Genomic DNA, 123,468 nt, shown 5'->3' on the forward strand with positions numbered 1-123,468 from the left:
AGCAGAGTGTCTCTTTCTCTGAGTGACATCATCATTCGCTGGAGCAAAGAATGGCAAAGACAGGTGAAGAGAGGCCGTGCGTGAGTCAGGTGAGTATGTCTCTTTTTTTTTTTTTAACCCTTACTTAAGGCGGCTGCTACTGCTTACAGGGAGTAACTAACTACAGAGGGCAGCTGTCTATAGGGGGACCTACCTACTGGTGACACCTTCCTACTTGGGGAACCTGTATAATGAGGCAAATAATGTGAAGGGACCTGTCTACCTACTGGAGCGACCTTACTACTTAATAGGGGTGACCTACCTACTTCTCCTCAACCTACTTATCCTAATCCTAACTTACTCTACTGTGTGGGACACCAAGGGGGTTATTATTACTGTTTGGAGAGCTATAGTTCCTGGAAAAGTATAGAGCCTAAAATGTTTGACTGGCAGGTTCTGTGGAGACGAGGCATGGTAGGAAGAAATTGCAATGATAGTCTAGGCCGGATGTAGAACAAAAAGGCAAATGACTGAACTCAACTAAAGAAGACATCCCCTGATGTAACTGTATGTAATTACTTATACAGTCTGCAGAACCTGAGGCTAGGTTTCCACTTGGTTTTTTTTCTGGTAGTTTTTGGAGATCTGCCACTGCAGTTTTTGAGCCAAAGTCAGAAGTGGATCCATAAGGGAGGAGAAGTGTAAGTCCTTCCTTTATATGTCCTATTCCTTTTGAATACACTTCTGGCTTTGGCTCAAAAACTGCCAGAAAAAAAACAAGTGGAAACTTAGCCTCAGTAGAGCTAGGGTCACCAATATCTGTGAAAAGTGGTTCTTATTCAGTATCAAGATATTAGTATTATCCAGTCCCAATATGGTGGTAATGTTTAGTCATGGTGTGGTACAATTATTGTCCATTGTACAGTGGTGTTATTGGCGATACTGGTTTGTGTATAATGGTTTTATTCAGTATCAGTATGGTGGTGCTATCCCATCACTATATGGTGGTAGTCATGGGGTGGTACAATTATTGTCCTTTGTACAGTGGTGTTATTGGCGATACTGGTTTGTGTATAATGGTTTTATTCAGTATCAGTATGGTGGTGCTATCCCATCACTATATGGTGGTAGTCATGGTGTGGTACAATTATTTGTCCCTTGTATAATAATGTTATTGGTCTCTGTATAGTGGGTTTTATATAATAACAGTATAATGGTATGAGTCACTACAATAGTAGTATGTCGTCCTGGTGTGAAGGTATCATTTCATGTTTTTAAATCCTAACCCTTGGGAAACTCCTGCGAGCTTCTTGGATCAGCGTCGATTCATACACTGTATGCACCACCATTCTCTGTCCTTCACAGATCGAGGGGCAGGGGCCTCATAATCTAGTTTTGCCTAAGGCATCAGAAAGTCTAGAGCTGCCACTGGTTACCAATAACGAGTATATACAGTATTTTATCAAGTTAAAATAGGACATAACTAAATAGTAATAATAATCCTCTGGAGTATAGCTCCACCACAAATGTAAACCAAATTATAAGCCCCTCTAAAATCGACTTTGAAAAACCACTTGGCGCCAGTAATCTGGTTGAACAAACCAGGGATGAGTGATATAAGGTACCGATTCTTAACTGTAATCGTGTTCAATCCCCCAGTGATCTATGCACAGTCTCAATCTGCCATTTTGTTTTAACCAACACAAATAGAATCCAGGTCTGATATGACCTTCTTGGTAGTTAGGACCAGCAAGGTTTGTAAATATGCCCTTTAGGGAATTTAAAAGCTGTCAATAATTAAATGGCACAGTCATAAAACATATGAGGAGTCACAACCTGATTCACAAAAAAAAACCACCAATAGTATTCCTTTTTTTTTTTTTTTTTTAACATTAGAAAAAGAATACAAGGCTTTAAACACTGGGAGCTCCACTTTAATTCCCCTTTTTTCCCAGTGTAAAACTCGGCTGTTACCATGGCTTTCCCAAATTAATCTCTGTAAAGATTCCATTTTTAGTAGACTTGGCTGGATATCTAAATTCTTCTATTCTGAGGTGAGTTAATTCCATGCATAATATCGTTCATGGGCTTTAACGCTTCTTCATAGGCCTTTAGCTTGGTTCCTGTTACTGCAGAGCATTCAGGTTCTTCATATAATAGCTCCACAGCCATAAAAAAAATCTCTCCATTGATGACAGCTCAGGAGCATTAGGAGTTAAAAGGGTACTCCGGTGGTCAACGTGTTTTTCCGTTTTTGACTTACCCTATTTGTTTTGTTTCATTTCTATTCTTGTTGTTTAGCCTACTCTATTTCCGTTCTTTGTTGTCTTTTTATCCTCCACTTTGTTTTCCTATCTTTGCTTCTATTTCCTGTTTCTTGCTGTGCTGAAAACTACAAATCCCAGCATGCCACATGCCTTGCTGGTTTGGGGCGGCTCCTTTTTTTTTTTTGTTTGTTTGTTCCGCCCTTTACCCACCCTACTATTTTCCCGGGTCGGCCCCCTTATACACAGCACACTAATATAATCAGCCTTGGTTGGCATACACACACAAAAGGGACTACAACTCCCAGCATGTGTCATTCAGGAGTCTTCAGTCTGTGGTATAACACCAGCATGCTGCCTCTGTAGTCTGCTGGGGATTGTAGTTCACCACACCTCTGTAGGGCATACACCAGTGTTTCCCAACCAGTGTGCCTCCAGGTGTTGCAAAACTACAACTCCCAGCATGCCCTGACAGCCTTTGGGCATGCTAGGAGTTGTAGTTTTGCAACAGCTGGAGGCACACTGTTTGGGAAACACTGGTGTAACATGATGTGTATGCTGAATAGGCTAGAACAGTGTTTCCCAAACAGTGTGCCTCCAGCTGTTGCAAATCTACAACTCCCAGCATGTGCAAAGTCTATCAGGGCATGCTGGGAGTTGTAGTTTTGCAACAGCTGGAGGCACACTGGTTTGTAAACACTAGCATACACACACACACACACACACAACAGGGACTACAACTCCCAGCATGTGTCATTCAGGAGTCCCCCCTTCACATAGAGATCATTCCCAGTATGAGATTTATTCCGCTGCAGTCCATACATCCCCAGCCCGTGCACCCTGTCATCCTCCCCTTCAGATATAGAGATCATTTCCAGTATAAGATTTCTTCCCCTGCAGTCCATACATCCCCAGCCCGTGTACCTTCTCATCCTCCCCTTCAGATAACACTTCTCTTCTCTGTGAGGTCCTTCTCCTGTGCAGACCTGCGTCCTTAGAATACAGGGCAGGGGGGAGGTGAGGAGCTGTGTACTCAGCTGGATGAGATGAGGGGGCGTGGCTTATTTTTCTCTTGCAGACAGAGAAAAAAAAATGCTATGACATCAGACTCAGAACTGAGGACAACAGGAAAAGAAAACCCTCTGAACTACAGAACTTCCTGCCCAACAAACAGGTAAGAAAAACACATACATGCTGCCAAAACATATAACACATGTATATTGCAAAAAAACTAAACTTACAACGAAGATGACATATAGTCAAAAAAATTAACCACCAGAGTACCCCTTTAAGGAGAATTCCCAGGATTGAGGGTCTCCCTGTAAAAGAGAAATGATTAACCCCACTAGTTCTGAGCTTGAGGAGTGGGACATGACGCTCGAGTACAACTTGCAGCTCTCAAGTAATGAAACAAATGCGTTCCTGTTCCTTAACGACAATGGACGTAAATGTACGTCATGGTGCCGTGGTACTTAATGCACCATGATGTACATTTACGGTGCTCGCGTCATGCGCGGCAGGTCCCGGCTGTTATCAGCAGCCAGGGACCCGCCGGTAATGGCGGACATCCGCGATTGCGCGGATGTCTGCAATTAACCTCTCAGATGCCGTGATCAATACAGATCACGGCATCTGCGGCAGTGCGGTACTTTGAGTGGATGATCGGATCGCCCGCAGCGCTGCTGCAGGGATCCGATCATCCAGCATGGCAGCCGGAGGTCCCCTCACCTGGCTCCGGCTGTCTCCCGGGGTTTTCTGCTCTGGTCTGAGATCGAGCAGAAGATCACCAATAATACTGATCAGTGCTATGTCCTATACATAGCACTGAACAGGATTAGCAATCAAATGATTTCTATGAATAGTCCCCTATGGGGACATAAAAAGTGTAAAAAAAAAAAAAAGTAAAATAAATAAGTAAAAAAAATTGAAAAATCCCTCCCCCCCCAAAAAAGTAAAACGTCCGTTTTTCCCATTCCCCCCCCCCCAAAAAGCGTAAAAAAAAATGAATACACATATTTGGTATTGCCACATGCGTAAAAGTCTGAACTATTAAAATATATTGTTAATTATCCCGTACGGTGAACGGCATAAATGTAAAAAAAGAAAAAATGTCAAAAATTGCAGTTTTTTGTCACATTTTATTCCCAAAAAATGTTATAAAAAATATATAAAAAGTAAAACCTAAGCAAAAAAGGTACTGATAACAACTAAAGATCATGGTGCGAAAATTGAGCCCTCATATCGCCCCATATACGGAAAAATTTGAAAGTTATAGGTGGTCAAAATAGGGCAATTATAGCATATAACATGGGTATCATTTTAATCATATTGACCCACAGAATAAAGAAAACATTTACCGTATATGCCAGCGTATACGACGACTGGGCGTATAAGACGACCCCCAACTTTTACAGTTAAAATATAGGGTTTGGGATATACTCGCCGAATAAGACTACCCCTTCTACCGCGATGTACAGTACCTTGTAGTTCCCCCCACATCAGGTAGGCAGTATAGTTCCCCCCCACATTAGTTGGGCAGCATGTTCCCCCACATTAGGTTGCAGTTCCCCCACATTAGGTTGGCAGTTCCCCCACATTAGGTTGTCAACTCCCTCACATTAGTAGGCAGTTCCCCCACATTAGGTCGGCAGTTCCCCCACAATAGTAGGCAGCTTCCCCCACATTAGGTCGGGAGTTACCCCACATTAGTAGACAGTCCCACCCCATCACAGACATACAGCCTCCAGCCATATACAATGTATGGCTGGAGGCTGTATGTCTGTACTGCCCCTACAGTGTTCTGATTACCGCTCCTCCGGCACGGGGTCACCATCTACTGCTATGGACCATAGTAGCAGTCCTGGGCCTGTAGGAGCAGTGACCAGATCACTGAAGAAGATGACGCCCAGCCGGTCACTCACCAGGCCCTGGCCGGCGTGCGTCCTCCTGCGTCTCTATGGTCGCAGGAGGATGTTACTGACGTCCTGTGCGTACAATCATAGAGGCGGAGAAGCGGAGGAGGACGTGCGCCGGTCGGGGAATGGTGAGTGACCGGCAGACATCCCTATGTCCCGAAAAGATCTTTCGGGACACAGGGATGTCCGGCATAGGAAAAGCTATGATTATCTGCTCCCGTGATCCTAAAAACCAGGGTGCCTCCAGCTGTTGTGTAACTACAACTACCAGCATGCCCGGACCGGCAAAGGCTGTCCGGGCATGCTGGGAGTTGTAGTTTCACAACAGCTGGAGACACCCTGGTTTTTAGTATCAGTAATTAGTTTTTATCTGCTCTGGCCGGCCTCCGCAATCGGGAGCCGGCCCGGGCAGATAGTCATAAGTTTTCCTATCCCGGACCCCTATACCCGGCGTATAAGATGACCTCCGACTTTTCCTGGTCCTTAAGGAGTTAAAGAGTACCTGTCACTAAATAAACTTTTCTAAACTCACTCAGGCTATGTTCCCTAACTACTCCTAACACTCCTCCCACCCTTAGAAACAATTTCAGCGCTTTTAAAAGCTCTGTATTATACCTTTCTTCTTGCTCACATAGTGAAATCTCTCAGCAGAGAATGTAGGCGTTTCACAGCAGGCATGATGTCACTGAAACCTGCTGGGGACCACTTCTGCCCTCACATTGTTGCAGTGCTGTGATGAATAGAAGACCTCAAGCTCCATGTAGCAGCTTTCAGTCTGGTTCTGTTCAGCTTTTAGTCTGTGCAGCTGCTTTCAGTGAGGCTTTTTGCACCTGTCAAGAAAGGTCAGCGAGTTTGGTCTCCTTCCATTACAAGCAGGAGACCAAAATCTGAGATTTTGACCAGACGGAATGTATTCTAGCCAAGAATGGAGACCCCTGGTGGTCAGAAATATACAGCAGAAAAACTAACATAAAACTATATATATATATATATATATATATATATATTTGTTTTTTATGGAAGCCAATTACATAAGTTATTTATATGGCATAATGAAATATCAAACTCATGAGATAATGACAGTGCCCATTTAAGAAACAACCTGTAAGATTGCAGACTGGACCCTATGTGCCAGGTCCTGGACCAGTTCCATAAGTCCTTGCATTTGGTCCAAAAGCTTCTGCATTAGATTCATATTCAAAAGGGTAAAACATTTTTTGGGACCTTTTTTAGGGGTCTGAACAGAAATACAACCAAATGGCCATAAAGAGCTACCAATAGTCCATTGTACTCTAGTTGGCAGAGTCTAAAGCTACCCCTCTAATCATCAAAGCCTACTGAAAGGTTGGACTAGGTAGCCAGGGACCCAGGTTGTGCCTGCAGAGCTTGATGATGTAATAAAGATGCAAGTTGAAAAGGCTGCAGACTATTACAGGAACACTGGGAGGGTATAGAATGGTCATCTAGCCAGGTCAGTACCAGGAGAGCAGGACTAAATCAACAGTTGTAACCATAAATATTTTGCACTAATTACCCGTTTCAGTCTGGGCTATATATGCTTGTCATGTTGCACTGAAACACTGCTTGAAAAAGGATTGAAACATTGTTACACTTTTGATGTACTGTATAAAGTTAAGTAAACCTCTGCTTAAATTTTGTCCTGTTAGGGTACACGGGTGGATTTGATTGTGTACTTGCAGTGTGTTTCCTGTTCCTACTTTGAATGGAGGCAGGCTTTCAAAGGGCTGTCTGCAGATTTTCAGCGGTGGAATTTCTGCTGTGAAAAATCCGCCACAATCCCTTATTGACCTCTTTGGAGACTGCGGCAGATTTTCCACAGTGGAAATTCCACTGCTGAAAATCTTCTGCAGAGAGTCCGCCTCCATTCAAACTTCCAGTGGAAAACACGCTGAGTTTGCAAGCAAATCCGACTGAGTACACATATGTTTAGGGTCTGTTTACATGTACAGTATCCTGTGCATATTTGAAGCTGCAGACTGGACCTTCTTTGGTTCAGAGGTGCAATTTGTTGTGGTCCAGAGGCGCAATAGGTGTTAAAACTGTGTGTTGACAATGCTGTTGTTTAAACTGTTTTGGAATGCTAAAGCACTAAGACTTATCTTCACTAGAACTCCAGACTCACAAATCCAGACTCATCCATTAGACTGTCAGATAAAGAGGTGTGATTTATTGGTACACGCTTTGTCATATACTCTGTTTTAAATTAATTGTACTGGTGTTAGTGATTTTATATTTTAACCACTTATCTCCCTAGAACTAAGTGGGTTATAAAAAAAAACCATAATAATAATGATATTACTCCACACTGGTTTCCACTGCTTCAGAGTCCAGTGACGCTTGCTTTACATCCAGTCCATCCAGTGCTTGGCAGTGTGCTTGGTGATGTAAGGTTTGCATGCAGCTGCTTGCCCATGAATGCCCATGCCATAATGCTTCTATCACACAGTTTTTGTGCTGGATTCAATGCTAGATGTGGTTTGGAACTCTGCCGTTATTGAGTCAGCAGGGCAATAACTACTTATATGTACTAGGTGACCCCTCTCTCCACTTTCAGAAATTTCACAAACTGGCGTGCTGCAGCGGTGGCATCCTATTACATTATCCACACTAAAATTAGTTCGTTTTCGGTGCTTGTAGATAATAAATATATGAATAAACACAACCTAAATGTAATATCAGCAGGAAGAATGATGAACAAAACAAAAGAAAAAACGTTTTTCTAAGGTTACTATAGGTGGCAATTGAAAAGATACATGCTCCTCAAATCCAGTGTTACCCTAAAATAAAGGCTTTAGCATTTGGCAAAGAACTCTTTATTGCTCCTGTGAGAACTGTATTAACCCCTTAAAGAGTACCTGTCATCATCTAAACTTTCCCTGATCCCCCTTCCCATCTGTCCCCTTCTCTAACTATGCCTATCCCTGTGTTTATTGAGGTTTAAAACGCTGTGGAAATACCTTTTTTTATCCCTCTTCATTAGCTCAGGAGCACTGTCTTTCTGAGGGGTGGAAGGAGGCGGGTCCTGGCAGGCATGATGTCACATGAAGCCTGGCTGGGACTCTGCTTCTGCCAGTCTTCCTGTATGCTGCTTTCCCTCTGCAGCAGTGTTTCCCAACCAGCACACCTCCAGCTGTTGCAAAACTACAACAGCTGGAGGCACCCTGGTTGGGAAACACTGCTCTGCAGTGCGCATACAGACTAAGTACAGGTGAGGGATGGCATCCTCTGTCTCTCTCTCTCTACTGTGTCTCTCTGCACTAAAAAGTCAATGCTGAGAACCAGGGGCTGAGGGAGCAATTATAAAGGCTGTGATTAAGATGAATGTCAGGGGGGGGGGGGGGATGGCATCCTCTGTCTCTCTCTCTCTACTGTGTCTCTCTGCACTAAAAAGTCAATGCTGAGAACCAGGGGCTGAGGGAGCAATTATAGAGGCTGTGATTAAGATGAATGTCAGGGGGGGGGGGGGGGGCACAGAGCAGGGAGTGCAGTGAGATAATACAATGTATAAGATAACGTGTGGTGATGGGCAGGGAGAACACAGAGCAGGGGGGAGGGGGAGGTGACTGGCCTCTGTTATATGAGAGGCATGTGCAGGCTTGTAGCTCACAGGCTGGAAGTGAGTCCTGAGCTGAGAGCACTGAACTTCCGGTGGAAGGACCAGAGCCCTTTCAGCATTAGTCCTAAAAGCTGTACACTTACTATGAAAAGCATAGGATGCTGCTTGCAGACCAGGCATAGAAGAGTGACCCCTAGTGGCCAAAAGTATAAAATGAAAAAACTGGTATAAATATTAATATTTTTTAATGAAGATATATTACAATATGTCTTCATTAATGATTATGAACAACATATTAAAAGTTTTTGTTGATGACAGGTACTCTTTAAGGACCACAGGTTTTTTCATTTTTGCACCTTGGTATTTTCCATCCCACCTTCTAAAAACCAGAACGCTTTTAATTTTGCACCTACAGACCCACATGGGGGCTTGTTTTTTGCGCCACCAATTGTACTTTGTAATGACATCAATCATTTCACCACCAATGAATGGCGAAAACAGAAAAATTATATTTGTGGGGCAAAATTGGAAAAAAAAATGTAATTTTGTATCTTTTGGGGGCTTACGATTCTACACAGTGCACTTTCCGGTAAAAATGACACCATTTCTTTATTCTGTAGGTCCATACGGTTACAAGGATACCTAATTTATATAGGTTTTATTTTATTTTAAAAAATTCTAACTACATGCCCCAATATTAGTATGTTTAAAATCGTCATCTTCTGACCCCTATAACTTTAGAATTTTTCCATAATAAAAGGGCTAATTTTTTGCAGCGTGGTTTTTATCGGTACCATTTTTGTTTTGATGGGACTTTTTGATCGCTTTTTATAAAAAATTTTATAGTCAGGATTCGGCAGGCTGGAGGTGGATCCTCTGTGTCAGAGAGGGATTGGCGTGGACCGTACCGGTGGACCGGTTCTAAGTTGCTACTGAATTTCACCAGAGCCCGCCACAAAGCGGGATGGTCTTGCTGCGGCGGTAGCAACCAGGTCGTGTCCACCGGTAACGGCTCAACCTCACTGACTGCTGAGAGTGGCGTGGGACAGGAGGACCAGACAGAGGCGAGGTCAGACGTAGCAGAAGGTCAGGGCAGGCAGTAAGGTTCGTAGTCAAGGGTAACGGCAGAAGGTCTGGTAACACTGGTAAGGGCATACACAAAACGCTATCACTAGGCACAAGGCAACAAGATCCGGCAAGGACAGGAAGGGGAAGTGGGTTAATTAACACTGATTGGGCCAGGCACCAATTAGTGGTGCACTGGACCTCTAAATCTTAGAGAGCTGGCGCGCGCGCCCTAGAGAGCGGAGCCGCGCACGCCAGGACGTGACAGCAGGGGAACGGGACAGGTGAGTAGATTGGGATGCGACCCGCGAGCGGGCCGTCCCGCTACACGGATCGCATCCCCGCCGGCAGTGACAGTGCAGCGCTCCCGGTCAGCGTGTCTGACCGAGGCGCTGCAGAGAGGAGAACGCCGCGAGCGCTCCGGGGAGGAGCAGGGACCCGGAGCGCTCGGCTTAACAGTTATGATATAGAAAGTGACCAAAAATACGTAGTTTTGGACTTAGGAATTTTTTTACGTACGCCATTGACCAAGCGTTAATGTTATATTTGTATAGTTTACCAAATAGTTTGGGAAAACGGGGGTGATTCAAACTTTTAGTCCCCATACTATTACATGCAATCCTTAGATTGCATACACTGTTCAATGCTACACCATAGCATAGCATTGATCAGTGTTATCTGTGCTCGATTGCTTCAACCTGCAGAACCTGGCTGGAGCATCGATGGACAGATCGGATAGCAAGGAGGCAGGTAAGGGCCCTCCTGTTGTCCTCTCAGCTGTTCAGGATGCCGCTGCGGTCCCGAACAGAACGCTGAGCTAACCGGCAAGTGTCTTTCCTGTTTTAGATGACGAAATAAACTTTGATTGTGGCATCTAAAGGGTTAATAACGGACATCAGCCCGATCGGTGACGTCCGGTATTAGCCACAGGTCCTGGTTGCTAATAGCAACCGGGACCCACCAGGTATGAAACACGCTCAGCTCCTGAGCACACTTCACATAATGGGAGCCAGCAATGGACGCAAATATACGTCCATTGTCGTTAAGGGGTTAATATTAGCACTTTTTTCTGCTGCAGGTTTCAATGTAAACTAAATGACATCTTCTAATCTGCAGTTACAAATCCTGCGCATCAAATCTCCGCAGGATCCTATACGTGTGAACGTACCCTATGGCTAAGTTTCCACTTGTTTTTTTTTTTGTCAGTTTTTGGAATACTGCCACTGCAGTTTTTGAGCCAAACCCAGAAGTGTATTCAAAAGGAATAGGACATATAAAGGAAGGACTTACACGTCTCCTCCCTTGTGGATCCACTTCTGACTTTGGCTCAAAAACTGCAGTGGCAGTTTTCCAAAAACTTAGCCCTAGGTTTTTTGTCCTGTGTTTTTTGGGTTGAAAAAAAAAAACGGCTGAAAAATCACCAGTGCAATTTTCTGCGTCTGGCGTTTTTTCAGCCGTTTTTTGTGTGGAAATTGCACCTCGGCATTTTTTTTTTTGGTACCCAAAATTTGTTGGGGACCAAAAAAAAAAAAAAGTAGTGATGGAAAAAAATATGTATTTAATGAAATTTATATTTTTATAACAAAATTTAATGTAATTAATTTTTAATAAAGTGTGTGTTTCACTTTTTTTTCTCTATTTTTTTTTTCCATTTTTTGGTAGTACTACTACTCCCTGCATGGAACAGACTGTTCCATGATGGGAGTAGTAGTACCTGTACTAATAGACATATCACCCTGGGTGTCAGTCGTGACACTCGATGCGATCGTCCATAGTATAGCAGAGATGCGGAATGGCTCTATACAGCGCTCGCATCTCTGCACACTATACTCCGGCCAGTGATGTGAATAGAACATCACTCATTCATATTTTCCGCCCAGAGTAGTGATTGGCCGGATGGTTGCAGCCAATCACCGCTCTGAGGAAAATATGAGTAAGTGGCCGGAGTATAGTGCAGAGATGCGGGGCGCGGGAGAAAGCCGCTCCACATCTCTGCAATAGAAAGGACGATCGCATCTGGTGTCAGTAGTGATACCCGCTGTGATCTGTTCTTACATGCAGGTACTACTACTCCCAACATGGAGAACACTCTGCTCCATGCTGGGAGCTGTAGTACCTGCATTAATAGACAGATCGCAGCGAGTGTAATTTCTGACACTCGCTGCGATCTGTCTATTAATGCAGGTACTACAGCTCCCAGCATGGGGCAGAGTGTACTCCATGTTGGGAGTAGTAGTACTTGTAGTTAAGGAAAGATCACTGCGGGTATCACTCCTGACACCCGCTGTGATCCTCCTGTATAATGTATAGATGCAGCGGCCAGCGCTCTCCTATGGTCCCCTGCACGCCGTATATATACACATTCTGATTTCTCACAGAGAGCTGTAATTGGCTGGAACCATCTGACCAATCACAGCTCTCTGCGGGAATTATGAATATGTGTATATATATACACCAGTGCAGGGGACCAGAGAAGAGCGGCCGCCGCATCTATACATTATACAAGAGGATTGCAACGGGCGATCTGTCAATAAGTACAGGTAACTACTACTCCCATCATGGAACAGTGTGTTCCATGCTGGGAGTAGTAGTACTACCTAAAAAATGTTTTAAAAAAAATTTGAAAAACACACACTACATTTTTATTATTGTTGGCTACATTTTTAGCGCTTTACCCGCTCACATAAATTGATCCCTGTTTAAAAATTAAGAAACATTTCATAATAAAAAAGATACATTTCGTTAGGTACAATTTTTTTCCATCACTACTGTATCTTTTTTATTAATTTTTTTTAATGGTACCCTACGAAATTTTAATAAAAAAGGTATCCCCATAAATTTTTTTTGATCGCTAAAGTGCAAAAAAGAATAAAAACCGCCTGCAAAAACGCTAAATTGAAAACCAACATGGCGTTTTTGCTCTCCCATAGACTTCTATGGGATGAAAACGCCACAATTTCAGGGCAAAAAACACCAAACTAGGTTTTGGCAGGCGTTTTGAAAATCCAGCCTCTGAGCCCGAAATTGCTGAAAAACGTCAAAAGTATTAAAAAAAATGCCAAACTGAAAAACGCCAAGTGAATCTGGCATTTTGCAGTTTACCATTGACTTGCAGCTAACATCTGGACGTGGCGTTTTTTGCAAAAAAAAAACCTCAGAGGAGTTCCAGCCTAATGCTCCATAAATAGGTTGGGCTTGTTTATTGAAAAAATAGCGGTACATTGTTAGGATGAATGCAATAAGTCAATCTTGTTGTTGGCACAGACAGTCTGGAAACTAAAGTAAGCCTTTTACATGACTGCACCCAGCTAAGACAACAAAGCTGTATCAAAGTGGCATTCATGTTACCCAGAAAGCTGTTTCTTCTTACAGCAAACTTTAGGGACTAAAGTGGTGGCATTTATTATCATAGGTGTAGGCGAAGCATTTTTATACACCTTTTTTGTGTGCTGGTAATGTGTAGGTGCACCAAATTTATGAAATGCTCGTAGGCTCACATTTTCTGAAATTTCACTCTACACACACCAAAAAGCTTAGCTAAGTCTGGGCTGGTTTAATTTGCAACTTTTCAGTGGTTTATGGCCAAAAATTTGTGCCTTTTTAAAACAAAAAATTTCAGTTGATGGATTCAATACCACTGCAAAAGATTAACCTTTAGGCTAAGTTTCCACTTGTTTTTTTTTCTGGCAGTTTTTGGAAAACTGCCACTGCAGTTTTTGAGCCAAAGCCAGAAATGTATTCAAAAGGAATAGGACATATAAAGGAAGGACTTACACTTCTCCTCCCTTATGGATCCACTTCTGATTTTGGCTCAAAAACTGCATTGGCAATTTTCTAAAAACTGCCAGAAAAAAAAAACGAGTGGAAACTTAGCCTAAGGCTAAGTTTCCACTTGTCTTTTTTTCTGGCAGTTTTGGGAAAACTGCCACTGCAGTTTTTGAGCCAAAGTCAGAAATGGATCCATAAGGGAGGAGAAGTTGAAAGCCTAATTGGCTGCATTTGTGGGAGTGGCGTGGGGTATAAAACCACACCTCTCCCACAGGTAGGGGCGTGTGTATCGTTGGCAGTAGTTCTCTTGTAGGCTACTGTATTAGGTCTCACGTTCCCGGAGAGTTAGTTGGTGGTTTCTGTGTCGGTCCTATCCCCCGTCCTCTACGAGGTTTTTCAGGTAAGCGCCGGTTCCCGGCCTCTATGTGTCCTGTTTATCCAACCCCACTGCTCCCTGTCCACGTTGTTCTGGGGCAGGGTACTGCTCTCCTCGCCAGGGCCGCCCTCCCACACTTTCCCGGGCCCTCCCGCCAGCTTTGCTGCCGCTCCCGGGAGTCCGGGTTTCCCGGTTCAACAGCAGGGCTCCGCCCCTACTTGGTTCTCCTTCGGCCTGGTGGCGCCACCGGCCCGGGCGGGGAGACGTCCTCGTGCTGGTCCCGAAAAAATAAGAAGCTAGTTGGTGGTCGGTGATTAGGTTCCCTTCTAGAACATTTTCCTCTCAGCTTGCAGCTCGAGGTACTAAAAAATAAAAGGGGGGGGGGGGAAATACATATTATATACACATACATACGTGTAAACCCACAAACTCACGTCCCGTGATCCACGTTTCTGACATTCACAGGTATACTCCCCGATGTCACACATGATGCTGCTACTGACATTCCGTCACAGCCAAGCGCGTCCTCACACACACCTGCCACTCGGCTCTCGATCTGACTCTGCTTCAGTTGGGGCATGGCACTCATGTTGTACCTGACTCATTCAGCGCAACATGTCATTAAACTAGGCGGAGGATCACCTTTTGTCTGACACGTCTTCAGCGGGGTCCTCTGCATGTGCCGTTTCTGACTCTTCTTCAGCGCAAACGGCATACACAGTCACAACAGTAATTACTCTCTTTGCCACCCACACCCTCTAGTTGTTTCTCAGTACACCACGCTAATTGTCTCATATAATATTCACAGCTGTATCAGGTCGTGCCGCCAAGGCTCTCGCGTTGTCCCTACAGCTCAGGACAGCAGCAGGTCAATTCCCATGTCTAGTAGCTAGGTGAAGTTGAGTTAGTTGCAAATTCATCAGTCATTTTTCTTTTCCCCACCAGCACCCTTCACTGGCCCGGATAGGTTCGGCTAGAGGTATGTCCCATCGCTTGGGCATTGAGGATGCCCTCTCTCCGTTCCGGAGACCCCCGCCAGGGCTTCGGACCGAGGCAGCATGCCGTCATATCGAGTATGGACCATTCCCAGGTTGATGGAGGAGTTAAGGAGAAGGGACATCCCCTTCCCAGCCTCTGCCAGGAAGGGCGAACTGTATAACCTGCTCACTGCCGACCAAGCCCCCAGGGGCAGTCAGGAAGCTGTCCAGGCTCAGGCGTCAAGCGCCTCGCTGTCCCAGCTTCATACTATGATGGCAGATGTCCTAGCGTCAGTCGCTGGCTTCCAGGCCAGACTGGACCTTATGGACACCTCCAAGAGTAGCGAATCTGCTCCCACTATGGCAGCTCCCATGGCTTCTACCTCACAGGCTACGCCTACAGGTACGCCACAACTCCCACCCAACATGACCCCGGCGCATCTCATCCCGGCGCCCATTAAAAAAGAGATCCTAGAGGGCAAGGATGTCAACCTTGCGTTCCTCCTGATCGCTACGACAGACCTGTGGTGAGCTGGCGGTGACATTCAAAAGCAAGGACGCCAGGCTTAACAGGTCCTTGAACGTCACCGAATTCGTCCTTGCATTCGGCCTCTTTAGGGACGTCATCTGCTTGGTCAGCCCTAGCCGCAGGGTCGAGTTAGACCTGTATCTGCACAGAGTTCTCCAGATGGCTCATAAATACGGGGCCACTACGTTTTATGATTACCACAAATCCCTCTCGGCCAAAGCAGCGGCAGCTTACGCCGAATTCAACTGTATAACTAACTGGGGGGGTCGTTGATACGGAGCTCTATTGCGATCACTTCGCAGGCATGAAAGCTCCGTCCTGCGCTGTGTGCGGACTCACCTCCCACTCAGCCAACTGGTGTCCTAGGAGCAGCGACCCAGGGGAGCCTAGCTCCAGCAGGGGCCTCAGCCCCCACGCCTCTGCTCCTCAGAGGAACACAGGCGCTCTAGACAGGCTGGGCAGGCCGGTGAGGTTCCTGGGCAAATCCCCGATCTGCAACAACTTCAATCTCTCCTCCTGTCAATACAGCAACTGCAGACTCCTGCACATATGTCTCACCTGTTACAGATCTCACCACAGCTCAATCTGCTCCCTGAAGGGCTCTCAGGCGTGACTAGGCGTGGTCCAGGTGCAGGTCCTGGCCGGGGTCCTCGCCTGTCACCCTGATCCCAACTGGGTCAGTTGGTTGGTGGCTGGGTTCTGTGACGGATTCCACACAGGCTTGGTCGCCCTCCCACAGTGTACTTATGAATGTCACAATTTGGTGTCAGCCCTTGCTGACACAGAGGCAGTGTCCAGTCTGATCATGTCAGAGCTGGAAAAAGGATTCATGATCGGTCCTTTTGAAACGCCTCCTTTCTGCACTTGGAGAGTCAGCCCGCTGGGGCTCGCTACCGGGAAGTTTAATAATAAAAAGAGGTTAATATACGATCTCTCCGCTCCTTATTCGTCTGTCATACCCAGCATCAATGCTTTAATTCCGTCAGAGGAATTCTCAATGAAGTATTCATCCATTGACCAGGCCATACAAATCATCCTGCAGTTAGGGAGGAACACTTGGTTGTCAAAAGCAGACATAACCGATTCTTTTAAATTACTCCCTATTAGGCCAGACCTCTGGCAGTGGCATGGCGTTAAATGGCTAAACAAATATTACTTCGCCACCAAACTCACTTTTGGCGCGAAGAGTAGCCCGGGGCCTTTCGATCAGTTGGCCACAGCCCTCCACTGGGCACTCCAAAACGTCACCAACTGCCAGCACACCATACATTACTTGGACGACTTCTTGCTGCTTGAACACCCCAAACATACTCCAAGTAACCTTTCCTCACTGCTGGCTTTGTTCAAAGAGATTGGCGTCCCTGTCGCTCCACACAAAACAGAGGGTCCCTCCACCCAGCTTGTCTTCTTGGGTATCATCCTGGATACCGGGAACATGCAAGCGAGACCACCACAGGACAAACTGGCCAGAATCTGGGAGCGACTACACAGCCTCTCCAGGTGTCGTACGGTCTCCAGGGTCGAGCTTCAAAGCCTCCTGGGAATGATGGCTTTCGCCATGAGGATTATCCCTCAGGGGAGAGCCTTCATTTCCAGGCTCCTAGACCTTCTCCCCTCAGTCTCTGGCCAGAGGCAGACTATTCACATTGACAATGAAGCCATGGCAGATCTACTTATGTGGGACCAGTTTTTAGACAAATGGAAATGGGGTGTCTTTTTTTTACTCCTGAAGCATCAGAACTGTCCCCCACTGCGCGGTCCGATGCTTCTGCACTCGGGTTCGCAGCTATACACAAGAATCAGTGGCTGGCAGGTCCTTGGCCTCCTCCAGAGATCGGCAACATTCCCGGTTTCAAAGAAACCTCTGCACTGTTCGAGATATATCCCATTGTATCGGCCGCTGCAGTGTGGGGACGGTCTTGGAGTAACACGACTGTTCGCTTCATATGCGACAACACGGCCACGGTCGATATACTAAACAAAGGGCACTCTAAGTCCCCCCCCATCATGCGCTTCGTCAGGAAGTTCGTGTTGCTAGCACTCGAGCACAACTTCCACTTTTCAGTCGAACATATTGAGGGCAGGTTAAATGTTCCAGCTGACGCATTGTCCCGAGCTAACCTGAGGTGGTTCTTTCAGGTACTACCAGGAGCAGATCGAACCGGAACCACGGTCCCCCGCTCCAGCAACTGACGGCCTAGCCACCTACTCAGCAGTGTCTATCGCTCTAATCCGAGGTTCCTTAGCACCCAGCACGATTCGGGCTTATGATTCTGCTCTGGCGTCTTTCACTACCTTCATGCACAACTTAGGTCTGCCTGCCACAATCTCGGTGCATTCTTCCCTAGCGTTCATTGGTTTTTGCCACTCCTCCTTACACTTGTCCCACAATACCATCAAGCTGCACCTCACGGGTCATCAGCACCACAGGTCCTTGTTGCACCCTAACACCGTCACTGCTTTCCACACGTCCCATCAAGGCTGCTCTCAGAGGTGTGACACTTTCTTCACTTCACAGGTCACCTTCCCGCGCACCGGGGACCTCTTCAGGGCCATGTGCACCCTGCTAGACACTCACCCGTTCGGTTACCACCTAAGTACAGTCATCAAAGCGGCCATTCACCTCGCTTTCTATGGCTTTCTCAGGCCCGGTGAGTTCACGCGTCTCGGGAACAGATCACCGGGCCTGACCCTGGGCCAGCTGTCGCCTAGTGGCTCAGGTTTCACCTTCTCTCTGCTGGCCACCAAAACCTGCAGGTGGGGAGCGTCCGTCCGCTACTTTCCCACGTCACATCGTTGGTGCCCGGTAGCTGCCCTATCGGCCTTACTGGCCATGTTGTCGGAGCGAGCGGCGGACGGTCCTCTTCTACCTCTTGGTGGCCAGGCTTTAACGTCATCACAGTTCATCAAACACGTCCGGTCACTCATCACCATGTTGGGTAAAGTCTCTGCAGGCATCACAGGGCACTCATTCAGAATTGGCGCGGCCTCGGCTGCTTCTAGACACAACGTTCCAGCTCACGTGATCAAGAAGCTGGGTCAATGGAGTTCTGCTTGCTTTGACCGTTATGTGCCCGACCCTTCAATGGAAATGGCAAATGTATTTAAGATAATGACTCTGTAAACTAAATAAAATCAAGTTGCACCCTATTTCTGACTTTTTGCCCTCTATAGGCGTACCCACGGTCACGGTACTTTGGGCACACTTCAACCGCTGTTTCCTTACTTCTTCTTATGTTCCAGGTTCCATAGGAATTCAAGGTTAGGTCGGTAAGTCATCCTAATCATGTTTTCTCCTTAGGTTATTCATTCACGGCTCTTCGAGCAACGACCACAAGTTGAAAGCCTAATTGGCTGCATTTGTGGGAGTGGCGTGGGGTATAAAACCACACCTCTCCCACAGGTAGGGGCGTGTGTATCGTTGGCAACACCCACCCTACCCTCCCTTTTTCCTTCTTTCGAGACATACACTATCATAAATCCATGAAAATCATATTAGGGTATGCCCTCTATAGGCGTAACCGCGGTCGCGGTACTTTGGGCACACTTCAACCGCTGTTTCCTTACTTCTTCTTATGTTCCAGGTTCCATAGGAATTCAAGGTTAGGTCGGTAAGTCATCCTAATCGTGTTTTCTCCTTAGGTTATTCATTCACGGCTCTTCGAGCCACGACCACAAGTATAAGTCCTTACTTTGTATGTCCTATTCCTTTTGAATACACTTCTGGCTTTGGCTCAAACACTGCAGTGGCAGTTTTCCAAAAACTGACAGAAAAAAAAAAAAACAAGTGGAAACTTAGCCTTACAGCTAGTCTGTAAACACTTCTAAAAAAAAAAGTGTAAAGCAAAATGTCGCAGAAATTTATTTTTTTGAAAGCCTGAGACTCTGTGCGACAAATAAACACACAAAACCAGTATGTATAATGCAGGGTTCCCCAACAAGTTTGCCTCCAGCTGTTGTAAAACTACAACAGCCCCTAGCTGTCTGGGCATACGGGGAGTTGTAGTTTTCCAACTGCTGGGAAACTGCTATAGTGGGAGGACTGACATTACAGAGTACAAATGTGAACAACCAGCATTTAGAATGTAACTTGATCTGAATGGAGAATACAAAGCTGAGAATGCATAATAGTCAAGACTAGCACAGCATTAATATTTTCTCCAGATGTAAGGTCAGAACCAAGGAACAACAGGACCAATAAGTTTTTCCTTTTTCAAGATTATAAAATAAGTGTACTGTATACAGATTTACCTTAAAGTAGTAGCCCAGTCATAAAAAACGTATCCCCTATCCTAAGAATAGGGGATAGGTTTAAGATCACGGGGGTCCTTTTTATAATCTTATAATCTCCTGTACTGGGCCACAAGGGGGCGTGTTGATCACCGAACGAAACGGCGGCCGACATGCCCGCCTCAAAACAGCGCTATGGCAGAGCCAGAGATTGCCGAAGTCGGGTGTAGCGAAGGACCGGCGCATGCGCAGTTACGGTGCACAGAGCCGCTCTCCCGGTGCACAACTCATAGTAACATAGTTTATAAGGTTGAAAAAAGAACAGAGTCCATCAAGTTCAACCTAACTTTAATGAGTCCCTAATGAGTTGATCCAGAGGAAGGCAAAAACCCTCATAATCGAGGTAAAAATTCCTTCCCGACTCCAAATATGGCAGTCGGAATAAATCCCTGGATCAACGTTCTGTCCCTATAAAGCTAATATACATAACCAGCAATGTTATTACTCTCCAAGAATGCATCCAGACCCATTTTGAACTCTTTTACAGAGTTCCCCATGACCACCTCCTCAGGCAGAGAATTCCACAGTCTCACTGCTCTTGCAGTAAAGAACCCCCGTCTGTGCTGGTGTAGAAACCTTCTTTCCTGAAGACGTAGAGGATGCCGCCTTGTTATAGATACAGTCCTGGGTATGAATAGATCATTGGAGAGATCTCTGTACTGCCCCCTGATATATTTTTACATAGTTATTAGGTCTCCCCTAAGCCTTCTTTTTTCTAAACTAAATAACCCTAATTCTGATAATCTTTCTGGGTACTGTAGTCCTCCCATTCCCCGTATTACTCTGGTTGCCCATCAGGACGTGAGAGCTGGGCAAAAACTTCAGCGCATGCGCTCTGCAAGTAGAGCGCAGCGCTCAGGGGGCAAGTAACTCCATGTCACTAGGACATGGAGTTGAAGATAATGATTATGCTAAGTAAGGGGGCGGGCTTAGGACGCGGCAGAGCCAGATGGTCGGCAGGGGCCTCGCCTTGAAAGTGTGATGCTGGAGACAAACAGCAGAACTTTACCGGGGCATAACTCAGTGGCCAGTGGAGGCAGACAAGTGACCCCTGTATGGACTCATGTTCAGCCACACTATAACACAGTGTATTGGGTTTAGTGTGGGTGAACTGGCTGACCGTTTTCATTTAAACTTAAAGGGGTATTTTTGGATTTTTTTTATTGGATTGTGTTACAGGTGCTGTAAAGTTTGTGTAGTTTATAATCTAGTATCTGTACCTGTGTGTGTGATGGTGGTCTCGCAATTCTCATGTGATCTTTGTCCAGATGTTTATTATTAGCAGCATACAAAATGAGTGTTGTCTCAGGCTTTTCCCAGGTTGCAATGCGGCCGGAGACATTACATCACTAGTCAGGTGTTGAAAGGTATTCTGTCTGTGCTTTTAATGGGTGGAGTGTCCGCTGGGTGGGAGGGAGACCATTCACAGGGCTGCAGGCAATTGTAGTTTCAATCACGGCACACATGGAAGGTAGCTCAGCTGTGCTGCAATAGTTGGGGAGTTGTATGTGAGGGGTAAAAAGTGACTTCACACCTATCCTGGGGCTTGTAATTGGAGAAAGGGAACTCTAACAGGAAATAGCCACTTCAAAAAAAGAAAGCAGCAGCTCCTTTAATTGACAGCCCAGATTTTCTATGTATCATGAGCCACATGCTCATGTGTCACAAAAAATCACTTACATTGAAAATAAACTATTACTGCCGTTCCTAAATCGACACAAAGAAAACTCCACCAAAGAAATGTTCAAATATGAAGTCAGTGTTTAATAAAAAGATTTTTTTAAATCCTTCAAAGACTGTGGGGGAGAATTATCAATATGTATCTGTGTGCAGCCACGTCACAGACAATTTTATTTGCTGTGTCTTGCCAAAGTTGTCTATTTTTAAATTGCGCAAAATTTCAGCCAAAATAATGTCAGGAAGGCAATGATAAATCTCCCCCTATGTGCACATTTGCAACTATTTTCTTTCAACAAGTCTATGTTGAACAAGTCTAGGGACTTATGGGACTTTACTCCATGAGCTCCCCTCTGCATCTCCGGGTGAGTGTGTCAGTCTAGCTTCCAAGCCACATCCCTCTCACCACATCTAATTTCAGCCTTTTTTTGTTTTGGTTCAAGGTTGAAAACACCATTTTGTGGCCCTATACACCCACATCACAGGAAATTGCTCCTAAAATACCTCTGATGCAGATGTAAGCAGAGCCTAAATTTGCAATTTAGCTACATAGATACATACCTGCAATACATGTTTTCCATAACAAAAGTTGTATCTGTTCATCCTGAAATGTGTGTTCCTCCAACATAGTGATTAATGAATACCACAATCCTAGGACCAGGAGACTAAACAGACAGCTTGGATTATGATAATGGGATACAGTAAAACCTCTCCAAAAGACCGTTCCCTTGACCGTACTTTTGAATTCAATTTTGGGTGGTTTTCTCAAAGAGGTTTCAATGTTTGGGATTTACCTTATTTAAATAAAACGAACAGTGGGTGACTTAGGCTGTACAGTTAAATCTGTTATTTCAAGGGGCTGTCTGACTATATAAAATTAGCAATGCAGCTGCCGGGGAGCCGTGGAAATGCTAAATGGTAGTGGCGGTGGATTGGTAAAATTGGTACTGCCTTTTTTTTTTAATTATTTTACACAATGTGTTTAAAAGTATTTTTATTATTTCTTATTAAGTGGCCAGATAATGGCAAGTACTGAGGTACTGAATTTTCACTGATTTCTATGTACCCAAGTTGCAGTTCACACAAAAAAATATACTAAATCCCATTCTGTAGAAATGACCACTATTATGAAATCACAACTTTTAATGTTTTAATATATTAACAGACACATTTGACATGTGTATTACTGTATAAATGACTTAAAATGACTTTGCCTGTGCTGGACTTTAGGCAAATAAGGAAAAAAATAAAAAAACACGTACTTTCGCACAATTTCCTTGGCATAACTTGCTCGCTGCAGAGACTATGACATTTAGGTCCTCATTTACTATTGGATTTCCATGTAAGTTTTAGAGAAAAAAGTCAGGAAAATGCATTTCACTATATTTATTAATATCATGAGCAAAGTTTGCCTGTTTTTATGACCATTTTGTTAATTTTATGTGTTTTCTCGAAATGTGGGTGTGTTCCCCCCTCCCCCCCCCCCCCCACAATCCGAGTCATTTCTGAAATCTTGTGAAACGAAGAGCTAAAAACTTTGGTGCACTTTGGCACATTTCAAATGCACCAAAGTTTAAAGACATGTGAAACCCCATTTATGCATATGATGGAAAAGTGAATTAAAATTCACTATGAAAAGGGGGAAAAAGGGGGAATCATAGTACACGAGGACCAAAATGTTCTGTTGCCCCATAGCGCAATGAGTTTAAAAAAAATAAAAGAAAGAAACAAAGTCAAAATATTTTGCTAAAAATGATAAGTGGGAATTATAGGAGAGAAAAATAACAAGGCGGTTACAAATGCAACTGTGGCCCAAACAGAGAAGGTAGTTGTTATGCTATTCACACACACAAAAAGTCAGCCTAGGAATGTTTGTTATCAGTGAAGTATGAAGTAATGGCTTTTTCTAAGTCTTCGGACTCCTGATCACAATTTCTTTCATAGATATACTGCAATCGGTTAATTCATTCATCCCATATCACTGCCTCTATTACAGCTAGGCGACAAAACAGTATACTAATTAAGTGCTAATGTTCATCTAAAAAGTGTGCAGTGCCTTAAATAGCCTCCAGAAGGCAGCAGTGCTATGAAGTACATACAGTATTTATCACTAGCGTCAGACAGAAGTCTAACATAGGGCATTTGGTTCAAAGTCCATCTGCTGACATGTGAAACTTGAGTAAGCTAAATGTTACATTGCAGATAGACTTTTTCTATCACTAGGTGTCTATGCCACAATGACCAATATACATTTGAGCACCTTAATACATATCTGTATGGTTCAGGCTATAAGTTTCCCTTGAGTGCAAATTTATTTTTCGTTTTAAAGACCAGCAGCTTAAAGGGGTATTCCAGGAAAAAACTCTTATTATTTTTTGTTTTTATATATATATATATATATATATATATATATATATATATATATATATCAATTGGCTCCAGAAAGTTAAACAGATTTGTAAATTACTTCTATTAAAAAATCTTAATCCTTCCAATAATTATCAGCTGCTGAAGTTGAATTGTTCTTTTCTGTCTGGCAACAGTGCTCTCTGCTGACATCTCTGCTTGTCTCGGGAACTGCACAGAGTAGAAGAGGTTTACTATTGGGATTTGCTTCTAAACTGGACAGTTCCAGAGACAGGTGTCATCAGAGAGCACTTAGACAGAAAAGAACAACTCAACTTCAGCAGCCCATAAGTATTGAAAGGATTTTTTAATAGAAGTAATTTACAAATCTGTTTAACTTTCTGGAGCCAGTTGATATATAAAAAAAATATTTTTTTTCCTAGATATCTCCTTTAAGCACAAATTGAACAAAATGCATAACTTTGACATAATAGCGTCAGAATGGTTCTTTCAGGACTGCAGTCACATTAGCATCAAATTAAACAGTAAAAAAAACTTAAAATATCCTGCAGAAAAGCTGAATGTTTTCTGCGGTCACCTCACAGGTAAAACTGCAGCCATGTCACTCACATGCACACATACAATGGCTGCAGACTGATAAACCTATAATCCATCAAGTAAGACACTAAAACTAGTGACAGCCTGACCCTTCAGTAATATCACTAGTCTCCATCATGTGTGTGGTGGAAAAGAGGAAATGTCATTACTAGTATAATACAAATCAATTCTAAAAATAGATCTATCTACTAAAAAGCTGAGTTTTATTTTTTCTTCTTTTTTCTCTTCTAACTGGTAGGAAGCTGTGGGCCCTGTTTATTAAGGCAAGTTTAGTCACACTACATGGTACACATGGCTACTACAAACACACAGGTATCCTGTATTAGAAAATGAATTAGAACTCCTGGTACCTATAAATGGCTAGTCAGCACCTAGAATATGAAACTAATAAGGCAACAGCAGTATAATATACCACAATAATACTTTTTTTTGTATCTACAATAGACAGAAAAGGCATGTGCACACACACAGTCACCAAATAAGTGGTCCCAGTCAATGTCAGGGGTTTTCTGGATTGCTGAATGTTCTGGCACTAAAGGGATTGTGAGTAGGGGCAGTCACTATGTACGGACCGAAGTGACAAAAACCAGTTCCTCATCACTGCCCTAATCTATATGTCTTTTCTTATGTGCCAGCTGTGGCTTACAGAAATCTATCCGGGAAATACCTTACATAGCCCTGAGATAACCTGTTATGGAGTTGTTACCTCGTCCTATCTCTTCAACGACATGTCTATAAAACTTTTAGGCAGGTTATAACGTGTTGCCTTTCTAAAAACATGAAAATATGGATGGATTATACAAGTATATCTAAAAATATATATAAGACCTTACCACAGGTTCTATTGTTAATGGCATTGCCACTCTCCACACATTTCCATTTTGGATGTTGTGTTATAGGCAAAGGGCAATAGTGCATTATGGTCTAGAGCAGATGTGATGCACCTGTCGATCTACAGATGCTGTTTCCCTACCAGGAGCATATAAAATGTATTGGCAGAGCATACAGAGGCTTGGGACTATGGCCTACTGAGATTTGCAATAGGGCATCTAAACAATAATGGTCACTAATTCTGTGAGCAATTTACCATGTATCTTTAGCATTATAATGATGGGTGGAATTCGTTAAGACCTACATTAATCACATTATATAATAGGAATCATTTACAGTAGCTGTAGGGATGTCAGTGCACAGATTTGTTGTGTTTTCAATCTGATTTTATATTATCTGGCATAGTGAACTGGGGGCTGGTTTCTCCTCTCAATCCCTTCTTTGTTTACGCTGCTTGACATTGTCCTCCAGAGATGAAAAGCCATTTGTGTGTCCGTTCACCGCAGTCACTGAGCCATTCTGATAATCTTTCCTTCGGGACGAGGCTTTCTTGTAGGTCTGCAATGAAATTGCAATATGTCATGTTACTTCTCTTTCCAGTTTTATTTGCCAGTTAAAAGTAGTGTGAAGATCTAAGGCTGCTAAGATTGGTAATAATGGCAATTCCTCATGTTGTACTACTGAAGAGGCTCAAGGATTTGCTTTAGGCTACGTTCCCACCTACCGCTTACGCAGCAAAATTGTCTGCGTATTCTCCAGTCATCATATACACAGGGCTAGCCGGCGGCAGCCCTGTGTTTTCAGTGAAGATTGGAGGTGGACCTGCACGATGGCGTGACTGTGATGCGTGGCTCCATCTCCAAACATCACTGAACACACAGGGCTGCTGACGGCTAGCCCTGTGTGTATGATCACTGAAGACTATTCAGCGTATTTCTTGCTGCTCAGATGATTTTGCGCAGCATGAAATACTGCGGTCAGTGGGAACGTACCCTTAAATGGACCAGAAGATTTATGCTGCTCAAACCACAGGAAGCATCCAACCCCAACAGGCTCCCAAATTATTGACAACTACATTTTACTCTGATGTGCTACAGCATTTCAGAGAAAAGCTTTTTGGCACTGGGGAAGTGTCCAGCTTTCTTTCCCCTGCCAAGCTCGATTGACAAGTCTTTTCCTATAAACAGGAGAGAACTATTAATGGACTTGATCCAGGACACTTGTTGGGTGCCACAACTTGGTTTAAAACTCAGTTTTTCTCTGAAAGGCTGCAACAGTTCACAGTAAAACCTGTTGGGATTTCACGTGGTTCGGGCAGCATTCATTAGCTGACAGACTACCGTTAATACAATTTGTCATTTGTCCTGTTTCATCTTCAAGGCTTTAGTGCTTACATTTACTATTTTAATTCACAGGAAATAAGCCCCCAGACAACATAAGGCTTAAAATAGTAATTTCTGATTAAATCAACAGATAACTACTGACATGGGGCAGCTATGACTGTAAAATATAGCATTGTTACTGTAACTGGACACTAATATGACTAAAATTAGTATATATCGCAGAGTTGTGATGCCAGAGACCCTGGTTGGGCATGGTACTGGGTTTATTTATTCACACACTTGAGTAGGAGCATAGCATACTCGAGTATGAGCCAGATAGGGGCTAAGATGTATGAACACAGGGGTCCCGCCGACCCTGACATCACGGCTCCTCCCCTGTGTGACGTCACACCCCACCCCCTCAATGCAAGTCTATGGGAGGGGGGGGGGGCGTGACAGCAGCCACGCCCCCTTTCATAGACTTGCATAGAAGGTGCGGGGCGTGACGTCACACGGGGGCGGAGTCGTGACGTCGCGATACTCCGGCCTGTGGTCATCACGCTACAGACTTAGAGCTTCCAGCGCTGCGGAGAGCTCACAAAGGTGGGTGCGGAATGACAGATTGCTGGGGTCCCCAGCGGCGGGACCCCTGCGATCATACATCTTATCCCCTATCCTTTGGATTACCCCTTTAAAATGATAATGCTATATACATTTTTGTGTATGCAGTGTGTCTATATAAGTTATTTTATGAACTTTGTAAACATACTCAAAAGAATCCTAAAGCTATAGTTTTTAAACAGCTCATAGATAACATTTCAAGAGAACCTATTTTACAGAAGAATACAGATGACGTAAAAATATTAATTGTTCCTATAAATCAAACAGCACAATGGCCCAGATTTATTAAAGGGGTACTCCGCCCCTAGACATCTTATCCCCTATCCAAAGGATAGGGGATAAGATGTTAGATCGCTGGGGTCCCGCTGCTGGGGACCCCGGGGATCGCCGCTGCAGCACCCCACTATCATTACTGCGCAGAGCGAGATCGCTCTGCACGTAATGACGGGCAATACAGGAGCCGGAGCACTGTTACGTAACGGGTCCGCCCCTCGTGACGTCACGCCCCGTCAATACAAGTCTATGGGAGGGGGCGTGGCGGTCGTCACGCCCCCTGCCATAGACTTGCATTAAGGGGACGGGCCGTGATATCATGAGGGGCGGAGCCATGACGTCATGCTGCTCCGGCCCCTGTATCGCCCGTCATTACGCATAGAGCGAACTCGCTCTGTGCAGTAATGATGGCGGGGTGCCGCAGCGGCGATCCCCGGGGTCCCCAGCAGCGGGACCCCGGCGATCTAACATCTTATCCCCTATCCTTTGGATAGGGATAAGATGCCAGGGACGGAGTACCCCTTTAATCTGTCTGAAACCAAAACTGTCTGGTTGTGCCCATGAAAACCAATCACAACTATGGTAGAATGAAAGCTGAGCTGTGATTGGTTTCTCTGGGAAAACCCAACTAAAAACAGATGTGCTTTAATGATATGTCATTTTTAGGGCTCATGCACACAGCAATGCCATATCATATGGACCCATATCTACTCTGTGTGTCACAATATCCTGCTACCATAATGTGACATGTGAGGCAGTCCAAAATTGAAAGCCCATTAGGTATAGTAAGGACCATTGAAATCTATGGGTGCCTTATTATGGTTCTATACAAAAATCCTTACATTTTTCCATGGAAAGTATACAATAAACATTTCTGGATTTATGATACAATGTGATCACTGATTGATCATTTTATTATGGCAGTAAATTAATTTTGTAATATTATACAATTCTTTTAAGGAAAATGTTGCTTAACATGCATAAATGATTTTAAATAGATTAATAAGAACAGCAGAAGAGCAATGGCAATTCATTATTGTAATAAAAAAGCGAACTTTAGGCAAATGAACTAAAAATGACTCTTTTCTGATCTAGGTTTTAGTGGAAAACGTCTTGGGAATACATCAGTGAACATATAAATATTTATAGATTCCTGTCTTCAGCTTGTCTATTTTAGGAAGAGAGCAAATGTCCCATCGGTCAGGAATTACTATACAAGGAAACTCCTGCCACACCAGTGTCATATTACTAATGGCGGAAAAAAGGCCGCAGCCACTAGTGCCTCCTGCTGGTAGAACATGAGGTAAAGCTGTGTGTTTTCTATTGGAATATTGAATTATTCATACCTGAATGTAGAAATTGGTAAAGAGGATGATAAGAGAGATCATGTAGCAGTTCTGGAAATAAAGCCATCCCATGGGGAATGCACAGCGCCAAATCATTGCACAGCTGGTCTGAGTCATTGTCAGGACAAACTGGGTCTGTGGTAAGGAAAAATACACAAAACGTTCAATTCCGGCTATGCTGTAGGTCAGTGGTCTTCAACCTGCGGACCTCCAGATGTTGCAAAACTACAACTCCCAGCATGCCCGGACAGCCGTTGGCTGTCCGGGCATGCTGGGAGTTGTAGTTTAGCTACATCTGGAGGTCCGCGGGTTGAAGACCACTGCTGTAGGTACACATAATTTAAAAGATATGCACAATTCACACAGAACATTACAGTCTACTATGCAGAGTAAAGAGGAGTCTATAGAAGACCCTTATTCTGCCTCATAACAGAAAGGATCATCAGATCTTATCAAGAAGTGGACTATGGCTTTGACACATACAAGCTGTTGTTACAGTACAACACAGGGGTGATAGATAATAATAACTTTCGATCACAAACACAACGAGATTCTACAATCACATTTAGAATATGGCTCCTTACTGTGGAGTCACAGGGTCTTAAAGGGGTATTCCAGGAAAAAACGTATTTTTTATCTATCAACTGGTTCCAGAAAGTTAAACAGATTTGTAAATTACTTCTATTAAAAAATCTTAATCCTTTCAGTACTTATGAGCTTCTGAAGTTAAGGTTGTTCTTTTCAGTCTAAGTGATCTCTGATGACACGTGTCTCGGGAAACGCCCAGTTTAGAAGCAAATTCCCATAGCAAACCTCTTCTAAACTGGGCGGTTCCCGAGACACGTGTCATCAGAGAGGACTTAGACAAAAGAACAACCTAAACTTCAGAAGCTCATAAGTACTGAAAGGATTAAGATTTTTTAATAGAAGTAATTTACAAATCTGTTTAACTTTCTGGAGCCAGTTGAGATATATATATATATATATATATATATATATATATATATATATATAAGTTTTTTTCCTGGATAACCCCTTTAATGTTCTAATGTGCAATTCTTTGTAGGCTTCCATATGTATGGAACTATTAGATGGATTATGACTCAATTTTGCATATGAAAGTAAACGGAAAAAACTTGTATGCTCCTGAATAAAATCAGAGAAATACAGGGGTGCACTTCTAAGTGTTCAGGTTACGATTCTATAAAAAAAAGGTTCGGTAAAAGTACATTTAAGGGGTATTCCGGGCAAAAACATCTTATCCCCTATCCAAAGGAGGGTATTGCGTCTTCAGTTTCGGAAAACTCCGGGTTTCAGGGACTGGAGACGTGATGTCACGCCACACCCCCTCGTGACATCGCGCTACGCCCCCTCTATTCATGTCTATGGGAGGGGGGGAATGGCCCATCTTTGGTTAGGGGATAAGATGTTTTTGCCCGGAATACCCCTTTAAACCTAAAGTAGCATTCCAGCAAAAGATTTGACATTTTATTTATTTAGTGACATAACACATTTTTACTGTAGCCTCAAGCGTCCCCACCGCTCGCAGGACAAGTGGTTTTCAGTGTCAGTGGTATGTTAATCATTTCTAACACAGATGTTTTTCCTATACAGTGATTCCTCAACTTACAATGGCCTCAACATTACAATAGTTTCAACATACAATGTTTTTTTCTGGACTATTGTAAGTTGAAACCAGACTCAACATACAATGCTACAGACAGTCCAGATCTGTGAGACATGTCACAACTGGAGGAACTGACCAATCAGAATGTGCATTTTACTGGTAAATCACCTGTATTACTGAAGTACAAGCACTGACTGGCTGTCTGGTAGCGCTCCCCTACAGTACAGGGAGGAACTACAAGTTCTGTACTACTCCTTACCCGTGCCAGGGTTAGCTGCTCCTTTGGACACCAAGTAAGGGCGGCTCCATTTGGGACACTGTGTGTACTGTATAGGACCCTGAAGAAGCTCCTGTCCTCTACTTAAACTTTTGTTTCCCAACCAGGAAGGGGGGGAATGGCTACAACTCCCAGCATGCCTGGACAGTCAACGGCTGTCCGGGCATGCTGGGAGTTGTAGTTTTGCAACAGCTGGAGGCACCCTGGTTGGGAAACACTGTCATAGACAGTGATTTACAGTTCCCAGCAGCTTTTTCTTACTTTTATATGTAAGGATTTGTTTTATCTCTATTAGTTATCTACTTATTTCTCTTTATTCCTCGCTTTTTCCTATTTTTGGATGACATTTTGGGGCTTCAGAACCAATTACCAGGTTTTCATTGAATTATGGTTTCAACATACAATGGTCGTCCTGGAACCAATTAATATTGTAACTTGAGGGACCACTGTATCTTACCCCATAGATCTTTGGTTTTCAGAGATTAATAAAAAAAAACAAAAAACTGAAAAAGGAAAAAACAAAAACAGTGTTGCAGTTGTGGTGTTCTAAATCAAATGGAGTATACAGCTATAACATTATACTTTGCCCCACTAGATAAATATGGTGGCCCTACAGGTACTATTGTATGCTCCCAAGATTGTGGCAAGTTATCATGTGATACTAAAATAGAGAACACTTGGCTGATGTCAATGTAAAATCACCTGATACATCAGTTTGGATATCTATTATGAATGCAACATTAGACTGTTAACTAAAACCAGCATCTCCACCCTACTATGAGTGAAAGGGAGAGTGGGGGAAACGATACATTACACCTACAGGGAAGATACCACTTGCTGCCAAGGACACAATTAATGAATGAAAGGCTTACCAGCTGGCACTGTGTGATGTATTTCTTCCACCAAAGAAAAGGTCGCATGGCTGGAATAGCTGAAAGTCCGTAGTAGGAGTACATAAGGACATGGATAAAGCTATTGAGAGTAGCACCAAAGTAGGCTAAAAAAAGAAGACACAGATCTGGTAAAACCCATCATAGACATGACTGTTACAGTAAATATCATTATTTATATAGCCAACATTATACAGTAAGGAAAAGGCCAGCATGCACCAGGTCATCAAAGCCTTGCTTCATAAATTACCTAGTTTTTTTAATCAAGTTTTCATATTAAACATATTTTTAAGAATCTTTGGTGATGTTTCCTATTTTACTATCTATACTACAAAATCCTCTTGAAATCTTGCAGTTTTCACTCTGTTCACTGCTACTATTACTAAGAGGGAAGGGGGCTGCTACTACCCACAGGGTAGGCCACCACCTACATTAGGCTTCTACTTCTATCTAAAAGGGACTGCTACTACTACTAAGAGGGAAGGGGGCTGTTACTACCCACAGGGTAGGCCACCACCTACATTAGGCTTCTTCTTCTATCTAAAAGGGACTGCTACTACTACTAAGAGGGAAGGGGGCTGTTACTACCCACAGGGTAGGCCACCACCTACATTAGGCTTCTACTTCTATCTAAAAGGGACTGCTACTACTACTAAGAGGGAAGGGGGCTGTTACTACCCACAGGGTAGGCCACCACCTACATTAGGCTTCTACTTCTATCTAAAAGGGACTGCTACTACTACTAAGAGGGAATGGGGCTGTTACTACCCACAGGGTAGGCCACCACCTACATTAGGCTTCTACTTCTATCTAAAAGGGACTGCTACTACTACTAAGAGGGAAGGGGGCTGTTACTACCCACAGGGTAGGCCACCACCTACATTAGGCTTCTACTTCTATCTAAAAGGGACTGCTACTACTACTAAGAGGGAAGGGGGCTGTTACTACCCACAGGGTAGGCCACCACCTACATTAGGCTTCTACTTCTATCTAAAAGGGACTGCTACTACTACTAAGAGGGAAGGGGGCTGTTACTACCCACAGGGTAGGCCACCACCTACATTAGGCTTCTACTTCTATCTAAAAGGGACTGCTACTATTACTAAGAGGGAAGGGGGCTGTTACTACCCACAGGGTAGGCCACCACCTACATTAGGATTCTACTTCTATCTAAAAGGGACTGCTACTACTACTAAGAGGGAAGGGGGCTGTTACTACCCACAGGGTAGGCCACCACCTACATTAGGCTTCTACTTCTATCTAAAACTGCTACTACTACTAAGAGGGAAGGGGGCTGTTACTACCCACAGGGTAGGCCACCACCTACATTAGGCTTCTACTTCTATCTAAAAGGGACTGCTACTACTACTAAGAGGGAAGGGGGCTGTTACTACCCACAGGGTAGGCCACCACCTACATTAGGCTTCTACTTCTATCTAAAAGGGATTGCTACTACTACTAAGAGGGAAGGGGGCTGTTACTACCCACAGGGTAGGCCACCACCTACATTAGGCTTCTACTTCTATCTAAAAGGGACTGCTACTACTACTAAGAGGGAAGGGGGCTGTTACTACCCACAGGGTAGGCCACCACCTACATTAGGCTTCTACTTCTATCTAAAAGGGACTGCTACTACTACTAAGAGGGAAGGGGGCTGTTACTACCCACAGGGTAGGCCACCACCCACATTAGGCTTCTACTTCTATCTAAAAGGGACTGCTACTACTACTAAGAGGGAAGGGGGCTGTTACTACCCACAGGGTAGGCCACCACCTACATTAGGCTTCTACTTCTATCTAAAAGGGACTGCTACTACTACTAAGAGGGAAGGGGGCTGTTACTACCCACAGGGTAGGCCACCACCTACATTAGGCTTCTACTTCTATCTAAAAGGGACTGCTACTACTACTAAGAGGGAAGGGGGCTGTTACTACCCACAGGGTAGGCCACCACCTACATTAGGCTTCTACTTCTATCTAAAAGGGACTGCTACTACTACTAAGAGGGAAGCAGGCTGTTACTACCCACAGGGTAGGCCACCACCTACATTAGGCTTCTACTTCTATCTAAAAGGGACTGCTACTACTACTAAGAGGGAAGGGGGCTGTTACTACCCACAGGGTAGGCCACCACCTACATTAGGCTTCTACTTCTATCTAAAAGGGACTGCTACTACTACTAAGAGGGAAGGGGGCTGTTACTACCCACAGGGTAGGCCACCACCTACATTAGGCTTCTACTTCTATCTAAAAGGGACTGCTACTACTACTAAGAGGGAAGGGGGCTGTTACTACCCACAGGGTAGGCCACCACCCACATTAGGCTTCTACTTCTATCTAAAAGGGACTGCTACTACTACTAAGAGGGAAGGGGGCTGTTACTACCCACAGGGTAGGCCACCACCTACATTAGGCTTCTACTTCTATCTAAAAGGGACTGCTACTACTGTCTACAGAGGGGCTTTTACTAACCGCAGAGGGAACTACTACTACCTTTAGAGGGGCTACTGCTATCTAAGGGGTTCTGCTACTATTTACAGGGTATTTACAAAATGGCAGGGAGAAGGCACTTAGTGACAAGTGGAGGGAGGATGAGCAGCCATCACTACTAGGGCTGCGGCTTCAGAAGACTGGAAAAGCTGGGTGACAGGCAGTTCACAGTTCAGGGCTCACACTACAGTGAAGGGAGTCATATCTATCTGGGGCCTGTCTACCTACTGTGGAGCCCTACCTTATGGGGTTTCATATCTATTTGGGGGCCTGTTTACCTACTGGGGATCCCTACCTGATGGGGTTTCATATCTATCTGGGGGCCTGTTTACCTACTGGGGATCCCTACCTGATGGGGGTCATATCTATCTGGGGGCATGTGTGCCTACTTGGCAGCCCTACCTGATGGGGGTCATATCTGTCTGGGGGCCTGTGTACCTACTGGGGAGCCCTACCTGATGGGGGTCATATCTGTCTGGGGGCCTGTGTACCTATTGGGGAGCCCTACCTGATGGGGTCATATCTATCTGGGGGCCTGTGTACCTACTGGGGAGCCCTACCTGATGGGGTTTCATATCTATCTGGGGACCTGTTTACCTACTGGGGAGCCCTACCTGATGGAGCTCATATCTGTCTGGGGGCCTGTTTACCTACTGTGGAGCCCTACCTTATGGGGCTTCATATCTATCTGGGGGCCTGTTTACCTACTGGGGATCCCTACCTGATGGGGTTTCATATTTATCTGGGGGCCTGTGTGCCTACTTGGGAGCCCTACCTGATGGGGGTCATATCTGTCTGGGGGCCTGTGTACCTACTGGGGAGCCCTACCTGATGGGGGTCATATCTGTCTGGGGGCCTGTGTACCTACTGGGGAGCCCTACCTGATGGGGGTAATATCTGTCTGGGGGCCTGTGTACCTACTGGGGATCCCTACCTGACGGGGGTCATATCTGTCTGGGGGCCTGTGTACCTACTGGGGAGCCCTACCTGATGGGGGTCATATCTGTCTGGGGGTCTGAGTACCTACTGGGGAGCCCTACCTGATGGGGGTCATATCTGTCTGGGGGCCTGTGTACCTATTGGGGAGCCCTACCTGATGGAGCTCATATCTATCTGGGGGCCTGTGTGCCTACTTGGGAGCCCTACCTGATGGGGGTCATATCTGTCTGGGAGCCTGTGTGCCTACTGGGGAGCCCTACCTGATGGGGGTCATATCTGTCTGGGGGCCTGTGTGCCTACTTGGGAGCCCTACCTGATGGGGGTCATATCTGTCTGGGGGCCTGTGTACCTATTGGGGAGCCCTACCTGATGGAGCTCATATCTATCTGGGGGTCTGACTACCTATTGTGGAGCCCTAAGTGATGGAGGTCATATCTATCTGGGGGCCTTTCTACCTACTGAAGAGCCCTACCTGATGGGGTCATATATATCTATCTCTATATCTATCTCTAAGGCATTATTTACTTACTAGGGGAGCCCTACCTGCCTACCTACATGATGAGGGGATGTAAAGGGACATACCTTCCTGATGACGGGACGTACCTTCCTGAAGGGGGGACTACCTACTTAATGGGGTGGACTTACTTATCAGGGGCCCTATCCACCTAATGGTGTGACATACTGGTCTGCCTATTAAGTTTCTAATAATAAAGACCTTATTTACAGACTATTTTGGTTGAAATTATTTCATGTACCAGGACAAGTAGATCACCATGAGGGACAAGTAGATTGTGCTCCATTTTAGTCCGTTGGACAAGTAGTTTAAAAAAAATTCTAAATAAAATTCTAATAAAAATCAGGAATGATAGTGCTCACAGTACTTCTTCACTTTTACAAGACTTCTGAATGGCAGAATACTAGTGTGGCATCTGTTACTTTACTTCACGTCTCCAATATGGCTTCTGCACCAGACATATGGGGGGAGATTTATAAAAACCTGTCCAGAGGAAATGTTGCTGAGTTGCCCATAGCAACCAATAAGATTGTGTCTTTCAGTTTTGAAAAGGCCTCTGGAAAATGAAAGAAGCAATCTGATTGGTTGCTATGGGCAACTCAGCAACTATTCCAATGGACATGTTTTGATAAATCTCCCCCATAATCTCTCCAGAAGACAAGGAATGCAAGATGACCAGCTGTAGGTGAGCTGTGGTGGCATATTCGGGAGGTATAGGGAGATACAACTCCAAGTATACCTTAAAAATCCCCTATGGGGACTAAAACGTTTAATAAAAAAATGTAAAATCACCGTCTTTTCCATAAAAAAATAATATATATATATATATATATATATATATATATATATATATATAAATAAAAAAAAATTCTTGAAGAAAATGTCACATGGCAATAAAGGGAATCTGACTGCAGGGTCACCCACACTAACCTATATATAGAGGTAGATGGTGTGGGTGTTCTGAAGATATTGATCTTGTTGCTAATATGTTATTTCCTGATTCTGCGCAATGGAGGCAGCTGCTTCTGTATGAGCAATGCTTTCTCCCGTCTGCTTCAATAATGCAGTGAGATTGAAGCAGGGAGAAATATTCATGATGGGGGAGAAGACATCAGTCAGAGCATTGCACATGGTAGGTGCCGTCTCCATTGCGCAGGACAAGGAATTTACATATTGGGAAGGAGACCAATATCTATAGAACAGCTGCACTGTAAGCAGTGTTAGAAACAGGGTGCACCTAGTGTCGGATTTCCTTCACAAAAAAAGGATCTGTGATTGGTATCAATGAGTACTAGAATAAAAGTATCAGTACTTGTACGCGTTTGGGACATCCCTACTAAATATACAGGTAAATGTGCGGGTGACTCTGTTTCTAACGCTTCTTACCAGGTAAAAAGTGCAGCCATTCAAGAAATTCATCTTTTTTCTAGTAGCTTATTTTCTTTTTATCTGCACTGGCGGCATCTGCTACTGTATGTGCAACGCTTTCTCTGCCCCCTCAGGCCAATAACCCTGCCACTTTTGTCAATGACCCCACCCCTTCATAAACATATATTGCTCTTTCTCAGCAGGTCTGTGAAGGGGGAAGAGTTATCGTATAATGGGAAGGGGTTATTGTCGAAGCATTGTAGCAGCCCTCCTCAGTTGCAGTTAAGAAAAAAAATAACATATTGGGAACAGAATTAATATCTCCTGAACGGCTGCACCGTCCTCTGATGAACCCGTTGTATTTAATCATATAAAGGGGGAAACGCAGTGGGACACATGGGACAGATTTTGGTAAATGTGTTTCATGTAGCAGGATTTATGAGCTTACTTGGGCAGTTTGGTGAGGGTAAAACTATTGGGCCTTATTTGCTCAGCCTCTTACCCCACTGTTACATATACAGTGATCCCTCAACTTACAATGGCCTCAACATACAATAGTTTCAACATACAATGGTCTTTTCTGGACCATCGTAAGTTGAAACCAGACTCAACATACAATGGACAGACAGTCCAGATCTGTGAAACATGTCAATGGCTGGAAGAACCGACCAATCAGAATGGGCATTCACTGGTAAAACCCCTGTATTACTGAAGTGTATGCACTGACTGGTGTCTGGTAGCGCCCCCTACAGTTCAGGGAGGTACTACAGGTTCTGTATGCTTTACTTGTACCAGGGTTAGCTGCTCCTTTGGACACCAGGTGAGGGCGACTCCATTACTTTTTTAGGACACTGTGTACTGTATAGGATCCTGAAGAAGCTCCTGTCCTCTACATAGACCAGTGTTTCCCAAGCAGGGTGGCCCCAGCTGTTGCAAAACTACAACTACCAGCATGCCCGGACAGCCAACGGCTGTCCGGGCATGCTGGGAGTTGTAGTTTTGCAACAGCTGGAGGCTCCCTGCTTGGGAAACACTGACATAGACCGTGATTACAGCTCCCAGCAGATCTTTCTTACTATTATACGTAAGGACTTGCTTTATCTGTATTAGTTATCTACTTATTTATCTTTAATTCTCCCTTTTTCCTATTTTTGGATGACATTTTGGGGTTTCAGAACCAATTACCAGGTTTCCATAGAGTCCTGGTCTCAACATACAATGGTTTCAACATACAATGGTCGTCCCAGAACCAATTAATATTGTAACTTGAGGGACCACTGTACATCATACTGTCCTAAGTATTTTTTATTTTACATGTGTTGTTTTTTGTTTGTTGATTTGCACAATGTGGTGCCAGAGGACAATTCATTTTATGTATATCTAATTAAACATTATCTTTTAATAGAGCTTATCCCCCAACACTTATGTGATGAATAAGGCCTTCACTAAAATTCATACATGTCACATAAAAAAAATATATACAAATAAAGGTCAAGGCTGCTCCATATAAAACATAAACAACTTATAAAACATTAGTTATCAAGAAAGCAATGTGTAAAGGGATTCTTTAAAATACCATTTCCAATAATGTTACAACATGTGGTAATTCCAATGATAATAATGGAACAAAATAAGCACATGAATGTGTCCTAAGTAGCTTTATGATGCACATGAAGAGATTACTAGTACTCACAGTGTCCACAGGGTACCCAGTTCATGACAAACCACCAAATGCTAAGCATGGAGGCATGGTGATAGACATGTAGGACGGTTATCTGGTGGTTGTTTTTGCGGAGAATGAAGAAGAATGTGTCCATGAACTCAATAAGCTTGGAGAAGTAGTACCACCAGAGGACTCGAACTATCTGTAAACAAGAGATGTCTCTGCATGAATGTATACATTTGCCTTTGTACAAAAATCAGTTTAGAGATGGCAGAAAACGTTCAAGTAGTCCATGTACGCTGCACATACTGGGGCGTAGTTGTCAACGCAATTGTGCCAATGTCCAGGCAGAATATCATATTAACTTAGTATTAATGAGTTTTTCCAACACTTGTGAAATGTTGTAAACAGGGGACAAAGACTGTAGTTGCATGGAAAACAACTTGTTTAGATGATACCACAAATGTCTTGGTCAGAAAGGTTGGGGTTGGCCTACAGCAGAGAAGGTTGGCACAAATCAGGAATTGTGCCATATTGATCAAGGCAGCCTTGTGGAACATACTGCCAGGCAAGTAATGCTGGGGCATATATTGAGTGTATTACTGAAACTCCTTAACATTGCTACTTCACCAGTAGATGTACAAAGGCAATAAAAGCAAAGGTTTGCCTTAATTTACAATATTCCACACAATTTGTGCGGCTACATGATGTTTTCTGCTATATATATATATATATATATATATATATATATATATATGGAACCAACACATAGTAAACTTAAATGGAAAGATTTGCACCTTTTTCTGTTTTGGGTGCTCTCCTGGTTTTGGCTAAAAAGACTAACCAAAATACTGACTAAAATATTGTTTGTAAATTCAACCTAATAAGAAAATATGAGCCAATAAACCACCTTTAGTATCACCAGAGAGCCTTAAATCACTATCTAAATCACCAGTTCATGAAGGTGCCATATTCAAAATCTATTAATGGCATATTATAGATATCTGAGTTCTGCAGACTCCATTTCAACCTTTAAAGGGGTACTCTGGCGCTTAGACATCTTATCCCCTATCCAAAGGTTAGGGGACAAGATGCCTGATCGCGGGGGTCCTGCCGTTGGGGACCCCCATGATCTTGCACGCAGCACCCCAGTTAAAATCAGTCCCCGGAGCATGTTTGCTCCGGGTCTGATTACCAGCTGTCACGCCCCCTCCCATAGGCTTGCATTGATGGGCGGAGCGTGACGTCACACGGGGCGGAGGCGTGACGTCGCCGGCCCCGTAGTTGCCGGTAATCAGACACGGAACGAACATGCTCCGGGGACTGATTTTAACTGGGGTGCTGCGTGCAAGATCACCGGGACCCCCGCGATCAGGCATCTTATCCCCTATCCTTTGGATAGGGGATAAGATGTCTAAGCGCCGGAGTACCCCTTTAAACGTGCTGTGTCCTACAGACCTTGCTACCAGAGATAACCAGTGAACTCTATGCAAAGGACCCGAACTGCCAAACTATCAGGTAAAGTAAAGTCAGTATAGGCTATTTCTTTCCCATATTCAATAAAAAAGATTTTTTTTTTATATAAAAAAAAAGTACTAGAATAATGAACTTTTTGAATATGTTCATAAGGACAATAAAAGTCCTCTCATACAGATTCCACCCACAATGGGATATGTCCCCCCAAAAATTGTGGGTTTTCAAAAAACAGCTCTTAAAAAATAAAAAAAATTTAAAAAAAAGTGACCACTTTTTTCAGTGCTGTCTATTGAAAAATACATGCTTTTTTGCACATTTCCCATTATTATTTTTTAAATCAACTGGTGCGACAAAGTTAATTAAACAGATTTGTAAATTACTTCTATTTAAAATCTTAATCCTTCCAGTACTTATCAGCTGCTGTATGCTCCACAGGAAGTTCTTTTCTTTTTGAATTTCTTTTCAGTCTGACCACAGTGCTCTCTGCTGACACATCTGTCCATGTTAGTAACTGTCCAGAGCAGGATAGGTTTGCTATGGGGTTTTTCTTGTACTCTGGACAGTTCCTGACATGGACAGAGGTGTCAGCAGAGAGCACTGTGGTCAGACAGAAAAGACATTCAAAAAGAAAAGAAATTCCTGTGGAGCATACAGCAGTTGATAAGTACTGGAAGGAATACGATTTTTAAATAGAAATCTGTTGAACTTTCTGGCATCAGTTGATTAAAAAATGTTTTCCACCGGAGTACCCCTTTAATGCCAGAAACCACACTTCTTTTCCATGTGAACATAACTTTACTATACAGTATTTGCAATGTTAGTCTACATTAAAAGAAGACATAAGGTCAGTGTGAAGAATTTGGCCTTTACATCATTTTGTAGCCTTGGGTTCTTCATTTCCAATGTTTTTTTGTTGCCTCCCCTTTCCTCAGATAATATAAGGATTTTTACAATTTACTATTGAATGTTTATGAAGATAAATATTACTGCTTGATCTATATTAACCACTTAAAGGAGATGTCTGGTGTGGACTATTCCTATTCCATTCTGCCCAGGCTGAAAAAAAAGAGAAAACAAACTTTCACTTACCTTCCTACGTTCCCCCGGAGCTCCGCAACAGCTGATCGGTTGGCCGGGCTGTCTGCTTCCTACTTCCTTTAGCCCGGGTTCTCACACGGCGGTTCAGCCTATCACCAGCCGCAGCGATGTCCCTCCTCTGCCGGTGATAGGCTGAAGTGCCGTGTGATGTCTCAGGCTAAGGGAAGTAGTAAGTAGACAGCCTGGCCGACCGATCAGCTGTTGCGGAGCTCCGGGGGAATGTAGGAAGGTAAGTGAAAGTTTGTTTTCTCTTTTTGCAGCCCGGGCAGGATGTAATAGGAATAGTCCGCATCGGACATCTCCTTTAAGGGCACGGCCCATTTTAGCCTTGAAGACACTTTTTGTTTTTTCTCCTTGTCTTTTAAGAGCAATAACTCTTTTATTTGTCCATCCACAGAGACATATGTTTTTTTTTTTTTTTTTTGTGGGACCACAAAAAGCTGTATGAGGGCAAATTTTTTGTGCCAAAATTTGCAGTTTTTGGGTAGGGTCACGCAACACAGTAGGAATTACACTGCATATTCTACTATGAGCAGACACATAGGGCTACACGTGGTAGTCCTGTGTGTGCAGTGAGGTTTGGAGGTGGGCCTGCATGTCACAGTCACATCGATGTGCTCAGCCCACCTCCAAACCTCACCGCACACACAGGTGGTGCCGCATGTAGCCCTGTGTATATGCTCATAGGAGAATATGCAGCGGATTTCGTAGAGCGTAAAATAAGCTGCGTATACGTTATGTGCGACCCTACCCTAAATCTGTACTATTTTTGTTTTAATTAAACTTTTTGTTCGCCAAAAGACACAAGACACTGCCTCCCGTCACTAAAAACCCCCACAACACACTGCCCCCCTCTACTTACAACTCCCACAAGACACTGCACCTCGTCACTTTCAACCCCCACAACACACTGCGCCCTGTCATTTAAAATCCTATAACACACTGCCCCTCTTCACTAACGATCACTATAACACACTGCCCCCCCCCCATCACTAACATTACGGAAAGTAACGGAGAGAAGGATATTGCTCACATCACAGATTCGGCAGTAAGACCATAGTGATCTGCTTGCAGGGATGAGCACATTCCTGGACCTTCCCAGCCCATCCCACAACTTTTCTGGACACGCCTCCTGCAATGCATATTAACCCCTTAAGGACCACAGGTTTTTTCGTTTTTGCACTTTTGTTTTTTCCTCCTTACCTTTTAAAAATCATAACCCTTTCAATTTTGCACCTAAAAATCCATATGATGGCTTATGTTTTGCACCACCAATTCTACTTTGCAGTGACATCAGTCATTTTACCCAAAAATCTACAGCAAAACGGAAAAAATATCATTGTGCGACAAAATTGAAGAAAAAACGCCATTTTGTAACTTTTGGGGGCTTCCGTTTTACGCAATGCATTTTTCGGTAAAAATGACACCTTATCTTTATTCTATAGCTCCATACGATTAAAATGATATCCTACTTATATAGGTTTGATTTTGTCGCACTTCTGGAAAAAATCATAACTTCATGCAGGAAAATGTATATGTTTAAAATTGTCATCTTCTGACCCCAATAACTTTTTATTTTTCTGCGTATGGGGCTGTATGAGGGCTCATTTTTTGCACTGTGATCTGAAGGATTTATCGGTACCATTTTTCTATTGATCAGACTTTTTGATTGCTTTTTATTCATTTTTTCATGATATAAAATGTGACCCAAAATACGCTATTTTGGAATTTTTTTGCGTGTACACCATTGACCTTGCAGTTTAATTAATGATATTTGTTATAGCTTGGACATTTACGCACGCGGCGATACCACATATGTTTATATTTATTTACACGTTTGTTTGTTTTTTATGGGAAAAGTAGGGTGATTTGGACTTTTATTAGGGAAAGGGTTAAATCACATTTATTAACTTTTTTTTTGCCGCATGCTATTAGCCCCAAGTCCCGGCTTCAGTTAACATGTCGGGACCGACCTGATATGACACGCAGTCACCACGTGACCACGCGTTATATCGTGGGAGCCGGCCATGGACGTAAATACCGTATACATACGTGGTATTTTGCATGCTTATGCATTAATAGGGATGCAGTGAAAGGGAAATTTTGGACCAAACCCGAAAATGTAGGCTGTGCTTGGCCAAAAACCGAAAATGCATTGCCCCGCCCACTTTTTTCAATACAGTTTTTGTAAAATCAGAATATTTTAGTTACTGATGTACTTGAAGGTGACACCAGAACAAATACAGGGTGGCTATAGAAAGTACTGTCCGGGCTTGGAGCCACAGCACTGCCACTCACCATACATTGACTCCAGGACACACTATAGGGGAACACACCTATTTGATTGGTTGCTATGGGCACCTACCCGTATCTTCCTCAGCATGTTCCGATAAATCTCCCCCTTATATCTATCTTCAAAAAAAATCAGTATGCTTAAAATGTTATCTTCTAACCCCTATAACTTTTTTATTTTTCCCATATATGAGGTTGTATAGTGGACTAATTTTTTGTGATCTGTATTTTTTTTATCATTTTTATTTTGATGGGGACTTTTTGGATAACTTTTTCAGTGAACAAAAACCCGCAATTCTGGCCATTGGTATTTTTTTTCTCTTACATTTACGCCATTGATTAGGCGGAGCCTGGACCGCGCTGCACGAGACCTAGGGAAGGGGGGGGGGCCTGGACCGCGGAGAGAGTGTAAGTTGAAAAACCACGCCCCTATTTTAGGCCACACCCACCGGAATTATCGTCAGGAAATCCCCTTAGCCGAAAAGGCTGAAAAAGGTCATTTTCGGGCGATAATTTCCAGCGGCCAAGATTTCCGTTCATCCCTATGCATTACAGTGGCCTTTACAGATTTTTTTTTACACATGCACCCAGGGGAACTGCTGTGTACTCCAGGTTAGGAAACGCTGTACTAGAAGGCTCATGAATCTGGTTTCCTATGGTCTCTGAAGTGCTTCATATTGGTTCACAATTTTAACTACACCTACAGATGCCATATGTCTCAGGGAAGCCACTACACTTGGGATACAAACAAATAAAAAAAATGTTAAATGTTTTTTTTGTATTTTGTTACAATGTTTTTAAAACAGTTTTTGTTCTGCACCTATTTTATTTTAGCCTGTGATGAAGAAAAAAAGACAGTTATGCAAATGAAATTATGTAAGAATATGTGCAATGATCAGGAAATAGCTCAATCTCTACACAGCTACAGTTTTATTGTCAAGTAAATGGGGCTGCCAGCAGTTCCCTGTACAGGTTTTAAAGAGGATGCAGTGCTAAATCTTACTCTTAAGCTGGCCATACACTTCCAATAAATGTTATCCAACAGCTATCTCCCCCATTTAAGCCATTCACAAGCTTGGTGGAACATTCATGTGTTCCAAATAACAACATGGGAGGTAAGCCGCTGCCAGACAGCTCTGGCAGTGGCATATCACCCAGAGGTCAAAACAATCAGGCAGTTGAAATACAACATGCCCGATCATTCTCTCCTCTAACATTTTCTGTTGGGAGAGTTGGGAGGACCCCATACACATTAGATATATATATATATATATATATATACACACACACACATTACAATCAGGGGGCTTGGTCAACTTTTCCCTACTGTGGAAGGTGACCATTAGTGGGCATCCCAAGAATCAAACCCTTATTTAAAGAGAACCAGTGTTTTTTCCTGACATGCCTGTTTTAGTAAATACCTGTATTCTCCATGAAATACCAATTCTGCAATCATATCCTATAGCTCAGAGTTGTTCCTTAGCAGGAATGTATGACTGCTAGTTATCATGGGGGGCATCTACCCACACAGTGTGAGTATCTAAAGTAGAGATGACAGTGCCAGAGCTGTCATCTGTCAGTAAATGTCACAACTGTTGCACACCAAAATACAAAGTCTTTACCTTAAAACACATCTGACCACAGAGGTCACATGATTCCCCTCATTACGGTATGGAAATAAAAGTAATTATACAGGCAGGAAAGTTACCCTCTTATTTCCCATCCTTCTTTTGTTCTGTTCGTTCTTGCAGCATACTATGAGGATTTATTACGACTGGTTGCTAAACAACAAAGTAATTTGCTATTTGGCTCGGTCTCAAATTTATTCACCATGAAACAGCTCTCATGCTGACAGATGATTAATTCAGTTCAGTTGGTGCTATTACCCTTTGACTTCTTTGGGACTAATGCACCACATGTTCACTAGTACCTTAAAAGAAGACTCATACTGGGCATCTTCAGGAAGGTGGGATTCTTCTACACTCCGGTACTCCTAATGAAGTATTTGTAGAAATGACCTTGCCATACTTCAGTCCCACAGAGTTTAGGACTCTTGTAGACAGTGATGGGCCATGCAGTAGTATGTATTTTCTTATACAGAAAACAAGGCCATGGTATGTTCTGTAATTGCAGAAATGTGCTGTTTACCTTCTGACGGACATATGCATGAACACACTATGGGCTTGGACTGTTCTCTGCTTATCAGGGAAGAAAGTGCAGCTTGAGATGTGCTCGAACTTGCTCAGAACTTAATAAAACGCATTTTACAACTAGTCCACAGATTATTTACAATGTTTCCTTTAACTAGCCAGATTCTTCTGAAAAATAGATCATGTATTTATTATGCATCATATCTGTCCATAATTTCACATAATTCTTTGATAAACCATATTGAGGATTAATAAATACTTCTGCTAATAAATACAGTTGTCAGTTTTCTTTCCAATACCAGAATAGTCCCCAGAGTAATAACGGTGTGCGCTGCTTGCAATATGTCACAATCTGTACCTGGTGGAATCACCCCACTAGTAACTGCTCTTTATTTTATGACGTAAAAAGGCATCCAGTAAACCAGTGATATTTATCATCTACTGCAAAAACTAACATACAATCATTTCTGTCACTGTTTAAAAAAAAAAAAAAAAAAAAGTAATAAATAATGTTTTTTTCTCACCTTCATGTCTGCATCTCCTCCACTGTGAGTGTCCTGGCAGAAAAAGTTGTAGCCGCCTTCCCATACTCCAGTTACCAGCTACAAAAGAGTAACATGTTTAGGTCAGCAGCATAGTAAAATAAGTACTTAAAATATTATATTTTAGACCTAGGAGCCAAAAGGTTGCTGAACGCGGCAATGTTCGGCAGCCACATATAGAGTGAGCAAAACCCTGGCAGTACATGCGCGCTGTACTCTGTTCATTCTAGGGGAAAATGTTGTGCCCGTTGTGAGGATTGGTGAGGGTCTCAGTGGTTCTAATTCCATGATCAGCTTGTTATCCTCTATTGTTTTCCTATCAATAATCAGTGCTTAATGCAGCATTTAGGATGAGCAGTGTGCTAAATGCAGAACGCTTCCTTCATGTGTATGAGCCATTGTCATGGAAATCTGTGATATTGCAATGATGTCAGAGGCAAAGCATCGGGGAGAATATGATTTGTGTGCTCCCAGTAGGCATATCACTGCTGATCTAGTGGCCCAGTATAATCAAGTGGCCCAACAGGCCTTAGATTAATACTGACCTGATCTACATAAAGAAAAATGCTTAATGCAAGTGCTTGCCCCAACCAGTAGTGCTTCGTGTAAGAACACTTATGACCACAGATCTTTACATTTTGAATAATCCAATTGATCAATATAAACTTGAAGTAAAACAGGTATGATATACATAGTTACGCAGGCTTGAATTGTGTTTGGAAGATATTTTTACATATTTGCTACTTTGTTTGGTACAGTGCTGTATTTATGTGCCCTTGGTTAATAACAGTGTCTAACATGGTATAATTATACTGTGCATGTGCTGTCCTGTCCAAATCATAGTAATCTAACTACACTTACAATTTAGTGCGAGATTGTCTGCTGCACTGAACTGATAATACCAGTAAAAAGCTAAATAATATGCATATCTAAGCTGTATCTGCGTGTTGTACAATTACAGAAGCAGATATGCTTATTGATGCTAATGAAAAGTAGTTGTTTTCTGGCAGTTAAGACTTTTGTCTGTGTAAAAATCACATGAAAAAAAAAAAAAAAGTAAAAACCCATTAAGGGTAGTCACACATGCTGTATTTTGCTGCCCAGTGACTTCAATGGGTAGGAAAATATGCGAAAGTAAATATGGCATGAGTGACCCTACCCTAGGGCTATATTCACACAGCAGAATTTCCGCACATCCCCACCAATTCTGCGTCCGCATTCACTTGGGTGGTTTCTGGCTTGTGCGGATTTCGTATGGAATTGGTGCAGATTTTGTGCAGAAAGTGTGAATGGGAGAGCAGAATCCTATTGAAGTCTATTGGGCTTTAATTTGATGCAGAATCCGCATGTGGAATCCAACAAAGGGCATCTATAGCAACCAAAACAACCCTCAAATAATTGTTTCACCTAGCATTTAATTTCTATTTATTTAATGTTATTGTTAATAAGTAAATACTTCTTAGAGGTTGTCTGGTTTTGAAAAAACATTTTCAAAAACACTATTACTAAATTCTGAGCTAGGCCTCTCCTTTAGAATCCCCATCTACTATCAATAGAAGATACAAAGAGCATCTCACGCTCTGCAGCACCCAGCACATCCACATGGTTACTGTGTAATACTTACTTTCACCTTAAAGGGGTATTACAGGCCAAAACTTTTTTTTATATATCAACTGGCTCTGGAAAGTTAAACAGATTTGTAAATTACTTCTATTAAAAAATCTTAATCCTTCAAATAGTTATTAGCTTCTGAAGTTGAGTTGTTGTTTTCTGTTTAACCCCTTAAGGACGCAGGACGTAAATGTACGTCCTGGTGAGGTGGTACTTAACGCACCAGGACGTACATTTACGTCCTAAGCATAACCGCGGGCATCGGAGCGATGCCCGTGTCATGCGCGGCTGATCCCGGCTGCTGATCGCAGCCAGGGACCCGCCGGCAATGGCCGACGCCCGCGATCTCGCGGGCGTCCGCCATTAACCCCTCAGGTGCCGGGATCAATACAGATCCCGGCATCTGCGGCAGTTCGCGATTTAAATGAACGATCGGATCGCCCGCAGCGCTGCTGCGGGGATCCGATCATTCATAACGCCGCACGGAGGTCCCCTCACCTTCCTCCGTGCGGCTCCCGGCGTCTCCTGCTCTGGTCTGTGATCGAGCAGACCAGGACAGAAGATAGCCGATAACACTGATCTGTTCTATGTCCTATACATAGAACAGATCAGTATTAGCAATCATGGTATTGCTATGAATAGTCCCCTATGGGGACTATTCAAGTGTAAAAAAAAATGTAAAAAAATTTAAAAGTAAAAAAAAGGGAAAAATCCCCTCCCCCAATAAAAAAGTAAAATGTCCGTTTTTCCTATTTTACCCCCAAAAAGCGTAAACATTTTTTTTTTATAGACATATTTGGTATCGCCGCGTGCGTAAATGTCCGAACTATTAAAATTAAATGTTAATGATTCCGTACGGTGAACGGCGTGAACGAAAAAAAAATTAAAAAAAATCCAAAATTCCTACTTTTTTAATACATTTTATTAAAAAAAAATTATAAAAAATATATTAAAAGTTTTTTATATGCAAATGTGGTATAAAAAAAAAGTACAGATCATGGCGCAAAAAATGAGCCCCCATACCGCCACTTATACGGAAAAATAAAAAAGTTATAGGTCATCAAAATAAAGGGATTATAAACGTACTAATTTGGTTAAAAAGTTTGTGATTTTTTTTAAGCGCAACAATAATATAAAAGTATGTAATAATGGGTATCATTTTAATCGTATTGACCCTCAGAATAAAGAACACACGTCATTTTTACCATAAATTGTACGGCGTGAAAACAAAACCTTCCAAAATTAGCAAAATTGTGTTTTTTGTTTTAATTTCCCCACAAAAATAGTGTTTTTTGGTTGCGCCATACATTTTATGATATAATGAGTCATGTCATTACAAAGGACAACTGGTCGCGCAAAAAACAAGTCCTCATACTAGTCTGTGGATGAAAATATAAAAGAGTTATGATTTTTAGAAGGCGAGGAGGAAAAAATGAAAACGTAAAAATTAAATTGTCTGAGTCCTTAAGGCCAAAATGGGCTGAGTCCTTAAGGGGTTAACTGCTCAATCAGGATGTCACGTCCCGGGAGCTGTGCAGTTCCTATGGGGATATTTTCCCATCATGCACAGCTCCCGGGATGTGACATCATCATTGAGCAGTTAGACAGAAAACTTCAGAAGCTAATAACTATTGGAACAATCCTAATTTTTTACACTCGCATGTTCTTGTAGACCCAATTTTTGAATTTTTGCAAGGGGTAAAAGGAGAAAATTTTTACTTGTATTTGAAACCCAATTTTACTCGAGTAAGCACATACCTCATATGTCTATGTTAATTGTTCGGCGGGCGCAGTAGAGGGCTCAGAAGGGAAGGAGCGACAAATGGTTTTTGGGGGGGCATGTCACCTTTAGGAAGCCCCTATGGTGCCAGAACAGCAAATAAAATAAAAAAACACATGACATACCATTTTGGAAACTAGACCCCTCGGGGAACATAACAAGGGGTAAAGTGATCCTTAAAGGGGTATTCCAGGAAAAAAAACATTTTTATATATCAACTGGCTTCAGAAAGTTAAATAGATTTGTAAATTGTTTCTATTAAAAAATCTTAATCCTTTCAGTACTTATGAGCTTCTGAAGTTAAGGTTGTTCTTTTCTGTCTCAGTGCTCTCTGATGACACGCATCTCGGGAAACGTCCAGTTTAGAAGAGGTTTGCTATGGGGGTTTGGTTCAAAACTGGGCGTTTCCTGAGACACGTCATCAGAGAGCACTTACACAGAAAATAGCAACTTTAACTTTAGAAGCTCATAAGTACTGAAAGGATTAAGATTTTTTAATAGAAGTAATTTACAAATCTGTTTAACTTTCTGGAGCCAGTTGATATATATATATAAAAAGTTTTTTCCTGGATAACCCCTTTAACCCCTTAACGACGCAGGACGTATATTTACGTCCTGCGCCGGCTCCCGCGATATGAAGCGGGATCGCGCCGCGATCCCGCATCATATCGCGTGGGTCCCGGCGCTAATCAACGGCCGGGACCCGCGGCTAATACCACACATCGCCGATCGCGGCGATGTGCGGTATTAACCCTTTAGAAGCGGCGGTCAAAGCTGACCGCCGCTTCTAAAGTGAAACTGAAAGTATCCCGGCTGCTCAGTCGGGCTGTTCGGGACCGCCGCGGTGAAATCGCGGCGTCCCGAACAGCTGATCGGACACCGGGAGGGCTCTTACCTGCCTCCTCGGTGTCCGATCGACGAATGACTGCTCCGTGCCTGAGATCCAGGCAGGAGCAGTCAAGCGTCGATAATGCTGATCACAGGCGTGTTAATACACGCCTGTGATCAGGATGAAAGATCAGTGTGTGCAGTGTTATAGGTCCCTATGGGACCTATAACACTGCAAAAAAAAAAGTTAAAAAAAAGTGTTAATAAAGGTCATTTAACCCCTTCCCTAATAAAAGTTTGAATCACCCCCCTTTTCCCATAAGAAAAATAAAACAGTGTAAAAAAAAATAAAAATAAACATATGTGGTATCGCCGCGTGCGTAAATGTCCGAACTATAAAAATATATCATTAATTAAGCCGTACGGTCAATGGCGTACGCGCAAAAAAATTCCAAAGTCCAAAAAAGCGTATTTTGGTAACTTTTTATAACATTAAAAAATGAATAAAAAGTGATCAAAAAGTCAGATCAAAACAAAAATCATACCAATAAAAACTTCAGATCACGGCGCAAAAAATGAGTCCTCATACCGCCCTGTACATGGAAAAATAAAAAAGTTATAGGGGTCAGAAGATGACATTTTTAAACGCAGAAGTGCGACAAAATCAAACCTATATAAGTAGGGTATCATTTTAACCGTATGGACCTACAGAATAATGATAAGGTGTAATTTTTACCGAAATATGCACTGCGTAGAAACGGAAGCCCCCAAAAGTTACAAAATGGCGTTTTTTTTTCGATTTTGTCGCACAATGATTTTTTTTTCCGTTCCGCCGTGCATTTTTGGGTAAAATGACTAATGTCACTGCAAAGTAGAATTGGCGACGCAAAAAATAAGCCATAATATGGATTTTTAGGTGGAAAATTGAAAGGGTTATGATTTTTTAAAGGTAAGGAGGAAAAAACGAAAGTGCAAAAACGGAAAAACCCTGAGTCCTTAAGGGGTTATTACCCCACAGGTGATTCACGACTTTTGCATTTGTAAAAAAAAAGAAATCTTTTTTTCCCTAAAATGCTTGGTTTCCCAAAAGTTTTACATTTTTAAAAAGGGTAATAGCAGAAAATACCCCCCAAAATTTGAAGCACAATTTCTCCCGGTTCAGAAAACACCCCATATGGGGGTGAAAAGTGCTCTGCTGGCGCACTACAGGTCTCAGAAGAGAAGGAGTCACATTTGGCTTTTTGAAAGCAAATTTTGCTCTGGGGGCATGCCGCATTTAGGAAGCCCCTATGGTGCCAGGACAGCAAAAAAACAAAAACAAAACACATGGCATACTATTTTGGAAACTAGACCCCTCGGGGAACGTAACAAGGGGTAAAGTGAACCTTAATACCCCACAGGTGTTTCACGACTTTAGCATATGTAAAAAAAAAAAATTTTTTTTTTTTACTTAAAATGCTTGTTTTCCCAAAAATTTTACATTTTAAAAAGGGTAAAAGCAGAAAATACCCCCCAAATTTGTAACACAATTTCTACCGAGTATGGCGATACCCCATATGTGACCCTAAACTGTTGCCTTGAAATACGACAGGGCTCCAAAGTGAGAGCGCCATGCGCATTTGAGGCCTAAATTAGGGACTTGCATAGGGGTGGACTCCAGCTGTTGTAAAACTCCCAGCATGCCTGGACAGTCAGTGGCTGTCTGGTAATACTGGGAGTAGTTGTTTTGCAACAGCTGGAGGCTCCGTTTTGGAAACAGTGGCGTACCAGACGTTTTTCACTTGAATTGGGGAGGGGAGGGGGGCTGTGTAGGGGTATGTGTATACGTAGTGTTTTTTACTTTTTATTTAATTTTGTGTTAGTGTAGTGTAGTGTTTTTAGGGTACAGTCGCACGGGCGGGGGGTTCACAGTAGTTTCTGGCTGGCAGTTTGAGCTGCAGCAGAAAACTTGCCGCAGCTCAAACTTGCAGCCGGATACTTACTGTAAACCTCCGCCCATGTGAGTGTACCCTGTACGTTCACATTGGGGGGGGGTGCATCCAGCTGTTGCAAAACTACAACTGCCAGCATGCACTGACAGACTGTACATGCTGAGTTTTAGTTTTGCAACAGCTGTAGGCACATTGGTTATGTATCACTGAGTTTGTGACCTGACTCAGTGTTTCACAACCAGTGTGCCTCCAGCTGTTGCAAAACTACAGCTCCAAGCATGTACGGTCTATCAGTGCATGCTGGGAGTTGTAGTTTTGCAACAGCTGGAGGCACACTGGTTGTGAAACACCAAGTTTGGTAACAAACTCAGTGTTTGCAACCAGTGTGCCTTCAGCTGTTGCAAAAGCTACAACCCCCAGCATGTACGAACAGCGGAAGGGCATGCTGTGACTTGTAGTTATGCAACAGCTGGAGGCATACTACTTTGGCTGGGGATTGTAGTTATGCAACAGCGGGAGACACACTGGTTTGCTACTTAGTGTTTCACAACCAGTGTGCCTCCAGCTGTTGCAAAACTACAACTCCCAGCATGTACCGTGCATGCTGGGAGTTGTAGTTTGCAACAGCTGGAGGCACAGCGGTCGTGAAACACTGATGTTAGGTAAAAAAAAAAAAAAAAAACAGTGTGCCAGCTGTTGCAAAACTACAACTCTCAGCAGTCACCGACAGCCAACGGGCATGCTGGTAGTTGTAGTTATGCAACCAGCAGATGCACCACTACAACTCCCAGCATGCACTTTGGCTGTATAATTCTACCGCTGTACAAATCACTAGTCAGACCACACATGGAATACTGGGTACAGTACTGGGCACCAGTGTACTAGAAAGATATAGTGGAGCTGGAGAGGGTTCAAAGATGGGCAACCAGAGTAATACGAGGAATGGGAGGACTACAGTATCCAGAAAGATTATCAGAATTAGGGTTATTTAATTTAGGAAAAAGAAGGCTTGGGGGAGACTAAATAACTATGTATAAATATATCAGGGGACCTTACAGAGATCTCTCCCATGATCTATTTATACCCAGGACTGTATATATAAAACAAGGGGGCATCCTCTACATCTTGAAGAAAGAAGGTTTCTATTCCAGCACAGACGGGGGTTATTTACTGTAAGAGCAGTGAGACTGTGGAATTCTCTGCCAGAGGAGGTGGTCATAGGGAACTATGTAAAAGAATTTAAAAAGGGGTCTGGATGCATTTTTGGAGAATAATAACATTACAGGTTATGGATTCTAGATCTATATGGACAGAAGGTTGATCCAGGGATCCATTATGATGCCATATTTTGAGTTGGGAATGAATTTTTAGCTCGAGTATGAGTTTTTTTTTTTTATTCCTCTGGATCAACTCAGAAGGGACTCATTAGGGTTATAGGTTGAACTTGATGGACTCTGGTCTTTTTTCGACCTTATGAACTATGTTACTATGTTACCTTGTGATCAGCTTCTACTCAAGACACCATTTTACTAAAAATACATTAGTCCAAAAGTGGAATATGTCAAAGGAAATGTGAACGCCAACTGGCCTGCAGCATTTTGTTCTCAGAAAAACCAATCTGTGCTGTTTGACAATTCAGTGTTAAAGTTAGATTGATGAAGGTTTTCAGTCCTAAAAAATTACAGCAAGACAGCTGAGCTGATATTAGTGAGCAGCTTCTTGTCTACCTGGCTAGTTGGCAAGCCCCTTCCCTGCTGGGTCTTGGCTAGATAAGCTGCAGCAGTTCCGACTGTCTCTGCCTTTGCATGGTCTTAGATCTCCAACCGCTTTTCTGTTGTTCCTGTTTGCTGGTTCTGACTACACTGCTTCTAGTATCCTGACTTGGCTGTTACTGAGCACCCGCTTCAGCTTCTAACCCCTGGTTGTGTGTGTGTTGCATAGCCGGTTATAAAAAAACAGGGTCCCCCATTTTTTTTAAAGGATTTATTTATGAAAAAAGATGCTTGGGGTCCCCCCCCCCCTATTTTCAAACCCATTAAATTATAGTCAGCTAAAATCAGCTGGAGATTCAGTTGACTAAAATATAACTAAAACTAACAAGACATTTCAGTCAAAAGACTTGGACTAACACCCCTGAGGAAGTTGCCGACGGGCAACGGAACGCGTGGGGTCTTTAGGGGGGCACTTGCCTGGTAATACCTCCATTAACCGTCCTGTGTCACTTCACCACTACTTGCTACATGAGAATACAGGTTGTATATGGGCTGTTGTGATGAATTTAGTGTTATGCGGTAGCTTATTTGTATGACATAGGGACGATATTGATGTACTGTAATAGACATGTGCCCTGGGTGGGGATCCCTTTGTTGAGGGAGCTCACCCTGTTTTGTGCTTTGGCTGCTTTAGGCCTGTTTTAAATGTTTTTAAGAATCTTGTCTGTCTTTTTGATTCATGTATTAATAAAGAGTACTTTTTTTTGATATTTATGGGTGTGCGCTGTTTTGCGTGTTTCTTTTTCTTTCTGGATACTGTATTACATTGATACGTATAGCAGCACCCCTTTTCTAATTGATGTGGCTGAGCCCGCTCACATTGTAGTGATTAAGACTTGGACTAAAACTAAATCGAAATTTGCTTTCAAAATTAACGGTGGTATTGTTTGTAATTTTTGTATTTGTCTGATTTTAATAAAGTTATGATTTAAAGTGATATTACAACGTTAACCATTACAATTTATGACATATCTATGGGACATGACATATCTAAGTGCCATAAACGCCTCATCAGGAAGTTTTAGACAATACTATGGAAACAGTATCGCAGCCATCAGAAACACAGCAAGGGCTGATACACGCAATAGGACTGTGCTTCAAATTGCAACTTTTGTGGCCTATATTATTCTTTAGTCATTTTATAGCCCTACCCTAAATGGTTTTTCCCACCACAAACATTTATAGCACATCAGGCCATTGTGAGCTCAATGTCTATACAAATCTAACCAAATTTTGGACTAACTGCTTTTGAGAATTACTGTTAAATAGCAGAGATTAATTTGTTGCCAGGTATTATTTTAGGTTAAAGTAACCTCATGGGTTTGATGACAAGGCTACATTTTTGAGAATGACCAAGTTCCTATTTACTCATGCAGGTAAAGTGTACTTTAGTCTGTACTCACGCCATGTTAATACTGAGCCAAGCGCACTTTTACCCATATTCACTGAACCACAGCAGTAGTCATAAAATAGCCTCAGTCATGTAAAGAGTTATGGCTGGTGCACTAAGGTCTACACAGCTAGAGAAGAAATCAGTAAAACTCTGCACACAGAGTTCAAGGCTTATGTTGGAGGTATACATCCCCTGCTGTATTCCTCCGACAAAGGGCTGTGTGATACAAGTCTGCTGCACTTTTCTATACATTTGGTAAAAAGGTATGCCAACGAATTCCACACTGACGGAAGGTGAATTGGCACTCTTTGGGCCTTTAATGTGTGAATAGGTCCCTATGGAAATGCTGTGATATGTTTCCAGCTGTAAAGAATTTTAGTAAATGAAAATAAAAACAGATGACACCATTCAAATTTACTTGCTTTGTAATCTAGCAAATTAAGGCTACGGACACGTTTAAAAAAAAAAAAAAAAAAAAATGTATTCTAGGATGTTTCGGGTCTGGAATTTCCGCAGTGGAACGTCCGCCACAGAAATTCCATAGTGTGAATGGTGCAGAAGAATCCTATTGAAAGCGATGGGAGGCTGCACTGTATTTCCGCAGCGGAACACCAGAGCTGAGGTCCGCTTTAAAAATATGTAGTGTGGTGAAGTAAAGAAAAATGCCCCAAAGCCACCACAATACCTGTTCTGTGTCCTCTGTAGTTATCCATGTGGTTTTGGCAGCTCCTGTTGCCACTGTTGTCTTCTGACTATTCTTTTTTCTGGCTTGCAGCCCAGACTACAACTCCCAGCAGTCAATGCAGCTCTGTGTAATGGCTGACAGCCAATTGCTTTTGCTATCTGTTTGCAAGCTGTGTTGTTGTAAACACAGTCAGCAGCACACACTGTACATGTCTTTTCTTTCAAATTATCCTTTCCCCCAGCAATAAATCATGCTATGTTCTGAATGGCAGCAGTCAGTGATTAGATCTACAGCAGATAAAGAGCAGCATTATGTGCTGGAGAGATGCTGAGCTGGGAGATCCTCACACAGGGAGGGGAGGTGTGGCTATGAACAAGACAGAAATCACATGGTCTTTGTCTTCCAGGAGGGTGGGGGCTAGTCTCAGTGAGGGCTTTTCACAGAGACAAGGAGGATCTGATAATGACGTCTTTCTCTCACTCCCTGCATGTAAGTGACAGCTGAAAGAGGGAAACTGCTCTATATAGCTAATGAATGATTTTTTAGACAAATAAATAGGTTGTTGAGTGGGAAAGGATGGACTATGGGTTTAGTTCACTGGAGTATCCCCTTGGTGAAGCTTTGCCCACTCAGGGCTTTTTCTTAGAATTCTTCTTAGAAGTCTTATGTGACCAATGTCTTTCCCTATAAGAATGAGAACTTAAACCCTTAAAAGGACATTACCTTTTTTCTTTAATTGAAAAAAAGGGTTACAGAATCCATGACAAATACATCTAATTACAAGAAATTCTAAACAATTAATCCAACCAACTACTACTATCTAAGATTGCCATATCAGACACCGCAACCCTAAATTCTGAACTTGCATCTTTTCATTCCTGTAGAGCACGCTCTTACACGATGCTGCAACATCACATGAAAGCAGGAGAACATTTCAACACTGTGCCACTGTACATCCCTGACTCCAGACTGATCTGGGCAAGCCTTACACTTAGAGTAGGGCCACAGACAGCACATCCACAGCATATATGATGCTGCGGATGTGCTGCTACAGTCACAGAGCGACCTCCCTGCTCCTCTGTGTGTTCGCTCGTAGCAGCAGATTTCAAGCCAGCAGTCACAAGCTGACACACAGAGCTATATGGCCACAGCAGGGAGCTCGCACTGCAGTAGCTCTGTGATTGCCACCAGCACATCCGCCGCATCACATACGCTGTGGATGCGCTGTATGCACCATCAGACAGTGGCCGCAAGTGACTCCCCAGCTCCTGCAGCAATCTATCTTTTTCATGTTTGGCTCGCACCCCAGCATCATCTGCTATCGCCCCTGAGTGTCGCTGGAGCTGAACAACCCTCAAGGGATCAGGACCACTGGATGGCAAGTGGTGAAAAAGCACTTACCTTTTACCAACAGTTAACCAATTTCTCTACAAGAGTTTATCCCGAAAAGGACGGTTATACACTATTGTATGCTGGACAATTTATTTTAGGAAGTACCACTACAGAAACCCTACTTTTTAGCATTGATTCTTCATTATTAACTGGAAAGAGACCTTTTTTAACAGGAACTAACTTAACCCCTTAAGGACCCAGACAATTTTCACTGTAGGACACGGCCATTTTTTGCACATCTGACCACTGTCCCTTTAAGCATTAATAACTCTGGGATGCTTTTACCTTTCATTCTGATTCCGAGAATGTTTTTTCGTGACATATTCTACTTTATGTTACTGGTAAAATTTTGTAGATACTTGCATAATTTCTTGGTGAAAAATTCCAAAATTTGATGAAAAAATTGAAAATGTTGAATTTTCTTTTAAACTTTGAAGGTCTCTGCTTATATGGAAAATGAATATTCCAAATAAATTATATATTGATTCACATATACAATATGTCTACTTTATGTTTCCATTATAAAGTTGACATGTTATTACTTTTGGAAGACATCAGAGGGCTTCAAAGTATAGCAGCAATTTTCCAATTTTTCGCAAAATTTTCGAAATCTAAATTTTTAAGTGGATTTGAAGGGCCTTCTTATTAGAAATACCCCACAAATGACCCCATTATAAAAACTGCACCCCTCAAAGTATTCAAAATGACATTCAAAAGGTTTGTTAACCCTTTAGGTGTTTCACAGGAATAGCAGCAAATTGAAGGAGAAAATTCAAAATCTTCATTTTTTACACTTGCATGTTCTTGTAGACCCAGTTATTGAATTTTTACAAGGGGTAAAAGGAGAGAAATCTTCCTAAAATGTGTAACCCAATTTCTCTCGAGTAAGAAAATACCTTATACAGCATGTCAAGTGTTCGGCAGACGCAGTAGAGGGCTCAAAAGGGAAGGAGCGACAGTGGGATTTTGGAGAGTGAGTTTTTCTGAAATGGTTTTTGGGGGGCATGTCACATTTCGGAAGCCCCTATGGTGCCAGAACAGCAAAAAAAAACAAAAAAACACATGGCATACTATTTTGGAAACTACACCCCTCAAGGCACGTAACAAGGGGTCCAGTGAGCCTTAACACCCCACAGGTGTTTGACGACTTTTCGTTAAAGTTGGATGTGAAAATTATTTTAATTTTTTTCACTAAAATGCTAGTTTTCCCTCAAATAAAAATTTTTTCAAGGGATAATAGGACAAAATGACCCCCAAAATGTGTAACCCCATCTCTTCTGAGTATGGAAATACCCCATGCTAGGAAGTAAAATGCTTTGCGGGCAAACTACAATGCTCAGAAGAGAAGGAGCTTTTGGGAAAAATTTTTTGGGAATGGAAGTCAGGGGCCATTTGCGTTTACAAAGCCCCCGTGGTGCCAGAACAGTGAACCCCACCCACATGTGACCCTATTTTGGAAACTACACCCCTCACAGAATTTAATAAGGGGTGCAGTGAGAATTTACACCCCACTGGTGTTTGACAGATCTTTGGAACAGTGGTCTGTGCAAATGAAAAATTAAATTTTTCTTTTTCACGGACCACTGTTCCAAAAATCTGCGAGACCCCTGTGGGGCGTAAATGCTCACTGTACCCCTTATTACATTACGTGAGGGGTGTAGTTTCCGAAATGGGGTCACATGTGGCTAATTATTTTTTTCCGTTTATGTCAGAACCGCTGTAAATTCGGCCACCCCTGTGCAAATCACCAATTTAGGCCTCAAATGTACATGGTGCGCTCTCACTCCTGAGCCTTGTTGTGTGCCCACAGAGCATTTTACGCCCACATATGGGGTATTTCCATACTCAGGAGAAATTGCGTTACAAATTTTGGGGGTCTTTTTTTCCTTTTAACACTTGTGAAAATAAAAAGTATGGGGCAACACCAGCATGTTAGTGTACATTTTTTTACACTAACAAGCTGGTGTAGACCCCAACTTTTCCTTTTCATAAGGAGTAAAAGGAGAAAAAGCCCCCCAAAATTTGTAGTGTAATTTCTCCCGAGTACGGAGATACCCCATATGTGGCCCTAAACTGTTTCCTTGAAATACGACAGGGCTCCGAAATGAGAGAGCTCCATGCGCATTTGAGGACTAACTTAGGGATCGCATAGGGGTGGACATAGGGGTATTCTACGCCAGTGATTCCCAAACAGGGTGCCTCCAGCTGTTGCTAAATTCCCAGCATGCCTGGACAGTCAGTGGCTGTCCGGAAATGCTGGGAGTTGTTGTTTTGCAACAGCTGGAGGCTTCCTTTTGGAAACACTGCCATACAATGCGTTTTTCATTTTTATTGGGGGGACAGTATAAGGGGGTGTATATGTAGTGTTTTACTCTTTATTATGTGTTAGTGTAGTGTAGTGTTTTTAGGGTACATTCGCACTAGGGTGTTACGGTGAGTTTCCCGTTAGGAGTTTGACTTGAAGCAGGAAACTTACTGTAAGCCTGCCCGTGTGAATGTACCCTGTACGTTCACACGGGGTGGGGGGCAAACCTCCAGCTGTTTCAAAACTACAACTCCCAGCATGTACTGACAGACCGTGCATGCTGGGAGTTGTACTTTTGCAACAGCTGGAGACACACTGGTTGGAAAACCTTCAGTTAGGTTCTGTTACCTAACTCAGTATTTTCCAACCAGTGTGCAAAACTACAACTCCCAGCATGCACTGATCGCCGAAGGGCATGCTGGGAGATGTAGTTATGCAATAGCTGGAGGTACGCAACTACAACTCCCAGCATGCCGAGATAGCTGTTTGGACATGCTGGGATTTGCAGTTTTGCAACATCTGGAGGGCTACAGTTTTAGAGAACACTGCAAGGTGATCTCCAAACTGTGGTCCTCCAGCTGTTGCAAGACTTCAAATTCCAGCATGCCCTGACAGCAAACAGTTGTTTGGGCATGCTAGGAGTTGTAGTTTTGCAATACCTGGAGGGCTACAGTTTAGGGACCACTATATAGTGGTCTCAAACTGTAGCCCTCCAGCTGTTGCAAAACTACAACTCCCAGCATGCCCAAACAGCTGTCTGGGCATGCTGGGAGTTGTAGTTTTGCTAAATCTGGAGGGCTACAGTTTGTATATACCACTGTATAATGGTTTCAAACTGTACCCTCCAGATGTTGCTAGGCAACTCACCGGCCTCCGTTGGATCCAGCCGCACGTCCTCGCCGCCCGCCGATCTCCGTCGCCCGCCCGGATCGGTAAGTGGATCTTCGGCGCCGGTCCCCGTTGTTTCCCCGTCCTGCCCCGCCTATTGTGGATGGGCAGGACGGGGAAAACGAAAGTTAACCCCCCTGATCTGCTATTGGTGGTCGCGTCTGGACCACCAATAGCAGGAAAAGGAGGGGTGGCACCCCAGCCACCTCACTCCTATGCCTTCAGGGGGATCGTGGGTGTCTTAGACAACCGTGATCCCCCTTATATTCCGGGTCACTATAGACCCGTAATCGCGCAAATCGCAAGTGTGAATTCACTTGCGATTTGCCGCGATCGCTGACATGGGGGGGTCTGATGACCCCCCTGGGTGTTTGCACGGGATGCCTGCTGAATGATTTCAGCAGGCATCTCGGTCCGATCCCCGCCAGGTGCGCGGCGGGGGCCGGAATTCTCCATGACGTACACGTACATCATGGGTCCTTAAGTACCAGGGTGTCATGACGTACGCGTACGTCAAGGGTCCTTAAGGGGTTGAAGGGGTACTCCGGTGAAAACCTTTTTTCTTTTAAATCAACTGGTGGCAGAAACTTAAACATATTTGTAAATTACTTGTATTAAAAAATCTTAATTCTTCCTGTACTTATTAGCTGCTTAATACTACAGAGGAAATTCTTTTCTTTTTGGAATGCTCTCTGATGGCATCACGACCACAGTTCTCTCTGCTGACGTTATTATAATAATAATAATAACGCTTTATTTATTGTTGTCCTTTCTGGGATTTGAACCCAGGTCCCCAGCACTGCAAGGCAGCAGTGCTAACCACTGAGCCACCATGCTGCCCTTAGCATACATCTGCTATGAATCTGCTAAAATGGACAGAGATGTCAGCAGAGAGCACTGTGGTCGTGATGTCATCAGTGTTCCAAAAAGAAAGGAATTTCCTCTGTAGCATTCAGCAGCTAATATGTACTGGAAGGATTAAGATTTTTTAATAGAAGTAATTTACAAATATGTTTAACTTTCTGCTACCAGTTGATTTAAAAGAAAAAAGATTTTCACCAGAGTACCTCTTTAACCCCTTAAATGGGCACTGTCATATACATTAACTTTGGATATGTTATAAAGCATGCAAAAAAGATATGCTTTGCAATTGCTTCCATTAGAAAATTTTCAGTATTTCATACTGAAAAAGCCAGTCAAAAAATGCCCACTAGGGGTCCCCCTGCCTCCTGGGACACATACCAGTCCTGCAGTGTCCAGTGGTCATCGACATGTCATGGACACCATGAGTGATTTACAGGGCTGCAGGCAGATCCAGGGCTGCTGTGCTTGCTCCCGGCCCTCTGTGAGTCAGAGCAGAGTGAGGAGGGGGGAGGAGTCATCACAGTGAGGAGAGGAACATGCCCCATACCTCTGCATGGACAGAAACTTCACTGAGCAATGATGTGACGTAAATAAAAGTAATTCTGAGAGAAATATAGGTCATAGACACACAAAAATTAGATGTACATGATCAGTTTTTTTTGTTGGGGGGGGGGGGGGGTCTGACAGGTACGCTGTAAGGACGCAGGGATTTTTCATTTTTGCACTCTCCTTTTTTCCTCTTCATCCTTCTTTAAATTTTTTATTTACAGACCCATATGAGGGCTGTTTTTGTGTGCAACCAATTGTACTTTGTAATTACATGACTCATTTTACCACCAAATATACAGTGAAAAAAAAATGAAAAAAATGAATAAATAAATTATTTGTGAGGCGAAAAACCTTCCACCATTTTGTAAATTATGGGGGCTTCTGTTTTTTTTTTTTTTGTAGAGCCATACAATTACAACTATACCTAATTTATATAGGTTTTAAATTATAACTTTTTTTTTTTTTTTAGGAGAATTAGTATGCTTAACTCCTTGGGGACGGAGCCCATTATAATCCTATGGAAGGGAGCATTTTTTTTGCAATTCTGACCACTGTCACTTTAAGCATTAATAACTCTGGGATGCTTTTACTTTTCAATCCGATTCCGAGAATATTTTTTCGGGACATATTCTACTTTATGTTAGTGGTAAATTTTCGTTGATACTTGCATCATTTCTTGATGAAAAATTCCAAAATTGGATGAAAAAATTGAAAATTTAGCATTTTTCTAACTTAGAAGCTTTCTGCTTGTAAGGAAAATAGACATTCCAAATAAATTATATATTGATTCACATATACAATATGTCTACTTTATGTTTGCATCATAAAGTTGACATGTTTTTACTTTTGGATGACATCAGAGGGCTTCAAAGTTCAGCAGCAATTTTCAAATTTTTCACAAAATTTTAAAAATCTGAATTTTTCAGGGACCAGTTCAGTTTTGAAGTGGATTTGAAGGGCCTTCATATTAGAAATACCCCATAAATGACCCCATTATAAAAACTCCATGCCTTAATGTATTCAAAATGACATTCAGAAAGTTTGTTAACCCTTTAGGTGTTTCACAGGAATAGCAGCAAAGTGAAGGAGAAAATTCTAAATCTTCATTTTTTACACTCGCATGTTCTTGTAGACCCAGTTTTTGAATTTTTACAATGGGTTATAGGTGAAAAAGCCCCCAAAATTTGTAACCCAATTTCTCTCGAGTAAAGAAAGACCTCATATGTGTATGTGAAGTGCTTGGCGAGCGCAGTAGAGGGCTCAGAAGGGAAGGAGCGACAATGGGATTTTGGAGAGTGAGTTTTTCTGAAATGGGTTTTGAGGGGCATGTCACATTTGAGAAGCCCCTATGGTGCCAGAACAGCACAAAAAAAAAATGGCATACTATTTTGGAAACGAAACCCCTCAAGGCACGTAACAAGGGGTCCAGTGAGCCTTAACACTCCACAGGTGTTTGACGACTTTTCGTTAAAAGTCGGATGTGTAAATGAAAAAAAATTTTTTTTTCACTAAAGTGCAGTTTTCCCCCCCAAATTTACAATTTTTACAAAGTGTAATCGGAGAAAATGCCCCCAAAATTTGTAACCCCATCTCTTGTGAGTATGGAAATATCCCATGTTAGGACGTAAAATGCTCTGCGGGCAAACTACAATGCTCAGAAGAGAAGGAGTTACATTTGGCTTTTGGAAAGCAAATTTTGCAAATGGTTTTTGGGGGGCATGTCGCATTTAGGAATTTTTTTTCACTAAAATGCAGTTTTTTCCCCAAATTTTTTATTTTTACAAGGGATAATAGGAGAAAATTCCCCTCAAAATTTGTAACCCCATTTCTTCTGAGAATGGAAATACCCCATATTAGGATGTAAAATGCTCTACGGGAGAACTACAATGCTCAGAAAAGAAGGAGTCACATTTGGCTTTTGGAAAGGAAATTTAGCAGAAATGGTTTTGGGGGGGGGGGTGCATGTCGCATTTAGGAAGCCCCTATGGTGCCAGAGCAGCAAAAAAAAAACACATGGCCTACTATTTTGGAAACTACACCCCTCAAGGAACGTAACAAGGGGTACAGTGAGCCTTAACACCCTACAGGTGTTTGAATACTTTTTGTTGAAGTAGGATGTGTAAATGCTGTTTTTTCCACAAATTTTAAATTTTTTACAAGGGGTAATAGGAGAAAATGCCCCCCAAAATTTGTAACCCCATCTCTTTTGAGTATGGAAATACCCCATGTGTGGACGTCAAGTGCTCTGCTGGCGCACTACAATGCTCAGAAGAAAAGAGAAGGACCGCCATTGGGCTTTTGGAGACAGAATTTGTTTGGAATGGAAGTCAGGGGCCATGTGCGTTTACAAAGCCCCCTGTGGTGCCAGAACAGTGAACCCCCACATGTGACCCCGTTTTGGAAACTACACACCTCACAGAATTTAATAAGGGGTGCAGTGAGCATCCACTGGCGTTTGACAGATCTTTGGAACAGTGGGCTGTGCAAATGAAAAATTACATTCCAGACACCTGTGGGGCATAAATGCTCACTGCACCCCTTTTGACATTCCATGAGGGGTGTAGTTTCCAAAATGGGGTCAAATGTGGGGGGGAGGGGTGTCCATTGTTCTGGCACTATGGGGGCTTTGTAAACACACATTGCCTTCAATTCCGGACAAACTGGGCCTCATTTACTAAGCTGAAACCGACCAGTTTTTGTCTGGTTATTTTGGCGCAGAGTGTCTGAGACATGTCTGCGCCAGTCTGCGCCAGTGTGCGCCTGGAAAATCCGACAAACCCGACATTGCACTGTGAAAAGCCTAAAGGGGGCGTGGCATGTCGCAAAGGGGCGTGTCCGAACCAAAACGGGGCGTGGTTTCGCAACCCGACTGATTTACTATTTAATTCACAGAAAATCCTGTGGATAAGTGGCTGGAAATATTAACCTAGAAAAAGCTGGTCAGAAAATGTTCCCGACTTTTCCCAATAGTAAAGAGAAGAATCCTGCAAGTCTGAAACAACTTTTCACACTAGTAAAAACCCGACACTCTTAGTAAATGAAGCCCATTGTCTCTCCAAAATCCCAATGGTGCTCCTTCTCTTCTGAGCATTGTAGTGCACCCGCAGAGCACTTTACATCCACATATGGGCTATATTCTTACTCAGAAGAAATGGGGTTACAAATTTTGGGGGGCTTTTTTCCTATTTTCCCTTGTGAAAATGAAGAATTTAGGGTAACACCAGCATTTTAGTGAAAAAATAATTTTTTCTTCATTTTCCCATCCAACTTTAACGAAAATTCGTCAAACACCTGTGGGGTGTTAGGGCGCATTATACCCCTTGTTACATTACGTGAGGGGTGTAGTTTCCAAAATGGGGTCACATGTAGGTATTTTTTTTGGCATTTATGTCAGAACTGCTGTAAAATCAGCCACCCCTGTGCAAATCACCAATTTAGGCCTCAACTGTACATAGTGTACTCTCACTCCTGAGCCTTCTTGTGCGCCCGCAGAGCATTTTACGCCCACATATGGGGTATTTCCATACTCAGGAGAAATTGTGTTACAAATTTTGGGGGTCTTTTTTTCCTTTTACCTCTTGTGAAAATAAAAAAGTATAGGGCAACACCAGCATGTTAATGTAATTTTTAAAAATTTTTTACACTAACAGGCTGGTGTAGACCCCAACTTCCTTTTCATAAGGGGTAAAAGGAGAAAAAGCCCCCAAAATTTGTAGTGCAATTTCTCCCGAGTACGGAAATACCCCATACGTGGCCCTAAACTGTTTCCTTGAAATATGACAGGGCTCCAAAGTGAGAGAGTGCCAAGCGTATCTGAGGACTAAATTAGGGATTGCATAGGGGTGGACATAGGGGTATTCTACGCCAGTGATTCCCAAACAGGGTGCCTCCAGCTGTTGCTAAACTCATAGCATGCCTGGACAGTCAGGGGCTGTCCGGAAATGCTGGGAGTTGTTGTTTTGCATTTTGGAAACAGTGCCGTACGATACGTTTTCCATTTTATTGGGGGGGGGGGGGGGGGGGGAAGGTAGTGTTTTATCCTTTATTATGTGTAAGTGTAGTGTAGTGTAGTGTAGTGTTTTTAGGGTAAATTCACATTGGCGGCGGTTTACGGTGAGTTTCCCGCTAGGAGTTTGCGCTGCAGTGGAAAATTTGTTGCAGCTCAAACTTGAAGCAGGAAGCCCTCTGTAAACTATTGTGGGTGGGCTCTGCTATTGGTCATCGCTTCTAGACGACCAATTGCAGGGATAGGAGGGGTGGCACCCCTGCCACCTCATTCCAATTCCTTCAGGGGGATTCGTGGGTGTCTTGGACAACCTCGATCCCCCTTATTTTTCCGGGTCACCGTAGACCTGTATGACCCGAAATAGCCGCATTTCACCGGTGTGAATTCACCGGAGATTTACGGCGATCGCCGACATGGGGGGGTCTTAGGACCCTCCTGGGCATTGGCACGGGATGCCTGCTGAATGATTTCAGCAGTCATCCTGGTCCGATCACCGCCCCGCAAGTGGTACGCCCTCCGTCCTTAAGTGACGGGACGCGAAGGCATATCCATACGCTCTCTGTCCCCGACTGGTTATAATTGTCTACTTCTGACCCCTATACACTTTAATGCTGCACGATATGAATTTTTCCCCATACCGCAATACCGGTTTGGCCCCTCCCCCGCCGGCTTCTTACATGACAATGGGCTCAACCTATCACCAACCGAGGCGGAACATCGCTGTGGCTGGTGATAGGCTGACGGCTGTCCCAAGTCCCCGTCCCCAGGAAGAGCGTAAGGCCGACCTAGGAACGTGCATTAAAGTTTATTTTGTTTACCTTTTGCAGCCCAGGCATAGGGATACAGCGTACAGTATAGAGTGTCAGTGCCGGCGGCCTGCAACAAACAGGAGGACAAGGAGGGCAGCGCTTGCGGGTGATATGTGAGTATTTACCCCAATGGGGACAGCGCAGCACTGGGCTGATAATAAAAAAAAAATGTTTTTTTTTGGGGGGGGGGGGGGGGGGGAAATACTGTTATATACCGTGGAACCACCATAAGTTACAAAAATACCTTCATACACATATTTGATCTTGCCGCACAGCCCTAGTTTACACCATTGCGGTTTAATTAACGGTATATTGTAATAGTTCACTAACCATTAGAAACGATGGGGACTGGAGATATATAAAGTTTAGTACAAATGAAATCACCTTATGTAAACTTATGCACTATTACATCAGAGAACTGAGTGAGTAGAGTTAAAGGGGAACTCCGGTGGAATTTTTTTTTTTGACAAATCAACTGGTGCCAGAAAGTTAAACAGATTTGTAAATTACTTCTATTTAAAAAATCTTAACCCTTCTAGTACTTATCAGCTGTTGTATACTACAGATATACTACAGAGAAATTTGTGAATTTCTTTTCTGCCTGACAACAGTGCTCTCTACTGACACCTCTGTCCATGTCAGGACTGTCCAGAACAGGTTTTCTATGGGGATTTGCTTCGAACCTGACAGTTCCTGACACGGAGAGAGGTGTCAGCAGAGAGCACTGTTTTCAGGCAGAAAAGAAATTCACAAATGTAGTATATCTGTAGTATACAGCAGCTGATAAGTACTAGAAGGGTTAAGATTTTTTTAAATAGAAGTAATTTACAAATCTGTTTAACTTTCTGGCACCAGTTGATTTGTCAAAAAAAAAAAAAAAATTCCACCGGAGTTCCCCTTTAAGCTCACATAAGTCGTGAGGTAACTTGCTGGCTGTAGATAAATGAGGAAGTAATCATTTCATGACATAGCTGAGCTTAACCAAGCTTTTGAGGTGTTTATATGTTGTGAACCAACAATGGAGCAAATGCTCTGTTTACACAATGCAGCCTTATAAAAGGCATCTTATATGTTGAAATAAACTCCGCCCATTTTCTTCCAACTGTTCTGTCTACTGAGACATGTATAACCTGAAAAGGATCTATTCCACAGGTTGCAGTCACATTATTATGCTCCCTTTATATATGTCCGTTATCAGTTTTCTTTGCACCGGAGGGAAATGAAGCCAGAACTGATCCCATTAATTTGAATAGGACCGTTCACAATCATCCAGCATCTCATTTCAGATGCCGGATGATTGGACTCGCCAGACCGGCACAGACAGGGGAACGCATCTTGCTGCATTCCCCCATCCGGCGATCACAAATAATGGACACTGGATGATACACAACTTTTCACCCAGTTTCGCCGGAGCTGGATATATGTAAACCTATCCTTAGAGGCACAAGGTCTGTCTCATAGAAGTGTACAGTCTACCTCATAGGCTTTGTTCACACAGAAGAATGTTAATTCCACATAAATATTCTGCACAGACATTCCGCAGCAACAGAGTCAGATTTTGACTTTAATGGGATTCTGCTGCACTGTTCACACAGCAGAATTTCCACACCACATGTTTTTGTGCTGTGGAAACCTGGTTTTCGTGCAGACATTCCGCACATTTTTCGCCCATGTGAACCCAGCCATAGGCTTCAGACCCATATTTTAAGTCACAATGACCAAATGTTACATATAACATGCTCCTTTTCAGGCACCTATTTCTTTCTTTCTTTTCTTTCAATAATTTACTTTCTTCTCAGGAAAAAAATCAAGAGGCTATATACTTTGAATTCTTTCCCACAATGACGCAGTTAAACTACTAGTTGTGGGGATATCCTCACAGCTTCCTGTTTTCCTTATTTCTTTGATGGGATCACATATTTCTCAGCCCTTTTCAGGTGCCTGGTGGGCTGGAGGGTCACAGCTGTAATCACCTCACATCCATCTATAGGAGGAGGAAACAGGAATAAAGAGAAATCATGAGTCAGCAAGTGCAGTGTATTTCTATATCCTGAGGGATAGACACCGCCAATGCTGGACATGATTTACCACAGAAACCGGATCTGTACATTTGCATATTCATCTGAAGACTCCAGTATACACCAGGAAGAGACATTCAGTATACACAGTAAATATCTTATAACACAGATAATGGTGATATACAATGTACACTGCTCAAAAAAAAATCAAGGGAACACTTAAACAACACAATGTTACTTCAAGTCAATCACACTTGGAATCCAAGTGAAATCACTTTCATTGATTGACAATCAATTCCACATGCTGTTGTGAAAATGGAAGAGACAACATGTGGAAATTATAGGCAATTAGCAAGACTACCCCAATAAAGGAGTGGTTCTGCAGGTGGTGACCACAGACCACTTCTCAGTTCCTATGCTGATGTTTTGGTCACTTTTGAATGCTGGCGGTGCTTTCACTCTAGTGGTAGCATGAGACAGAGTCTACAACCCACACAAGTGGCTCAGGTAGTGTAGCTCATCCAGCATGGCACATCAATGAGAGCTGTGGCAAGAAGGTTTGCTGTGTCTGTCAGTGTAGTGTCCAGAGCATGGAGGCGCTACCAGGAGACAGGCCAGTATATCAGGAGACGTGAAGGAGGCCATAGGAGGGCAACAACCCATCAGCAGGACCGCTACCTCCGCCTTTGTGCAAGGAGGAGCAGGAGGAGCACTACCAGAGCCCTGCAAAATGTGCATGTGTCCATTCACACGGTCTGAAACAGACTCCATGAGGGTGGTATGAGGGCCGACATCCATAGGTGGGGGTTGTGCTTACAGCCCACCACGGTGCAGGACGTTTGGCATTTGCCAGAGAACACCAAGATTGGCAAATACGCCACTGACACCCTGTGCTCTTCCCAGATGAAAGCAGGTTCCCACTGAGCGCATGTGATAGACGTGACAGAGTCTAGAGACACCGTGGAGAACGTTCTGCTACCTGCAACATCCTTCAGCATGACCGGTTTTGCGGTGGGTCACTAATGGTGTGGTGGTGGTTGGACTCAGGAGGACCCCAGGACAGGCAGGGGGAGAGAACCGGGGGCGCCGGTCTCTGCCCAGAGAATAGGCGGCGGGGGGGGGGGGGGGGGGGGTTCAGCGGCAGTGGTGGATGGACTCAGGAGGACCCCAGGACAGGCAGGGGAGAGAAGCGTGTGACGGCGGCGGTCTCTGGCAGCGTCCGTGGTTGGACTCAGGACAGGCAGGGGGAGAGAAGCGGTTGGTGGCGGCGGTCTCTGACCACGCAAAAGCCGCTGCAGTTCATTGATTTAAAGCGCCCACTTTAAATAATTGATCTGCAGCGGCTTCTGCAGGGCCGGGGGGGGGGGGGGGGGGGGAGAAATAGCAAATAACTTATACCGGAATATCGGTATAAGTTATCGGCTGTCAGACTCAAAGTTCACACATTATCTGTATCGGCCCCAAAAAATCAATATCGGTCGATCCCTAGTCAGCAGTTCCTGCAAGAGAAAGGCATTGATGCTATGGACTGGCCCGCCCGTTCCCTAGACCTGAATCCGAATGAGCACATTTAGGACATCATGTCTCGCTCCATCCACCAGTGCCACATTGCACCACACTGTCCAGGAGTTGGCGGATGCTTTAGTCCAGATCTGGGAGGAAATCCCTCAGAAGACCATCCGACACCTCGTCAGGAGCATGCCCAGTTGTTGTAGGGAGGTCACACAGGCACGTGGAGGCCACACACACTACTGAGCCTCATTTTGACTTGTTTTAAGGACATTACACCAAAGTTGGATCAGCCTGTAGTGTGGTTTTCCACTTTGATTTTGAGTGTGACTCCATATCCAGACCTCCATGAGTTGATAAATTTGATTTCCATTGATCATTTTTGTGTGATTTTGTTGTCAGCACATTTAACTATGTAAAGATGAAAATATTTCATACAATTAGTTCATTCATTCAGATCTAGGATGTGTTATCTTAGTGTTCCCTTTAATTTTTTGAGCAGAGTATTAGTCAGAAGTTCCTATCTCATAGCTACAAAGGAAATTTCTCTCAGTAATTCTAACGTGGGTTTTTGAACAAAAATATTTTTCCCAGGATAGTAGAAAAGAACTGACAATATACAGTAAATTGGTAAAGATTTGGTGCAATTCTGTGGTAAAAATCCACAAAATTCGCTGCTCTACATGGGAGCACAGATGTATATAAAGCCACCTGAAAAATTCTGGGGAAAAGCCCTGAGTGGGTGGAGCTTCACCTGCCCTCAGTCAGGACCTCACCTGAAGCAGTATTTGCATGCACAGTAATGCATTCAACTAATTTTCAGACAGCACTTGTAGAAGTCGCCTGCCCCATCAGCTGCTGATAGGTGGCTGTCTACTGATGAAGAACGAAGACCCATCAAGGTTTGGATTAGGCCACATTCACTTTCATGATGAAAAAACATAATTGTGGTGCCATATGTAAAATGTGATAGATAGAACATGCCAAGGTTCTGAAACGGCAGCAAGCCCTAATAAACTTTCTTGAAGGCCATTTTACACTGCTTTACTTTGGTCAGTATTTTACTTTAGGATCTGCAAGTGAAAATCAGAAGTGGAACATACAAAGAGAAAATCTATAATAGACAGATTTTGGTCCCACTCCTATTTTTCCCTTAAAATACTGCTGTGTGAAGGTGGCCTAAGGCTAAGTTTTCACTTGTTTTTTTCCCTGGCAGTTTTTGGAAAACTGCAACTGCAGTTTTTGAGCCAAAGCCAGAAATGTATTCAAAAGGAATAGGGCGTATAAAGGAAGAACTTATACTTCTCCTCCCTTATGGATCCACTTCAGATTTTAGCTCATAAACTGCAGTGGCAGTTTTACAAAAACTGCCAGAAAAAAAAAATTGGCCTCAAAGGGGTGGAAATTATTTTTTTAAACCATCTGGTGCCAGAAAGTTAAACAGATATGTATACAGCTGCTGTATACTACAGAGGAAGCTCTTTTCTTTTTGAATTTCTTTTCTGTCTGACCACAGTGCTCTCTGCTGACACCTCTGTTCATGTCAGGAACTGCCAAGAACAGGATAGGTTTGCTATGGGGATTTGCTCCTGCTCTGGACAGTTCCTGACATGGACAGAGCTGTCAGCAGAGAGCACTGTGGTCAGACAGAATAGAAATTCAAAAAGAAAGAACTTCCTGTGAAGCATACATCAGCTGAACTGGAAGGATTAAGATTTTTAAATAGAAGTAATTTACAAATCTATTTAACCCCTTAAGGACGCAGGGTTTTTGAGTTTTTGCATTTTTGTTTTTTCCTCCTTACCTTTTAAAACCCTTTCAATTTTCCACCTAAAAATCCATATTATGGCTTATTTTTTGCGTCACCAATTCTACTTTGCAGTGACATTAGTCATTTTACCCATAAATCCATGGCGAAACGGAAAAAAAAACCATTGTGCGTCAAAATCGAAGAAAAAACACCATTTTGTAACTTTTGGGGGCTTCCGTTTCTACACAGTGCATATTTCGGTAGAAATGACACCTTATCATTATTCTGTAGGTCCACTTGATTAAAATGATACCCTACTTATATAGGTTTAATTTTGTCATACTTCTGGAAAAAATCATAACTACATGCAGGAAAATGTATACGTTTAAAAATGTCCTCTTCTGACTACTATAACTTTTTTATTTTTCCACGTACCGGCCGGTATGAGGGCTGGTTTTATCGTTACCATTTTTGTTTTGATCTGACTTTTTGATCACTTTTTTTTTTTTTTAATGGTATAAAAAGTGACCAAAAATGCGCTTTTTTGAACTTTGGGATTTTTTTACATGTACGCCATTGACCGTGCGGTTTAATTAACAATATATTTTTATAGTTCGGACATTTACGTACGCGGCGATACCACATATGTTTATTTTTATTTACACTGTTTTATTTTTTTTATGGGAAAAGGGGGGTGATTCAAACTTTTATTAGGGAAGGGGTTAAATGATCTTTATTAACACTTTTTTTTTGCAATGTTATAGCCCCCATAGGGGCCTATAACATTACATACACTGATCTTTTACACAGATCACTGGCATGTATTAACACGCCTGTGATCAGTGTTATTGGCGCTTGACTGCTCCTGCCTGGATCTCAGGCACGGAGCAGTCAATCGCCGATCGGACACCAAGGAGGCAGGTAAGGTCCCTCCCTGTGTCCTGTAAGCTGTTCGGGACCGCCGGGAGAGTTTCACTTTCGCTTCAGACGCCGCGGTCAGTTTTGATCGCCGCGTCTGAAGGGTTAATACAGGGCATCACTGCGATCGGTGATGTCCTGTATTAGCCGCAGGTCTCGGCCGTTGATGGCCGCCGGGACTGACCCGATATGACGCGTAACCCCGCGGCATATCGGTGGAGCCCGCGGAAGACGTAAATATACATCCTTCGTCGTTAAGGAGTTGTCTCTGGCAATAGTTGATTTAAAAAAATAATAATTTCAACCGGAGTACCCCTTTAACCCATTGGGGACTGAGCCCATTTTCACCGTAAGGACCAGAGCATTTTTTGCACATCTGACCACTGTCAGTACTTATGATTCTTGTACTTATGAATTTGATTCTGAGATTTTTTTTTTCGTGACATATTCTACTTTAACATAAATGGTAAATTTTCGTCGATACTTGCGTAATTTCTTGGTGAAATTTTTTTTCTAACATCGAAGCTCTCTGTTTATAAGGAAAATAGACATTCCAAATAAATTCTATTTTGATTCGCATATACAATATGTCTACTTTATGTTTGCATCATAAAATTGACGTGTTTTTACTTTTGGAAGACATCAGAGGGCTTCAAAGTTCAGCAGCAATTTTCAAATTTTTCAAAAAATTTTCAAAATCTGAATTTTTCAGGGACCAGTTCAGTTTTTAAGTGGATTTGAAGGCCTTCATATTAGAAATACCCCACAAATGATCCCCTTATAAAAACTGCACTCCTCAAAGTATTCAAAATTACATTCAGAAAGTTTCTTAACCCTTTAGGTGTCTAACATGTTCTTGTAGACCCAGTTTTTGAATTTTTACAAATGGAGAAAAAGCCCCCCAAAATTTGTAACCCAATTTCTCTCGAGTAAGGAAATACCTCATATGTGAACATAAAGTGCTCTGTGGGTGCACTAGAGGGCTCAGAAGGGAAGGAGCGACAATGGGATTTTGGAGAGTGAATTTTGCTGAAATGGTTTTTGGGGGACATGTCCCATTTAGGAAGCCCCTATAGTGTTATGATGATTTTTCGGTAAAGTCGGACGTGTAAATGAAAAAAAAATTTTTTCACTAAATTGCAGTTTTTGCCCCCCAAATGTACAATTTTTCAAGAGGTAATAGGAGAAAATGCCCCCCAAAATTTGTAACCCCATTTCTTCTGAGTATTGAAATCTTTGGAATAGTGGGCTGTGCAAATCAAAAATTACATTTATAACATATATTACATATTTCTTACGGACGACTGTTAAAAAAATCTGTCAGACACCAGTGGGGTGTAAATGCTCACTGCACCCCTTGTTACGTTCCGTGAGGAGTGTAGTTTCCAAAATGGGGTCACATGTGGGGGGCCCCACTGTTCTGGCACCATGGGGAGCTTTGTAAACACACGTGGCCTTCAATTCCAGACAAATTCTCTCTCCAAAAACCCAATGGCGCTCCTGCTTTTCTGAGCATTGTAGTTCACCCGCAGAGCACTTTAATCCACATATGGGGTATTTATATACTCAGAAGAAATGTGGTTACAAATTTTGGGGAGGGGGGGGGGCTTTTTTTTCCTATTACCCCTTGTGAAAATGAAAAATTTAGGATAACACCAGCATTTTAGTGAAAAAAAAAAATAATTTTCATTTTCACGTCTAACTTTAACGAAAATTCTTCAAACTCCTGTAGGGTGTTCGGGCTCACTATACCCCTTGTTATGTTCCATGAGGGGTGTAGTTTCCAAAATGGGATCACAAGTGGGTGTTTTTTTTTTTTTGCGTTTATGTCAGAACCGATGTAACGATCAGCCACCCCTGTGCAAATTACCTCAAATGTACATGGCACTTTCAATTCTGAGCCACCTTGTGCACCCACAGAGCATTTTACGTCCACATGAGGTATTTCCTTACTCAGAAGAAATTGCGTTACAAATTTTGGGGGTCTTTTTGTCCTTTTACCTCTTGTGAAAATTAAAAGTATGGGGCAACACCATTATTAAAAATTTTTTTTACAATAACATGCTGGAGTAGAACCCAACTTTACCTTTTCATAAGGGGTAAAAGGAGAAAAATCCCCCCAAAATTTGTTGGGCAATTTCTCCAGAGTACGGAAATACCCCATATGTGACCATAAACTGTTGTCTTGAAATACGACAGGGCTCTGAAGTGAGAGAGCACCATGCGCATTTGAGGCCTAATTAGAGATTTGCATAGGGTGAACCCTGATGCAAGAATTAGACTTGCCTCTGATACCAAAGTTACCCTACAGCAGTGTTTCCCAAACAGGGTGCCTCCAGCTGTTGCAAAACTCCCAGCATGCCTGGACAGTTAATGGCTGTCTGGCAATACTGGGAGTTGTTTTGCAACAGCTGGAGGATCTGTTTTGGAAACAGTGTTGTACAAGACATTTTTTTTTTATTGGGGGGGCTGTGTAGGGGTATAGGTAGTGTTTTACTTTTAATTTTGTGTTAGTGTAGTGTTTTTTAGGGTACATTCACATGGGCGGAGGTTTACAGCGAGTTTCCCGCTGGGAGTTTGAGCTGCAGCAGATAATTTGCTGCATATCAAACTTGCTGTAAAGTCGCTGTAAACCCCACCTGTGTGATTGTATCCTGTAGGGGTGGGGGAAAACCTCCAGCTGTTGCAAAACTAAAACTACCAGCATGCCCGTGCATGCTGGGGAGTTGTAGTTATGCAACAGCTGGAGGCACACTGGTTGCAAAACACAGAGTTTGTTACTTAACTCAGTGTTTTGCAACCAGTGTGCCTCCAGCTGTTTCAAAACTACAACTTTCAGCATGTATAGTCTATCAGTGCATGCTGGGAGTTGTAGTTTGCAACAGCTGGAGGCACACTGGTTGCGAAACACTGAGTTAGGTAACAAACTCTGTGTTTCACAACCAGTGTGTCTTCAGTTGTTGCCAAAACTACAACTCTCAGCATGCAGCGACAGCTGAAGGGCATCCTGGGACTTGTAGTTATGCAACAGCTGGAGGTATACTACTAACACTCCCAGCATGCCCTTTGGCTGTCCGTGCCAAGTTTGTTATTTAACTAAGTGTTTCTCAACCAGTATGCCTCCAGCTGTTGCAAAACTACAACTCCGAGCATGCCCAGATAGCCAAAAGACATGTTGGGAGTTGTAGTTATGCAACAACTGAAGGAGAACAGTTTGGAGACCACTGTGTAGTAGTGTCCAAACTGTAACCCTCCAGATGTTGCAAAACTTCAACTCCAAGCATGCTCAGACTGTCCAGGCATGTCGGGAGTTGGCAACATCTGAAGGGCCAGATGTTACAGAAATAGTTTTGCAACTTCTGGAAGGGCTACAGTTTGGACACCACCGCTACCTCCGCCTCCTTACTGCCACCAGTCCCGCCGCAATCGCCGGTCCCTCGCCGCTCCGGCACCCGCCGCTATCTTCTTCCCCGCTCTGCCCGGACATAGTAGGGATTTCAACTTTAAACCCCCCGCCCCCAACTGACATTGGTCGGTCAGTCATAACCAACCAATGGCAGGGTATAGGAGGAGGTGGCTCCTATACCTGCCACCTTGCTCCTATCCTTTAGGATGATCGGGCTGTCTTTGACAGCTCCGATCATCCCCATTTTCTGGGCTATCAGGTCATCAGAGACCCGATCATCCCCGCAAATCGCCGATCTGAATTGATCGGCGATTTGCAGCGATCGCCAACAAGGGGGGGGGGGGGACTCATCTCAGGACCCCCCAGGGATTTGCACATGGTGCCTGCTGAATGATTTCAGCAGGCATCACGGTCTGGTCCCCACCCGGTGTGGACCAAAATTACCACGGGCGTACAGGTACGCCCTGGTCCTTAAGTACAAGGGAGCACCTGTACGCCCTTGGTCCCCAACAGGTTAATCTCATTTATCATCTGGATGAACATTTAGACTAGGGCACACAATGGCACAAAGTAAAATAAAAAGTTACCATGCATGAAATTAAAGGCATATAAAATATGTGCAATGCAATCTGCATGATCCCTGAAGTTCATAACCTATGTTTGCATAAAGAGCTTCGCACAATGGATGTATTACAAAATAGAAGTTGAGAAACATGCAGTTAGATGATCCGCCTTTCAAAGCAATTTATATTGGATACCTTCATCTGAAAACAGAGAAGTTCCTGCCTATAAATAACTTTTGACCACAATAACATAACTTATTCTATAACCACAGTTATGTTCGTAAGGCGACAATAATGTATAATTGGTATGTATAGTAATAGTTGTTATATAAAGAAGGTTGTTCTCAGACTGCCCTCTGAAACCTGTTTGCCTTTAGGTTCCCTTTTCTTTTGCTTTATTGCTGGTATTACATTCCAGTTGCAAACTTTTCTGCCAAACTAAAACAATTAACCTCTTAATGACTGCCATTGCGCCTTTTTATGACACTCGGTGGTCATTGAATATAGAGCTGGATTAGGCACTGAGTCTGTTGTATATGTGGCGGGTATCAGAGGTATGTTACAGCTGACACCTGCCTGCAACTGCTAGCATCAGATTTTAGTCTGATCATGTTATTTTAATTCTCTGCGTGCAGCGATCAATAGCAACATGCAGTGAACTTGACAGGAGCCGCACCTGTCAGAGGTCTGATCACTGTGCAGTAGTATGGCAGTGAACTGTAATAGCAATATCAAATTTTCACTGAAATGGGCACTGTCAGATACAAAAACATTTTATATGTTGTACATCTTGGCAAAATATTATTTCCGTTTTATAGAATCATGGCTTATAAAATAATGGCTTTTTCCAAGCTGAAGCACAGGCATGGACAAAGTCCAGTAAGTGAGGGTGGGCTAGCACTCCTTTGTGCTCTCTCCTGTCTGATAGCACTCCTCTGTGCTCTCTCCTGTCTGATAGCACTCCTCTGTGCTCTCTAATGTCTGATAGCATTCCTCTGTGCTCTCTCCTGTCTGATAGGACTCCTCTGTGCTCTCTCCTGTCTGACAGGACTCTTCTGTGCTCTCTCCTGTCTGATAGCACTCCTCTGTGCTCTCTCCTGTCTGATAGCACTCCTCTGTGCTCTCTCCTGTCTGATAGCACTCCTCTGTGCTCTCTCCTGTCTGATAGAACTCCTCTGTGCTCTCCTGTCTGATAGAACTCCTCTGTGCTCTCCTGTCTGATAGGACTCCTCTGTGCTCTCTCCTGTCTGATAGGACTCCTCTATGCCAGCCCACCCTCACTTACTGGACTTTGTCCATGCCTGTGCTTCAGCTTGGACAAAGCCATGATTTTATAAGCAATGATTTCTATAAAAATTTTCTTATGAAGTATATTAGAAAGGTTAATGTTTTGCCAAGATGTACAATATCGGCTTACTTATAAACAACAAAACCCCTTAAAACATAACTTTTATTAGGTAAAATTTGGTAAAAAACTACAATAAACTTATACTACAACGTGATCAACCAAAGCAGTTGGTGTGAATGAAAAAGAAAAAGAGGGGAAAAGTCACTGTATTGACTTGACTGACAAAGGATCTTGTTTCCTATGAATAACGTTAAAGTGTTGCAATTAATCCGTGTGAATGGTGACCAAGAAGAGCTCAGGCATAGACAGTGGGGCAAAAAAGTATTTAGTCAGCCACCAATTGTGCAAGTTCTCCCACTTAAAAAGATGAGAGAGGCCTGTAATTTTCATCATAGGTATACCTCCACTATGAGAAAAATAGAAGGGGTCCAGCTCCTGGGTAGAAAATCCAATAAAACTTAACCTTTAATGGCAACCAATAAAAACATGGAAAGTCGCCACAGAGGTGACGAGTGACATGTCACTAAAAACAAGGGGGGAGTGAAACGCCGACGCGTTTCGAGCAGTTGCGACTAAGAGCAACTGCTCGAAACGCGTCGGCGTTTCACTCCCCCCTTGTTTTTAGTGACATGTCACTCGTCACCTCTGTGGCGACTTTCCATGTTTTTATTGGTTGCCATTAAAGGTTAAGTTTTATTGGATTTTCTACCCAGGAGCTGGACCCCTTCTATTTTTCTCCTCTCAGTCTCACGGGGAGTGGCGGCTCCCTGCGTCCGTGCTCCGGGACTATTGCCTGATGCTTGACACATATGGATTTGGTGAGCTGATCTACCCCTTTTGTTTCTATACCTCCACTATGACAGACAGAATGAGGAAAAAAAATCCATAAAATAACATTGTCTGATTTTTAAAGAATTTATTTGCAAATTATGGTGTAAAATAAGTGTTTGGTCACCTACAAACAAGCAAGATTTCTGGCTCTCACAGACCTGTAACTTCTTCTTTAAGAGTCTCCTCTGTCCTCCACTGGTTACCTGTATTGATGGCACCTGTTTGAACTTGTTATCAGTATAAAAGACACCTGTCCACAACCTCAAACAGTCACACTCCAAACTTTTCTATGGTCAAGACCAAAGAGCTGTCGAACGACACCAGAAACAAAATTGTAGACCTGCACCAGACTGGGAAGACTGAATCTGCAATAGGCAAGCAGCTTGGTGTGAAGAAATCAACTGTAGGAGCAATTATTAGAAAATAGAAGACATACAAGACCACTGATAATCTCCCTCGATCTGGGGCTCCACGCAAGATCTCACCCTGTGGTGTCAAAATGATCACAAGAATGGTGAGCAAAAATCCCAGAATCACGCAGGGGGATCTAGTGAATGATATGCAGAGAGCAGGGACAAAAGTAACAAAGGCTACCATCAGTAACACCCTATGCCACCAGGGACTCAAATCATGCAGTGCCAGACATGTTACCCTGCTTAAAGCGTACCTGTCAGATCCAACAAAAAATTTTTTTTTCAATATACAGTTATGGCCGTAAATGTTGGCACCCCTGAATTTTTTCAAGAAAATTAAGTATTTCTGACAGAAAAGGATTGCAGTAACACATGTTGTGCTATACACATGTTTATTCCCTTTGTGTGTATTGGAACTAAACCAAAAAAGGGAGTGAAAAAAAGCAAATTGGACATAATTTCACACCAAACTCCAAAAATGGGTTGGACAAAATTATTAGCACCCTTTCAAAATTGTGGATACATAAGATTGTTTCACGCATGTGATGATCCTTTAAACTCACCTGGGGCAAGTAACAGGTGTGGGAAATATAAAAATCACACCTGAAAGCAGATAAAACGGAGAGAAGTTCACTTAGTCTTTGCATTGTGTGTCTGTGTGTGTCACACTAAGCATGGACAACAGAAAGAGGGGAAGAGAACTGTCTGAGGACTTGAGAACCAAAATTGTGGAAAAATATCAACAATCTCAAGGTTACAAGTTCATCTCCAGAGATCTAGATTTGCCTTTGACCACAGTGCGCAACATTATCAAGAAGTTTGCAACCCATGGCACTGTAGCTAATCTCCCTGGGCGAGGATGGAAGAGAAAAATTGATGAAAGGTGTTAATGCAGTATAGTCCGGATGGTGGATAAGCAGCCCCATACAAGTTCCAAAGATATTCAAGCTGTCCTGCAGGCTCAGGGAGCATCAGTGTCAGCACGAACTATCCATCAACATTTAAATGAAATGAAACGCTATGGCATGAGACCCAGGAGGATCCCACTACTGACACAGAGACATAAAAAAGCAAGACTACATTTTGCCAAAATGAACTTGAGTAAGCCAAAATCCTTCTGGGAAAACGTCTTGTGGACAGATGAGACCAAGATAGAGCTTTTTGGTAAAGCACATCATTCTACTGTTTACCATAAACGGAATGAGGCCTACAAAGAAAAGAACACAGTACCTACAGTGAAATTTGGTGGAGGTTCAATTATGTTTTGGGGTTGATATGCTGCCTCTGGCACTGGGTGCCTTGAATGTGTGCAAGGCATCATGAATTCTGAGGATTACCAATGGATTTTGGGTCGCACTGTACAGCCCAGTGTCAGAAAGCTGGGTTTGTGTCAGAGATCTTGGGTCTTCCAGCAGGACAATGACCCCAAACATGTCAAAGAGCACGCAGAAATGGATGGCAACAAAGCATGGAGAGTTCTGAAGTGGCCAGCGATGAGTCCAGATCTAAATCCCATTGAACAGCTGTGGAGAGATCTTAAAATTGCTGTTGGGAAAAGGCGCCCTGCCAATAAGAGAGACCTGGAGCAGTCTGCAAAGGAAGAGTGGTCCAACATTCCGTCTGAGAAGTGTAAGAAGCTTATTGATGGTTATAGGAAGCGACTGATTTCAGTTATTTTTTCCAAAGGGTGTGCAACCAAATATCAATTTAAAGGTGCCAATAAATTTGTCCAGCCCATTTTTGGAGTTTGGTGTGACGTTATGTCCAATTTACTTTTTTTTACTCCCTTTTTTAGTTTAGTTCCAATACACACAAAGGAAATAAACATGTGTATAGCAAAACATGTATTACTGCAATCCATTTCTGTGAGAAATATTAAATTTTCTCGAAAAATTTCAGGGGTGCCATGACTGTATCACTCAGTACCTAATCCTGACCATGTACATCTAATTTTTATGTGTCTAGCTACTTTATTTATTTTTTATTACACTTTTAGTTTAGCTCACTAGTCTGAATTCCTCTCAAAGGTAGAGGGTGTGGCCTCAATGTAAAAAACGATTTCTGTGCAAAAAACGCCAAACTAGGTTTTGTCGGGCGTTTTGGAAAACCAACTTCTGAGCCCAAAATTGCTGAAAAAAACACCAAAAGGATTAAAAAAAAAAAGCCAAACTGACGCTGCGGTCTTTTGCTGAAAAAACGCTGTGCGGGAAAATTGGCGTCGTATTTGCAAAAAAATCCTCAGTGGAATTCCAGCCTAAAGAAAGCAATTGCAAAACCTGTTGGTTTTGCATTCTTTACAACATATCAAAAGTTTTTGTATCTGACAGTGCCCATTTAAGCCAGTACATGTCCGGGTCCGTCTGAAGTAGGGCTGCAACGATTATTCAATAAAATTTGATAACGGGATTCGTTGTCGACGAATCCCGTTATAGAATAATCGGCCGATTCGTTGGACGGCGGTCATAAGGCTGCTGTGGGTGGGGCGGTCAGACGCTAGGCCGCACCGCTGCAGCCTCTGTTCATCAAGTCCCTGTCTCCCTTCGCTGACCCACTGCTTACCAATCACACAGGCAGGGCTGGTTCTTCACTTTTCATAGGGGCGGCAATCCCGACCGCTGAACGCTCCCCCCCTCGGATGCGCAATCACAGGCCTGCCCACCGCTCACACTGCCAGCAGCACCCAACCCCCCTGGACGTGGAACACTCCAGCAGTGGCCACAGTGGTCCCCCCCCCCCCCCAGTCCCACAGTGTAAGCAAGCATTGCACCTTTGTGTCTGCAGTACAGGCACTAGGATGCAATGCTCTGCACATACTACCATTTATATAGCAGTGTGTATGTAGTACACACACACACACACACACTGCTATACAGATGGGGGTATGTGCAGAGCATTGCATCCTAGTGTCTACTACAGACACAAGGGTGCAATGCTCTGCATTTACCCCTATGTGTATAGCAGTATATGCAGAGCATTGCACCCTTTTGTCTGTAGTACAGTGTGCAGTGCACACCGCTTTACCCATGGGGGTATGTGCAGAGCATTGCACCCTTTTATCTGTACTACAGACACAAGGGTGCAATGCTCTGCACATACCCCCATGGGTATAGCGGTGTGTATGTAGTAAATATACACTGCTATACACAAGGGGGTGTGTGCAGAGAATTTGCACCCTAGTATTTGTAGTACTACAGAGTCTGTACTACAGACATGGGTCAGGTGCAATGCTCTGCAGTCTGCACATACCCCTAATGTGTATAGAAGTGCTATATAAAAAGAGTAAAGCAAAAAATAAAATAAAAAATATAAATTAACTGCTCCCCCAATAAAAATGAGAAATACCCTTTTTTCCCATATTTGATACTGCCGTATGGCTAACTGTCTGAACTATTAAAAAAATATTATTGAATCATTAACATTTTATTTTAATAGTTCAGACAGTTACCCATGCCGCAGTATCAAATTTATGCCAGTTTCTATACAGGATCATTAATAATGATCCTGTACAGCAACCGGCGTAAACTTAAAGAAAAAATCCGAAATTGCTGCTGTTTGGTCACATCACATGCTAGAAACTTTTAATATGGCCAATGCGCATAATTTTTCAAGTAGAATCAGCTGAACCCCTTTTTTTTGGCATTTTGAAATTTTTTCTGATTAACCGATTAAATAATCGACAACTAATCGATTATTAAAATAATCGTTAGCTGCAGCCCTAGTCTGGAGTTTGCTAGAGAGCATTTGGATGATCCAGAAGAGGATTGGGAGAATGTCATATGGTCAGATGAAACCAAAGTACAACTTTTTGGTAAAAACTCAACTCGTCATGTTTGGAGGAGAAAGAATGCTGAGTTGCATCCAAAGAACACCATACCTACTGTGAAGCATGGGGGTGGAAACATCATACTCTGCGGCTGTTTTTCTGCTAAGGACCAGGACGACTGATCCGTGTAAAGGAAAAAATGAATGGGGCCATGTATGGTGAGATTTTGAGTGAAAACCTCCTTCTATCAGCAAGGGCATTGAAGATGAAACGTGGCTGGGTCTTTCACATTACAATGATCTCAAACACATCACCCAGGCAATGAAGGAGTGGCTTCATAAGAAGCATTTCAAGGTCCTGGAGTCCAGCGACAGCCCCAAAACATCGCTGCTTTAGAGGAGATCTGCAAGAAGGAATGGGCCAAAATACCACCAACAGTGTGTGGAAATCTTGTGAAGACTTACAGAAAACATTTGACCTCTGTCATTGCCAACAAAGGGTATATAACAAAGTATTGAGATGAACTTTTGTTATTGACCAGATACTTATTTTCCACCATAATTTGCAAATAAATTCTTTAAAAATCAGACAATGTGATTTCATGGATTTTTTCTCTCTCATTATGACTCTCATAGTTGAGGTATACCTATGATGAGAATAACAGGCCTCTCTCATCTTTTTAAGTGGGAGAACTTGCACAATTGGTGGCTGACTAAATACTTTTTTTCTCCACTGTATATACAAATAATGTGTGCTAATCATGAATAGGACTTTGGCTCTGTTGCACTTGTGTTTTTTCTATTTTTTGCAATCCCTTTAAGGGTACGTTCACACGCACGCAGATTTGCTGCACAGGATTTGATGCACAGGATTTTCTACTGCAGATTTAAATGTAAACTAAATGACTGAGCACAGCTTCTAATCTGCAGTTACAAATCCAGCGCATCAAATCTGCGCAGGATCCTGAACATGTGAACGTACCCTAAGGCTAGGTTCACACTACGGAATCTCTCAATCAGTTGGCGCTAGAACCGTACGGACACTGCAGTCTCCAATAGACTGCAATGTGTTCTGCGAGTATTTCCGCCTGAAGAATGAGCAACGCGGATTAAAGCGGATTTTCCTTTCACAAATTCCGCTTCACAAATTCCGAAGTGTGAATTTGTGAACGGAAACCCATTCACTACACTATACATTTTAGTAAGCGGAATTTCTGCTTGCAATTTCACAGCGGAATTGCAGGCGGATATTTCGTAGTGTGAATCTAGCCTAATAGTGTATTCCTGTAACCAATACCGGGACAAAAGAGAAAAAAACTGGCATGGATGCTGGAGGAACTATGAGCAAAAAGTTGATGCTGTGATATGAAAAATGGACAGATGTGTTCTTTTTTTCTTCTCTGTAATAAAATTGCAGCACATATGAGAATTTTGTGAGTTATGCTGGATTAATGGCAGCTGTAACCGTGTATGAGGAACTAAAGTGTGACGCTGACAAAATTGCCAAGCATTAAGACAAATGGTGACGTACAAAAAATCTATATAAGAATACTGTATTTTTCACAAACATTTTTTCTTAAAGAGGTCTAATAAAAGTGACGTTTTTTTTTTTTGTATTAATATATTGGGAGACCTAACCTTTATCTTTGGTGGTATATACCAGTTTCTAGTTATATATATATATATATATATATATATATATATATATATATATAGTGCATGCACTGACTGGCTATCTGGTAGTACCTCCATACAGTTCAGAAGGTACCACATGATCTGTACTTCTTTTTTTTTTACCTGTGCCAGGGTTAGTTGCTCCTTTGGACACCAGGTGAAGGCGGCTTCATTTCACTTTTTTAGAACATTGTTTGTACTGTACAGGACCCTGAAGAAGCTCCCGTCCTCTACATAGACAGTGATTTACAACTTCCAGCTGCTCTTTCTTACTTCTTACCGCGTGCACACAGCGTTCGGAACTAAAGGTGAGATTTATCAAACCGTGAGAGAAAAAGTGGAGTGATTTTTCCACAGCAACCAATCACAGCTCAGCTAAGGAGCTCTTGTAAAGTGAAAGCTGAGCTGTGATTGATTGCTGGGGGAAAATCTCTCCACTTTTCCTCTCACACAGTTTGATAAATCTGGGTGTAAATGTTCCGAATGCTGGCCAGTAGAGTACCCATTTAATTCTCACTTTCACATTTTGGGGCTTCAGTACAAATTACTAGGTTTCCATATTTTTATTGTCTTAACATACAATGGTAATCCTGAAACCAATTAATATTGTTATTGATTCTTCATCACATCACAAAAAGTACAGGTCACACCACAAAAAACGTTGCAGTCATGCAGCAAAAGTAAAAAAAGCTATGCAATTAAGAATATGGCAAGTCAAAGCATGGTTAGTTTTTTTTATTTCATTTAAACATATGTAAACGTAGTAAAACATAAATGATATAAGTTAGGTATCACTGTAATTGTACAGATCAGCACAATAAAGATTTTAGCTTTACTGCATAGTGAACTGCACAAAAATTAAATCCCTCAAAAAAAGTTGTTTTTTTATTTCAGCCCTCAATATTTTTCTGTTCTGCAGTACATTTTATGGCAAAATGAAGATTGTACTTAAAATACACAATTGTTCTTCCAAATAACAAGCTCTCGTGAGCCTCTACATGTGGAAAAATATGGCTCTTAGAAAATAAAGAATTACAAAAATGTCAATACTCACTGACAGGGAAAGGGGTTAAAGAGTATTTTCTATCTATCTAGATATATAAAGTCCTTAATGGGTGATGCCATATCACCCCTTCACTTTCAGGATCAGTTAGGAGTCTTGGCAGTTGGCACTTATTTATTTTGTAGCAGTATTCTAATGCATTTAATGAGAACTGTTACAGTATGTGACAGCATTTCTTTGAGACATATGACCATATGTTGACTAAACCATATGTTAAAGTTAACAAGTCAGTACTTTTTGATAATATTTACTAGCTATAAATATACTTTATTGTTGACTGCTTTTTCAATCTGCTTCATTAGGGCAGCACTGTGATGTACGGCTACAGCGGGTGTGACCAACAAAACTGTAGACTTTGTAAACCAGTTAGATCACTTAAGGAGCCAACTTGCCTTTTTACACTTCCATAAACATCAATAGCAGCAATTCAGAACATTTGCCATGGAAGAAGATTCCTAGATGCATTGACTATCTGTATCTTAGAATTAGTCTATAACCCAGAACCCTCAGCTCAGGCTGGGTCCACACTGCGATTTTCACTAACATTTAGTATGTACGTGGGGAAAGTTCCTGAAGTACAAGCTAAACATCCAGCTAGAGATCTGTTATAGGCCAAAAGTATCCTGTTTGGTATATGTCAGTAAGCGACAAAAATAAATAAATAAATAACTAAGGAGGAGCATAATAGACCAATCTATTTCCATAGACAGAATCTTGTAAGAAAAAATATTATTTTTATTTTGTGTGCACTGTATAAATGAACTACCATACTTTACAGAATATTATGTTTTTTTTGCAAATGTAAGGAGCTGGGATGCCATATGCTGTCCAAACACTTGCCTCCAATATAGCTTTGTGCATTTCTTTATAGATGGCCATGAAATGAAAACCTTTGTTACATAGACAGAAAAACATATTGTATCAGTAAGTAGATTACTGTAAGTGATGTGAAACTCTGCATTTCAGTAACAAAGAACATTGTGTGTCCAAGACAAAAAATTCCAAATCTATTTGCTGGTCTGGAGTGTGAACATTCCAACAGTACTTAAAAAGACAGAAATTAACTATTAAGAGCTTTAGACAAATTGTAAAAGTACATACAGATCTTTAAAACATTACATACAGACCTTTGTCCCATTATCTGGCAATATGAGGATGTGTTTTTTTCTGGTCATGCACTAAGGGGGAGATTTATCAAAACCTGTCCAGAGGCAAAGTTGCTGAGTTGCCCATAGCAACCAAACAGATCGCTTCTTTTATTTTTGAAAAGGCTTCTGAAAAATTAAGGAAGTGATCTGATTGTTTGCTATGGGCAATTCAGAAGCTTTTCCTCTGGACAGGTTTTGATAAGGTTCTATGCATATCACGTTAGAGCCCCAGTTAGACTGTATACACTGGGAAATGTCCTGGCATATATATGTCAAATGTCTTTATAGAATTCCGTTCATCTGGCAGATGCTTAAGGTGGGCTCTATCAAATGCAGAGCCATGGACACAAGGGAAAAAGAGGTAAGCCCTCCGGCTACCTCTACAGTGGATTGCCTCCCCACAATCGCACTGCCTCCCACTAGACCACCTGGGATGGTTTAAATGTTCCTTTAAACAAGAGGTCGCTGGGTATAGAGTGGGCTTGAGTCAGGAGCCTGCTCCATACACCTTGAGAGGCACTATGACAGACTAGAACCATCATAGGTCACAAAGAGGTTAAATAAAAAAAATAAAAAAAACTGCTTATCCAACGCTAACTACAACAGGTCTACCCTCTCTTTACAGATGGCTTACTACCAGCCACCCAACAAAACAGTTACCAAAATTAAATGGTAAATGTCCCCTTTTTAAAGCTGCCCGGCTCAAAGGTATTCCTCCAGTGTGGTTCTGTCATCGATTTACCTCATAGCTAACCTCAGGATAGGTAATCATGAACAGATCAGTAGTATGCACAGAAGCCAATCAGCTATTTGCCAAAGCTGCTGCACCTGCATACAAACTGAAACAGAAACGAACCAGACAGCTCCGTACATTGTTCAATAGCTGTGCTGGGTTACTGCAGCTCAGCTACCACTGAAGTGAATGGGGGCTGTGCAGCAGTAGCCTTGTACATCTATTCTAATGTTTATAGGCATGTTTAAATGGATGTTTTGCCCCTAGATATTAACAAAAATGTGTAGGAAAGCAAGTGCAATTTGTAATCTATATATATAAAACTCAACGTGTGTCTGTGTGTGTATGTATGTATGTATGTATGTTCCACAAAATCTTTCAAACGGCTAAAGAAATTAACATGAAACTTGGCACACATGTTACTTATATGTCAACAACAAACATAGGATAGGTAATTTAACCCTTACTCACCCCCATTTGCCAGGGGCGGGGCTTATGTTTAAAGTCCCATACAAGTCTATGGGAAATATATGTTACTGCATAACTTCCAAACGGCTGGAGATATTTCGATAATACTTGGTCACATGTTACTTATATGTCCACTTAAAATATAGGATAGTTAATTTAACCCTTAACTACCCCCATTTGTGAGGGTCAGGGTTTTTTTTTAAAGTCCCATGCAAATCAATGGGAAATGTATGTTTCCATCTCATTTCCGTTAGGCTGGAGCTATTTCATTACCTGGTACATATATTACGAGTCAGGATATGAGGACGGGATGGGAGGTCGGGATAGGAGGACGGAATATGAGGATGAGATATGAGGTCGGATAGGAGGTCTGGATAGGAGGTCAAGATAGGTCGAGATATGAGGACGGGAAAGGAGGTCGGGATAGGAGGACGGGATAGGAGGTCAAGATAGGAGGATGGGATAGGAGGTCAAGATAGGAGGTTGGGTTAAGAGGACGGGATATGAGGACAAGATATAAGGTCGGGATAGGAGGTCGGGATTGGAGGACGGGATATGAGGACGGGATATGAGGATGGGATAGGAGGTCTGGATAGGAGGTTGACATAGGAGGACGGGATAGGAGGTCAAGATAGGAGGTCGAGATATGAGGACGGGAAAGGAGGTTGCGATAGTAGGAAGACGGGATAGGAGGTCGGGATAGGAGGTCGGGATCGGAGGTTTGGATAGGAGGTCGGGATAGGAGCTCGGGATAGGAGGTTGGGTTAGGAGGTCGGGATAGGAGGACTGGATAGGAGGACGGGATAGAAGGACGGGATAGGAGGTCGAGATAGGAGGACGGGATAGGAGGACTGGATAGGAGAATGGGATAGGAGGTCGGGATAGAAGGTCGGGATAGGAGGACGGTATAGGAGGTCCGGACAGGAGGTCGAGATAGGAGGATTGGATAGGAGGTCGGGATGTGGGGTTGGGATATGACAACAATATATGAGGACTGCATATGAAGTCAAAAGCTTCCTCCTTTGTTTATTTTCCTCCCCAAAAAGGATTTGGAAGGAAAAACCGGGCAACGCCGGGTACTCAGCTAGTCTATACATATTGCAACATGCTTTCTCAAGGCTAGAAGGAAATAAGAGTAAAGTGGGTAAAAGAAAATCACCAATCTTTGGTGGTTTTTCCACACTGGCCAAAGGTCTCCAAAATAAGTAAGAAATACTTTGGTACCTATTGCTATTATATTTTTGAATGGCCCAACATTTTGATTTCAATAGGGAACATTTTGCCTCCCTCACTGCTAAAGGATTTTTTAGGTCACAAGTTAAATGATAACTCAACACTGTGTACTAGGAAAGTCAAACCAGTCACCGACACAGAGGAAGAATCTTCAGGAAAAATGATAGTGATTGTGAAATAACTTTGCCATGTTCAATGATATAATAAATCTTACCTCATAAAACATATACAGTGAGAGAAGTGTAAGGCCAAGGTTATACACCACTAGAATCCCTCTGCAGGATACCGGTTCTCTGTTCTTCATGTACTTCGGTCCTATCCACACAATAAATAAATACAGGATGGTGCAAATAAAGGTGGGGATGTAGTTATCTAACATAAACCATCCTTTCACTCGTGGGTCTGAAACGTAAACAGAAAGGAACTACACATTAGAAACTCTTTATGTGCATTTTTACTTCTTGAATTAAGTTTTTGACAAGTTCAAGTGTACCTGCTACTTAAAAAAAAACTTTTGACATGTCAGAGACTTACTTCCACACTCTCAGCGAGTAATGCGCACTACATCGCGCTAAGCACGGCTGATTCTACAGAACAGAGACCTTGTCCAATTAAAAGATCCACCGCACCTTTGAAGTCCATTTGTCGCAATCAAAACTTTTGACATGTATCTGTGACATTTCAAAAGTTTTTTTTTTAATATGTGACAGTAACCATTTAAATCTGTGGAAAAAGTCCTGCCATAAAGTCATGGGATAAATTCTCAAACTGCATTTTTGCTGTTTTTTCTGAAATTGCAGCAAAAACAGAGATCCACAAAACTGAGTGTAGAAAAATATCTCCAATTACTACTTAAAGGGGTACTCCGGTGAAAAACAAATGTTTTCAAATCAACTGGTGCCTGAAAATTAAACAGATTTGTAAATTACTTCAGTTACTGTATGCTACAGAGAAAGTTGTGTAGTTCTTTCCAGTCTGACCACAGTGCTCTGACACCTCTGTTCGTGGGGATTTGCTTCTACTCTGGACAGTTTGTAACATGGACAGAGGTGTCAGCAAAGAGCACTGGAAGGATTAAGGATTAATTTTTAGATAGAAGAAATATGCAAAATACAACAAATGTAGTGTGCGCTACTCTCAGAGAGCTGGGGCGGCGGGCAGGAGATCGCATGGGTCCTAGCGGTCAGACCGTCCTCCCAAATCAGACACTAATCGCCTAATCTGTGGATAGGGGATAAGTTGTTTTCGCCGGACTACCCCTATAATTTCAGCAGCTACTTCTATGGCTTATATCTAGTATCCCAATCTTTATAAAGCGATCACTGCCTGCAGATTGAGAAGCTGGTTGGCCAGCAGTCATACGTTTAAAGACAGCAGGGAAGGTTTATCAAAACCTGTGGAGAGGAAAAGTGTTGCAGTTGCCGATAGCCATCAATCAGATTGCTTCTTTCATTTTTCAGATGCATTTTAAGAATGAAAAAATGGATGCTATGGGCAACTGCAACATTCAGGTTATGATCTGCCCCAGTGTTTAGCAAGGTTCTCAGTGCACTACTTTAGTAAACATATGTAATGTATCACTGGTAATACATTTGAGAGACTCTTACACAATTAGTGACTCGGCTGAGGATTCAATCACCTATTTTGACACACTTACTTCATAATGAAACTTTTAATGCAATTTCCTCTAGGGATTGTTGATAACATTAATTTGCCCAGGGACATTGACAAGTTGTTATTAAGCATTTTTAAAGGTCCTGGTATCCCTAACTCCTTGCTGCTGACCGCATTCTGTACCTCATTGCACGTAGAAATGCAGTATCATTAAGAGCCAAAGTTTCTCTGATATGTCTCCTGACGATCTTTAAGTGTGTATTTACACGTACAGTATCCTGCACATTTTGAAGCTGCCGATTTAATACTACAGAATCCGCAGCCAACTGTATCAGTCAGCGCTAGAACCGCACAGACATTGCTGTCCCGACAGAGGGCGATATCTGTGGCGCAGAGTCCACCAGAAGATTGAGCAGGTTCAATGTTCTGGCAGAATTATTTGAAAAGAATTTTCTGATGGAAATGCACCCAGAAAATTCTGCACTGTGAATAGGTTCACAGAAAACCCATTCAAATACATTTTATCTTCATGCAGCAGAATTTTCAAAATTCTGTAGTGTGAACCCAGCCAAAGCCTCATGCTGGCCAGCACTTCTGCACTCTGCTCATGTTCATGCTTTGGGATTGATGAGATGGTTGCTCCTGAACACCTTAACCCCTTAACGACGCAGGACGTATATTTACGTCCTGCGCCGGCTCCCGCGATATGAAGCGGGATCGCGCCGCGATCCCGCATCATATCGCGTGGGTCCTGGCGCTAATCAACGGCCGGGACCCGCGGCTAATACCACACATCGCCGATCGCGGCGATGTGCGGTATTAACCCTTTAGAAGCGGCGGTCAAAGCTGACCGCCGCTTCTAAAGAGAAACTGAAAGTATCCCGGCTGCTCAGTCGGGCTGTTCGCAACCGCCGCGGTGAAATCGCGGCGTCCCGAACAGCTGATCGGACACCGGGAGGGCTCTTACCTGCCTCCTCGGTGTCCGATCGACGAATGACTGCTCCGTGCCTGAGATCCAGGCAGGAGCAGTCAAGCGCCGATAATGCTGATCACAGGCGTGTTAATACACGCCTGTGATCAGGATGAGAGATCAGTGTGTGCAGTGTTATAGGTCCCTATGGGACCTATAACACTGCAAAAAAAAAGTAAAAAAAAGTGTTAATAAAGGTCATTTAACCCCTTCCCTAATAAAAGTTTGAATCACCCCCCTTTTCCCATAAAAAAAATAAAACAGTGTAAAAAAAAAAAAAAAAACATATGTGGTATCGCTGCGTGCGTAAATGTCCGAACTATAAAAATATATCATTAATTAAGCCGTACGGTCAATGGCGTACGCGCAAAAAAATTCCAAAGTCCAAAAAAGCGTATTTTGGTAACTTTTTATAACATTAAAAAATGAATAAAAAGTGATCAAAAAGTCATATCAAAACAAAAATCATACCAATAAAAACTTCAGATCACGGCGCAAAAAATGAGTCCTCATACCGCCCCGTACGTGGAAAAATAAAAAAAGTTATAGGGGTCAGAAGAGGACATTTTTAAACGTAAAAATTTTCCTGCATGTAGTTATGATTTTTTCCAGAAGTGCAACAAAATCAAACCTATATAAGTAGGGTATCATTTTAACCGTATGGACCTACAGAATAATGATAAGGTGTAATTTTTACCGAAATATGCACTGCGTAGAAACGGAAGCCCCCAAAAGTTACAAAATGGCGTCTTTTTTTCGATTTTGTCGCACAATGATTTTTTTTTCCGTTTCGCCGTGCATTTTTGGGTAAAATGACTAATGCCACTGCAAATTAGAATTGGCGACGCAAAAAATAAGCCATAATATGGATTTTTAGGTGGAAAATTGAAAGGGTTATGATTTTTAAAAGGTAAGGAGGAAAAAACTAAAGTGCAAAAACGGAAAAACCCTGAGTCCTTAAGGGGTTAAGGACCAAAGCGTACCGGTACGCTTTGGTCCCATCACCTCTTTGAAAAGTGCTCACTAGCAGACCACACTTTAAACCCGGTGGGTCCCGACTGCTGTCAGCAGCCAGGACCCACAGTTAATGCCGGACATCGCCGATCGGGACGATGCCTGGCATTAACCCTTTAGACTCTGCGATCAAAGTTGATCACGGCGGAGCTGATCAGGACCATCACGCTAAAATTGGCATGGCGGGAGGCCCTTTATCTGTTTCCTCGCCATCCGATCAGTCCTTTGCTGCTCCAGGAACCATAAGCAAGCTAGCAGAGGACCGATAACACTGATGAATGCTTGCTATGGCATAGCATTAAACAGTGTATGTAATTGAAAGACTGCATGGTATAGCCCCCTATAGGAACTAAAATAATAAAAATTGTAAAAAAAATAATAATAATTTATAAAAGTGAATTAACCCCTTCCTAATAAAAGTTTGAATCCCCCCCCATTTCCCATTTTTTTAATAAAATAATGTAATAAAAATAATAATATGTGGTATTGCCGCATGCATAAATGTCCAAACTATTGAAATATAAGATTATTTAAACAAATAAAAATGTTTTCCATTTACCATAAAAATGTATAAAAAGCGATCAAAAAGTCCCATCAAAATATAAATGGTACCAATAAAAACTACAGATGACGGCACAAAAAATGAGCCCTCATATAGCCCCTTATGCGGAAAAAAAAATTATTATAGGGGTCAGAAAGGACAATTTTAAACATACTAATATTGGTGCATGAGGTTATAATTTTTTTTAAATAGTAAAATAAAACCAACATGAATTAGGTATTCTTGTAACCGTATCGACCTACAGAATAAAGATAACGTGTCATTTTTTACCGAAAAGTGCACTGCGTAGAAACGGAAGCCCCCAAAAGTTATAAAATGGTGTTTTTTTCACCCCAGAAATAATGTTCTTTTGTCTTTTTCTGCAAATGTTGATATAAAATAAGTAATGTCATTACAAAGTTCAATTGGTGACTCAAAAAACAAGCCTCTACATGGGTCTGTAGGTGCAAAATTGAAAGCGTTATGATTTTTAGAAGGGGAGGAAGAAAAAACGAAAGCAAAATGAAAATTGGCCTGGTCCTTGACCCCTTCCAGCAGAATACCTTATGCAGTAATTTGCATGCAGTAATTTTTCCGCCACGATGTCCCGTCACTATATAATGCCCGTAATGAATTACGGGCATATACGGGTGCAAACGGGCAGTTACAAAACCCCATAGGCTGCAATGCAATTTAGTCACGGGCGTCAGGGGTTTTGTAACGGCCGGGTTTCGCCGATATAGTGACGGAACTTCTGACGGAAGTTCCTAAACGGAGATATTTCATAGTGTGAAAGAGGCCTAAAGAAAAATTAGAGCTGTGGTGCCCCTTATCCCTGCTGCTGTCCTCCATCCATCCATCCATCCATCCATCCCTACTGCTGTAGCCTGTGGATCTGACAGGCTACAGTGAAGAGCTACATTGTAACTTACAGTTTATAAAAGCTTTTATAAAAGCTAAAGAAAAAGTTATAAAAAAAAGATCTGTGGTGCCCCTTATCCCTGCTGCTGTCCTCCATCCATCCATCCATCCAGTGCTGTAGCCTGTGGTTCTGACAGGCTGCCGTGAGGCTCTGCATTGTGACTCATTGTGACTGTCATTGCATATAACAGTGACAGTACAGTTATATAAAGTTCTATAAAAGTGTTACAATGCCAGCAGTGCCGCGGGCGGCTATTACCCCTTTAGATCACCTCTGTCAAAGTTGACACCGGTGTCTAAAGGGATCTTTAGGGATGGCCCACACCAGGGCACAATCGCGGGGGGCGATCCCCTATGGAGGTGGCCGGAGGGCTTACCTCTGCATCCATGACTGCCCCATAGATCTGCGTTTGATTGAGCCTGCCTTGAGCAGGCTTAACCAAATGAACACAGATCAATGGAGTTCAATAGAACTGCATTGATCTGTAGGAGGAATTTAAATGATTCCTCCTAAAAAAAAAGTGTATTTAAAAAAAAAAAAAAAAAAGTTTAATAAAAGTTTAAAAACACCCATTAACCCCTTCCATATTTAAAGTTAAATCTAACCCCCCTTTTCCATATAAAAATATGTAAACATAATAAAAATAAACATATTTGGTATTGGCACGTGCGTAATTAGCCAAACTATTAAAAAAATTACATTTTATATCCTGTAGGGTAAATGGTGTTAAAAAAAAAAAAATCACAGAAGTGCGTTTTTTATGCCTATTACATCATATCACAGAAAAAAATGAAGTAAAAAAAAGTGTTCAATAAGTCTGATCAATACCAAAATGGTACCGATACAAACAGCATATTACGGCCCAAAAAATGATCCCTCATACAGCCCAGTATACGAAAAAATTTTCAATATTATAGGGGTCTGGGATTTTTCTTTTAAATTAAAAAGTTTATTAAAAAAAATGATTATTAAAACATGTTGGAAACTAAACAAATTTAGTATTGGTGTAATCAGGCCGACCTAAAGTATCAAAATAATATGTACGTTTAACCACAACGTGAATCGCGAAAAAAAAGCCCCCAAATTAGCATTTTTTTCTTATGGAAAAATGAAAAAAGTTATGGGAAAATGAAAGGTGTCATTACAAAGTATACTTGGCCCTGCAAAAAACAAGCCTCATATGGGTCTGTAGATGGAAAAATAAGAGTTATGGCTAGTATAGGATGAGGAGGAAAAAACGAAAGTCCAGAAACTAATAAAGACAAAATTTACATACTATTTTGTTAAATTATTTTATCTACCAGGTCAAGTGGATTTTCTTGAGGGACAAGTAGATTGTGTTCCGCTTTAGTCCCTTGGACAAGTAGTTGTTTTTTTAATTTCCACACCCCTGCATTCCATTCATTCATTCACCAGCTGCTGTAGCCTGTGATAGTGAACAGGCTACAGTGAAGAAATCTAGGTCTGTCACTGACCATAACAGTTACTGTTACGCCGAGCGCTCCGGGTCCCCACTCCTCCCCAGAGCGCTCGCAGCGTTCTCCTGTTCGCAGCGCCTCGGTCAGACCCGCTGACCGGGAGCGCTGCGATAATGTCCCTAGCCGGGATGCGATTCGCGATGCGGGACGCGCCCGCTCGCGGTTCGCATCCAGGCCCGCTTACCAGACTCGCTCCCCGTCTGTTCTGTCCCGGCGCGCGCTGCCCCGCTCCCTAGGGCGCGCGCGCGCCGGCTCTCTGCGATTTAAAGGGCCAGTGCACCACTGATTGGCGCCTGGTTCTAATTAGTGTGTTCACCTGTGCACTTCCCTATATAACCTCACTTCCCCTTTCCTTCCTTGCCGGATCTTGTTGCCATTGTGCCAGTGAAAGCGTTCCTTGTGTATCCCAAGCCAGTGTTCCAGACCTCTTGCCGTTGCCCCTGACTACGATCCTTGCTGCCTGCCCTGACCTTCTGCTACGTCCGACCTTGCTCTTGCCTAATCCCTTGTACCGCGCCTATGTCAGCAGTCAGAGAGGTTGAGCCGTTGCCGGTGGATACGACCTGGTTGCTACCGCCGCTGCAAGACCATCCCGCTTTGCGGCGGGCTCTGGTGAATACCAGTAGCAACTTAGAACCGGTCCGCCGGCACGGTCCACGCCAATCCCTCTCTGACACAGAGGATCCACCTCCAGCCTGCCGAATCCTGACAGTTACAGTGAAGAACAAATAATAAAAATTACTGTCAGTGCCCCTGAAGTGCCTGCCACCCTTTCATCCCATTGTAACACTCACGTTTCCGAAGACAGGAACACCTGTGGATGTAGATCCGCTGGACCTGTGTGGCAGATGACTCGGACTGTACCAGGGAGTGGAGTCTAAGGTGCAGCTGGTTTTCACCAGAGCCCGCCGCAAAGCTGGATGGACTTGCTGCGGAAGGCGGCACCCAGGTCGCTACCCCTGGCATGGCTTGACCACACAGGCGGCTGAGGAGATACGAGGCACAGGAGGGATATGGCAGCTTGTAGTGTGGATAGCAAAAGGTCAAGGCAGGCGGCACAGTAGTGTAGTCAAGACTTAGCAGGAGTAAGGTCAAAGTCACAAAGCAAGGGATCAGGTACATGGCAAGGCAATACTTAGCAACGCTTTCTCTAAGGCACAAGGCAACAAAGATCCAGCAGAGGAGTGAGGAGGGTGGAGGAATTTATAAATGAGCCACAGGTGAATTACACTAATAAGTGTACTGGCCCTTTAAATCTTAAAGCTCTGACACGCCGGAGCAGAGAGGCAGAGACGGAGACAGGAGAAACACTCGGAGAGTAACGGACTGGGGCTCGAATGGAGTCCCAGCCCCGTTGGCAGCAGCAGGTAAGGGGACCATGGCTCACGGCCAGTGTGTGTGGCCAGAGCGCATAACGTAACACCCATCACCACCTTGTACACCTCCATACTACCCTTTTAGGTTCTTACCTAGTCCGGCCCTGATTTGTGACAGCAGTGACAGTTCGCCGCTGTGTTTTCATTTCTAGTGGCCCTAAAGTTTTGCTTTTTGTTTCAGTTTTTCCGTTAGTTACAAAAAAAATATTTTAAAAAAGTGTTAAAAAAAGTTATATAATATTACAGTGGTAGTGATTTGTCACTGATTTGTGATAGTAGTGACAGCTTGCTAGTTTTTTTTCTCTCTATACTGGTCTCACCGCCAGCTTAGTTCTAGGGATCTATTCAGGACAGCGGTGACAGTTTGCCACTGTTTTGTTGTGTGTAGCGCACACTTGTTTTTTTTCCGGGGTAAAAAAAAGAATTAATAAAAAAAAATATATATATATATATATATATATATATATATATATATATAGTACTAGTGTTGTTACATCAGAGACACTTCGCCACTGTTTTTTCTAAACTAAAAGTGTCTTCTGAAAATATGTCAAGGCGTCGCACGTACAACACTTCCTCAGATTCAGACCGCGAAGAGTTGCTATATTTGCCCTCTTCTTCTTCCCCATCCTCTACTGATTCTGATGAGGAACCTCCTCGTCACCGTCTTAGGCATAGTACTGAGCCAGTTCCTAGTACCATCTCTGAGTGGGCTCCGGCTTCTAGCTTTATACTCCATTTGCCTGAATTTGTGGCCACTGCAGGCATTCATGTTAACACCACGGGGTTAAAAAAGCTGATTTTTTTCAGCTCTTCTTTTCAGAAGAGTTGATAAGCATATTAGTGGAGGAAACCAACAGGTATGGCGAGCAATTTATTACGACCCATCCACAGGCATATCATGCCAGGCCTAACCATATCATGCCAGGCCAACCAATCCACTGGAGTTGAAAAAATTAAATCCGCCCTATCGCTAAATATGGGTATTAAAAATGGGTATAAATAAAATCCCACAATTCGCTCTTATTGGAGTAATGATATGATTTACCATACTCCATTGTACTGTTCTGTCATGCCAAGGGCTCAGTTTGAAGTTCACCACAAATTCTTACATTATGCTAATAATGAAAATTGCCCCACCTCCCAGTGCTCCCAGTTTTGATAGCATATTTAAAATTCAGCCCCTTGTCAAGTATTTAAACCAAAAAGTGTACACCCCTGAAAAAGAAATTGCAGTGGATGAGGCGCTTGTGCACTTCAAGGGAAGGTTGCACTTTAGGCAATACCTGCCTAACAAACGGGCCAGGTATGGGGTAACACTTTATAAATTGTGCAAGAGCGCAACAGGATACACACACACATATCTAGAGTCTATGAGGGAAAAGACTCAACAATAGAGCCCCCAGAGTGTCCCTCTGTACTAAAAACAACGTGAAAAATAGTATGGGATCTAGTTCACCTCCTGCTAGATCAAGGGTATAATATCTATCTTGACCATTGACTAGTGTCCCATTACTACAATGCCGGTTTGCCAAGTGTACTATGGCCTGTGGTACCATTAGGCAAAACCAAACGGATCTTCCAAAAGAATTTGTATGGCAAACATTGAAGAAGGGGGAAAGCAAGGCTGTGTGCAAGGATAACATGATGCTTGTGAAGTACAGGGACAAGCGTGATGTCCATGTGCTAACCACCATACACCCAGACAGATCCAGCCCTGTCCAAGTCCGTGGTACCACAGATAGAGCCCCTAAACCTGTGTGTATCCGGGAGTATAATAAGTTCATGGGAGAGGTGGATCCGTCTGATCAGGTCTTGCAGCCCTTCACAAAACACGGGCCTGGTATAAGAAATTGGCACTGCACCTCCTCCAAATTGCCATGTATAATTCATTTGTGCTGTACAAACGTGCAGGAAATACAGGGACATTCCTGCAATTTCAGGAAAATGTTATCAAGGCCTTTCGGCGATCAGGAAGGGGAGGGAAGCAGCGCCATAGGATCGGAGAGCAGAATAGTACCAGGGCAACATTTTCCTGGAGTAGTTCCCCGTAGAGAATCGGGGAGTAGGCTACAGAAGAGGTGTCTCATATGCTCCAAACGTGGCATCAAAAAGACACCAAACACTACTGTGAGACATGTCCCCACAAGCTCGGTCTGTACACTCAAGACTGTTTCAAAATGTATCACATGTCTTTTGATACCTGAATTTGTCCCCTTTAATAATTTTTACAATTACTTTGAATAACCCTAAACGCACCCTTGGAATTACATTATTACTTATTAGTGAGCAATTCAGTAATATTCCCCTTTTTCTCCATTACATTATTTCCAAAAATCTAATCGGCAAATCTTTTAACAAAATGTAAAATTCCTATTATACCTCTAGATGAATACTTTGGCTGGTGTAGTTTTATATTTTCACCACCTTGTTAAACCCCTAACGAAACTAAAAATAATTCTCATTATACCCCTAGATGAATACCTTGTCAGGTGTAGCTTCATACTTTTGTGAAAGTGAAAAAAACTGGTGCTAAAAGTGTAAAATATGAATCAAAATTTTAAATGTCATTTTCACTGCTTAGTTCTACAAACTTTACTCAAGCACCTTTAGGGTCAAAAAACTTGCTACACCCCTAAATGGATTCTATATGGGCTGTAGTTTCCAAAATGGAGTGCAAAGTGTGTGGGTGGGGGTTCCCGCTGTTCTGGCACCGTGGGGGCTATCTAAATGCGACATGTCCTCCCAAAACCATTTCAGCAAAATTCTCTCTCCAAAAGCCAAATTCTGCTCCTTCCCTTCTGAGCCCTGTAGTTCGCCAGCAGAGCATTTTTCTCCTATTTCCGATTGTAAAAAAAAATGCAAAATTTGGAGTAACACCAGCAATTTAGTGTAAAACAAAATGTTGTGAAACACCTGTAGGGAGTTAGGGCCCACTGTACCCCTTGTTACATTCCTTGAGAGGTGTAGCTTCCAAAATGGAGTGCCATGTTGGGGGTTCCCACTGTTCTGTCACCATAGGGGCTTCCTAAATGCGAAATGCCCCCCAAAAACCATTTCAGCCTAATGTTGCTCCTTCCCTTCTGAACCGTGTAGTTCACCTGCAGAGCACTTTACATTCACATATGAGGTATTTCCATACTTACAAGAAATGGGGTTACAAATTTTGTGGGGCTTTTTATTTTGTTACCCCTTGTAAAAAAAAAAAATGGGGCTACAATAACATGTTAGTGTTAAAAATTGATATTTTGAGTTTTCTCCTTTACTTTGCAGCTATTCCTGTGAAACACCTAAAGGGTTAACAAACTTACTGAATGTCATTTTGAATATTTTGTGGTGTAAAGTTTTCATAATGGGTTAATTTATTGGGGATTTATAACTTAAAGGTCCTAAAATTCACTTCTAAACTGAACTGGTCCCTAAAAACTTCAGATTTTGAAGCCCTCTAATGTCTTCAAGAAGTAAAAACATGTCAACTTTATGATGCCAACATAAAGTAGACATATTGTATATGTGAATCAATATATAATTTATTTGGCATGTCATTTTCCTTACAAGCAGATAGTTTCAAAGTTAGAATGCTAAATGTTAGAATGCAAATGTCAAATGCTAAATGTTCCAATCAAAAATTATGCAAGTATTAATGAAAATTTACCACCAACATAAAGTAGAGTATGTCACAAAAAAAAAAAACAATCTCAGAATCAGTATGATGCATAAAAGCATCCCAGAATTATTAATACATAAAGTGACACAGGTCACATTTGCAAAAAATGGCTTGGTCCTTAACCCCTTAACGATAAAGGACGTAAATGTACGTCCTGGTGATGTGGTACTTAACGCACCAGGACGTACATTTACGTCCTAAGCATAACTGCGGGCATCGGAGCGATGCCCGGATCATGCGCGGCAGGTCCCCGCTGTTGACAGCAGCCAGAGACCCGCCGGTAATGGCGGACATCCGCGATCCTGCGGATGTCCGCCTTTAACCCCTCAGATGCCGTGATCAAGACAGATCACGGCATCTGCAGCATCGCGGTCACTTAATTGGATGATCGGATCACCCTCAGCGCTGCCGCGGCAATCCGATCATCCAGCACGGCAGCCGGAGGTCCCCTCACCTGCCTCCGCTGTCTTCCGGGAGTCTTTTGCTCTGATCTGCCTTCCCGCAGACCAGAGCAGAAGATGACCGATAACCCTGATCAGTGCTGTGTCCTATACATAGCACTGAACAGGATTAGCAATCGAGTGATTGCTTTAAATAGTCCCCTATGGGGACTATTAAAGTGTAAAAATAAAAGTAAAAAAATAAAGTAAAAAAAAATTGAAAACCCCCTCCCCCAATAAAAAAAAAATAAAAACGTAAATTGCCCCATTTTCCCTATTTCACCCCCAAAAAGTGTAAAAAAAATATTTTATATACATATTTGGTATCGCCGCGTGCGTTAATATCTGAACTATTAAAATAAAATGTTAATGATACCGTACGGTGAACGGCGTGAACGTAAAAAAAAAAGTCCAAAATAGCTGCTTTTTTATAACATTTTATTCCCAAAAAAATTGATAAAAAATGTATTAAAAATTTTATATAAGCAAATATGGTATCAATAAAAAGTACAGATCACGGTGCAAAAAATGAGCCCTCATACCGCCGCTTATACAGAAAAATGAAAAAGTTATAGGTCTTCAAAATCGGGGGATCTTAAACGTACTAACTAGTTTGTGATTTTTTTCTAAGCGCAACAGTAATAGAAAAGTATGTTATCATGGGTATCATTTTAATTGTATTGACCCAAACAATAAAGAACACATGTCACTTTTATCATAAATTGTACGGCGTGAAAACGAAACCTTCCAAAATTAGCAAAATTGCGGTTTTCTTTTTAATTTCCCCACACAAATAGTATTTTTTTGGTTGTGCCATACATTTTATGGTAAAGTGAGTGATGGCATTTCAACGGATAACTGGTCGCACAAAAAACAACTTTTGTTTAAAGTAAGGAGCTGATTTAACAGTCCAATCTAAACCTATGCTAGCTTCATGGGGTAAAAATAACATATTCACTTTGTTTCAATTGTCTATATCGTGTAGTTATCAATCCAAATGATATTTTAATTTTTATGCATTAACATTAACGCTTTCTCATTGCAAACAATTAAGTGTCTCCTTTTCTTTTATCTGTAGTTTTAAAAGTTTTATCTTTGATAGGCGTTGCAATCTTTCGAAATAAACAATAGGTCTTCTAATCTGCACACTCTTGAAAGTGTGCACTTTTTTTTCACCAATATCCACTACCATACTAGGTAGTATTAGCTCTTGCGATTTATGGCTTGTCACTCCTGCCCAAGCCAGAATAAGCAGAAAGTGAGTCCATGAACATGACACTTTGTCCGTCCACCAAGTGCGTGCAACAGGTCAATAGGGACATATCCATTTACTGTTGTTCCCGTATATATATTTTAAAGTTGACACATACCACTAAGGGCAGCTGCTTAAGAGGTGTCTGTCCTGGTGCATAAACCATATCGGTAACTATTCCTAACAAACCATTAACCAATCCCTTTTTAACCCATATGTTAGTTCTTTAACATTACTTCTTCTGCTAAATATAACACTGGCTCCAGACCCTGCACACTTTCGAAATAAACTTTGTCTGCCTCAGCATTGTTGTTCTCAATTATTTTTTTTACTATGAGGTGATTAAGTGATTCCAACATTCAAAGATTGTAAATTGTGACATGACGAATGCATGGGTACATGGATTCAATCGTATGCTGCCGTGAATGACGGCTACATCTTGTCTTAAAAGTTTAGAGTTTTTTTCTTGTCATAAAGATTTTCCAGTTGTTGAGTATGCCCTTTTCAATACTTATTCAGTCAAGCACATCACAGAACACTGTTCTGTCTATAAGAAGTGTTCAACGTGATGCAATGTTGAATATTACCTAACAGTTAACCCTCGTCATCTAACTGACTTTGAACCTCATGCCATAAAATGGCTGGTCCATCACTGGTGGAAACTGCTTGATATCTCCAATTAAGTTGACATACATATAACTAAAGGCCAAAGAAGCTCTTTGTGGTTTTGCTTCGCAACACTTCATGTCCATTTTTATAGCATAGAGCAGCCAAGCATGCTGCAGTCATTGATAATAAGAAACTCACAATCAGAGAGATCTGTCTGAAACCTTTCTGAAGCTTTTCTATTCAAAAGGGAAAACTCCTTTTTAATGCCAATTTGCAAGGTGGAATGAATTGTACCTCTGTCTATGTTGACTGCAATAGCTCTTGGTTGGTGCCATAAAACACTATTATTTGTAAAGGAAAACTGTCAGCCTGTTCACCCACACTATACACCGGGTTATAGTGTGGGTAAACAGAAGTCCGAAGAGGGGTCACCTACTAAATCACGTCCAGTAGATCCTGAGATATGTCCCCCAGAAGATCCTCCGCTAAATTCAGTGAATTACGCGCTAGATGCGGGGCCCTGATGGCTCAATTTACATAATCATGGTCTGCGACTCCACATCCTAGTGAAGCGGAGTCGTTGGTCACGTGAGCGCTCTGCTCTTTGCATAAAACACATGCGCCAACTGACTATACTCTCACGTTGTAATGAGCAAAGCGCTCACTTTTAGTGTGGGTGAACAGGCTGACAGGGAGTAGTCATCTCCATCTGATTGACTGATTTTGGCCAAATTTTATAGGGTTGTGTATCCTCCACTAACATGTTATTACGATAAATTTGAGATAACTCTATTAAGGTGTTTTCAAGTTATCACAGAACATATGCACAAAATCCATCCTCACTGTGTTCGGTCAATATATAGGTGTCATCTTTCATTCTAATCCTGCATCTGATAATAAGATGACTGATGAAAAGTGATCTGTACAGAGCAGGTGTCAGTTTACTCTAAGGCCTATGGGAAATTTGCAAGAATTTTTTTTTTTTTTTAAGTGAAATTGAAAATGAGAAAACAGCAGCACCTAACAGGCCATTTGCTGACAATAATGTCTCTTGAAATTATACGGGGGAAAAAACTCCTGGTTTCCTAGTATCAGACTGTTTTCATGTTGCTATGTCCCTGAAAGTAACGTGTTCTGTGGATCCACAATGCTGCTGCCTATCTTTTATGCAAGATAGTCCATCATGCTTAGCAGGGAAAGGCAACACATCTGTATTCAAGTGAATGGGGCTGTACTTCATTGCCCTGCACAGCAAGTGACTGGAAGCAAGGCAGTAAAAGATAGCAACAGTGGCAAAAGCCCCGATAGTGATGGGCAATAATTAACAATATTTATACTGTAACTCAGGTGCAGTGCAATAAATACATATACAGTATACAGAATATATGTATATATAAAGAATAAATAGTGCTACATTTATACATTTTGCTTACATTACAATATTAAATATTAAGAAAAAAAATTCTTTAAGAATGCAAAATCTTGTGTAAATAAAAAGCACCAGCAGTTTGTAGTTTAGGTTTAGTGTTTCTATAAATGAATGTCTCAACTATAGTTTCATAATCTAATCATTAACTTTAAAGGGAATCTGTCACAAATGGTTAGGCCCCTGAACTGCCCCCATGCCGTTATATTGGACTGTAATAGCATCTTAAAGCTATCCCAGTATAATCTGCCTCATGCTGCATTATATAGAAAGGGGACAGTTTTCATTGTTAACACACCTATTTTTGCTATAAATAATAATTTTTGTGCAAAGACCATTTGCACAATAATGTGTGACTTTTTGGGCCCCTTATGCAGTGCCCACCACTTTTGAAAACTTAGTTGGGGATTTATCGCGCTTATTATAATGTACACCAGTATCTGAAATGTATGCCGATTGTATCTGGCGTAGATTTCTAAGGCTCCGCTGTGAAGAGTCCAAATACAGGAAGTGAGGGCAGGACAAGTAGGGCTCTGTGCAGGCTCCTGGCTTGTCAATCATCCTGCTGTGTGAGCTTCAGTGCACAGAGCCCTGCTTGTCCTCAGTGTAGAGAGCCCTGCTTGTCCTCAGTGTACAGAGCCCTGCTTGTCCTCACTGCACAGAGCCCTGCTTGCCCTCACTACACAGAGCCCTGCTTGTCCTCAGTGCACAGAGCCCTGCTTGTCCTCAGTGCACAGAGCCCTGCTTGCCCTCAGTACACAGAACCCTGCTTGCCCTCAGTAAACAGAACCCTGCTTGCCCTCAGTACACAGAACCCTGCTTGCCCTCAGTGTAGAGCCCTACTTGTCCTCAGTGTACAGAGCCCTGCTTGCCCTCAGTGCACAGAGCCCTGCTTGCCCTCAGTGTACAGAGCCCTGCTTGCCCTCAGTGTACAGAGCCCTGCTTGTCCTCAGTGTACAGAGCCCTGCATGTCCTCAGTGTACAGAGCCCTGCTTGTCCTCAGTGTACAGAGCCCTGCTTGTCCTCAGTATACAGAGCCCTGCTTGTCCTCAGTGTACAGAGCCCTGCTTGTCCTCAGTGTACAGAGCCCTGCTTGTCCTCAGTGTACAGAGCCCTGCTTGTCCTCAGTGTACAGAGCCCTGCTTGTCCCCAGTGTACAGAGCCCTGCTTGTCCTCACTGCACAGAGCCCTGCTTGTCCTCACTGCACAGAGTCCTGCTTGTCCTCACTGTACAGAGTCCTGCTTGTCCTCAGTGTACGGAACACTGCTTGTCCTCAGTGTACGGAACACTGCTTGTCCTCAGTGCACGGAGCCCTGCTTGTCCTCACTGTACAGAGCCCTGCTTGTCCTCAGTGTACAGAGCCCTGCTTGCCCTTAGTGCACAGAGCCTTGCTTGCCCTCAGTGTACAGAGCCCTGCTTGTCCTCAGTGTACAGAGCCCTGCTTGTCCTCAGTGTACAGAGCCCTGCTTGTCCTCAGTGTACAGAGCCCTGCTTGTCCTCAGTGTACAGAGCCCTGCTTGTCCTCAGTGTACAGAGCCCTGCTTGTCCTCACTGTACAGAGCCCTGCTTGCCCTCAGTACACAGAACCCTGCTTGCCCTCAGTGTACAGAGCCCTACTTGTCCTCAGTGCACAGAGCCCTGCTTGCCCTCAGTGCACAGAGCCCTGCTTGCCCTCAGTGTACAGAGCCCTGCTTGTCCTCAGTGTACAGAGCCCTGCACGTCCTCAGTGTACAGAGCCCTGCTTGTCCTCACTGTACAGAGCCCTGCTTGTCCTCAGTGTACAGAGCCCTGCACGTCCTCAGTGTACAGAGCCCTGCACGTCCTCAGTGTACAGAGCCCTGCTTGTCCTCACTGTACAGAGCCCTGCTTGTCCTCAGTGCACAGAGCCCTGCTTGTCCTCAGTGCACAGAGCCCTGCTTGTCCTCACTACACAGAGCCCTGCTTGTCCTCACTGCAGAGCCCTGCTTGTCCTCACTGCACAGAGCCCTGCTTGTCCTCAGTGTACAGAGCCCTGCTTGTCCTCAGTGCACAGAGCCCTGCTTGTCCTCAGTGCACAGAGCCCTGCTTGTCCTCACTACACAGAGCCCTGCTTGTCCTCACTGCAGAGCCCTGCTTGTCCTCACTGCACAGAGCCTCGCTTGTCCTCAGTGTACAGAGCCCTGCTTGTCCTCAGTGTACAGAGCCCTGCTTGTCCCCAGTGTACAGAGCCCTGCTTGTCCTCACTGCACAGAGCCCTGCTTGTCCTCACTGCACAGAGCCCTGCTTGTCCTCACTGTACAGAGTCCTGCTTGTCCTCAGTGTACGGAACACTGCTTGTCCTCAGTGTACAGAACACTGCTTGTCCTCAGTGCACGGAGCCCTGCTTGTCCTCACTGTACAGAGCCCTGCTTGTCCTCAGTGTACAGAGCCCTGCTTGCCCTTAGTGCACAGAGCCCTGCTTGCCCTCAGTGTACAGAGCCCTGCTTGTCCTCAGTGTACAGAGCCCTGCTTGTCCTCAGTGTACAGAGCCCTGCTTGTCCTCAGTGTACAGAGCCCTGCTTGTCCTCAGTGTACAGAGCCCTGCTTGTCCTCAGTGTACAGAGCCCTGCTTGTCCTCAGTGTACAGAGCCCTGCTTGTCCTCAGTGTACAGAGCCCTGCTTGTCCTCAGTGTACAGAGCCCTGCTTGCCCTCAGTACACAGAACCCTGCTTGCCCTCAGTGTACAGAGCCCTACTTGTCCTCAGTGTACAGAGCCCTGCTTGCCCTCAGTGCACACAGCCCTGCCTGCCCTCAGTGTACAGAGCCCTGCTTGTCCTCAGTGTACAGAGCCCTGCACGTCCTTAGTGTACAGAGCCCTGCTTGTCCTCACTGTACAGAGCCCTGCTTGTCCTCAGTGTACAGAGCCCTGCACGTCCTCAGTGTACAGAGCCCTGCTTGTCCTCACTGTACAGAGCCCTGCTTGTCCTCAGTGCACAGAGCCCTGCTTGTCCTCAGTGCACAGAGCCCTGCTTGTCCTCACTACACAGAGCCCTGCTTGTCCTCAGTGCACAGAGCCCTGCTTGTCCTCACTACACAGAGCCCTGCTTGTCCTCACTGCAGAGCCCTGCTTGTCCTCACTGCAGAGCCCTGCTTGTCCTCACTGCACAAAGCCCTGCTTGTCCTCAGTGTACAGAGCCCTGTTTGTCCTCAGTGCACAGAGCCCTACTTGTCCACCCACACTTCCTGTATTTGGTCTCATCACAGAGACACACAGACAATAGCTGCAGGGACAAAATATACAAATTTTTTAAACTATGTATACTACAAATATACATATGCAGTCATGGCCACAAATGTTGGCACCCCTGACATTTTTCAAGAAAATGAAGTATTTCTCACAGAAAAGGATTGCAGTAACACGTTTTGCTATACACATGTTAATTTCCTTTGTGTGTATTGGAACTAAACCAAAAAAGGGAGGAAACAAAGCAAATTGGACATTATGTCACACCAAACTCCAAAAATGGGCTGGACAAAATAATTAGCACCCTTTCAAAATTGTGGAAAAATAAGATTGTTGCAAGCATGTGATGCTCCTTTAAACTCACCTGGGGCAAGTAACAGGTGTGGGCAATATAAAAATCACACCTGAAAGCAGATAAAAAGGAGAGAAGTTCACTTAGTTTTTGCATTGTGTGTCTGTGTGTGCCACACTAAGCATGGACAACAGAAAGAGAAGAAGAGAACTGTCTGAGGACAATATTATGGAAAAATATCAACATTCTCAAGGTTAGAAGTCCATCTCCAGAGATCTAGATTTGCCTTTGTCCACAGTGTGCAACATTATCAAGAAGTTTGCAACCAGTGGCACTGTACTTAATGAAAGGTGTCAACGCAGGATAGTCCGGATGGTGGATAAGCAGCCCCAAACAAGTTCCAAAGATATTCAAGCAGTTCTGCAGGCTCAGGGAGCATCAGTGTAAGTACAAACTATTGGTCGACATTTAAATGAAATGAATTGCTATGGTAGGAGACCCAGGAGGATCCACTGCTGACACAGACATAAAAAAGCAAGACTACATTTTGTCAAAATGAACTTAAGCCAAAATCCTTCTGGGAAACATCTTGTGGACAGATGAGACCAAGATAGAAGTTTTTGAGGCCTACAAAGAAAAGAACACAGTACCTACAGTGAAATATGTTGGAGGTTCAATTATGTTTTGGGAATGTTTTGCTGCCACTGGCACTGGGTGCCTTGAATGTGTGCAAGGCATCATGAAATCTGAGGATTACCAACAGGTTTTGGGTTGCACTGTACAGCCCAGTGTCAGAAAGCTGGGTTTGTGTTTTAGATCTTGGGTCTTCCAGCAGGACAATCACCCCAAACATACGTCAAAAAGCACCCAGAAATTGATGGCAACAAAGCGCTGGAGGGTTCTGAAGTGGCAGCAATGAGTCCAGATCTAAATCCCATTGAACACCTGTGGAGAGATCTTAACCTTTTTTTTTGGGGGGGGGGGGGGGAAGGTGCCCTTCCAATAAGAGAGACCTGGAGCAGTTTGCAAAGAAATAATGGTCCAAAATTCCTGCTGAGAGGTGTAAGAACCTTATTGATGACTACAGGAAGCGACTGATTTCAGTTGTTTTTTCCAAAGAGTGTGCAACAAAATATTAAGTTAAGGGTGCCAATAATTTTGTCCAGCCCATTTTTGGAGTTTGGTGTGACATTATGTCTAATTTGCTTTTTTTCCTCCATTTCTTGGTTTAGTTCCAATACACACAAAGGGAATAAACATGTGTATAGCAAAACATGTTTTACTGCAATCCTTTTCTGTGAGAGATACTTCATTTTCTTTAAAAATTTCAGATTATATTATAGATAATATTTTTGCTAATGACAGGTACACTTTAAGAAGTCAGTGTCTCTCAATAAATCCAGCGCCACTGACATGTACAGGCTTTAATATTAGATTGGCATATGAAATGCCGGTCTTAGTGTGCAAGGTATGTAAATTACTATTGAAGACTTATCTATGTGTAGTACAAGGGTGACAATTCAAGCAGTCTGGCCATTAAAGGGGTACTCTGGTGGAAAAAAAATGGTTTTAAATCAGCTGGTGCCAAAAATGTGAACAGATTTGTAAATTACTTCTATTTAAAATTAGCACTCCAGTACTCATCAGCTGCTGTATGACCACAGTGCTCTTTGCTGCTACCTCTGTCCATGTCAGGAACTGTCCAGAGCGGGAAAGGTTTTCTATGGGGATTTGCTCCTACTCTTGACAATTCTTGACACAGACAGAGATGTCAGCAGAGAGCACTGTGGTCAGACAGAAAAAGAACTGTACAACTTCCTCTGGAGCATACAGCAGCTAAGTACTGGAAGGCTTAAGAGTTTTAAATAGAAGTAATTTACAAATCTGTAACCCTTTAACACACCCTTCCTGGTTCAAATGATGTCCCTTAGGCTGTGATAAGCCATTAGCAGCCAGCTTTAGCAATGTCTGTGGGATGTCAATTAACCCAGGAAAGGCATGTTTAGGGAGAGGACTGCATGAATGTTCAGCATAGCTCTATGCCCATATGACTCTTGACCGGTAATTTATATACAACATGTGCTATGTTATAAATTCCACTACTTGATTATACAGCATTAAGAAGACTTTACAAAGCTTTATTTAGAATATATTTGGATGATGGTTTAGGGGTCTAAAAAACTCGCGACATGTCCCCTTTAACAGTAAGGAATGTTTTATGCTGCAGACCAACCCTGCAGTGATGAGGCTTATGTATTCTTAGTATGGCTTCATACATGACAATTTATTTGTGATATTGTTTTGTTTGGAATAGCGAAAAAAAAAATATATATTTTATGCGCTTAACCGTGGTTTTTCTCTGCTGTTATTGTCACTATGTTTTCAAAGGGAAGGCTGCATTCACATCATGATTAGAGCCTCCGAGGCACAGATAATTTTGCAGAAGCTCAAAATCGTCTGCTCACGTATCTGTGCTCAAATCGTCACGGACCCCATTCAAATCAATCAAATGTGTGTAAAGGAAAAGTTGACCAGTAGGCCATAGCCACCAATCTGATCGCTTCTTTCATATTTTAAAGGCATTTTTAAAAATTAAAGAAGCAATCTGATTGGTTGCTATAGGCAACTAGTCAACGTCTCCTCTGCACAAGAGGATAAATCTCCCCCTAGTGAATATATGTTTAGGTAGTTCTCCGAGTGTATCCTACTTTTGGCGTGACTGAAAATCGTGGTGACTAGTTCGGGTCATTGAACTGAATGAGGTCCATGCCAGTCAGAGAACAGACACATGGGCCGCAGATTTTGAGCTTCTTCAAATGTATTTGTTCCTTGGAAGCCCTAATGATAATGTGAATGCAGCATAAAATACCTTGGGGGAGATTTATAAACACCTGTCCAGAGGAAAAGTTGCTGAGTAGCCCATATTTCCTTTTTCAGAGGCCTTTTCAAAAAGGAAAGAAGCGATCTGATTGGTTGCTATGGGCAACTCAACAACTTTTCCTCTGGACATGTTTTGATAAATCTCCCCCATTGTCTAGATGTTTAACATGTAAAAACACAGGATGGCAATAAACATATTGCAGAAATGTGGCAATTTAAGGTAAAATGCATGTGATTTTTCAAAAGCAGTTATGCTGCAATTTAAACGCATACAACAAAATGCTCACAGTTTGAACCCAGCCTTATACAGAATAGTTATTATATTTAGGATATGAACACAAACAGCCCATGTCAAAGAATAAATAGTCAGATCATGCTTTTGTATGTTCGAATTTTACCTCGCGGTCCAAGCAAGTTGTCTATGTACCCATTCACTGCTTTATCCATGGCCTCCATTTCTTAAACCTAGGAAATACATAAAATATCAGATAAATGTATAAACCAACACAGAAAGCCTTCATTAAATGGGTGTTCTGAAAGAAAATTGGCTAAGCATGAACTCATCGGCTTAGAAGGAAGATCCCTGGGCAGACAAAGTCACAAGGAAGTGCTTGCAAAGAAAACCAATGCTGAGACAGTGACAGGGCAACAAGGAATTTAAAGTGGTTGTTTGGGGAAAGAAATAACCTGTTTATGGTGTCAAAAATTATAATAAACCAACTTACTAATATAATGTTATTAGCCATAGTGCACAGATCTTCCAATATCAGCTATGCTGTCTGGCTTGTAGCTGTGACATCACGTTGCACTCTGTGAAAGCAGACCTCTCATCCATGCCCCCTCCTGTTTGCTCAGGACGAGACTAGTGATGTCAAGTGGTGAGCTCATATTACTGCTCATTAGATTTTAATGCAGCAGGAAGTCTCTCGGTCACAGTAGTTTCCATCAGAACAGGCTCACTGATGTCTTATCTGGGATAGGCTTCCCACTGCCTTTAAAGGGGTACTCCGGTGGAAAACTTTTTTTTTTTTTTTTTTTTTAATCAACTGGTGCCAGAAAGTTAAACAGATTTGTAAATTAACTAGAAGAAGACAGCGGAGGCACTCGGGTCCTGGTCTGCAGTGAGTTTATTTCAGACAGGTATGGACAACAGCCTGGTCAACGAGTTGTGACCTCATTGATTAAGCACAGGTGTGCGCAAAACGACTCATTGACCAGGCTATTGTTCATACCTGTCTGAAACAAACTCACTGCAGACCAGGACCCGAGTGCCTCCGCTGTCTTCTTCTAGTTATGTTTCAGTTCCTTCCGTGGGGAGCACCGGTGGGCTATGTGGGATACCATGAGTTGCGTGGCTGCAAGCTCAATTTTCATTTTACACCGTAAAGACCTCAGCAGCAGTGCCAACATTATTTTTCTATCTGTGGAGATTTGTAAATTACGTCTATTAAAAAATCTTAATCCTTACAGTACTTATTAGCTGCTGAATACTACAGAAGAAATTATTTTCTTTTTGGAACACAGAGCTCTCTGCTGACATCAGGAGAACAGTGCTCTCTGCTGACATCTCTGTCCATTGTAGGAACTGTCCAGAGTAGGAGAAAATCCCCATAGCAAACATATGCTGCTCTGGTCAGTTCCTCTGGTCAATTTCCTCTGTAGTATTCAGCAGCTAATAAGTACAGGAAGGATTAAGATTCTTTAATAGACGTAATTTACAAATCTGTTTAACTTTCTGGCACCAATTGATTAAAAAAGTTTTCCACCGGAGTACCCCTTTAAATCTTATGAGCAGTAATATGAGCTCCCCTCTCCCCCTTCTTCACATCACTGTTTTTTCCTGACCAGACAGGAAGAAAGTGGGAGAAGGGATGGGAGCAGACTGCATTCAGAGAGTATGTAGTGATGTCACAGCAACAAGGAGAGAACAGAGCTGATGATGGGACAACTGTGCACTATGGCTCATAACATTATATTAGTAAGTTGCTTTAATATACTTTTTGACACCATACACAAGGCACATTGGGGGAGATTTATCAAAACCTTTCCAGACATATAGTTATGAAAGGGTTATGTCTCTAGCATCTATTTTTTTTTCTTCCAACAATGGTTTACATTATACTGACTTGACTAAGCTTATTTATTTTACCCTTTGGTGTCTGCAACAACTGAAGCTTTACAACATAATGCATGATGCACTTCCATAGTGTATGACCAACATGGCTGTCTAGATGATTTGCAGAAATATGTATATAGCTGAGTGCTGTTTGCTCATTCTACAACAAATGGTTTCAGTGCAAGCCTCACAGGAGTATCAGCATCTGGTGATGTCAGAGAGGCGGCATCACTCTTATATGGCTCAATAACATGCAGCAATATTTATTATTGCTACGCTTAGTTCACATCTACGTTTAGGGCGTCTGTGAGGATTTCTTTCATTTTTTCCAGTATTTTTGGTAGAAAAACTGGACAAATCTGTAGCTATATTGAGGGTTTAAAAAATGTTTCTGACAGCTGTAATAATGCGGCTACTTTTACCATGCAACGTGCTGGAAAGCGTATAAGGAATCTGACAGATGATTTACATGGTGTAGTGTAGCGTAGTAGTGTAGTGTAGCTAATCACAGCGCCAGGTAGGGGTAAAAGCTATGTTCACACAATAGAAATTTCGTATGGAAATTTTCTGTGCAGGCATTCAACCGTGTGAACATAGCGTTAGAGTTGTGAACTTAGCTTGTGGGATGAGAAATTACAGGGGTGTGGACATTTTATAAAAAAACTACTTGTCCGCGGGACTAAAACGAAGCAAAATCTACTTGTCCCTCATGACGATCCACTCGTCCGGGCCAATTTTCTTTTCTATGCTCTAGTTTTTTCCTCCTCGCTCTATAACTACCTACAATAGGTGAAATAGTAAAAGATAATTTTGCAAATTTGGTGGTTTTCTTTTCTACGCCATTTACCTTGTGGTTGAGCTAACATGTTAGTTTGATACTTTAGGCCGGCCTGATTACAGCAATACCAGATATGTATAGTTTACGTCATGTTTTACTAATTAAAAAAAAATGCTGAACTTTTTCGAATTTGTTTAATTGCCATTTTTTCACCCCTGTTAGCTTTTTTTATTTATTTCATAAACCAGGCTGTGTGAGGGCTCATTTTTTGCGCATAATCTGTTTTTTTGTATCGGTACCATTTTGGTTATTGATCCGACTTTTAATCGCTTTTTAACTTTTTTTTCTGGGATATTATAAAAATTGCAATTCTGTGCTTTGGTATTTTTTTTTACATTTACCGTATGGGATACATAATGTTATATTTTAATAGTTCGTACAATTACGCACGCAGCACTACTAAATATGCTTATTATTATTATGTTTACATGTTTTTATAAGAAAAGGGGGTGATTTGAACTTTTAACATGTTAACATGGAAGGGGTTAATGTGTCTATCAAACTTTATTTATTTATTTTATACACTTTATTAGACATTTAGGAGGAATCATTAGATTCCTCATACAGATCAATAGAGTTCTATTGAACTCCATTGATCTGTGTACTATGCGATCCAATGATAGTGCCTAGTCAGCCAGGATCTATCAATGACAGAGCCACGGGACACCAGGAAGCAGAGGTAAGCCCTCTGGCTACCTCTATAGTGTAACTCCACACCCCCAACCCCCCACGATCACGCTGCGGGGGGAGGGATGCGATCCATTCCACTAGCCCACCAGGGAGCATTCACATGTCGACGCCGCTGTCAGGTTTGACAGCAGCAATCTAAAGGGTTAATAGTCAGCTGCGGCGATCTGGCTATTAGCGGTGGCCCCCAGCTGGCTAATAGCCGCATACAGGCTATTAGTGTGGTGGCCCCCGGCTACTGAGAACAGCCGGGGGCTGCAGAGTATGGAGCGGGGCACGAGTCGGGAGCCGCTCCATACAGACTGCTGAGCGCCGTCGCGCTTGTCAGGTCCGGCCCCCACTTGCCCGAAGCCGAGCTATGGGCCAGAAAAATTCACCTGCCCGGCGCCCGGAACTGCATGTCCCGGGCGTAGGGCGATAGGAATTCCACATCCCTGAATTAGAATTTTTCATAGATGCAAATGAGCAGCAGGTGACCTGCGTCTGATTGACTGTGTGCTGTATGGGATTGAAATGCTGGACACTTTGACCTCGTCTTGTGGGCACAGGGTGTATATGAAAAAACATTGGCATAGCACTGATCAGTAATATGGGCAGTGGACAGAATATACAAGAAAATCCCCAAAGAAACATGATAAGGTGAGGAGAGCTCCAGCCGCCATTTTCACTCATCAGACCACTGTGTTGCACTTTGGGTGTACGATGATTGTAATCAAGTACCGTAACTACTTTCAATGCTGTGATCATAGTCAGAATGCCGCTAGAGAACATACATGTGCGTCCTGGTGTATTAACCCCTTAAGGAACAAGCCCATTTTGACCTTAAAGGGATATTCCACTGCTCAGTGTTTGGAACCGGCAGCTCGTGACCTGATAGCCCCGCCCCCTCAATGCAAGTCACGCCCGCCCCTCATGCAAGTTCATCCACAGACCCATATGAGGGCTTGTTTTTTGTGCGACCAATTGTACTTTGTAATGACACTTCTCATTTTACCATAAAATGTACGGCAAACTCCAAAAAAAATGTTATATGTGTGAGGAAATTTTTATGAAAACCAAAATTTAGCAAATTTTGGAAGGTTTCGTTTTCACGGTGTACACTTTATGGTAAAAAATGACATGTTTTCTTTATTCTATGGGTCAATATAATTAAAATGATACCCATGATTACATACTTTTCTATTATTGTACTGCTTTTAGAAAATCTCAAACCTTTTTTTTACAAAATCAGTATGTTTAAAATTGCGCTTTTTTTGACTAATAGCTTTCTTATTTTTCTGTATACGGGGATGTGTGAGGGCTCATTTTTTTTTGCACCATGATCTGTAGTTTTTTTAGTTTTACTTTTGTGTATATGTGACTATTTGATTGCATTATATAAATTTTTTTGTGACTGTGATGCCACCTAAAGCTGTGATGCCAGCAGCAATTTTGCACATTAATTTTTTACGTTTACGCATTCACCGTAAGGGGTCATTAACATTATATTTTGATAGATCGGACATTTACACATGCAACGATACCAAATATGTTTAATACATTTTTGGGGAATGGGGGAGAGGATTTTTCACATTTGTTTTTTACTTTTATTTTTAACTCATTATGTCCCCATATGGGACTATCTATAGCATTCATTAGATTGCATAAACTGAACAGTGCTATGCATAGGCATAGCACTGATCAGTATTATAGGCGATCTTCTACTCTGGTCTGCTGGAAGGCACATCAGAGCAGAAGACTCTGGAAAAGCGGTGGAGGCAGATAAGGAGACCTCCGGACACCATCTTGGCTTATCTGATCCGACAGTTGTGCAATGGGCGATCAGATGAGCCATTACAATTGCCCCACTGCTGCAGATGTCGTGATCTGTATTGATCTCGCCATCTGAGGGGTTAATAGTGGACATCAGCGCAATCGCTGATGTCCGCCATTACTGGCAGGTCCCCTGCCGTGCATGACGCGAGCACTGCTCCGGTCATGTACAGGATGTAAATGTACATCCTGGTGCGTGAAGTACAAGCGCATCAGGACATACATTTACGTCCATTGTCGTTAAAGGGAACCTGTCATGAGATTTTACCATATATAATGCATGGCAGCGCTTTATATATGGAATTAATACCTTAAAGGGGTTAAATGGTCATGTTGCCAAATCTCTGCTTTGATATGGGCTTTAATTCATGGGAATGCGGGGTCTGTCCTGTGGCATGAATGGCTTTTAAAGGGTACCTCTCATCAAATAAACTTTTGATATATTTTAGATTAATGAATGTTGAATAACTTTCCAATATTATGTTAATGAAAAATATGCTTCTTTCTATTGTATTTTTCCCAATCAGTCCTGTCAGCAAGCATTTTCTGACTCATGCTGGAGTCCTAAACACTCAGAGCTGCCAGCCTGCTTTGTTCACAGCCAAACAGGCTGTGAACAAAGCAGGCTGGCAGCTCTGAGTGTTCTCCTTTGTGAACAAAGCAGACTGGCAGCTCGTAGTGTTTAGGACTCCAGCATGAGTCTGAAATGCTTGCTGCCAGGACTGGTAGGGAGACCCTAGTGGTAAATTCTTCAAAGTGGAAAAATTAAATAGAAAGAAGCATATTTTTAATAACATGCAATTGTAAAGTTATTCTGCATACATTAATCTATAATATATCAAAAGTTTTTTTGATGAAAGGTACCCTTTAATGACTGAATAAATGGAGTGGCGGTCCAGCATACACACAGCTGTTCCATTCACTCGCGGTCATACCTGATCACTTATTTATTCTCGATCCTTTGGATCGGTAATACATTTTGCCCTTGGCATAACCCTTTTAATTGCCTTCCTGTAGGTGGGTCAGTGTCCATCAGTAAAAGTTTTCATGGTGAGATAGCCTCTTTATTTTTCCATAAACTAAAGTGAATGGGGGCAATGTACAGAAAAGCTGATGTGGCCTGACGCTATGTTTGTCATTCAGAACAATCACTTTTTAGGATTTTGTCACAAGTTCCCTGATGACAGGCGGTATTACATGTGTACAATGATAAACACATTAAAGGTCATTTATCTCATCTAGGAATCAGAAAACATTAAGAAGTTGCGCATAGCAACCAGATTGCGCCTAAGTATTTGTAACCTGTTCTTGGCCTCTGATTGGCTGGTACTGGTATAGGTTCCTCTTCTTCTAGTTTTTACACACGAGGCCCGGATGTGAGGGGGACAGGGAATGTTCTAGAAGAGGATGACCGGGAGTGAGTACAGAGGAGGAGGCCGCGGGTACCGCTCCGCTCAGGTACCACAGGATGCGGAACAAGTGTCCGTCCACAGCAAGTGAGAGCGGACAGGGGTCAAGTGGCACTTCTGTGCGGCGTCCTGATTGGCCGGAGACGAGGACAGGACGGGGCGGGCAGGAAGGACCCCAAAAAGGCAGAGGAGCGGCGCTGCACATAAAGAGCGGCGAATTCTGGCCTGACACCGCCGGCCCCGCTATGCCAGCCAAAAGTGTTTCACGGACTGGAATCCTCCGCTGTCCCGGGCACAGGTCACATGCCGAGCCCCTCATGTATGGGCACACACACCCAAACACCATGAGGTGATGCCCACACCCTCCCCAACATGCTGAGCGCATTTACCTTTCTGTGGCCTCCGCCCCGGGACCGTTATGTTCCAGCCGCTGCCCTCAGTGACTCCCGCTCAAAGGAGAGACCAGACTCAGTGTGACCGTCCTCTCCTCCCAGCCCCGGCCGGCACTGTCTTCTCAACCGCCCCGAGGTGGAGTCCTGCCGCTCCCAGCCACACAGCGACAGGGACCAGGGACGCGTGAGGAGGCTCGCCTGATGGAAGGAGGAGGGGGAGAGGATGCGGGGACCGAGGAGGCTGACGGGGAGGTGACCGGCCTGTTGTGCTGGAAGGGGAAACGTGCTGGATATTACCGGGGAAGAGCACCTCAGGCGGGGCTGCTCTGTTCCTCTTTTCATCAGCATCACCACAAGTGTCATCTCTATGTGACATCTGTATAGACACAACTACACAACAAGTGTCATCTCTATGTGACATCTATATAGACACAACTACACAAGTGTCATCTCTATGTGACATCTATATAGACACAACTACATCACAAGTGTCATCTCTATGTGACATCTATATAGACACAACTACACCACAAGTGTCATCTCTATGTGACATCTGTATAGACTCAACTACACCACAAGTGTCATCTCTATGTGACATCTGTATAGACTCAACTACACCACAAGTGTCATCTCTATGTGGACATCTATATAGACACAACTACACCACAAGTGTCATCTCTATGTGACATCTATATAGACACAACTACACCACAAGTGTCATCTCTATGTGACATCTATATAGACACAACTACACCACAAGTGTCATCTCTATGTGACATCTGTATAGACACAACTACACCACAAGTGTCATCTCTATGTGACAATCTATATAGACACAACTACACCACAAGTGTCATCTCTATGTGACATCTGTATAGACACAACTACACCACAAGTGTCATCTCTATGTGACATCTATATAGACACAACTACACCACAAGTGTCATCACTATGTGAAATCTGTATAGACACAACTACACTACAAGTGTCATCTCTATGGGACATCTATATAGACACAACTACACAAGTGTCATCTCTATGTGACATCTATATAAGACACAACTACATCACAAGTGTCATCTCTATGTGACATCTATATAGACACAACTACACCACAAGTGTCATCTCTATGTGACAATCTGTATAGACTCAACTACACCACAAGTGTCATCTCTATGTGACATCTGTATAGACACAACTACACCACAAGTGTCATCTCTATGTGACATCTGTATAGACACAACTACACCACAAGTGTCATCTCTATGTGACATCTATATAGACACAACTACACCACAAGTGTCATCTCTATGTGACATCTGTATAGACACAACTACACCACAAGTGTCATCTCTATGTGACATCTATATAGACACAACTACACCACAAGTGTCATCTCTATGTGACATCTATATAGACACAACTACACCACAAGTGTCATCTCTATGTGACATCTGTATAGACACAACTACACCACAAGTGTCATCTCTATGTGACATCTATATAGACACAACTACACCAAAAGTGTCATCTCTATGTGACATCTATATAGACACAACTACACCACAAGTGTCATCTCTATGTGACATCTGTATAGACACAACTACACCACAAGTGTCATCTCTATGTGACATCTGTATAGACACAACTACACCACAAGTGTCATCTCTATGTGACATCTGTATAGACACAACTACACCACAAGTGTCATCTCTATGTGACATCTATATAGACACAACTACACCACAAGTGTCATCTCTATGTGACATCTGTATAGACACAACTACAACACAAGTGTCATCTCTATGTGACATCTATATAGACACAACTACACCACAAGTGTCATCTCTATGTGACATCTGTATAGACACAACTACACCACAAGTGACATCTCTATGTGACATCTGTATAGACACAACTACACCACAAGTGTCATCACTATGTGACATCTGTATAGACACAACTACACCACAAGTGTCATCTCTATGTGACATCTATATAGACACAACTACACCACAAGTGTCATCTCTATGTGACATCTATATAGACACAACTACACCACAAGTGTCATCTCTATGTGACATCTATATAGACACAACTACACCACAAGTGTCATCTCTATGTGACATCTGTATAGACACAACTACACCACAAGTGTCATCTCTATGTGACATCTGTATAGACACAACTACACCACAAGTGTCATCTCTATGTGACATCTGTATAGACACAACTACACCACAAGTGTCATCTCTATGTGACATCTATATAGACACAACTACACCACAAGTGTCATCTCTATGTGACATCTATATAGACACAACTACACCACAAGTGTCATCTCTATGTGACATCTGTATAGACACAACTACACCACAAGTGTCATCTCTATGTGACATCTGTATAGACACAACTACACCACAAGTGTCATCTCTATGTGACATCTGTATAGACACAACTACACCACAAGTGTCCATCTCTATGTGACATCCTATATAGACACAACTACACCACAAGTGTCATCTCTATGTGACATCTGTATAGACACAACTACACCACAAGTGTCATCTCTATGTGACATCTATATAGACACAACTACACCACAAGTGTCATCTCTATGTGACATCTGTATAGACACAACTACACCACAAGTGACATCTCTATGTGACATCTGTATAGACACAACTACACCACAAGTGTCATCACTATGTGACATCTGTATAGACACAACTACACCACAAGTGTCATCTCTATGTGACATCTATATAGACACAACTACACCACAAGTGTCATCTCTATGTGACATCTATATAGACCACAACTACACCCACAAGTGTCCATCTCTATGTGACATCTATATAGACACAACTACACCACAAGTGTCATCTCTATGTGACATCTGTATAGACACAACTACACCACAAGTGTCATCTCTATGTGACATCTGTATAGACTCAACTACACCACAAGTGTCATCTCTATGTGACATCTGTATAGACTCAACTACACCACAAGTGTCATCTCTATGTGACATCTATATAGACACAACTACACCACAAGTGTCATCTCTATGTGACATCTATATAGACACAACTACACCACACGTGTCATCTCTATGTGACATCTATATAGACACAACTACACCACAAGTGTCATCTCTATGTGACATCTGTATAGACACAACTACACCACAAGTGTCATCTCTATGTGACATCTATATAGACACAACTACACCACAAGTGTCATCTCTATGTGACATCTGTATAGACACAACTACACCACAAGTGTCATCTCTATGTGACATCTATATAGACACAACTACACCACAAGTGTCATCACTATGTGAAATCTGTATAGACACAACTACACTACAAGTGTCATCTCTATGGGACATCTATATAGACACAACTACACAAGTGTCATCTCTATGTGACATCTTATAGACACAACTACATCACAAGTGTCATCTCTATGTGACATCTATATAGACACAACTACACCACAAGTGTCATCTCTATGTGACATCTGTATAGACTCAACTACACCACAAGTGTCATCTCTATGTGACATCTGTATAGACACAACTACACCACAAGTGTCATCTCTATGTGACATCTGTATAGACACAACTACACCACAAGTGTCATCTCTATGTGACATCTATATAGACACAACTACACCACAAGTGTCATCTCTATGTGACATCTAGTATAGACACAACTACACCACAAGTGTCATCTCTATGTGACATCTATATAGACACAACTACACCACAAGTGTCATCTCTATGTGACATCTATATAGACACAACTACACCACAAGTGTCATCTCTATGTGACATCTATATAGACACAACTACACCACAAGTGTCATCTCTATGTGACCATCTATATAGACACAACTACACCACAAGTGTCATCTCTATGTGACATCTGTATAGACACAACTACACCACAAGTGTCATCTCTATGTGACATCTGTATAGACACAACTACACCACAAGTGTCATCTCTATGTGACATCTGTATAGACACAACTACACCACAAGTGTCATCTCTATGTGACATCTGTATAGACACAACTACACCACAAGTGTCATCTCTATGTGACATCTATATAGACACAACTACACCACAAGTGTCATCTCTATGTGACATCTGTATAGACACAACTACACCACAAGTGTCATCTCTATGTGACATCTATATAGACACAACTACACCACAAGTGTCATCTCTATGTGACATCTGTATAGACACAACTACACCACAAGTGTCATCTCTATGTGACATCTGTATAGACACAACTACACCACAAGTGTCATCTCTATGTGACATCTGTATAGACACAACTACACCACAAGTGTCATCTCTATGTGACATCTATATAGACACAACTACACACAAGTGTCATCTCTATGTGACATCTATATAGACACAACTACACCACAAGTGTCATCTCTATGCTGACATCTAGTATAGACACAACTACACCACAAGTGTCATCTCTATGTGACATCTGTATAGACACAACTACACCACAAGTGTCATCTCTATGTGACATCTGTATAGACACAACTACACCACAAGTGTCATCTCTATGTGACATCTGTATAGACACAACTACACCACAAGTGTCATCTCTATGTGACATCTATATAGACACAACTACACCACAAGTGTCATCTCTATGTGACATCTATGATAGACACAACTACACCACAAGTGTCATCTCTATGTGACATCTGTATAGACACAACTACACCACAAGTGTCATCTCTA

The 123,468-nt window shown here is 42.6% G+C and overlaps 1 protein-coding gene across 2 annotated transcripts; it reads right to left on the reverse strand.

Annotated features, from left to right (window-relative positions):
* Positions 1-22,554: 22,554 nt before the first annotated feature.
* ELOVL5 (ELOVL fatty acid elongase 5) lies at positions 22,555-119,007 on the reverse strand. Of its 2 annotated transcripts, none has more exons than XM_056565733.1 (8): positions 118,985-119,007; positions 111,832-111,898; positions 89,964-90,151; positions 46,082-46,159; positions 38,572-38,743; positions 31,551-31,675; positions 28,775-28,909; positions 22,555-25,770 (listed from the first exon to the last, which is right to left on the reverse strand). In XM_056565733.1, the coding sequence occupies exons 2-8, from the start codon at positions 111,887-111,889 to the stop codon at positions 25,642-25,644; spliced, it is 885 nt and encodes a 294-aa protein (XP_056421708.1). In that variant the 5' UTR covers positions 111,890-111,898; positions 118,985-119,007; the 3' UTR covers positions 22,555-25,641. The 2 variants fall into 2 exon arrangements, with proteins under 2 accessions (XP_056421708.1, XP_056421707.1); XM_056565732.1 differs by lacking the exon at positions 118,985-119,007 and adding an exon at positions 118,685-118,951.
* Positions 119,008-123,468: the final 4,461 nt, after the last annotated feature.

This window comes from Hyla sarda, chromosome 3 (assembly GCF_029499605.1).
Source record: "Hyla sarda isolate aHylSar1 chromosome 3, aHylSar1.hap1, whole genome shotgun sequence".
Classification (NCBI taxonomy): domain Eukaryota; kingdom Metazoa; phylum Chordata; class Amphibia; order Anura; family Hylidae; genus Hyla; species Hyla sarda.

What these genes read in the sequence shown, in the direction of transcription:
- ELOVL5 (XM_056565733.1), bottom strand. Translation starts at nt 111,889, where the DNA reads ATGGAGGCCATGGATAAAGCAGTGAATGGGTACATAGACAACTTGCTT. An exon ending in CACTGTATATGTTTTATGAG is followed by an intron (nt 46,160 to 89,963) that starts GTAAGATTTATT and finishes ACTCTTTTGTAG; the next exon opens with CTGGTAACTGGAGTATGGGA. An exon ending in TTACCAATTTCTACATTCAG is followed by an intron (nt 25,771 to 28,774) that starts GTATGAATAATT and finishes ATTTCATTGCAG; the next exon opens with ACCTACAAGAAAGCCTCGTC.